Source organism: Pecten maximus, chromosome 5 (genome assembly GCF_902652985.1).
Source record: "Pecten maximus chromosome 5, xPecMax1.1, whole genome shotgun sequence".
In the NCBI taxonomy this organism is placed as follows: Eukaryota; Metazoa; Mollusca; class Bivalvia; order Pectinida; family Pectinidae; genus Pecten; species Pecten maximus.
The window spans coordinates 13,184,410-13,299,132 of record NC_047019.1 but is presented as its reverse complement, the minus strand read 5'-3'; the positions used below and the strand labels follow the sequence as shown (position 1 = coordinate 13,299,132).

Sequence of the window (114,723 nt, the reverse complement as noted above, 5' to 3'; positions counted from 1 at the left end):
GTTTCAATTAAGGATTGAATCTTGATTTGGTCGATTTCATGGGCTCATGAATTGAGTTGCTCTTGAGACAAATTTAAGCAGTTCATGTTGAATTTGTCTCAAGAGCAACTCAATTCATGACCCCATGAAATCGACCAAATCTAGATTCAATCCTTATATTTCAATTTTTTTTTTTTCTCGAATAAAAAAGTCAGTCGATATTAATATCTCGTAGCTTGTGCAAGTCTAAATGCGGAAAAGCCCGAGTTCCGGATTGTGCATGTCTAGTCGGTCGAGTAAAATAGTCCGCTATTTTAGGATTGAAAAACAGTATTACTTTGTCAAAATAAAAGTATTTAGCATATCTGGTCTTTCATAAAATACAAGAATACATTATAAATTTGACAATTTTAATAATTATTCTATGCTTATGTAATGTAGAAATGTAGAAAAAGTGAAATCGTTCCATGGAAGGATTTTAACCATGCATTCATGAATACGCACTGATCAGTGTTAATCTGGTCAAATTCATGAGCAAATGAAACAGATTAAGTTTGGTAGTTTCATTGAGTCAAACTTTAGTAGAAATTGAAATATTAAAGTTTGAAATTAAGAACTAAATACTGGTATGAGTACAATTCAGTAATATCTATGCTCGTTCAACATTATCCTATTCTTTTTGGAAAACTTTTATTTCACAAATTCAAAAAAAAAATCGTAAAAAAAAGAGTAAAAATTAAAAGAATTGCGAAGAGCAATACTGTTAAGTTATGTTGACATTTTACCCAGTGGTTTTTAATACAATACTCCGTGGACAGAATTATTGTACCAATGAAAAACGTGTATAAACATACCAGACATACCAGACGGACATCTGTCTGCACAAACATCTACAGATACTGAGTTTCTTTGTTGTCAATAAGCAATATTATGCTCCAGCTGCTTTCTATTAATATCGCTATACAACCTATAATCGTTACGCCCTTGATAGCTACAACGAAGGACATTGTTGATACGTTTTCAAAGGGAACAAAACATTAATCAGAAGAAAAACAGATGCTCTTACGTAGAATCATCATATTTTTTAAAGAGAAAATGGCCAATAACTTCTTACCTAGAAATTATATATACTTTAAGTAAAACCTATATATATATAGCTACAGTCTATCAAATGCAGACTTATTTTTCTCAAATATCATAGTGTTTTATCGGCAGTAAAACTTTATAATGCTGATCTAGATTCCTCTAAAATCAAACTTACCCCTCTATTCCTTTTAACTTGGAACTATTCTTTAAAAACCAAAAACAAACAAAAACAAACAAAAAACGGTTGTGATCAATTCAAAACTAACTTAATAAAAATATAATGTGCCGTACACAAAACACAAAAATATTTCAGAAACATATTTGAACATGAAATGAACAACATTAATACGGAAAACAAGTCTCCGGTGTGTTATACGCCATATTCAGAAGGAAATGTCAGTTCTACTCTCACTCCCATTGTAAAAAAAAATGAAGAGGTTTTAATCATTTCTTTTTTTTCTTCAAAATTCCAACGCTTTGGAATTATTCAAAATGTTCTTAGCAGAAGCAGAAAGAGACCGTGTTTGGCATATATATATAAGCAAAACCACCCATATGTGTTGATCTGTCGAGTCGGATCGCCCGAGTTTCTTGCGCGGAGGAAAATATCACGAGTGTGCGGAGCACACGAGTGATATTTTTCCTCCGCGCAAGAAACGAGGGCGATCCGACTCGACAGATCAACACATATGGGTGGTTTTGCTTTTATCACATACCTTTATTAATTACAACTTTCCTTAATTATGGAATCCATTTGCGGTTTCAAGTGGCGTCACATCACTATGTATTATTTTCGTTTTCAATGAAGAAAAAAAATCGTCATATCGTCAACTCGTCATCATTATAGTTTGTCAACTGATTAAAAGCGTAGGCCTAGTTGACAGATCTAGGCAGTTTACACTTGATCAATATTTTTGTACTGATATTAACTCCCTTCTGTTTTCAAACTGAAAATGTAAAGGAAAATCACAGCACTAATTGATGCGAAATCATTTATTTTCAATCAGATATATTTTAATAAATTCTCCCAACTGTCAGTGAAAGTGTTCGGCATTTAATTATGATTTAAAATACAACATCGTTTACTTCAAGCAGCAAACTTTACAAATACTGTTTAATTTAATTTGATTTAGCATTAGTTAAGCATGGATATAGTAAAATAATCAAATTAAACCTATATATCGATGGCATCAAACACATTCTCCATACCTAGACATATAGCTGATGGGCTGTCGTTGAGCGACTACGTCACAGCGCGTGCAATTCATTCACAAAAACAAGTGACATGTCACACCGAGTCATCGTCATCGTCAGTGATTCGTAGGATTCTACGATATTTCCTAGGAGGAGATATAACTTGAGAGGAAGAATGGGAAGATATTTAAAAGGAAATGTTAAATGTGCCGCCAGTAAGGGCGAATTTGTTCTCCTAAAACCAGTTTTAGTTTCGAACCGGTTCTGTAAACTTTCCATTTGTTGAGTAAACCAGTTTCAAACCACATTTAAACTGAAACCGGTTCATTCATTTGTTTCTGATAAACCTAAACTAGTTTATTAAACCATTCAAACCACCACCGGTTGTGGTTTGGAAGGTTTCGTTTCTGAAAACAAGATGGCGAATGTTGTCAACACACATGCAGAATGTGCTCTTGAAGTGCGCTACGTGCTCCAAATTTGCCAGCTATGGCTTGTAGTGTCATTTGACTGGACAAATAAAATATAAATTATAAATATAATAATTGTTTTCCCATTGGTATGACAGTTTTCCCTTGTGTTTGAAAGAAAGTCTGCTAGAACTGCATGCGTTTCCCTGTCATTGCATTGAATTGTGGAAGTATGTCTTCAACATAATTTGGGATTCGGGGGATTTTTGTGCGTTCATGAGGTATTAACGTTTCAAATACTGCTCTGAAGCTTTTTCTCCCAAAGACACCATATTGAAAACTAGAATTTCGCATTTGTTTCTCAAGAGCAAACTAGTTTTAGTTTACAAACCGTTTTGAAAACCAGGTTTAAACCATAAACCCAAACCTAAACCAGTTTATTTGCAACAAATTTGCCCTAATATTTGCCCCAGAAAACATTCCCGTGGCAAGATTTTGACAATCTTCAGATGACCTTGGCATTGGATTTTTAACTGGTTCGACCGCGTTTTCATAACTGGATATTTCTCTTTGCCACTTCACTACGAGAAATTGTCGATCGGACAGACTTTGTTGACAAAGATGTTTCGGGGACATTTTGTAGAAGTTCGCACATTTCTCGTTGCTGCTGCATGGATGCCACTGCATAATATTATTCACACTGTTGACATTTTTATGACCACTCAACTGCATGATTGTTGTCGGTGCTACGCCAGAATGCAAAAGTTTTGTGCACAGAGTTTTTCGGAGGGATTGGTTGGTCTTTTTTCCAAGAAGGCCGGCATTGTTTGCCATGGTTTTCATCATATCAGAAAGCTTATTTTCCCCCATTGGCTGATTTTTAAACCAACGTTTACCGTTCTCGTTGTGATTGACAGCAAGATAAAAGGGATATTCTGCAGTGTTCATTTCGTGTGGCCTGTGTTTCGCGTAAAGTTTAAATGATTTGATTGGACATCTGGATGAATTCTCGGGATTTACAAAAAGTTTTGGATTAAATGACCTCTGGTGAGTTGAATTGCCTCCACGAGTTTTTGTTGATCTTTCATTAAATTCCAAATATTCTTGGCCGTTTTCGTCAGTTTTCAGTTCAAGATCCCCCCATTTTAATTGCCTGTTTTCGTCGGGGGGGGGGGGGGGGGGGGGGGGGGGGGGGGGACAGGCATAACTTGGAGAGAAGACGCAGGTAATGAGGGGTTAGATGTTTGTACGGGCTGCTGTGAAGGAACAATGTGATTTTCTTCGTCTTTTACAAACCCTTCCTCGTTATCCACTTCATCAAATATAATATCATGAAGAATTTCAAAGTTAACGTCCGAAAGTTCCATGTTGTGATGATAGACTATGAGCTGTCAAACAGACTCTAGCAGACGACAGATAATGTCGGGAGGACAATATTTATTTAAGAGAAATAAACGTACATTTAAAATATTCAAGTAATTGATTTTTATTTGTAATTAAATAGATTTATTTAAAAAAAAAAAGTTTTTATAATTTTTAATCAATGTTGTAAGATACAGCGTCACTTTATTTCTTCCAGTGAACTTTCTATTTTTAGTTTCATGGAAAAGGGAATTCCCCTTAAAAGTAGTTCCGGCTAGTATGGTGATACAACATCTTGTATCACACATGTGTGATACAAACCGACAGAAAACATCCACCGAAATTTGTTGTATCACTATTGTAAGATTACATAGGTATGTGATAAACATAACGATCTTCTGAGAGCGCACAGTATTGAACACGTGTTCCCACCTCAATCCTGGCGAGGTCATCACCTTTTTAACTGAAATGAAAAAAAATGGGACAGCTAGCCTAAGTAAACCCAAAAAGCAATGGATATTATAAATAATATACAATTATATACACTATAACTATGTATTTTTTTTTCGAATTTACCAAATACATTGCAACTAAATTGTAATTAACTACATAATTATATAGATACATTTACATTTCAAATGTGATCTGCCTAATTTCGTTTAAAATACGCAATACTATTCTTATGAAAAATTATGTATCTGTTAGTGACTGAAAAATATACCTCTGTAAAAAAAAGATTGGGTGTTTCCATTATTTTCATACATATTTATTTATTTAAATGTTAAACAGTAAGGTAAAAAATAATACCTGAAAGCAGTATATTGGTTTGTATACGAAATATAATACGAAACATATCGTGTTAAAAAGTCCTCCTGCTATTTTGTTTTTTTTAAATTTTATTTTATTGTTAAGGTTTAAAGAAACTACAGAAGTGTAGTATGCATAGGTTAGTATAGATATTGTAAAAGAAAGAAGAAAAAGGAGAGAAAAACTGGTAATATCTTTACAGACGTACCAAAAACAGTTATGTCATTCATAAACTATTACACATATTACAATTTAAGACGGAGGTTCTGAGGTCATTTTTTGTCATACACCCATACATATTTGGCCAAACTCATGAAAAATCTGAAAATGCCCTAAAAGGAATTAAACATTGATATATATATGTAATATATATATACGTTTTCACACGGATGACTGAAGAGCGCCCCCTACCTTGTAATCTGACTTTTTGACTTCTACTGTCACCATCGTATACAGCTTGTTGTAGGCTATATTTAACACCCTGTATTTTAAACTGTTCAGTCCGTCTGTTTTATATCTCTTTGTCGCTTGTTGAAGGAGATGAAATCTGAAAGAAAAGGACTTGGGGATTTATCGTTGAATACAGACATAAAAGTAGGTGGGTTATTGGAAAATAATACATGGTTTTAAACCAATCAAAACTGGCGTTGCATAGCAAACATGGTAGAATATGGCTTAATTGCTGATGTCTGGTAGTTGTAAGTATCATTTGTATGATTTAATGTATGCCAGTTTTAACATGTTAAGTCCATGGTCCCAGAGATGATGGTTATATCTACCTCTATATTGTGTTAATAATGTTTGAGCATTGCATTTATGATCTGAGATCTGGACATTGTACACAATAGTACTGTATATATACCTACCTATTGGGGTGAGATCTGGTAGTTATAACTGTATATATACCTACCTAATGGGGTTCTGTGAGTTACTACTCTCACGGATATCTGGTAGTTATAACTGTATATATACCTACCTATTGGGGTGAGATCTGGTAGTTATAACTGTATATATACCTACCTAATGGGGTGAGATCTGGTAGTTATAACTGTATATATACCTACCTAATGGGGTTCTGTGAGTTACTACACTCACGGAGATCTGGTAGTTATAACTGTATATATACCTACCTATTGGGGTGAGATCTGGTAGTTATAACTGTATATATACCTACCTATTGGGGTGAGATCTGGTAGTTGTAACTGTATATATACCTACCTATTGGGGTGAGATCTGGTAGTTGTAACTGTATATATACCTACCTATTGGGGTGAGATCTGGTAGTTGTAACTGTATATATACCTACCTAATGGGGTTCTGTGAGTTACTGCTCTCACGGAGATCTGGTAGTTATAACTGTATATATACCTACCTATTGGGGTGAGATCTGGTAGTTATAACTGTATATATACCTACCTATTGGGGTGAGATCTGGTAGTTGTAACTGTATATATACCTACCTATTGAGGTGAGATCTGGTAGTTGTAACTGTATATATACCTACCTATTGGGGTGAGATCTGGTAGTTGTAACTGTATATATACCTACCTATTGGGGTGAGATCTGGTAGTTGTAACTGTATATATACCTACCTATTGGGGTGAGATCTGGTAGTTATAACTGTATATACATGGGTGAGATCTGGTAGTTGTAACTGTATATATACCTACCTATTGGGGTGAGATCTGGTAGTTGTAACTGTATATATACCTACCTATTGGGGTGAGATCTGGTAGTTATAACTGTATATATACCTACCTAAAGGGGTTCTGTGAGTTACTACACTCACGGAGATCTGGTAGTTATAACTGTATATATACCTACCTATTGGGGTGAGATCAGGTTGCTGTAACTGTATATATACCTACCTATTGGGGTTCTGTGAGTTACTACTCTCACGGAGATCTGGTAGTTGTAACTGTATATATACCTACCTATTGGGGTGAGATCTGGTAGTTGTAACTGTATATATACCTACCTATTGGGGTGAGATCTGGTAGTTATAACTGTATATATACCTACTTATTGGGGTTCTGTAAGTTATTACTCTCACGGAGATCTGGTAGTTATAACTGTTTCTATACCTACCTATTGGGGTGAGATCTGGTAATTATAACTGTATATATACCTACCTATTGGGGTTCTGTTAGTTATTACTCTCACGGAGATCTGGTAGTTATAACTGTTTCTATACCTACCTATTGGGGTGAGATCTGGTAGTTATAACTGTATATATACCTACCTATTGGGGTGAGATCTGGTAGTTATAACTGTATATATACCTACCTATTGGGGTGAGATCTGGTAGTTATAACTGTATATATACCTACCTATTGGGGTGAGATCTGGTAGTTATAACTGTATATATACCTACCTATTGGGGTTCTGTGAGTTACTACTCTCACGGATATCTGGTAGTTATAACTGTATATATACCTACCTATTGGGGTGAGATCTGGTAGTTATAACTGTATATATACCTACCTATTGGGGTGAGATCTGGTAGTTGTAACTGTATATATACCTACCTATTGGGGTTCTGTAAGTTACTACTCTCACGGATATCTGGTAGTTATAACTGTATATATACCTACCTATTGGGGTTCTGTGAGTTATTACTCTCACGGAGATCTGGTAGTTATAACTGTATATATACCTACCTATTGGGGTGAGATCTGGTAGTTATAACTGTATATATACCTACCTATTGGGGTGAGATCTGGTAGTTGTAACTGTATATATACCTACCTATTGGGGTGAGATCTGGTAGTTAGAACTGTATATGTACCTACCTATTGGGGTTCTGTGAGTTACTGCTCTCACGGAGATCTGGTAGTTGTAACTGTATATATACCTACCTATTGGGGTGAGATCTGGTAGTTGTAACTGTATATATACCCACCCATTAGGGTTGTACACAATAGTACTATTGATATACCTACCTATTGGGGTGAGATCTGGTAGTTATAACTGTATATATACCTACCTATTGGGGTGAGATCTGGTAGTTATAACTGTATATATACCTACCTATTGGGGTGAGATCTGGTAGTTATAACTGTATATATACCTACCTATTGGGGTGAGATCTGGTAGTTATAACTGTATATATACCTACCTAATGGGGTTTAGTGAGTTATTACTCTCACTGAGATCTGGTAGTTATAACTGTATATATACCTACCTATTGGGGTGAGATCTGGTAGTTATAACTGTATATATACCTACCCATTGGGGTTCTGTGAGTTACTGCTCTCACGGAGATCTGGTAGTTGTAACTGTATATATATACCTACCTATTGGGGTTCTGTGAGTTACTACACTCACGGAGATCTGGTAGTTGTAACTGTATATATACCTACCTATTGGGGTTCTGTGAGTTACTACACTCACGGAGATCTGGTAGTTGTAACTGTATATATACCTACCTATTGGGGTGAGATCTGGTAGTTGTAACTGTATATATATCTACCTATTACCTAATGGGGTTCTGTGAGTTATTACTCTCACGGCATCTGGTAGTTGTAACTGTATATATACCTACCTATTGGGGTTCTGTGAGTTACTACTCTCACGGAGATCTGTTAGTTGTAACTGTATATATACCTACCTATTGGGGTGAGATCTGGTAGTTATAACTTTCTACCACAATACCCTGTGTTATTCAACTCTCAGACCATCAGTTAATCATTACAGCTGTTGATTAACAATCTGTTTATACCACACGTGGTATAAACTCTGTACGCATTTTGATTGGCTAACACGGTGAACTTTGACCCAAGCTGCAATTGTTATTGACGTCATCAATAATCTAATGACGTCACATCACCGGGTCCCGGACGTCACCGGTACACTTTATTTGCATACGCGAAATTATACTTGGCCACGTTTCCCTTTGATTCAAGCCGATATTATTGTGGTAGAAACAGGTCACACGACTCGAAATTGTTGGATATGGAATTTATTTCACACTCGTAAGTTATTTTTTAAAAGTTGCAAAAAACACTCGCTAAAGCTCGTGTCTTTTATAACTTTTAAAAAATAACTTACTCGTGTGAAATAAATTCCATATCCAACAACCACTCGTTGTGTAACCTCTATATATATACCTACCTATTGGGGTTCTGTGAGTTACTACTCTCACGGAGATCTGGTAGTTATAACTGTATATATACCTACCTATTGGGGTTCTGTGAGTTACTACTCTCACGGAGATCTGGTAGTTATAACTGTATATATACCTACCTATTGGGGTTCTGTGAGTTATTACTCTCACAGATATCTGGTAGTTGTAACTGTATATATACCTACCTACTGGGGTTCTGTGAGTTACTGCTCTCACGGAGATCTGGTAGTTATAACTGTATATATACCTACCTATTGGGGTGAGATCTGGTAGTTATAACTGTATATATACCTACCTATTGGGGTGAGATCTGGTAGTTTTAACTGTATATATACCTACCTATTGGGGTGAGATCTGGTAGTTATAACTGTATATATACCTACCTATTGGGGTGAGATCTGGTAGTTATAACTGTATATATACCTACCTATTGGGGTGAGATCTGGTAGTTATAACTGTATATGTACCTACCTATTGGGGTTCTGTGAGTTATTGCTCTCACGGAGATCTGGTAGTTGTAACTGTATATATACCTACCTATTGGGGTGAGATCTGGTAGTTGTAACTGTATATATACCCACCCATTAGGGTTGTACACAATAGTACTATTGATATACCTTCCTATTAGGGTGAGATCTGGTAGTTATAACTGTATATATACCTACCTATTGGGGTGAGATCTGGTAGTTATAACTGTATATATACCTACCTATTGGGGTGAGATCTGGTAGTTATAACTGTATATATACCTACCTATTGGGGTTCTGTGAGTTATTACTCTCACGGAGATCTGGTAATTATAACTGTATATATACCTACCTATTGGGGTGAGATCTGGTAGTTATAACTGTATATATACCTACCTATTGGGGTGAGATCTGGTAGTTATAACTGTATATATACCTACCTATTGGGGTGAGATCTGGTAGTTATAACTGTATATATACCTACCTATTGGGTGAGATCTGGTAGTTATAACTGTATATATACCTACCTATTGGGTTTCTGTGAGTTACTACTCTCACGGAGATCTGGTAGTTATAACTGTATATATACCTACCTATTGGGGTGAGATCTGGTAGTTATAACTGTATATATACCTACCTATTGGGGTGAGATCTGGTAGTTGTAACTGTATATATACCTACCTATTGGGGTTCTGTGAGTTACTACTCTCACTGAGATCTGGTAGTTATAACTGTATATATACCTACCTATTGGGGTGAGATCTGGTAGTTATAACTGTATATATACCTACCTATTGGGGTGAGATCTGGTAGTTGTAACTGTATATATACCTACCTATTGGGGTGAGATCTGGTAGTTATAACTGTATATATACCTACCTATTGGGGTTCTGTGAATTATTACTCTCACGGAGATCTGGTAGTTATAACTGTATATATACCTACCTATTGGGGTGAGATCTGGTAGTTATAACTGTATATATACCTACCTATTGGGGTGAGATCTGGTAGTTATAACTGTATATATACCTACCTATTGGGGTGAGATCTGGTAGTTATAACTGTATATATACCTACCTATTGGGGTTCTGTGAGTTACTACTCTCACGGAGATCTGGTAGTTATAACTGTATATATACCTACCTATTGGGGTGAGATCTGGTAGTTATAACTGTATATATACCTACCTATTGGGGTGAGATCTGGTAGTTATAACTGTATATATACCTACCTATTGGGGTTCTGTGAGTTACTACTCTCATGCTGATGTTTAAACATCTTGTATCTGGCGATATTCATAGGGTACCGCTCCACTCGGAAACCTTCAGATCGGACTCTGACAATGACAATAAATAATTATTAAAAGTTATTCAATCTTTACATCAGAATACATAACTCAGCCATGTAACTTATATTAAAAAATATCTACATCAGAGTACAAAGAATGAGAGTAAGCAAAAACCAACTCTTCGTTGGAGTATGAGGAATTGTTTCATAATTAATATTGAAAACATTTCCAATACAGGTTCTCTCACCTCGCGCTTAAGTCGTCATCCTCCCCTCCCCAACCGAAATATTTGTTCGAGAATCCGTTTATCTTTACAAAGACGTCTTTGGATAATTGAGAAACGCCTCCGAATATGTTTCCATATGGAAGTCTGAAAAAAAGAATGATTAAATTATTAATAAACTTAAACTACGTGATTATTTGCGATACCTATATATAATACAATGAAAATAAAATAATAAAATGAAACGGTAATTAATTGAAACATGACACTGAGATACCCGGATGTAAATCAAAACAAAATGGAAATGTATCGCTGAGAATCTCTGTACAAATTCTGAATTCAATTTCGAGAGCTATTGAAATACAAAGACTATGGTATTTTATTTTTAGAAACATTTAAAGAAAATTAAATATTTTGCAGATATTCTCGTATGTGCATTTCTTTGACCCGATGTGTAGTCGCTGATGACGAAGAAATAGACACTTACTACATGTAGTCCATAACGCCAAGTCGTATTCTCATTGTAATAGTTAAATGGCATCTGTTTATATTCATTTTTTTCAATATATGTATTTGCGCTCTTTGTATTGATTTTTAAATCAAATTATGGTATTTTACACGGCGGTCAATTACTGTTTGATTGGATTTCTAAAGAATGTGTCGATATCACTTTTATCGTTGTTAACGGCTACAATCAGCACAGACAAGACAACTGGTGTCAATCAATAGTAGTGCTGATAACGATATAATTTGTATCTACTGAATTACATTTTATCGATTGTTTTACCTGTATTGAAATTTATCAATAGCTGCCGACAGATGGCGTGGCTGTTTCCCACATCCATAATGGATCCTGTCATCTTCCGGTATTAGGTCGACGTCATGGAATACAAAGCAATTGTAGTCATATATCTTCACGGATTCCGCGTAACCAATGTTCATCAGTAGCGCTCGGTTAAATGTGTTGTTTCCAGACTATACAAGACAAAATACAAAAAGCGTTTGGAATTAAATAACCGTATAGTATGACGGAAAAGAAATTACAGGATTGATTACATAATTCACTTCATCAGATAATTAATTAATATTACAAGTCCCTAAAAATTCGTGCTAAAAGCACGCTTGGCCAAATCTTGGAATTTCGATGGGGGAACTGTCATAAAATGTCGCCGAACGCTGAATTAGACTCCATCACATCTGCGATTACGTCATCTTAGAACTCTTCAATGATGATACTGGCTAAATGTAACACAGTCTGGAAGGAAAGTCAGGGAAATTCAATACATACTACACCATACAGGTGTAGGCCTGACATTTAAAGGGACCGGATCCTTAGACGATCACCCTTATAACCGATTAGACACACTAAAACATTTAAAAGTATGTTAAAAGTAATACACTTTTCTGTTTGTCCACGTGACAAATGTTCGCTCGGTGAAAACGAGGTTCCAAAAATTACGTGTATTTCAAATCATTGGTTATCAATGAAAGATAAAAGCTTACAATCGTTGTCATTTTTTTTTTTTTTTTTTACAAAAATGTGATAAGTTAACTCCAGTTATTCGGACGCTTGATTGTCTGCAAGCAAATAGCCGAGGGCATTGCATTAATACGATACATTATGGTCCCTTTAAAGATGCTTCATCCTCGGCATCGAGTTATTATGCTCGATTGATAACCAGAATATGCTATTGTATATTGTTATGTAGCACTAAAAGTTACATGTACTTTTGCTATAACCATTTTATTAATGAGTTTGTTTGCATCAGAAAACCTATATTGTGTTCTTCTTATCTAGCCTGTATGTAACAGTGGACATGTTTTATAATGGATTTTTATTAGGTCGCCTTATTGTTTTGTTTTTGTTGGTTAAGATATATTTCCATACTGTCGGAGTAATATTGTTTCATGAGAAGCACATTTATACACTGTCGACGCTGTTGGGATTTTGATACTCACAATAAGCCCCAAGCTACATCAAATCAAACTGCAGTATGTTTGTTATAATCTTCAGAAATTATACAGTTATAGTTTTGTCAACATAAACACAGAGCTAATCAATCGATCATAGGCAGGTTTACGATACCATGTCAACAATAAAATAAGGACAGCTTCATTAAAAAACAATTTGTAACCACACGGTGTAAATTGAACAGCTGTATAACGAATCGACTTCAAAAAAACCCAACAACATGTTTGATAAATGTATAAAAATACATAGCTTATCAAGCCGTCTGCCTTTTGTACACGAATCTATGAATGTATTGATTAAACAGTTTGATTGCTTATGCGATGACGAATAGATAAATTAAACAAGTAAAATATTGTTAAATACAGGCATGTTTTTGGACAAATAGTCATTGTTACAAAAAATCGTCTTCTGCTTCATCGATAGAGTGACGATACTGCACAACAACAACAACAACAACAACAACAACAACAACAACAACAACAACAACAACAACAACAACAACAACAACAACAACAACAACAACGAAACTATAAAACTCAAAATCAATTAAATGATGTCCAATACGAACAAAAATATAGATTTGCAAGTAGATATTTGAAAACGTAAAAGGAGTATAAAACCAAAGGATATATATACGTGTCTTCTTTTTCATCGGCGACACCCGCCATACAAATCTAGGCCACGACGACACCCGCAATACAAATCTAGGTTACGACGACATCCGTCATACAAATCTAGGTTACGACGACACCCGCCATACAACTCTAGGTCTCGACAACACCCGCTATACAAATATAGGTCACGACGACAACCGACATAAAATCTAGGTCACGACGACACCCGCCATACAAATTTAGTTAACGACGACACCCGCCATACATCTAGGTTACGACGACACCCGCCATACAAATCTAGGTTACGACGACACCCGCTATACAAATCTAAGTTACGACGACACGTGCCATACAAATCTAGTTTACGACGACACGTGCCATACACATCTAGGTTACGACGACACGTGCCATACAAATCTAGGTTACGACAACACCCGCCATACAAATCTAGGTTACGACGACACGTGCCATACAAATCTAGGTTACGACAACACCCGCCATACAAATCTAGGCCACGACGACACCCGCAATACAAATCTAGGTTACGACGACATCCGTCATACAAATCTAGGTTACGACGACACCCGCCATACAACTCTAGGTCTCGACAACACCCGCTATACAAATATAGGTCACGACGACAACCGACATAAAATCTAGGTCACGACGACACCCGCCATACAAATTTAGTTAACGACGACACCCGCCATACATCTAGGTTACGACGACACCCGCCATACAAATCTAGGTTACGACGACACCCGCTAAACAAATCTAAGTTACGACGACACGTGCCATACAAATCTAGTTTACGACGACACGTGCCATACACATCTAGGTTACGACGACACGTGCCATACAAATCTAGGTTACGACGACACGTGCCATACAAATCTAGGTTACGACGACACGTGCCATACAAATCTAGGTTACGACGACACCCGCCATACAAATCTAGGTTACGACGACACGTGACATACAAATCTAGGTTACGACAACACCCGCCATACAAATCTAAGTTACGACGACACGTGCCATACAAATCTAGGTTACGACAACACCCGCCATACAAATCTAGGTTACGACGACACGTGCCATACAAATCTAGGTTACGACGACACGTGCCATACACATCTAGGTTACGACGACACCCGCCATACAAATCTAGGTTACGACAACACCCGTCATACAAATCTAGGTTACGACGACACGTGCCATACACATCTAGGTTACGACGACACCCGTCATACAAATCTAGGTTACGACGACACATGCCATACAAATCTAGGTTACGACGACACCCGCCATACAAATCTAGGTTACGACGACACCCGTCATACAAATCTAGGTTACGACGACACGTGCCATACAAATCTAGGTTACGACAACACCCGCCATACAAATCTAGGTTACGACGACACGTGCCATACAAATCTAGGTTACGACGACACCCGCCATACACATCTAGGTTACGACGACACCCGCCATACAAATCTACGTTACGACAACACCCGCCATACATATCTAGGTTACGACGACACGTGCCATACAAATCTAGGTTACGACAACACCCGTCATACAAATCTAGGTTACGACGACACGTGCCATACACATCTAGGTTACGACGACACGTGCCATACACATCTAGGTTACGACGACACGTGCCATACAAATCTAGGTTACGACAACACCCGCCATACAAATCTAGGTTACGACGACACGTGCCATACAAATCTAGGTAACGACAACACCCGCCATACAAATCTAGGTTACGACGACACGTGCCATACAAATCTAGGTTACGACGACACCCGCCATACACATCTAGGTTACGACGACACCCGCCATACAAATCTACGTTACGACAACACCCGTCATACACATCTAGGTTACGACGACACGTGCCATACAAATCTAGGTTACGACGACACGTGCCACACACATCTAGGTTACGACGACACGTGCCATACAAATCTAGGTTACGACAACACCCGCCATACAAATCTAGGTTACGACGACACGTGCCATACAAATCTAGGTTACGACGACACGTGCCATACAAATCTAGATTACGACAACACCCGCCATACAAATCTAGGTTACGACGACACGTCCCTAACAAATCTAGGCTACGACGACACCCGCCATACAAATCTAGGTCACGGCGACACCCGCCATGCAAATCTAGGTTACGACGATACCCGCCTTATAAATCTAGGTCAAATCCTGGTTAAGTCACTTTCCCAGAATATACTGAGTGGTTACAAGAAAATCTGTACCTGTTCAATAACGTAAATTCCGTAGTTTATCTGTTGTCGCTGTAGGATTGGATGGATGTTATATAGAAATGTCTTTAACTGATCCTCTCTGTTCCTATATGGAATGATAACAGCCACTCGGTGTTCACTATGACACTCCACAGGGGAATAACGGCCACCGGGATGTAACCAGGCATATTCCTTCTCTATCTCAGGAATCGATGGAGATTTCCTGTATGTAGCCAGAGGACCAACTGTAATGAGTATACAATCTGTTCATGGAACTCCATAGCTCTCACTTATGCAAAATAAGATATTGTATGAATTAATGTTTTCATTATTATAATATAATAAGATGTCTTTATTATATGATTTGCTTTTGTCATTATATAACACGATACTGTCATTATGTTATTTGGTTGCACCAATATTTTATTTGGTTTCATCATTACATATTTTCATTTGTTCCGGAATGTCAAAATATAACCTTACCAAACAAAATGTTGTTATCAGACCATAATTCTCTCATAAGTCTAACTGGTGTAGTGATATAAAGAACAATGCTGGTGACGTCATCACTTAATGACGTCTTTTTGTATAATGCCATAATAATGTCTGCAATCTTGTGAGAATTATAGAGCCATAACTTTCCAAAAAAGTCTGTTTAATGTTTAAATACTTTAATTGTACTTAAAACACGCATTATCATTGGCTTAAAATGTATGTTATCAGCCAATAACGTCGTCATTTGTAACGTCGCTTTTGACTGGCTCATACAGCAGCATAATAATTTCATAGAGAAAAGAGCTCATCAATAAAAGTGAATTAACACATGTATTAAGATCAATTAACCGAAGTATGCTCTTACATTTTACTTAATTTAAACATCATGCATGTACCATATACTTTGTTCATCATAGGATTTTGGGTAATCAATATGTTAATCCAATATTGCCATCATATTGTCTACAAAAAAATGATGATAAGATCCATATAAGGAAAAAACAAAATTATATCATGGTATATTCAAAACATATAGAGCTGATATCTAATAATATATTAATGAAGTCAAATAATACAGTGTAAATCAAAGAAAATCATATATAGGTGAAACCAGATCCTGTCATGATGTGATGATAGATACATATAAGTACTTCAATGGCAAATCAGGTCTTATATTGATGAAATAATATAATCTATTGAAAAAATCAATCCATATAGAATCTTTATGCCAAATGCGACAGGTATGACGTACTATTTACGTATATATATATATAATTGATATCTTATAATTTGTAATGTTGAGATCAGCCTTGCACTCCTTAATCAAACGTCACTGTTAATAGTGTATAATGTTTTTTTTCCAACAAACGTACGTTTTATGATATGTGATTATCAGACTGCTTAAGCTGGTCTTATGAAGACAACTACACAGACATTCGCTGAAGACATATTCTAATTACATACCCTTGTAAATGTCCCACAGAGAAACAAAAATTCTCCTTTTTCGTTTTGAATATATATCAAATATGTTGTAAACATAGTAACTAGCTATTAACAATATATTTTAACTATATGTAAAATGAGTGAAACAAGCTCTGTGGAAATAGTCTATCAAAAATCAGAAAAAAAATTACTCTTGGCCTAAGAAACTTCATACAGCCCCTATATCATTGGATATTCACCAGTAGAAAGAAAAAAACATCATGCAGTCTGTATACTTTAAAAGACACGGTTCTGTCTCCTCTTGCTCATAAACACTATTTCTTATGTAAAGTGCATGGTACGATGTACTTTCAGAAAATGGCAAATAAATTCGTCATGCCTTACAATATACATGTTTGGAGAGTAACAAACAAATCACTTGAAAAAGCACATTGGGCATTGCTAACGACCACCATCAAGGGTACCTTATTTCATTCCCGTTATTTTTCACTTGAAGTCTTTGTATTGGTCGCTTCAGTAATACCACCAACCCGCTATTCCGTATAACGACCAAATTTACAAAAGTCCAGAGGTACTTACACTAGTTATTTCCCACAACAATGAATTTTTAAGTATGTTTCATGTAGCTTCGATATAGACTTTAGCCTACTGTACACTTTATTTTTAGTAGTGGCATTAAGTATATTGTATTGTAAAGAAGATGAGTACATTGTGTATTATTATAGTACACATAAGGGGCGATAACTTTCCCCAGATTTCCACCAGTCTATAGGACAAATAAGCTATTTGTAGTAAGAATTACAATGAATCTCTGTATAATTTATGAAGCTTGGTGTTATTTACCTGTGCATATTGTAAACATAACTTTTTATAAGTATGAATTTATATGTTATAGTGTAGAAGTTGCCACTTATTATCAATTAATATTCTACTACATTCATATTTCCCAGATTTTCACAATTCATTATATGGAAAAGTAAGAAACAAGAACAATTATGTCCATACATATGATCTGTTCACATTGTCATGTTATAATTGTAACATTGCTGTACAGTTGTTTGACCTCTTGTTACACACTCTCATGTGTGTCAGATAGTAATACAAATCTTGAATCATGAAATCTTGACAGTACCATAGACCCCTCATTAACGTTAATTGAGCCCATGATTGCGACCAGTCTCCTGTGGTCAAAATTACCTAGTGTGCAGCAAACTGTGAACAAGTTTCCGCATGTCAGGCGTTCGATCAAACAACATATCGGATTATCTACCTGGGCTGGGAGGGTGTTATTATCGATCTTTTGTTTTCTTATCAGAGTATTACAGGTAAGAATTCTGCCTATCGATCTCTTTGAAAGGTCTCCTTTGAAACCCTGTTTCTTTCCTTTGTCAGCCAAGATTCAGAAACCGACTCATTCTTTTGTCGCCATATTGCGTCATTGGAAAATGTTTTTTTTTAATTTTGACTTGATATTTTCCACCAATGAATCATGTTTAGCTTGATCCTTTTGCGCAAATTTAAAATAGATTGATCATTTTCTCTGTGATGTTACGATGATGAATTTGTCATTAGATCCGTGTTAAGTCAATGGTTGATGATATGCTTTGATGCCAGTGAAGCAATGGCGCAGTCTTTCAAACACATTACTGACTAGGATTGTAATGATTTTTATGTGACCATTCATTGCTGGAGGCGGATATTTAAACATGATTTATACATTTATCAAGTAACGTACATAACATTGGTATCGGTATATTAATTATACTACATCTATGTTTCATTGCGCTTTGATTTATTTTCAAAACTACTTGCATTCATAGAAGAAGAACACAGGAAAAAAACGTCCATATGCATTTTTAAGAATGATGTCACACGCGACTTCATATAACGGATGCCTGCTTAAACAAATTTGTCATACTGTAATACACGCTGCCAGTTTAAAATGCTCATAACCTGTGTCTACCCTAATGCTAGACTTAACAATCACCCAGTAAACAACCCATTAGAGCTACATGTACGTTAATAGAACACGATCGAACATGTAATATATTCAGCATGATGGTTTAGTCATGTGTACAATATGTGTTACTTTAAAGGTGAATAATTTAACAGATGAATACTTTACCTAGTTTTGGAGGAGTCTTCGGACAATCTGGTAGTGAGCTCCGACCTGTACTACTATAAACCTCTGTAGCCAGATGTATATTTCGATTTGAGAGTACGCTTCCATTAAATTGCTGAACGATTCGTTCTACTTCATTTGATATATTTTCACTATATGTTATTAAATTATTCATTCTACTGTGAATCCCATAGTATCCAAAATGTTCAAACGCCATATATATCACCAGGTTAAATGCTGTTAAAACTAAAACCGCAATTATACTGCTTTTAAAGGCATCGCCTCTAGAACAGTTTGACCAGCATCTTTTCTGTTCCGTCATGGTATGAGTATAACTTCCTTCCGAATCCAAATTTTCTGCAAGATGAAGAGAAAACACTTAAGCCATGAAAGGAAAAAAAACACTTATTGTTGTACATATATATCCTGGCAATGCTATGTTCTACCGTATGTCTGCCATTTGTAGACCAAATCCATTGACAAGATACTGCAGCATATGTTACAATACAAACATATGGAATCAACATATTAATTATTTTATTTTCACAATGAAATATGGAAACTTGTGAAATGGTGCAACATATGTTACGTATTAACACAATTACCGGGTAGTCAACCATGTACGAGGCGTAGTCAAAAATATTAATTTCAATCGACTGTGGTTGTCTATTCGATTGAAGTAACAGTTTGTTTATGACTGATTGGTTACTTAATGTCGGTGTAGGCGATTGGTAGCAGATAATATCATGTTTAATTAATTGTTTTGTTTGTTAATGTGTTTTCAATAAATGCATGTAATGCAGTTAAATAAATTAACATATAATTTGTTTTTTTTCCTTTTTTATTCTTTTTTTTGTGTGTGTGCAGAGTTTTAGATATACCTTCAAACCAGTGTACATACGCACATACACCCTTATATACACAACATAATTTGCCAATCATCATCATCATCATCATCATCATCATCATCATCATCAATAAGAAACTAATACTAAATCTATCTATTTGTGCGGCAACTTAAATTAACATTCATTTATATACATAGATATTATTATTTTTATTAGAAATGATTAATTATATATATTGTGGATAAGATTGTTTGTTTACATGACAAAGGTAAATGTACACAAACTCTACTTAGCAAGCTTGCAATTAATGACAACAACGACACTAAAATACTACCACATCAGGTTTAGAGCTTCGTAGTAGAAAATTCAGATGCAAACCATGAGGACCATAATTGCAATTTAACACAAATATTTAATATCATGGATATGAAATTTAAAATGATATCAGATTAAGTGGTTACTTAAATACTACCTTCTAAAGAAATAATATTTTTTGAGTGCATAGAGGATATCTAACAGTGTCTTCAGTAATACCAAATATATTTCACGAGTGGGGCTAATATTTTGATATTTTTCACGAGTGCGCATCTGTTTATTACATTTTTTATCAACGAAAAACCTACCCCGTATGCTAACTAGGCCTACAGCGATAATTTGTAAACAAAAAATGTAGCTCCCCCTGTCCAGGTGCTGAGATATATGTCGGGCTCTCTGATTGGTCAATTATTTTGGTATTTTCTAATCATTTATTTGATTGGTCAAATCAGCAAAAGTGATATTTTTCACTAGTGGTAAATATGATATTTTTCACAAGTGAAAAATATCACTTTTATAGAATGAATAATTTTTGATATTTCACTGGTAAAAATGTAATAAATCGTAATATTTAATAATCAAGATAGAATATCGTTGTCTTCAATACTACTACAAGGCACAGCCTTGTAGCATGCATGGCACATATACAGGAACTAACGTGATGTTATGATTCAGATTCAGTCTAGAGTATTATACCTTTAAACAATTAATTCTGAATACCACAGACAGTCTATTGTTAATGTGCTCGATGAAAAATGAATAATTCCAATATTTACATACTAATTATGATAATAGCAAATCGTTAATAATAATGAGACTACTCAGTTCTAAAGACAGCGAAATACACAAATAATGTCTCTCTCTGTTTACCTTTTCGTTCCTTTGTGTGGAGATTATTCACGGCATTTGTTGTGACCGGTGGTCAAATGTCGTGTCCGATTCATAATTAAAGATTTAGGTTACACAATTCACTTCGTAATAAAACGATGTAACGTTACAATCAAATTTTGCTTTAATACTTCCATTTTCTATCCAATATGGTGTCTACTTCCGGTTTGTGCTTGGTGATATTGTTAGATAAAATTCTGCTTGTGACGTGTCTTGCCGATAACAGTGTTTGTCGATCTCTTCTAGCAGGTAAAATCACCAGGTATGTGTTATCTGTGACCCATGCTCATATGTACAAGTTAGGGCTTAGGTACCTGTAGTATCTAATCTTGCTTAAAACCATTGTCTTAATGCTATCGCGTATACGAAATAGTGCAGCCATATTGTTTTGCAGGACCAAGAAATTAAATCTTAAGCTGTCTTCATGGAAACCCCCAATCTTCCTTTACAATCGCCGTGGAATAGTGTTTCAATTACATACGCGATGGTAAATGGTGGTTATATGCACGCTAATTTAGTTTATATGAACCTCAGTACTCATTAGTGGACAGTACTCTCATAAGATAAATGTTATGCCGCACATTTGTAGAGAGGACGAATGGAGAAACATGAGTAGGATAAGTGTAGGTAGGACAAATGTATGGAGGGAAATAGTGCGATAACCGTAGTACACTTCAGTAGTGAGGACGGACTGACGGACGGATGGACGAATGAAGGGACACTGTCGGATTAGTGAGGACAACACGTAGGCGGATAAGTTGAGTGTAGTAAACGGTATCCTGTTCTGATCAATTTTACACTTGGTTGATAGATATATGATTTGTTTGCATGGCGAAGTTTACGACCAGTTTGACAAACTATAAAGATAACGTTTCCTCTCGAATTATCGAGTGATTGCCTGGGCGGCACCCCACATGGCCTCAGACCACAATTATACGTCCGGGTCTTTGATTTGATCTAAACATATTTGTATTGTCATAAATTGTTGACAATTGGGGCGGGACACAAGTTTTTCCAACTTAGTGACACCCTCTCCGTAGTACATAATATAAATCAATACATAATGGACAGCAGTGAATGCAATATATATATATAAATAAAAAATCTATAAAGGAGAGGAGAAAAAGGGAAAGATGGAAGAAAAAGAAGGGGGGGGGGGGGGGGGGGGGTAAAAGTCATTTTCTATGTACAAATACTCTTTTACATACACATACATATTAGCAGTAGCGATAAGTTGTAAATAGTTATCTGACAGGCTGGAAAACATCGATCAATACACTTTCTTAAAACTTTGTCCGTTATGCACATTCCATGAAAAACTTTACTCTGTAGATCCACTCGAAACCATTCCTTTCCTTGAGTCGTTCAACCATACCAGCCAGCAGATACATGTACAAATGATATATACTATTGACATATATACAGTATAACATATAATTAATTAATTAATTAATTAGGTAATAGCTAACATACAGGGTAGTTAAAGGAAATGGGGTAAGGTGCTCAGAAAGTCAAAACCTGCCACTACTGTCAACATAAAGTTGGACTGCTTTTGCAATACTAAGATTTGCATCGTTTTTTAGATCTGCATCACCTCTTAGAAGTATATCTAATGTGATATTACCAGGGTACCAATGGAGATCATTTAAAAGCGTCTGTCGTATAATGTGATATTTAGGGCACGCAAAGAAGAAGTGATACGAGTCCTCGCACGCGGATCCACATACGCATCGTGCTGAAGGCAAAATATTGGATCTGAAAAGATCGTAATTCAGAGTACTTGCTCTTTTTCTCAATCTACAGTGGAGAATATTTAGCTGTCGAGTACCAAAATTTAGAAAGCATACATCAGTTTCTGTAAAGAACGTTTTACTAAAATTTGATTTAAAGGAATTTAAAGTTGGAGAATTCCTAATAGATATATCTAAATTATTCCAAAGAGAAGAAGTTGAAGGAAAGAAGGAGTTTAATGTGCGTTGGAGTCTATAACGTTGTTGCCGCACTTGCTGGGAATTTCTTAAGTTATAATTTGTTAAGACTCCAATATTATCCGGTAAGATATCACAGAAGTATGGGTCGTTGTACACGAATGTAGTGCAAAAGTAAATTTGAGGTATGTAACTAAATATTTTTTCCTGACTTAGCTATAGCAGATATGTGCATAATTTTAACATATATTTGTAGTGCAATATCTATTCTAGTGAGATAATTTTGTTTTGACACCATTTCCATGTTTGTTTGTGTTCAGGGACACAAGGAGTTATAAGGCTGGAGTAGTGATATTTTGTAATTTTCCAGATTTCCCCATAATATAGAGGGGTGGTAACATTTAAACAGAAATATCTATCTTAAATGCAGGTCATCAGGTAGTTTCCAGCTCACTGTAGATTTAGTTTAAATAATTATAAATAATCATATTAAAACTAGATTTTTTACAAAATTTTGGAATATTTAATTTTTCATTTTCACTTAAGCATTGGTGTCATTTTTTTTAGTTTCATCGGGGTATGAAACATACCCCGATGAAACTAAAAAAAAATTGACATCATCGCTTATAATTAATTTTTGAAAATGATTTTCTAATTTAAAACATGTTTTATGTACAATTTTACTGGTTTTAAATGGGATTCTTTTTCTCAAATCAATACGCAACGTCAATTGTCGTATTGTGACGTCACATTCTTCGCGCCATTCTCGGAATTTCTTTCATAGAAGAATGAAAAGAATTTTTCGACCAATCACATTTGAGTATTTACCATGAAAACAAAGAAAAATTAATCATATTGGTATAACATAGAGGGAAATTAATTGTGGTCTGAGGCCACATGTAATCACACAGTTCTAACAGAGCCTTCAGATGTTTCTAATGTATACGTGTTTTAGCATCTATAGTGACTACGTCTTATAGCATCTTTATGAAATCTATTTCAATAGTATTCCATTGTTGTGATTGGTCTGGAACCAATACCCATTGTATTTACACCAATTTATATTTTTTTTCTTCAAACACTGAAGGCATATGGGCAAGGTGATAAGAAACGTTATTCATTTATGAAGTCAAAAGAAAATATATATATTATATGGCTAATATAAACACTCGTATACCTATGTACATGTATATACATTTTTAATAACGTCCTACGTAATCACTTGATTCGCAGTAATAGTAGAAAACGTATAAGCACTGGTTACCAACATCTGCCTTCATTTTGGTCTATATTCGATATCTCATTTTTGCGACGTTTAGAATAATCTGACTGAAATCCTCAGAATGTATACTGGTTGTTACATCATTTAATCCACCAATAAAATCTATCACATAGAAATTGAGTTTCGCTCCTCAAGTAACTAACTTAAACTTCTTATCTAATTCTTAATTATATCGTCAGCAGCTATTTACATCGACGGCAAACGCATGTTTATTGTTTTCTCAAATTAAAGTGGCCTGATGTTCTTTTAACTCTTTAAAGCTCTATTTCACATCTCTTCTTTATGTTGATGAATTACATTACAAACATTTTCATGAGAATTAAGCTGGAAAGTATCCCACTCTTATAAACCTTTATATAAAAAATCAAGTCGACAATATTCATTATCTTAATTTGTATTACATTCAAGAAAAGAATTAAAAACATCTTAAGGATAAAACCAGATTTTATTTTCATTACATCATCTTAATAACATTTAATATTGATTTCACTATTATCAAGTAGGAATTGTTTATACGTACAAATAAAAGATCAAATCCAGCCAAATATATTCTATTATGTACTATAGACACTTGGGAACATAACGGCATGGCTATTTTTCAGGTTTTCTTATTTGTGTGACTTATAATTTTCTGCAGCTACATTTAGCACAAATTTACAACAAAGTATTTATAACGTTGTGAAACTACATGTACACACAAACATTTTGGTATATTATATGACTATTTTTGTGCACAGTTGTGTATATCTATTCGCTTTATAAGAAACTCAACATCATTTTCTATATAGATGACCCTTAAACCGGCAGCCAAAATCAATTTATTTATTTATTTACTTTGTAAAAATCACAGTCCTATTAATTAGACTAAAACATCCTCTCACCATCTAGCATCATATGAGGACCAGTGTCAAAGCACAGAAAATCACAGAAAGAAAGAACAAGTCAAAAAAGGAAAAGAAAAATGCAGCAATGGCAGCGAGGGTCTAATTAGGCCACTTCAATGATTCCGAGAAGAAGAAAAAACAAAAACAAAAACAAACAAAAAAAACAAACAAACAAACAAACAAACATACCACCGTACAGTGTACCTTTTTCGGGGTTTCTGTAATGTTGCTGTTATACGTTTGAAGAATTTTAAAAACTAAATTACACTAGAGTGTTGTTCGCGGGATAATGCAATAATCAAAATATAATAAATGATGGCACTTGCAAGTAAATGTTTAGTTAATAAAACTTTTTTAAAATCCGAAAATTCACGTTTGTAAAGTGAGGACGACGGAAATGCGCTAAGATTAAGCGTGACCTCAACTTGCATCCCGAGATATTGAAATGCAAATGCATTCCAGATATCATAGTTGTGGGTAGGTGTTTGAACTTTCAGGACAATCAAATATAACTTTTTAAGTCGAAAGAGGTGAGGATATCGAACATCAGTTTATAGTTAATGAAACAGTATTTCAGATTTTAAACCAAATGGGAAACACAAAAGTCCATAGAACATTACCTTTTAAGAAATAATTATTTATGAGACTAGTAGCCAAATTTATCCCTATCAATTATCCCGGTTGGCTAGTATTGATATAAAGGGGTCCTGTTACACGAGCAATTAAGAATGCTCACGTGCCACTTAGACGGTCCGCTTTGAAATTCAAAACGTAGGCGGTATGCTTTGAAATTCAAAAAGTCCCCGTGATCGGGATCTTATGTACTTCGCCTATTTTAGGAATTTTAAAATAAATGAGTCTAAAAGCGTTATGTGGACTTCCAAAATTCATGCTACGGCAATGTGATGGACCTTAATGGTGTACCAATAGTAACAATGACTTAATCTAATGTTCTGCAGACACAAGTCCCAACTCATAGCAACCTGCATTCAGCAGATCTCCTGATATACATTTAGCAGATTCCTTTGATCTTGAGTGTACAAAGAATAACATTTTTTCACACTTCATGTGAACCCTCAATAAACTAGTGCTTTAAAACTGATATACAAATTCATTACAGTTTTATTAACTTTTAAATAATCATAGAATAGATACGTGAAAACTTATTAAAAAAAACAATTTGTTTTTTTTTTTATAGAAAGAGCCCGATTGGACTGGCAGTCTGCATTGTACTAGTGAAGCTTATGCTGATTTGATATGAATTAACATTTATAACCGGATTTAAACTGAGAATCAAACATGTCCATACAGCTTCCTCATGTTGGTTGTTTGAGTGGGCCCCTCCCCAGGCAAGCTTCTATAACGATACATGACTGACATAGCAGACTTCATTAACTTTTAATCTCATTAGCAGAGATAATCTTCTACATGTATATAGTGTCCACTGAGATTATTTTTCATTGCATTTTGAGGATATACGATCAATATACAACAGCTACAAACCTCAGAAACACATCTCGTTAGGGCCTTGGTTCAGGTAAAACAGCAGCTTATTGGCTGATTTAGTTTTGTGTTTCGTTTAAGAACGTTTCTCTGTCCTTTCTTTAGCTGTAAACTCATTAGAATTAACCTATAATGTTCTGTAGACACTATTCTCAAGTCACAGCAACCTGCATAAAGGAGTTCCCTTAAAATTCATGGATTCCCTTGAAGTGTTGACACATCTGCCTTTGACTGTGCCAAGAATAAACATGTACTCTTGTAAATTTGTTCAGATTAAGCGTTACGTCAACTTGCATCCCGAGATATTGAAATGCAAATTCATTCAAGAGATCATAGTTGTGGGTAGGTGTTTGAACTTTCAGGACAATCAAATATAACTTTTTAAGTCGAAAGAGGTGAGGATATCGAACATCAGTTTATAGTTAATGAAACAGTATTTCAGATTTTAAACCAAATGGGAAACACAAAAGTCCATAGAACATTACCTTTTAAGAAATAATTATTTATGAGACTAGTAGCCAAATTTATCCCTATCAATTATCCCGGTTGGCTAGTATTGATATAAAGGGGTCCTGTTACACGAGCAATTAAGAATGCTCACGTGCCACTTAGACGGTCCGCTTTGAAATTCAAAACGTAGACGGTATGCTTTGAAATTAAAAAAGTCCCCGTGATCGGGATCTTATGTACTTCGCCTATTTTAGGAATTTTAAAATAAATGAGTCTAAATACGTTATGTGGACTTCCAAAATCCATGCTACGGCAATGTGATGGACCCTAATGGTGTACCAATAGTAACAATTACTTAATCTAATGTTCTGCAGACACAAGTCCCAACTCATAGCAACCTGCATTCAGCAGATCTCCTGATATACATTTAGCAGATTCCTTTGATCTTGAGTGTACAAAGAATAACATTTTTTCACACTTCATGTGAACCCTCAATAAACTAGTGCTTTAAAACTGATATACAAATTCATTACAGTTTTATTAACTTTTAAATAATCATAGAATAGATACCTGAAAACTTATTAAAAAAAACAATTTGTTTTTTTTATAGAAAGAGCCCGATTGGACTGGCAGTCTGCATTGTACTAGTGAAGCTTATGCTGATTTGATATGAATTAACATTTATAACCGGATTTAAACTGAGAATCAAACATGTCCATACAGCTTCCTCATGTTGGTTGTTTGAGTGGTCCCCCTCCCCAGGCAAGCTTCTATAACGATACATGACTGACCTAGCAGACTTCATTAACTTTTAATCTCATTAGCAGAGATAATCTTCTACATGTATATAGTGTCCACTGAGATTATTTTTCATTGCATTTTGAGGATATACGATCAATATACAACAGCTTCAAACCTCAGAAACACATCTCGTTAGGGCCTTGGTTCAGGTAAAACAGCAGCTCATTGGCTGATTTAGTATTGTGTTTCGTTTAAGAACGTTTCTCTGTCCTTTCTTTAGCTGTAGAATAATTAGAATTAACCTATAATGTTCTGTAGACACTATTCTCAAGTCACAGCAACCTGCATAAAGGAGTTCCCTTAAAATTTATGGATTCCCTTGAAGTCTTGACACATCTGCCCTTGACTGTGCCAAGAGTAAACATGTACTCGCCTGAGCAGATAGTCATTATAAACTTTTTTCACACCTCATGTGAACCTTCAATAAACTAGTGCTTTAAAACTGATATACAAATTCAAAGCAGTTTTATTAACTTTTAAATGATCATAAAATAGATACCTGAAAACTTTTTAAAGAAAGCATGTTTTTATTGAATGAGCCTGATTGGACGGGCAGTCTCATTGTACTAGTAAAGCTTATGCTGATTTGATATAGATAAACATTTATAACCGGATTTAATCTGAGAATCCATACAGTTCCTTCATGTTGGTTGTTTTAGTGACCCCCCCTCCCCAGGCAAGCTTCTATAACGACACATGACTGACCTAGCAGACTTCATTAACCTTTAATCTCATTAGCAGTGATAATCTTCTATATGTATATAAGGTCCACTGAGATTAAAACTCATTGCATTTTGAGATTAGCTGAGTTAACTTTCTATTTTTCTGATATTTCCAATAGCAAATGTCCTCAACCTTCACAAAGCATTGATCAATACTAACAAGCTACATGTACCTACTGGTGTATTTGAATCTGGTGTCATGTCTGAAATGTTTCCTGCATTTAGTAACCGATTTCAAACGAATTTACTTCTTGTATTTTGTCCATTATATCCTGAATAACTTGAGAAGGTAGCATTTTAATTAACAAGTCTGTACAGACAGCGAAGGTCAGGGTCACCTGAACACTCGGTCGCTACTATTGAAGGACTCACATAACTAAATATTTTTCAGTATGTTATTACTAGCGACTCGTATATAATCATTTGAATGATGTAAAATTTATATCAAATTGAAGTTTCAACTTTTCGCTACCTGAAAAATGATGTTATTGTATACCTTCAATGACAAATAAGACCACAAGGATTCTCGAAAGACAATAACCTTGAGATTTACAGTGGACAGGGCGAGGTAACCTCCACCAGCTGGGGAATTCCCGTCTTTTTTTAACCTGTACTCCTACGTCATTCTATTGTTTCATGTCTTAGGACATTACTCTTTATTTTCGTATGTAGGAAGTACCTATTCAATGAGCTCATTATTCTCAAGAAAATAGCTACAAACATCAGAAACACATCTTCGTTAGGGCCTTGGTTCAGGTGAAACAGCAGTTGATTTACGATGTAGATGTGTAAGTCGTTTAAGAACGTTTCTCTTTCCTTTCTGTAGCTTTAAACTCATTAGAATCAACCTATCATGTTCTCCAGACACAATTTTCAAGTCACAGCAACCCGAATTCGGCAGATTTCCTAATATAGCAGATTCCATTGATGTGTAGCGGGACTGCACTGGGTCGATCATCGGTGACCAGGTAGCTCAATTGGTAGAGCATCCGGCTAGTGTTCGGAGGTCTCGGGTTCGAACCCCGGTCTGGCCGCTGCATTTTCTCCTCTCCTGTTACAGATGTGTTGGCATATTTGTCCTTCACTGTGCCAAGAGTAAAACTGTACTCGCCGAGCTGAAGCCCTCGTTTGCAAATTACATGGTATCTACAAACTTTTTTTCACAATACGCACACGTGTGAAACACGCATGGACCTTCAATTAACTAGTGCATGAAAACAAACTTGATACATACATTCAATTAAGTAAATATATAAAATCATAAAATAAATATTTGAAAACTCATTAAAAAATTAATTAGTTTTTTATTGAAAGATGCTGGTTGGACTGGTGGTCTGTCTTGCACTAGTGAACTTTAACTGCGTTTATACGAATAAACATTGATTACCGGATTTACTCTGTGAATCAAATATATCCTTCAGCTCCCTCAGGTGGAGCGACCCCCCCCCCCCCCCCCCCCCCACCCCCCCCCCCACCCCCACCCCCCCCCCCCCCCACCCCCCCAGACAATCTTCTGTATTGACATATAGCTGACCTTGCATAGGTTATTGTCCTTTAATCTCATTAGTAGTGATGTTCTACTTCATGTATATAACGTCCACTGAATTAATTCGCATTGCATTTTGTGGGGATTAGCTGAAAATACAGTAAACTTTCTAAATCTCGTATATTTTCAATAGGGAATAACCCACACAGCAATCATACAGCACTGGTCAGTACCAACAGGCTACCTACTGGTGTATTTGAATCTATAGTCATGTCTGAAAAAGAAAAGTGTTTTCACATGTTGCCATGCGGTCAGATTTCCGACAAATATGAAGATACTACGGCCAACGTACAAGACAAAGGTGATGCCTACAGATGAGCTAAAACACCCTGACATACGTAAACCAGACAGCTACATATATAAATTGTACTGGTCTATACATATGTTGCGAAACTGCGAAACGGACCAATTAGAAATCACAAAAAAAAATTTGGATTAGACTATGTCCATAGTCTTTCATTGGATCTGTATTTGGCACCAAGCAGTTTAACGTTAGGGACTGGAGGAAGTCTGTTTTATTCCCACGAACAAATTATAATGTGGTCTTTAAAACTGTCATCTATGCTTACAGCAAGCAGTGTAGGAGTATGCCTTGTAGCCATTAGATCGTAAAGAATTGTGTGCGCGTGTGCGGGATATTCATGGTATCGTGCACTTTACTGGTATTTCTTTACACTTGTTCAGTTAAATACATTATATTGAATGTTATATCCTGAAGTCTTCATTTGCTATACTTAATATTTATGAAATAATAAGACCCAAATGGGATGAACGAACCAGGGTTAGGTTTCTTTTACAATAGAAAGATCATATGCTTAGTTTATTTTGGTTAGTACTGTTTAACATTTGTTTGGAAAGAAGACATAAATAATGATTACAAAGCATTGCAGCGGAGCCTGTAACGGTAGAATTTTAACTGACTGCAGTAGGAGGAAGAATGTATAAGTTTGAAATGTTGCATGTGTACACGAATTTGAGTTCTTACAGTCCATGTCTGCATGGTATTCACTCTGTGTATATGTGGTACCTTTGGAGAGGACTTATATAGGCTTGCCTGTTGTCCAATCCATTTGTTTTATAGCAATTAAATTTATTGAAATGAATAAATGGTGTGCGACAGAAGTCTGCACGATATATGTACAATATACTAAATTCTTCACGATTCTATCATGTAGGCGAATGTGCGCACGATGGGCGATCGAAACGATGTGTGTGCGATAGCTATCGTGGTAGATATAAATTGAATAACTTATTACAATTAATATTAAAACATTCGGAACGATTTTGATAAAAAGATATTGCATACAGTTTTTGTAATATCCTTATGTAATTAGAAATGTCAGATTATCCATCTGGGAAACAATTTCAGAAATATAAAATTAAATATTGTCATATATTTAATTAGATCAGCGGTTTTTGATCAACCAGGGCTCCGATCCATGACCTTATATATTATCACTAGCTACATAAGCGAGAAGTGACGGGTGTCACATAAATAGGCCACACCGAATATCAGGTGGAATAGATGTTGTAACATAGTCACCGTAAGATCACACGACAAAATGAAATCAACCATGTCAAGCTGTGTTGATAAATAAATGATAAAAAATGGGATTCGTTGACTTCGGCCGGAATAATTCCATAACGCGCGGTGGGCTATAAGCATTTAAGGATACCAATGCTGTTAAAGAATTACACTTTATCTCAATAAATTAACCAGTGCGTTTACATGTTTTTTCCTCGTTGTAGGTAAGAACTGGACTATGATTGGTTTGTATTATTTTTAAAAATGTATAATCCATCTGTACACGTCTATGCAGATAGTTAAAGCTTCATTATTTTTATTTCATTCGGACTAAAATGTAATACACGTTTTAATTGTGATTGTAATCTATATATACATAGTAGATTTCTACTCATTCCGCTTTCTTGTTGTCATTTCGCACGATTTTATGAAACCACACATATATATTAATCGCTCATCGCGACGTGCGCATGATATGTCTGCACAATATGCCGCATGATGTTTTTTGGTGCATTGTGCGATCCCACAATTGTACATGGAGACTGTATTTGTAATATATGAGATGTTTCTACAGAGAATGGTGCATGGAGAATCACGATTTCATGACACCTAATCACAAGGTTATATATCATAGTACCACTCATTACGATCTGAACTTTAAAAAACACATACAATTAAGTGTCAACAAAGCAAATAGCATAGTTGGATTGATACGGATATCATTTGTGTATTTAGATGAATCAATGTTTACATTACTATTTAAAGCACTAGTAAGGCCCCATCTTGAATATGCTGCGAGCGTCTGGAACCCTTTCAGAATTAACGATATTGATCTGATTGAAAATGTGCAGAGGAGGGCAACTAAACTCATCCCAGGACTTAAAACGCTATCGTATTCGGAACGTTTGGAAAGATTAAATCTTCCAACACTTTCACATGGGAGAACTAGAGGAGATGTCATCAATGTTTTTTAAAATGATGAACAATATATATGATAGTCGAGTAACGAAAAACTTTTTCCAAATGGACAATAACAACAGAACTAGGGGTCACTCCCAGAAAATTTTCAAGAAACGATGTCGACGGGATGCAAGGAAACACTTCTTTAGCTATCGAATTGTTGATCTCTGGAACAGTCTTCCCCAACATGTCATAAATGCAGAAACTGTTTATCAGTTTGAAATCCTGTTGGACAATTATTGGAAAAATAACCGGTTTATATATAATGAACAAATATCTCCAAATGCTACATGTACATTGCACCGGACTGATATTATTTAATTATTATTTCTTTGTAATTTACTGGATATGGATATAGAGGCTTTCAGCCTGCGTCCATAATGTTTCCTAATAAATCCTAATAAATTACAGTCCAAAAATGCAATTTCATTGTAGTTAAATATATGACAGTACTTCAATAACTGTATAATAGGTAAAGAATCACTCGTTACAGTCTAAAAAGCAATGTCATTGTACTTAAAAATGTGACTGTATTTTACAGCTGTGTCTGATTGGGAGTTTAAGTCCTCAGAAACATCGAATCACTTATTAAGTATTGATCAATGACGTATACGGCTTTCCTTAAGTGCCTATAAACGGTTAATAGATTCATATTCATTGGCCAGACAAACAAATTTATCATCTTTATGTCACACCAGAGTATACATTACATTGGTAAATGTAATTGTTATGGTAGGACAAAATCTATTTTAAATGAAAATAACAAGAAATATATATAGAGAGAGAAGAAATCTAGCAGTGTATGTTCGGTATTACTGAAGATACTGTTAGATATTCTTTTCATTACTTTTTATACCAAAATACACCGATGCCTTTCAAACAATCCCAGATATCGGTCCCCTGTCAACGGTTCAGAAATATACGCCAAGTCGTGTCGTTATGTATTCTGTCTGGCATTATGACGTCATATAACATGACAAACAGCTAAATGCAAATTTTAATTGCCCCCATTATCGTTTGTAAGCAGTGTTCTGATTGATCAGTCAGAAGAAAGTTATATTTTTCACTAGTGATATCAGAGTTATAGAACATTAAGTCATATGATATAATATTAATAATGCCATGAAATATAACATAATTAAGAACAAGGTTTAAGATGTAATATATTTTAAACTTTTTTATACTACAATTTGTACACGTAGTTTGCCGCTGAAAATGTAGTTACGTACATGTATATAGCAATACAATCTCTCAGCTGACTTGGAATAGCTAGGTTATAAAATGGTTGGATGCCATGCATCTTTGAGTAACATATAATAATGATAATACATATATTGACGAAACATTACGTATTAAAGTACTATTACACCTTACGCTAGGAGTTATAGCACTCCTACACGATGTTGTCTCTATGATGTACGAAAATAGTGTTTTGCGTGTTTTCGGCGTTATGAACATAAACACGGAAATTGTCCCACCTTGCTCAATTATTTGGTATTCTAATTATCTATCAGTTTAACATGTACTTAATAATTCCAAGTTTCCTTCCCACAGATAATGATAATCAGACGTGCCAATATATAAGTGTTTAGTAGAAACTTGTCATTACATCCGTGTTGGAAAACCTCCTAACAAAGAATTATTTTCAAGAGTTTATTTTCCCGTAAATCGTCGGTCTTCATTTTTAAGGAGATATCATTACTCCTTAAATTTTTTTAACTTTGTTAAGAGGTTTTCAAACACGGATGTAATGACAATTTTCTACTAAACACTTATATATTGTCACGTCTGATGATGTCATCTATGTAAGTACAATGTATAAAAAGGATTCACTGATTCTATATCAGTATAGTATTGTATACAGCTATCAAGCAATATGTTTGCTGCAGGGTAAGTATTCATGAAAGGAATCATTCTACTTCATCTGAAATTTGGCAGTAATGTGTAGTTATTGTGTCTATATTGAGAGAGGAATCTCCTTAGGTAATATTTCAGTAAACCATTCATTCCTACATGGAATTTGAATCAAAAACTTTTGAGAGTTAATTTCCCATCGTATCAGAAACAGCTAAGGTCATTTGTCTACTATGGATATGGTATTTGTTTGGAGAGTAACGTCGTTGATACATTGTATGTAGTCAAGTCAAGAAACGGTAATATAAAATACATAATGACACCTATTTCCAAATGTGTCCAATTGTCTTAACAACAGATCTAATACGCAGTCTTGTTATATTGATACATTTATAAGACGTGCTTTGTTTTTATCAAGCTCAACAGTAAGATTTCCTCAGTTTCGACCGCGAGCATCCAGCTTTATCATACAGTTCATATCAAATATTTGCCAAATACAGCCAGTCTTTGTCATCTCGAAGTCTGATAATTCAAACGGAAAATCACTTAAAGAGTAAACATTCTATATACAACATACTATGTTACCTCGAATACTCTGATTAATCGACGTATTTAGTTACCCTAGTACATGTCGGGAGATGCTACTTACGTAGTCAATTCATAATGATCGTATTCCCTTGTAAATCTTGTGTACAGTCCTTTGCCTTTATTGACATGCGTTTGTCTTTTTCATTCATTTATTTTTTTAAAAGTTTTTTTTCTACGTTTCAGAGCGTTACACCTTTTCACGACTACTGTGATGGTGGTTTCAGTAGTCGCATTATCAACACGCAATACTTACAACTTACTTACTGAGACATCGGAGGTACCATTTGCCGTCAGAGATTTTCAAGCTAAAATGTTACCAAACGTTCGACATGCTTTTCCAAACATCAATCCTGCGGAAATAAACCAGACACTGATTGATTCAACTACTAGGGAATCGGTGAACGCAGCAATGAAGAAAATAGCAGCACAAAAGAATGATGAAATTAAGTTCAGAGGTAAATCATTAATGAAGATATCACACATCCGGGTTATATTCCGCGCATTTTGTGTAGATTGATGGTATACGATAAGACTAATTATTTACTCGCGAAGGTAATGTAACGCGTTGCTACGTAACAAATTTCACAGAGGTTGAAACTACCTTGAAGCATATTATGCAACCGATTCATTTTATAATGAAAGTATCTTTTTAGAATTTGTAGATCTATTTTATTTCTAATTTGTGTATTTTTTGTTTGTTTTTGTTTTTGTTTTTGTTGTTTTTTTTTTGTCTTTTTTTTTGTTTTTGTTTTTTTTTGAAATCAAAACAATAAATTTGTAGACGGGCAGTGGAACTATAACGCCTGAATGAGGATTTTGTAAGGACTCTTAAATCTATTTCTGATATGTCTTATTACATGTCATAACAGCCGACTAATTTCACACTTGACCCTTCTCCCGCTACATAATCGGAGTTTATTCCATGTTATTCGTAAGCGTATGTTGATTGTAGGAGACGCATAGGACGCACCCTGAAGAATCAAGTGATTTCTTCCATATTTTTTACTTACGTGCATTGAGTAGATTTTATAATGTCTCATCTTTCCTGTCTTCTAGGCTTTCCTTTCTTTGAATTATCCAGGTATATCCCTTCCCTTCTGTCCTGTGTATAATCAGTTATTATAATGTCCCTACTTCTATCAGTCAATAACTGTGTGAAGACGTCAACAATGGTTATCACATAAATGTATTATTCTGTGCACTTTTGTCACAGAGTTTGATACTATGGACAATGTCACTCAGGGATTCGGTCCCCATCTCATCACCAGTACGAAGGCGATAGCACTTGCCGATTTCGCTGACCTGATGGTAGAGACGGCGAAAGAGTCAACGACAAGGTAAGTAAGAATAGATGAAACTTTCAGAGAGACATAGTAATCTAAACAAAAACTGTTTACCGTTTACATTATTCGTCGTGATAGGAATTTATGTGTGATGATAAACTAATGAGCACATAAACGAAACAAGCCACACGAGATAATTAATATTGAAATCCAAAGATGGAATGCACTAAAATTACCACCTTATTTTATACGTATAGCAACAATTCATGTCGGTTGGAGGTTGGGAGGCAAACGGATAAGAATTTCACATTTTGTATATATGGATTTCTTCAGAAGAATTGGGAAAACGCTTTTGAAAATGTTCAAACAACATTGCAACTATTCGAAATATAACATTAAAACAAATATTGATAACATGAACCTACACCAAAATTGCCCAGGGAAATTGCATGTTATATAGTATATCATAGAAATATACGCTTGGTAAAGTGTGTCTAACTGTAATGGCTTTTATGTGCAATAACGTTTACAACTGTTGCAGCTTGAGAGCTCAGGGCTCAGAAGTCCAACACCTCCTCAATAGAATGGGTTATGGCTTTCTAAACCAAGTCAATCGCAGCTGTCCTTTCACCAATCCTCAATGCAACTCGAGGTCAAAGTACCGAACAATCGACGGGTCCTGCAACAACTTGGAGAACCCCCTCTGGGGCAGGGCCTCCACACCATACGAACGGTTTCTTCCTCCAGCATACGGCGATGGTAATACATATTGTATATTTTAAAGTTAGTCTTTAACATCCCTTCTGGAAAAACGCACTTTCCAGTATCATTAACCTCAAAGAACCTGTGATCTTTTCCCACAAAATGTCCTCAGTTTTAGTCGTTATAACTATACAATATGCAATGAAAATGCGTGTAGAACTTTCTTTTACTTTAATATTTTATCTTGTGATACTCATGTTGAAATATGAAGGTTATTATTATCGCTACGATATTGAGTCGAATACATGAGGTATATTACTGAATAGTTGATTCCCCGAAAACCTGATATATTTCTATATCAATATTGCAGACCCTACGTAGAAAATCCAAAGGTGCCTTTTGTCATTTTCTTTATCAACATAAACGAACTTGTATACAAAAGATATATGAGTTACCTCCCTTCCGTTGGAAAACCTGCACTTTGGTATATCCGTAATTTAACTTTTCAGCGACATTCAAGAAATCTTAGAATTTAACGCAATATCTAGCTTATTTCTCTCTATTCAGCTAAGTAGATTATTAAGGTTAATGACGTCAAGCCGATTGTGATGTAATAATTGAGGCGTAATTTGACGTGTATTGTCATTGGTGGTCACCCATTACTCTAGACATAACGGTGATTCACGACATTACCTGTACCGGAGGCCATATACTCTTGTAATAGTTTTCACGATTTGGTTACAATATTACACATTATCAAATCTAGTTAATAGTTTCATAATATACAATCATCCATTATCGGCGTCTTTAAAAAACTGATTTTATATTTGTATGCTTTTTTATATATATATATTTTATTGTAAATTTTGTAGCAACAATTCTAATGTCAGTACGGACAACGTTTTCTAACATTTCCCTCCTGCTTTCTTAAAACTACAGTATTTAAAATAAAATTATCAAATTTTATATGATTTAGCCGGTTTTGACATTTACAGGAGTTAATTCACCTAGGACCAAGGGTCTGTTCCGTCTACCACTTCCCTCCGCTCGCAATGTTAGTTTGGAGGTGCATACGGATTTGGACGTCAAGTCAAGGAAACTAAGTCACCTTGCAATGGAATTTGGACAATTTGTCAGTCACGATATCGTGAGGAACGCTATTGCCAAAGGTGAATATTTAGACAAGAACAAACAGGGCATTATCAATGAGTTTAAATGTTATCTTATTCATTTGAAAGGTAACTCAGCTCAGAATATCTGTTATATCGTTCTTTCTTTTCTAAGCTCAGGTTAAACTTCAATGATACTCAATTTGTCTTTACTGACGGTTTATAACAAAAATCCAATGTAGCAACGAGTAAAAACATATACCGGCATTCCCTGCAAAATTCCACGTTATCTATTTAACCGTTAAACGTATAAAAAATCTGATTGATTAATTGTAATTATTCAACTGCATTACCCGACAATTCTACAGAAAAGGAATAGAAACCTGGATGTTTTTTTCAATTCGAAATACAGGAATCACTAAACATTAGCTTCATGTGATATTGATGACATTGAATCCTAGCTACAAATTAATGAAAAGGCAAAGTCCTGAAAGTGCCCTTATCGCTGCCGAACTTTGATTTCTTTTTAATTTTTTAAACTGCATATAACCACGTTTTTATGATGCATTTTAGTATCCTTTTTTCGGCTTCTGTACAAAAAATTATCTATCATTTCGTATTAAATGGATGTATTCTTTTTGTGTCGTTTGTACTTTATAACATCACCGTGTTAAAAAATATGATGCTTTTGCGTGGAATTTACGTTGCACTCAATTAAACCTAAATTTGGTGAAATGTGTTCTAAATATAAAGAAAGCGAGAGAGTGACCAATGGCATATTTTAGCCTGAAGACGAAATTGCCCTTACCCTCAACCGGATGGGACATAACGCATTCAATAACATCCAGAAGATGGTGACGCTTACCGTTCCTGAACCCAAGAATCCTTGATAATATATTTCCTTTATTTTCTCGATGCTGAATTCGAATTATGGGTTTGTTTGTATTTTGCTTTTTTTTCTTGTTTTACATCTATATTGCTACGTAATAGTAAATGTTATCTATTTTAGGGCATGATGGTAGAAATTTAAACTGCTGTCGTTTTAAATGGAGGTAAGTTCAATAGATATACCTAAGAAAAGTATGCTTTAATCCCAATAACCCAATTTATCAACTATTCAAAGTGCCAAATTATTCCAACGAACACCAGTGATAATAAATTAATAAAATCAGAACTGAAAATTATGGTGACGAATTCATATATATTTTCAACACTCGCTATCAATTTTCTGTGACGGTTATTCGGTTTATTCTTAACCGGTATCCGAAGTTTTTTTTCACGGTTCAGCATAGACTTCAATCACAAATTTGAATCTTAAAGATAATATCCACGTGTGAAAAAAGACTTACTGTTACCTATGTCTTGTTAAAGATAATTTATCAAAGCATATAGTTTTTATACTTGTTTTATAACCAGCCCACGTGTTTTTTTACAGGAGAAACTGCTTTCCTATCCCTATAGCCGATAATGACGAATTCTTCGACAGAAGTTGTATGAATTTCGTTCGTTCCTTTCCGACACCACCTCTCGACTGTCGTCTAGGTACGTGATCAACACATTTTAAAAAAAAGTGGTAAATTAACTTGTAAAATTCACCTGTTATATATGTAACCACTGCAAATGCCAGATTGGGTCAATTTCCAATTCATTTGAATACACAAACATCCATTCCACAATGCATATATAGGGATATTTTTGCATTATTCATATTTGTAGAATTTTTGTGCTCTGCAGTAAATTATACTAATCAAATTAACTTTTTACATGATTAAGTCATTTGTGGTACATGTACTAGCAATTAAATTTGACCAAGTTATTGGGCAACGCAAGTGACCTTAGGCCACAGTGTTACTCTGAAAAATTCATTAAAAGCATGATTGATAGGCGCAAGTGTCTTATCCATGACAACATATTCGAAAAACATGTTCATTAGATTCATATCAGATTTCAATTTTTGACCCCTGTTGACTTGACCTATATTCATGATAAAAGAACGTGATGTATATATGTATCATCGCATAATAACGACAGTGCAGAAAAGTGAATTGTCGAATTTTCGAGGCAATCTGCCCTTTTATCAAAACACAAGTAAATATCAAACGGTCACATACAGATTTTACATAGACGAACAATATTGTTATGTTTGTGTCAATGATCCCTTTGCTTGATAATTAATTCGCCGCAGACCTATTGTAATTAATCAGAAAACAGGTTGTGTATAATAGGAATAAATGAATAGTCTATATATCACATTGTTTAAGTTTTCTGGTCACGTGATGGTTTTAAATGTTAACCATGTTCATACTCAAAATTAAAAACGCAGCACAGTCAGAATACGCCTTTCGCCAAGAGCTAGAATTTGAAAATAAGATGATTCAGTATCTTTTAATTCATTTGTTCTTAACTAAATGTATAAATATGTTCGATTTAATATGAATGTTTTACATATAACGATGTTTACTGTTATGAGCAGGTGTCCGCCAACAACTTAACCAGAACACTCACTTTCTGGACGGATCTGCCATATACGGCTCTGACCAGGAAACACTGGATCTGGTCCGTAACGAAGGTGTGTATTCAACACTTTTTGTTGTTCTTGTAACAACAATTGAGTTCTCTTAATTCCCATTAAGACTTCAATATATAAATGAATCCTTTTTTATTTGTATTATCAAAATGCTCATTACCTATTCTTGATGTGCAGCATTACGTTTGGGCTGTTTGGTCCAACCACATTAAGATTGCAAAGGTATACGAGTATCTCATTAACTATGTTCAATAATTTTAAAAATCTTGATACATTAATGATTTTAACATTCATCTTATCTATATTTGGTGATATTATTTTACAATTAATATGTGAGCATTTATATGGTTCAGTTGAGTCCTTGTTAGCAGAAAACTAATATAAGTTCCGAATATGCTTTCCTATTCATTCAATATATCTTAGATTGTTACGATACAGGTATGTTGAAAGTTGGAATGGAATGGAAGTTACAGATACGCTTTATTGCATGTCTTTTGCGTCATGGCTGACTAAGCAGCTAGTGTTATGTATACCGATAAGGACTAATTGGATTCGCAAATTAAAATGTATTGTTTAGATTTCTGAAAACAATCATTATTCATAAACGTTTTGGATGTGATAATAATAAAGACTCTGCAATGGTTTCATAAAGCATATAAAATGACAATTCTATCAGCTTGGAAGTACAGTGTATTCTTAAATTTGCCAGTCGATCGCCCCAAACGAAAACAGCTATTTTATGAGCAAGCTTGTTATTGTTTGATATTACAATGTACCATCAGATCTTCCAGCCTTCCTGAAATCGCAGGGTGACAACGATCTCCTCCCGTTAGATCGAGATGCTATCTGTGCCCCGGCTTCCAGAGATAAGTGTTTCCGGGCAGGTGAGAATCCATTGCTGTATCGTCGGTCATTTAATTAACGAGCATATTAGTGGGATTTTTTCTGATCATTTATATAAAAAAGAGTCTTCAAACTCATGCATTTTTTATAAATCTTTCAATTTCTACCATTTGCACTGATTTTAATCTGCAGTATTTAATAAAGGGAGATAAATCCAATTTCGATTTTCTGTTTTTTGTTTTGTTTTTTGTTTTGTTATTTCCTCACAAATTGATACGTTATTATTGGAACTATATTCATGAGTTTACGGTATACTGTCATCAATACATCTTTAATTATGATGACAACAGTGTTAACAAACCATTATTAGGAATTTTTAAATGCACCTTGAGAGTATTTTTCTGGACAGGGCCACCAATTATTATTATTAATTTTTTTGTTAATTTTTTTTTTTATCTTTTTGTTTGTTTGTTAGTTTTTGTTTGTTCGTTTTTGTTTGTTCGGTTTTGTTTTTTGTTTTTGTTTTTGATAATTTATCACTAATGACTTTAGTGTTATACAAACCTTACAGTTCGTGTTCCATCTAGATTTGACGAGACTGTTTGGTGTTCTATTATCATTTATAACTCGTTTATATTGTTTGATAGCCTTTATTCGTTTAGGACTGGACAACACATAGTTTGAGTCAAGTATGAATATGAAGATTAATAACTGCTTCGAGGAAGAAGGATTAGAGCTCTACAGTCAAACATTGGTGGCTTAATCATAGATATGCCGTCTGCAAGACCTTTTTACACACAAAAGTTTTGTGACTTAATTCATAATTTTCATAATTTGAGTCTAGATTTAGTCACAAAGGCCTATAGCAACGTGACAAAATGTTGGTCTGTTGTGGTAAATGAATGGCGTTTTATGTAGATATAGGCTATATGCAAACCATCCTTTTATATAAATTTAATTCTAAAATGTTGAAAAAACTTGTTTTTAATTACAAGGCGATGTTCGAGTGAACCAGCAGCCTGCTTTGATTTCTCTTCATACTGCATGGATGAGACATCACAACAACGTCGCTAGAGAAATCAAGAGCTGCAATCGGGATATGAGTGACGAAACCGTCTTCCAGGAAACAAGAAAAATCGTCAGTGCCCAGCTTCAGCATATCACGTACAACGAATGGCTCCAAGAAATTTTGGGGGATGATGTTATGAACGAATTTGATCTAAAGCCTAAACCAGCTGGTCAGTATTATACTGGTTACAACAGAGACGTAAAGCCAATGCTAAGAAATGCATTCTCGGCTGCAGCATTTAGGTTTGGACACAGTTTGATAGGGAATGATATCACTGAAAAGAAGTCGTCTGGTAAGGTCCTCCATCATAGGTTACACACAACCTTCCTCAAGCCCGAACTCGCCTACAATGGAGGTGTGAACTCAATCATGACAGGAATGTATTCTTCACCAGCTATTAAGGTAGATAACTACGTCACGCAAGAGGTAACCAGACATTTGTTTCAGACGGCACCCAAAAATGGTCTGGATCTGGCAGCAATAAATATTCAGAGAGGGCGTGACCACGGATTGTTTGACTATAACATTTGGAGAACTGTGTGTGGTTTAGGATTCGCGCCAGATTTCGACAGGTTGAATTACCATTCACGTAAAATGAGGACACTTCTCAAGAAAGTGTATGAGTAAGTTCCGTTGCAAATGCTTCAAATGTTTTGTCATAACACAACCCAAAGTTTTCTATATTGAACGAAACTCAACATCAACGAAAAGGTTAGGTTAGGCGATGCTAAAACCTGTCGATACCTGTGCCTAGAAAGAAATAAAGAATCTTGAATCTTGATATTATGTAAATAGAGGTATGTTCATGAATGCATGAATCACACGTTTCTATCATACTGACCATAACCGGTAGTATTTTTATATTACTAGTCGTCGTGAATGAGCATTGATCAGACCATACATCGAGGAACTAGCACAAGCTTTCATATATCTTATTCTTTTCATTTATATATAAAATCAATAAATAATAATTCAGTAAATTCTACATCACATCATCACGCACGTAATATTCTAATTATCATAAAACTAGAGCAGCTTACTTATAAATGTTATCCCACTGCTTTTCCACTCTACTCAAGAGCGACGGGAGACTACAAAGGCCATAGACTTTTTTCCGAGTACGATAACGTGACGTCATATGATGTAATAACAGGGTTTAAAATAAATCAAACCAATGCCTCATCTTCTTTGCTAAATGACAATATTGCTCGGCGAGTTACATATTTTATTATAAATGGAATTTGTCTATAGTACTTAATTTGCACATTATACAACGTTTAAAAGGCGAATGTATTTGAAACATTATTTGATACCGCTTTACTTAAAAATGCCTTTTTTTGATGACTCTTCCAGTATAAATAGAATACATGGACAGTGTCTTTAATTATAAGCTGTAAGGCTCAGAACAGAAAGAGAAATGTGGCTCGCCAAAGTACAGCTTATATTCAAAGACACTTACCATGCATTCTCTATATACACAGTCATTATATACGTTTAGGTTTGAAAATATATCATAACAAAAAGTTTCTTTCAAAAGTTTTGCTAGTTAAAGGGAAACTTTATATTAGTAGTTCATGATAATGAAAAATAACGACCCTTAAATCATTGATAAACAAGAATATTGGAACTTCAGCAAGATAAAAAATATATTATGACATTTAATGATGAAAGTATATTACATGAGACAAGTTCTACTTAGTAATATCCCGATTGAAATAATATCTAATGTATATGCATGTCGATATTGATATTTGTAATATCCTTGTTTCAGTTCAGTGTTTGACATCGACTTGTTCACGGGGGGTGTATCCGAGAAAAACACCCCAGGAGGAAACATTGGAAGAACTTTTGCCTGTCTTATTGGAATGCAGTTCCAGGCCCTGAAACAAGGTGATCGATTCTTTTATGAAAGTAAAACAAACGTAAAATTCCCACTTCGTCTGTTAAACGAGATAAAGAAGACAACAATGGCAAACATCTTGTGTGAAACAACGGGCGTTACATCCATCCCGAGGAATGTTTTCCGGAAACAATCCGCAAGGTAAGAATCTAAAGAAAAATGTCTTTATACAATGTAGGTCTCTCTCATAGTATAAGCATAAGATATTTCAGAAAACGATTAGATCTCCATATACCGGTAATTTTGCGTTTGTCAAGGTCAGGTCATTATTTAAGGCACTCAAAGTACCGACTGAAAACTGTCAAAACTGACTGTTTTACACTGTTTTAATCTTCTTACACATATGAATAATTTGCTTTGATTTTGTCATTGATTTGAAGTCACATTGTTTACCTGCATTATTTGTTCTTCAACATGATAACATATAATTCGACATGAAATATGATAAAAAGTTGGGGTTTTTTTCACTGAGAGTCAAAAGTTTCTGTTACGTTTAACAGATATCACATAAAATACCTATTTTCTTAATAGTCCAAATCGACTTCAATTAAATGTTTAAAGTAAATCATTATAGAATGCCGATCAATGTAAATATCCACTGCATTATATAAATATGTTATTGTATCTAGGACTTAACAATGAAATGATTTATAAAAAATAATGATGTTTAAAATAATATTACCTACAATGTATTTAATTTAAACGAAGAATCTGACAATATACAGACACGTTTGATTATTTGTAAAAAAATTCCATCTAAAACATAGCTTTAACCAGCTTTATTGGTACATATTATAGTTTACAAGTTTTATTTTCAAAATGTTGAATTTAAGACCTATCCCATGGAACTTTATTATTCGGTATATTATCATCTATTCATATTTCCTTATCGTCCTGATAAAGTATTACGTTTTTAACCGACAATTCATGCCTGATATTACTAAGAGGTATGTCGCTGCTGTTTCTCATCATATTGTAATTTATTAATTTTATTTACTTATCCTTTTCAGTAACCGGCCAATAAAGTGTAGTTCCTTGCCGAGCCTGTCTTTTGGTACACTCGTCGACGGTCAGTGAAGCTCCTGGTCACAGAGTTATCATTTACTCCAGGTCGATCCCAGTGTAACAAGAACAATATAATGTATAATCCTACTCCGAATTCGTCTAATCAACCTTGTTCTTGACTTCTCAAAAAATGTAAATTGTCGGATCTGATGACGTATGGTCGACTTAACCAGAAATAAGTGTATTCAAAGGCTGCGAGTTATAAGCATTTTCATTCAGATCATTTGTTCAATATAATCTATGGTTTCCCAATATACCAAGGCTAAATATCCGCCACAAAGCGGGTTTTTGTTTCTGGCATCGCAGTGATATACTTTCATAACTATTTAAATACACACATGATGACATTATTTTATGTATCGTAGAATACGAAGTATATGGTTGAAGGGTTAATAGAAAAAAAATTACACGAGTGTGTCTTTAAATGAAAAACTATTGTTCCATGATGATAAAAACCTTCATCAGATTCAAACAAAATTAATACCAAAATTCATCTCAGCTTCCTGTGGAACAAATCAAATAAGCGTTGAATTTTAATCGTGATATCGTATACGTAGAAGTTGCAGTATAGAGGCCAAATGCTAAATAAACATAACTGCAATTCTACCGGGTGCCGAGGTTGCGTTAGTGATGCCAGAAGCAAAAATTGAGAAGATCAATGAATCAAAAAGCTTATTAAGTCAATGGAAATGAAAGGAGGAAAATATTGTTAATTTCTAGTCGTAATTGTTTTCTAGGAAAAATAATTCAAGCGAAAATTCTCACTGTTGATTTTATGCTGCGTGCTGTCTGATTCACCTGTTTAGATTATTATATACTGCACGGATGATAATTGATATCACAGCGGCTACATGCATGTACATAAATGATGTTTAAGGACTAGTAATTTAGTATACTTACGGTATACAGGGTATATTTGTTAGCAGTTGAAAGAGAGAATAATGGAATTTACAAAACGTGATGCTAACCTGAATCAAAGAGTTGTTTCCCTATTGCTCGACTCAAATTAGTGTTTCCCTTTAATTAGCTTACTATGAACGTGCATATTTTAATGTACTCATATTCACGCGTATCATTAATTCTTAGCTTATTGGCGCATTTATGATTTGAAGGATCAAGAAAATATGTAATTATGCAGCAGTTGGTGCATGGGGAAAGAAAAACAACTAATTTTAGAATCAGATCGACAGTTAAGTCTGAGTATGATGGCAGATGTCTTGAATAGTAATTCTTCAAAAAGTGAGATTCAAGGAAATTTAGTTGGACAAATGGACAATTTAATGATGCTAGATTGTCATGTTAAATCAATGTTATCTCACCTCTTTTTAATGAAAGTATATGACCTGTAGTTAGACGGGGAAATGGACTCATTCTGCTTTATTGTTAATTGCTTGTGTTAGATTAATGTCTAACAATACAAAATAGTGATTTCGATAAAGCCTAATGTTCATCACCATCGTTCAGTCCACGAGTCACGTTTAACAAGGCATTTGTCATAATAGTTAATAGACACATGATTGAGCAACGTGACATAAAAATTCAATAGAATGCAAAGGTTCTGCCATGATCCATATAGATAACATTCGATACATATATATGTTTATATCGTTGCTGCTCTACTATATTCCTGTGAGTCACAGGTTTTATACTAGTGTGAGGTTCTTATTTTCATTTATTTGGATTTTTCTGTTTCCTATTTTTAAGGTGAGTAAAAAGTAAGAGGTTAATTGTAGATGGTCAGTTAAGTGGTAATATGGAAGTGGCCTCTAATCGGCCTTGACGACTGTCGAGATCAGAGATAAGGTTTTAAGTAGTAATTGATAGAGTTAAAACCAGTGGAGGTTGTTTAGAGTCATGGTGTAATTATTAGGTCTTAAGTATGTTAGATGTGAATAGTTGTCAGTCCCTTCTGGGGATGATATATTGTATCTTGGTGGTCATTCTCAGAGGCTGGTGTATATATGTTATCAGAGGCTGGGTTAGGTCCATATGGGTGGTTTATAAATAGACATGTGGTCAGTCTCCAGAACTGGTATATGCATAGCCGCCTGGTCAGTCTGGTCAGTCTGGGAGACTGGTTTATAAATAGGTATGCGATCATCCAGGGGGCTGCATTGAAATAGATTCTCAACTCTGGTATAAATAGGTATGTGGTCAATGGGTAGACTGCCTTAAAATAGCTTCCCAAGCTTTGGTATACATAGGTATGTGGTCATTGGATGGGCTTCCTTAAAAGGCTGCGGTATAAATAGGTATGAGGTTATGATCTGTTTATAGTTGGTTCCTAGATGATTTATATATAGAACTTGACCATGATGTCATTCTATGATTAGACTGTGTCAGTGGTTAAATTTAGCATCTATAGTGTAGGTAGTTGGGTTTAGTAAGTGATGTCACTGGTCAAGAATAGTTTGCTGGCCATATATAAAGGCGCATTAACTTAGAATAGGGACTGCTTGTTGAGATCGAGTTGTTCGAAGAGTTTTCAGAGTGAGTCTTTGGAATATGGAGTTAGTTTTAGAGAGTGTTTAGGGTTAGTGTTTGGAGTTATCTTATTAACAGAGAGACTTTGGGTTTTATTATCTTAGTTTAGATAGAGAATATAGAAATGTGTAGAGTAGTTTAGTTTATGGTTTTGAGTTGTAGTTTAGTTAAGTCATAAGGAATAGCAAGAAACTTGTATTGTGCAGTTATTTTCTTCAAGTTGGTTACTTCTAAAAAGAATTGGAGTGAATTGTATTGGATACTGCTGGAATTGATCTGACTTTAGTCATTTCTTATTTACTTTGTGAATTATTTGTGAATTTATATGTTCTACTCCTGGAGTATATATTGGATTGGAATTTGATATATCTTGATTGGCAAGTACTTTGAATGAAAGTCATATCTTAATAAAACTGAAGGAATTTTATATACCTGTGTATGTTTTGTTTTGAATTTCATCGATTAACGTAACGATGTGGTGTCAGAAGAAATAAACGGTTAGCAGAAACGCAACACTAGTACGAGTAATCTCTCTTGAAACATGTCGCTTTGCTTTGATCATCTCTTTCTTCAGAACTTGCTTTATTCATATCAATATATTTCTAAAATCACGTCAATATTTTTGAAATGAGTTTTTTTTTAAAATCAGTAACTGTATGAGGAGTAAAACTACTTGCATGATGTAACCACTCTATTTGACGTATTGTAGCTCTTCGTTTGGCGCACTGTCGCTTGGCGCACTGTCGCTTTGCGCTTTGTCGTTCTGAGTATGGCGCATTCAATTGCTTATCTTCTTCAGTGGCTGTGTATCATTTTGGGACATTGTTTTAATGCTTTTGAACTCTTACATGATGCTGAAAATTTCTTTTTAATGTTTTGCCACCCTTGGTAATATCAACGACTCTGAATAAAAACTCTTGAGAGATATTTGTTACATGTATGTTTTCATTGATTTGAAACTGTTCAATATATCTTTGGAATTGTTTTGTAATATTTTGACATTGTTTGGTAATATTTGGGAAATGTTTGGTAATGTTAGAAACTGATTGGTAGTATTTGGTAACTGTTTGGTAATATATGGGAACTATTTGGTAATGTAAGAAACTGGTTGGTAGTATTTGGTAACTGTTTGGTAATATATGGGAACTATTTAGTAGTATTTGGTTGTGATATTTGGGAGAGATTTTGTAATTTATGGGAACTATTTGGTAGTATTTGGTTGTGATATTTGGGAGAGATTTTGTAATTCATGGGAAATGGTTGTTAATATTTAGAAACTGTTTGGTACTATTTGCAACTTATTGGTAAAATTTTGGAACTGGATGATTATGGGGGAATCATCAGAACTAGTTGGTGATATTTCGGAACTGTTTGATAATATTTTGAAACTATTGTGTAATGATTAGGTAATCTTTTAGCCTCCGGAAGTCTGTGCTGCTTTTAAAAGGAACCTTGTTAATGCTTCGGTATTCTGTTGCAGTGTCTCGAAACTTTATTTTCGCTCTTACGTGATGTCAATCAAGTGCTTGTGCACTCCTCAACGTTTCGTTTGGAACATTTCCCAACATTTTTTGTTCGCAGTGGTTGCTCATTTTTGTAATTCTAATTTCTGTTGTTTTTTTCATTGCAGTTGGTCTAGAACTCTTTTATAATGCTTAGATCTCTTTGGCACTGATTTGAATTCCTTGCTTATGATATTCGATATACGTACATCCATTCATTGGGGTGCTGCGCGTGATGCCAATGCAGTGATGAGTTGCTCGGTAATGAAACAAATTCTCCAACATGAAAAAGGTTTATAATGGACAATCATTAGATTGTATAGTAAAATATAAGTCCTGTATCATAACACATACCAATGCTTGTGTAAGTTAACATTTTATTTTGTTGAATGTTCAACATTCTACAATATATTGTGAGTACATCATCTTAACGTCGACGGTATTGAAGATCACACATCGTTTATCCAAAGGATTTGAAAACAGGTAAACACTTTCTATAGAACACATACACATACTATAGCACTATTCAGATGGACGTTTCTCCTAATAGCTATACACACGTACCCATTTTCTGGACTTTTTTTAGCTTGGCTGTCGGGTACAACTTTGGCCTTTTCATATCTAATAGTTCAGTCTGATGTCCAGGCGTTCCTGCTCTCACCATAGAGTTTTGGTTTCTTTTCACCGAACACATGTTACCTGAACATGTTGGACAATGTTCCGTCACTTTGTTACCGTTTTTAGAGAGATCGGAAATGTGTCCATTACTTACAGGTTCCAGTGTCTGATCCTGTAGCAACTTTACTTGTTCGTCGTAAGGAGGTGGAGCCATGCTTCTTATACGCGAACGACCATTTTCTACTATGGAGTCTTCGTAGCCGGATCCTCTCCAATCCGGTGACGTTTTCCGGAAGTGAGATGCTACAGGTCCTTTGTAGTATCCCGGTGTAACTCATAAATGTTCTTTGATTACTAAGAGACTTTTTCCAAATGCAGCAACAAATTGTTTCCTTGAAAGCTTGTCTGTACCGTTTAGACATCACATTGTACAATATAGGATTCACAGTCGACCCAACGAAATACAGAATACCTGGAATAAAATAATATAGAAATATTCTGTATAAATATTCTCATCTGAATGTGTTTGACGATAAGATAAAACAATGACCACCCCTGTTCATCATCCTTCCTGTAACAAGTCCCTATATGAACTCTACCAAAAGAAAATGCATTTATTGGGATATTAAGGAAATCGGATCAGAGTCATTTTTATTCTTATCATTCCACTTCGTATAACGTGAGATCATCGTAGGAGGCAAACATTTAGATGACTTTAGTCTGGACAATGCATATTTAAATAATGAATAATACTTAATTCAAGGTGTTAATATACCTAATGAACATATTTCCTACATCCGAGGTTGACAGCGATAAACATGAAATGTTGATTTCATAATATATAGAAAAAAATGATTTGTACACTTGAATTAATGGGTGTAAATAAAAGTCGTTCATCTTCTCCATGAACCTACGTTTGTACGAATTTCAATAGCGATGAATATTTCATTTCAATTGTAATATGATGCATGCAAATAAACATGTAATTCACAATAGCGTTATCATGGCACCTGTTTATTTGTTTAATAGGTATTTACCTGGTATATAAGTTTTTACCTGATATGAAGAAGAGATGACTCTGGACCTCGAGTAAGAGCTGTGTCCAGTTCGTGTTATACAGTGTCATAAGCCGCTGGGCATGGTAGGGCGCCCAACAGGCAAAGAAGGCCACAACGACAGCAACTGTCAATTCATAAAAAAATATCTTGTAAATAATGTAGCGATATACTGGAAAACATGCCATCAACTGGCACCAAAATGACGGTCAAATTAGGAATAAGGGCAATGACGTTGTCGAACATGTTATGTGATAAAATAATGAATACACATATAAAAAAGCCGTGAAATGTACACAACCTGTTCTGGTGGTATGGCAGAAATTTTGTTAAAAAAAAAAAAAAAAAAAAAAAAATTACTTTTACGATGTCATCATCAGTACAGTTAATCTTTGCCTGTATATTTTCTTTGGCATTTCAGAACCAAATCTGTACGATAGGGGCTTGACATTTGAAAGTCACGTGTAACTAACGCTAGCGATAGGTTAGCATGATCTACACTAGTGAGGAGTCGTGGATCATAGTTCACAATTATTATAGAATTTTATCCATAGAATCAGATTAACAGAACTACTTTTAGATGGCGGAGTGAAACGGTATCAATCCCAAACCACCACGTCACGTTCCATAGTGAATGATATTAACCAATCAAATCGAGGGAAGAAGTTAACCGACAGTGGACAATAAGCAATACACGTGCCGTTTAATTGATGACTTTATTGAGACAATAGGCACGGTGGCTGTGGTTGGAGTACTTTATAAACCGTAATTTGCCATGAAGTGTAAGATTACCATACCAATAATCAAATATTTTATCCGATCATATAACAACTCAACGTTTGATAAATCAGAATTAAATTCAGAACAATATCCTGGAAGGAAAGTATTGTTTAGATAACAAGTGTTAACAAGTGTACACCAATGAAAATTGAGACGATACTTCATCATTCCGGCACCCTTTTTCAAATGTATTAATATACAATTACAGCCCTTTGATGAGGCCGATAATAAGTTTTATCAACACAGGGAAAATATTAACCGATGACGAAAAATAAGACGATTCTTTAATTATAAAGTCCTTTTAGCCATTTGATCAGGCCGATAGTAAGTTTTATCAACACAGGGAAAATATTAAGCGATGACGAAAAATGACACAATTCTTTATTTTTAAGGTCTTGTAAGAATAAAACACTGATAACTTTTGTTCATAAGAGAGGCAACTCATACCTAACATCCTGAGAACTACTTTTATGGAATGTGATGATGTCCCGTTGCCCCGAGTTGAATCCTCCGATCCTGCCCTGTTCAGAGTAGTTCGACGTAGTGTGACGGCGATCATAATGTAAAGGACGGTGATGAGTGTCATCGGGATGATGAAGAAAAGGAAAGAAGACACTTGAAACACTATCCCCATCCGCGCCTGCCATTGCGGAGGAATATTGCACGATAACGAATCGGGAATCGGCGTGTTCGTACCAGGATAGTTCACATAGTAAAATATTCTTGTGTGGATCGGATATGGAATAGCACAAAGTAAGGAAAATATCCAGATACCAATAATGATCTTAATGGTCAGTCCCAGGTCGGTCATTTTATGGGATTTTAATGGATGGCAAATGGCGACGTATCGTTCCACTGTGAATGCTGTGATTGTCAGAACAGAGGCATATGACGTCACTTCCGACAGCATCGCTTTGAATATGCAGAACTCCTTTCCAAATCTCCACGGATATGCCTCCCATATTGTATATGCCTCTTGTGGCAGTCCTGAAAAATAAAAATAAATGGTATATTTATGTTAACTGTAACTCACCATCATAAAATAGAAGACGTCAACACATTTGAACATAATCGGAACTGGGCGTCTTAGGACTCTGAAACACTACAGGAATCAGCAGACAAAGGGCGTGGATCTAGTTTAGTGTTCCCTTCACCATACGTACCATACGGTACCAATCATGAAACTTTCTTCAACCGAAATGTGTAATAATATGTATGAAATGGAGATATGTACTGACACCCATTCCATAAACTAAGCCAAAAGTTGGCAACGGCTGGTTTTGATAAAAAAGACGCAAACAAAATTATTTTGTAGAATAAATATCTATATTTGGAATGTGGTGAGGTTTTTTTGTTTTTGTTTTTTGTTTTGTTGTTGTTTTGTTTGCTTTTGCTTTTTTGATATTTTTTTCTAATACATATACTCTTCACTCCTTATTTATGTCATCAGCTGATCTTTATTTCAACACTGATCATATGTTAGGTTAAGAAATAATAGAGTATCGTTACACCGTGTGCTATCACTCAACAATGTTTACATCTAAGCAATTCTAAGGCAGAGTCATAATGTAAGTATCACAGTTAAATTACCTGTATTGTTTATTTTTCCTTGGAATAGTCAGACAATTAGATTTAATTCTGTTTGTGACCACCTGTTTATCTTTAATTTCAACATGAACATGTACGACTAATGACATCACGACTTGTTTCATCCTTAACGTTTTTGGTAATTTTTGACAGTATTGATCATCCCATGTCTTCTCTACAGGAACACGCCTCCTCAACAGTGTGTTTATAGAGCTTATTAATTAACTCACTGTAAGGTCGTTAATGATTGCTTATAACGTGACCTTCAATGTATAATATAATAAGTGAAAATGAGGCAATTTCTTATAAGAATTGATGGTGTATTTTAAACTCTGTATTGTTCTAGTTGAAGACGAACAGGGGCTATTTTTTCTATAAATAACCCCCACTAAATTCCAGCCTGTCTGTTACAAAACCTTTGACTTTTAGACAATAGCTATCAAATTTGAACGTTTTAAGTACTTTCGTTGTCATTATTTCAAGCTGTTGTATAAAATAAAATGTAATAGGTGATATCAAATACATTTATAAGAGAAGACTTGGGCATAAAGGAATGCTTTTAGAAATAAAAACAGCCTTAAAAAGTCAAATTTGTACGTCAAAAACGACTGAAAATGAACTATTTTATGTGCTTTCAAATTTAGATCGCCACCTTGGCGTGACAGTTAACATTTTAAAACTTCTGAGTTGTGCCAGAAATGGACATCGTATTGAACCAATGCCTCGTGTGCACATTAAATGTGTTTTTATTTCCTCATCAAAGTGAAATCAACATTGGTTCTTTTTTTTTCTTTTCTTTTCAAATTTAACGTGAACTTAAAAGTACACATTCATGTTGGATCGATATCAGGGTATGAGTAACTCCAATAACATCAAACGATATCAAAATAATTTAGTATGGGGATCTTATGATATATATCTACACGAGTATGGGTTTTTCGTGTTTCTGGTAACACATGTTCCATTATCTAATGTGAAACATGCAAAGCACGAGTGATTCGACAGAGATTTCACGTTTCGGCATATAGTGTTCTCGCAGTGGTCCAACACGAGTTTTTTTGTTCGGCTGTTAACTTGGGATTGAAGTATCCTCACTAAATTTTGGTAGTGTGATCGTAGTTTCCTTATTATGACTCATGCATAGATAATATCATATGCGATCCATATACAGGACACCTTTATTGCTGTTATTAGATTCAAAATGTAATCTCGACGTTTTGATAAAGACATAAACCACTGTTATAAAATGTGTCCAGAGATTACAGACTGTGACGTTCAAAGTCCTTTTAACAACATACATCATGTATAATCTGTTCGTTACGGTGTAATCGAACGAACCGTACGCATTAAGTAACAAACACTGCCTTCAAAAATACGGTGTAATCAAACGAATCATATGCATTAAGTAAGAATCATTAATTAGGTGTAATCGAACGCACCGCACGCATTAAGTAACAAACACTGCCTTCAAAAATACGGTGTAATCAAACGAATCATATGCATTAAATAAGAATAATTAATAACGGTGTAATCGAACGCACCGCACGCATTAAGTAACAAACACTGCCTTCAAAAATACGGTGTAATCAAACAAATCATATGCATTAAGTAAGAATCATAAATAACGGTAATCGAACGAACCGCACACAGAAGTTATGTTGTGGTCAAATCATTAAGACCCGTAGTTCTGACCTCTGATCAGCATTTTTATTTCAGTCTAGTCGATATTTGTATAGGAATATTATGTAGATTTAAAGTCCTGACATTCCAGGGCGTTTATGTACGTGTCGTTATGATACTGTACTCGGTACATATGACAAGGTCAAGTCTTTCACCATTAGTCTCTGACCTGAACATATTGTATTTGCAAAAGTATTTAAAAAGGATCAGACACAGGTTAAAAACTTATGAAAATAATTTTTCTTCCATAACGAACCCTGGCGGCAATATACAAATAGCCAGTCAGTGTGAAAGTTAATGACAAAAATGATTTTCATAAAATTACATTTGAAAATAAATACTAAGTTGTAGGGTTTTGTTTTTCTTCATTCGTTTTTTGTTTTTGTTTTTTTTGTTTTTGTTTTGTTTTTTTGTTTTGGTTTTGTTTTTGTTTTTGTTTTTGTTTTTTTTTTTCAGTGTTCTTTTTTATTTTTATTATTAAACTTCGTTGGCGATATTTTTATATACATTGGTATATCACAACCAATATATTTGGTTACTCACCTTCATCTACACTGACGTGTTCACTTTGTACAAGATTATAATTATAGAATTAACAACACTTAACTACTCTAAGTCTTAACCACGGTTTGTTTACCTCTATACCTGCTGTGTTTTATTTCGTTTTTGTTTGTTTGTTTAAAGTCAATCTACAAGATGACAAATCTTCTGTGACGTTATGTTGTTTTGTTGTTGACGAATGCACGTTCTATATGTAGGGTTCTGTGTGAGAGGTACGTTCACTACATGAAATATCAATTATAATTCATTACGGATTCAACACGTTCATTAGGTTTTAAATCATAGTTGGTTGGAATCGTGTTTTTCACAGTGCGATGAAAAGCATCTATGATTAACCTGCATAATACATGTGCCATGTACAGCAACAGACCCTAGATTAATAAGTGCATGGGTACACGTGCTAAAGCACGCGCACTGTTCATTGGATAACCATAACGCTGAGCTGTTTTTCCTCCTGCTGGAGTAAATATTTACGGCATGTTCTGTAAACGGGCATGGTTACCGAACACGATCGGTGTATTTATAAACGCGGTTTGATCAATGTTTTCCTCGCCGGAGACAAATTAATCTAATTAGCAATCGTGCGTAAGAAAGTCTCGTACTTTATGTGAGAAACTTGATGATTGTAATGTACATGTTTATCTAGCAGGAGGATTTATGTTCTATACAACGGTGACTAATCCTGCTTTACAGGATGCGGAGATCTGAAAATGAATTATTGGTCTTTATGCGAATGTGATTAGAAGTAAAGTAGATTAGAGAAAATCGTTTTGTGTGTAAACTTTGTATGATGGGTAGAAAGTGGATGATGCTATATAAATTGATTATGCTATAAGGTATGTATATCGCCACGCGGTATACTGAAGTGTTTGTGTGGCTTTGGTAACGTGTCTCCGTCAATGACAACTTATGTCCACCCATTTCCTTATTAAATCAAGCCGTCTAATGGATCAGCTAATGCAATATTTCGGTTGCCACGAACATTGTGTACGTGTCTTCTCGAACCTATCTTCTGCGTTTTTCACAGTATGAATTGGTCAGTTCACGGTGGACATTGGTTAATGTCCTTTCCGTTGACGATAGGGAAGGATTGGCATGGCAGTGCGTAAATGCATCTTTATTCTTATTGAATACATGCAGAGACTTTTAGTTAATTTACGTTGTTTTATTGAAATTTGTCATTATTCGGAACAGTCTCTCGTCAATTAACACGATAGTCGGTCAAATTATTAAAAAGTCCTGATCCTATTTGGAAATATGTTTTTCTTTATCGTACGACAGCGATAGGGCTAGTGGTTTCATTGTCACTACCCTAGCTCTCACTTTGAAAACCTGACTTAAACCAGATTTGACCTGGATATGTTTGGCGGATGTCGTCGATGGACCAGACTTTGGCGGATGTCGTCGATGGACCAGACATTGCGGGATGTCGTCTGCTAACCAGACATTGCCGGATGTCGTCGATGGACCACACTTTGGCGGATGTCGTCGATGGACCAGACGACGCTTACCTTTCAGGAACACGTGGTCTTACCTTACTTGTCATGAGTCTCCGTGCAAATCTAATTGTGTTCATATTTCGCTCTCGCTTTAACGATTTCGAATCAGAATTATGGTTTCGCGTTAATTGTTTTATTGATACGTGAGAACGTCATACATGTTTTATTACTATCAACAGAATTTTTTTTTTTTTTTTTTCGTTTTGTTGGTTTTTTATTATTATTATTTTTTTTTCTCAGTATTGCGATATTTTTTTCTGAGTGAAATTTTATTAAGAACCAATTTATAAATGACTACAATTAAGACTATCATTAAGTCTTTCTGAAGAAAACCAGACATTTTGTTCCTTCTTTTGTATTATGGATGTAACACGTAAGGTTCAATTACGTGTCTGGTCGCATTACGCGTTTCCAAAGGATAATGGCTCACGAACACCGCCTACTTCGGACCATCTTAATGGTCATCTGAAGGTCATTGTTTGAAGCTTCAAGTATGCGCTACTCCCCAGAGATGTTTAGAACCTGTACAATAAAAATGCATTCTAACGGCAAACCTTATCTAAATGAAGAGTCATTACATTCGTTTTACGCGACATAAATTCCGAAGATAGATTATCCAACAGTCCAGTGTACGACGCTAATCAGACTAAATGTATGCACATTTTCCCCTACAGCGAACACATAAAGGAAGGCTTGATTTGCATTCGGCTTAATTCTGCTGTATAAACTGCGATTGAAACCAGGGGGTATTGTTGATAACTTTCACTCTCTATATCAAATGTCTGTCACAATGAGATGACGTCATGTCAAATCAATACAGGTTTTTCTTATGCAAAAGTGCACGCAACCATCAGAAAAAATGTGATATATGATATCAAGATTCTTTATCGCAGCCAAGCAGTCTGTCCCCCTCGCCTTTCCACCAGACCGCTCCCCCTCCCCATCTTCCCTCCCTGGTCGTCAATTACTACCGCCATTACACGAACATAACACAATAGAATACATTTATTACTTTGCTGCGTAATATCAGTATCAGATAAGGTTTAATACCCAGTCAAGCAGTAAAACGTGTCAGAACTTCCATAATCATATAAAATATCTACAATTATAATTCTCATATTGCACGATATCTCGGCAAAGTGTCGAAAGTTCTATTTTCGTTTAAAGATCTTTACATATCCGATTGAGGGAAATATGAAATAAACAACTTAAAATGTTTTATTTGTATGACAGGGTAAATCATGATAATGAAATAATTCTTCTGAATCCTGAAAGTGCCATTTTCTTTTTTTAATGCAATTTATTGTCAGAATGTTTATTGCATTAATAACACAGGTGTGTTGTCCCAGCCAAACATATGTAGTGTATTTGTACAAATACTGCGTGTTTGAAAATTGGTGTCAGTATGTCTGTTATGAGTACCTTGTGCTATCATCATTGTATTCTTAATTGGACACACTGTTCTGACGCTCTTTGCTATCTTTTATTTATTACATTTTTACTAGAAAAATAAAGAAAATTATTTATTCTTTCAACTTTTTTTTCTGATTTGCCCAATCAGAATGCTGCTTACAAATGACAATGGGGAAAATAAAGATTTGCATATAGCTCTCCGTCATGTTATACAACAATGTATGACGTTATAATGCAAGATAGAATACATAACGTCACAATTTGGCGTACATTTGTGAGCCGTTGACAAGGGACCGTAATGAATTCTGGGAGAGGTTTAGCTACTTCAGTGTATTTTGCTATAAAATGTAATAAACAGAATATCTAACAGCATATTAAGTAATACTAAATTTATTTCACTTGTGCGACACACTCGTAAAAATATCAAAATATCAGCCACACTTGTGAAATATATTTGGTATTACTGAAGACACCGCTAGATATCCTCGATGTATTGTATGAACCTGTATGGGCTGTTTTCCGTGGAATGAGGCACCTCTGAGATAAACAATCTCGATCGACACACGATTTAATTGACTCCGACAACTTCTCAAAAATCTTTTACAATATATGACAAATGTTTATTGACAGTGATATACAGAGGGGAGGAATTGCCCTTCGGAATAACTGGTGTAAAAGCTAAACTATTGATTTTAATCTGGCTGTGCAAGTTAATCGTATTTCAATTCCATTATGGATACACGTTTTGAGCGGTACACGATTTTTATCTCAATATTTCGTAATTTCTGTCTAAATGTGACGTTGCCAAAAGTACATGTTGAAATTGAAAATCTGTAATATTTTTGTAAATAAGTATAAAGTGGAAATCTGGTCGTAAATGAGGGAAATGTATTAATATAAGCTTTAAGCTTGTTTCTAGATCCCTCACCAATGTACAATTTGGAATGTATATGTACACTTGTATTGAATATAAATAAATACTGTTTACATAAAAAATGAAAACATCAATAAAATATCAGCGGGGAAAAAGCAAGTTTGGTGTACCTAGTATTATATTTAGAATCCTGGTCTAATCCCACTGAACTACGACCCTGCACTGTGAAAATGTAAAATCCAGCCGACCGTGACCTTGCTCGACGGTGCATGCTTTCAGCAGTTTTTTTTTCAAGTAAGCATGCATCCGAGGTACTCATGCACCATATGTGCTGGCACACCATTACAAATTGAACATTGGAACACTAGTACAGATCAATCACACATCATTTCTTCCGCAATTGAGTGAAGCCGAAAGGGGAAGAGTCATTGCTCTGATAATGACTAAATTAAATCAAATCATTACGTCGTGACGTCGAGATAGAGGCATACGTCTCTCGCACCTCCGTAACCGACTTCTGATGGCGACTGAGACGGCACGTCAAGTTGTCAGCACCAATGGCCGCCATTGTGTCCAAGAACGGTTAGGAATCTGTTACAGGAGTTTAAGACCACGACGTCCCTATGTTGATCCGCCACTTACACAGAGGCGACCCCAACGTCGAATGCAGTGGCTGCTTTCACATGCACCTAATCGGTTTTGTTTGACCCATTTGAGAGGGGAGGTCTGTTATGGTATGGATAGGTTTATTCCAAGGCGTGAAAATACATGTAAATCTTGTGTGTTATCCATGGTAATCTTACATCAGTAAGATGGCGGGATCAGGTCTTGAAACAACACGTTCTTCCTCATATCCATCAACGTAACCGTACTTTGCAGGAGGACGACGCCAACCCCAATGTTGATATGGGGTTTTGCGTGACTTTCTGGCTCAAAACAATGTTCAAGTTTTTGATTTGCCACCATTAAGTACAGATACGTCCATAATCGAGCATTTGTAGGACGAGCTAGACAGGAGGGTTAGGAAGGAAGCGCGTCAACGTCCCATATAGCAACGCTCAACTCACGCAGGCCCTTATTCATGGGTGGAATAATATCTCTCAAAGGAAAACAAACACATTGATGGGGTCAATGATAAGGAGAGTAAGATCAGCTACTGATGTCAGGGATGGGCACACACGCTACTGACTTGGATCAAGAAACAAACGGCGTAGGGTACCCTTGTTTGAACGGTATTCACGGAAATAATCGGAAACCCATACCATATAAACCTCATCAAAGAAGCATTTAAAATAACAGCTATCGAAAACAAATTTGCGTTTCTTTTATCCGCTATTATATTACAACTTACAGGAAATACCTACTAGAGTATACTGTACATAATGTACGTGATTGATATAATGACCTCTATTAAAGCCACTCAGTCGTAATTTATCCTCACTAATCAGACATGACTCCACAAACTATAAATAATATCAATCTCATTTGAATATATATGACAGATGGTCACACGAAAATAAATACACTGTATATTTACGTAAATGCATTGTATATACATGTAATGACACTCCTGCGTACCAACCTGCCTACGGACATGCACGTACAAAATTGGTTCTTTTCAGGGCTGGGATATAAATAAACTTAACATGTTTACATTATTGTTGTTCCATAGTAATGGCCATTTTTATGGCCGGCACAAGTCCAAACCGCCTAAACAACTAGAGTGTTTATAGATGTGCAGATGTATTTATTTAAGTGATTTGTACTCTGTTCGCTCTTGTGATCAGTGAACCGTCTGTGCCCAAAGGGAAGAATAATCAAAAGCAAAACAAATGTGTCGGGTAACACATTTTTTCATTTTTCGAATTTATTATTATAAAATATCACACTAAAAAATAATAAATTCAGACTTCACAAGGAAAACCTAGAAATGTAATGTGAAAGTTGTCACGTTTCAAAATCTCGCAGCTATGAAACTGATATGCATACATCCATTAATATATATCATATATTGCTGTTGTCTGAGGTATGTCAGCTGTTGCCTGTCAATGCTGCTATATTTGAGTTTAACATATATTCATTTAGTCTTTTAAAGTTGATTTGTATATAAAAAATTGTTGAATTGATTCATTTTCAGAATAAACCCGACTTATGAAGAAAAAAACAAACAAACAAAAAACAACAACAACAACAAGAACGCAAGACTGAAAATCATCGAATTTTCACAATTCTTGTAACAAAAATAGCCCATCCTTTGAAATTTGAAATGATTCGTCTTGGTTCTAATGCTTAAAGTTGAATGTCAATAGCTATTTAAGTGTCGCCAGGGAAGAACTGAATTTTGCAATAGAAAAAGAAAATATCAATATTCCACCGCAAATTTAAAAAAAAATCAGAGTTTTCTCCCTATTGTTGAAACTGTGTGCATATGCGTTTAAACAGCCTGACGCAGTACTGTTATGTATGAATTAGGTTACCGTAATATGACGGCCACGGTTTGACCGCTACATGAACATGTTTCAAGTGTTGAATGACTAGAGCAAATATTGACGCAAGTTATTGCCTTGTGAAAAATATATCGTGAAGTTATCTGTGTAAGTGATCTTTATGGTTGAAGCAGTTCAGAGCAATGTTACTATATATATACGTACTTCAGTTAAGAGTTCAAAGCGTCTACCGTACGTTTATTACAGATGAAATTTGATAAATTTTGTCGAATATCTAAAAGTGGCACAGATGTGAATGGAGAATATCGCAAGGAAGGAGAAGAAGACGTTTCTTCAGAAAAAAACGAAGGTCAATGTCTTGTCAAGGTCACAATTAAGTCGCTCACCTTTACTATAAGTAGATATCGATATTATCATATGGCTCATGAAATCAAGCCATTAAAGTCATTGAATACATGTTTAAATGATTTCCAACAACTGGGGTCACAAAGCTAATGCACTGTCAGATCATCGCCCGGCTGGGTCGAGCGATATAACGAAATACTAGCTAGAAATTACCAAGTTGACAAAAACTCTAGCCGTTGTTAAGAGGAAGTTGAAAATCTGACATTACTGTATCAAAGATTCACAAGTTGATGGTAGAGATATGTAGTTTAACAAATTATGAATATGTGATATTGTCCAATGTTGAAATAACAATATTATATATGATAATAAGAGCAGTATATTCAATACAAGATAGTAAAAAACCCTATTTTTGTTTTTATCACAAATGTGAGTCAGATATGTGCTAAAGATGATGAGTCAGAAGACGTCGTGTAATAAAATAAGCAAAAATGTTCGGAAATCACGAAAAATGCAATGACTCAAAATTAGAAAAGAACTATCACTTCCGGTCTAAAGTTACCAGGGCTGACTGGCATTCCGAGAGGTAGAGTCATGAATTGAAGCATGTCTTGTCTTATATATAAAAAAAAATGCCAGAAATACCTACATGCTTATAATAACTGTTTCGTGCATCAAGCTTCATTGGTCAGTGTAATTGTTCTGGCTAATCAGATGTATCAGCAAAGGATTACTATTTCTAAAAAGGCGGATAATCTTGTTGATTTTCTTGTTATTTGTCGACTAAAAAATGTAACTATATCTATAATTAAGTTATACAAACTTCCAAATTGCATAATGAAAGTATAGATTTAACCGTTCATGGTATATAGAACTAGCCCATTCTCATAAAATTTCACAAATATATTTTGATAGTGACAGAATAATATGTGTTGTGGTTCTTGTAGGCCTATAATCGCTTGCTCTATCTTTTCATCTTTCAGAAGGAATTCTTTTTGTAGCTGCAGAACCGATATTAAAATATTTGTAATGAAAACAAATATTACGTAGTAGCATAACGACGGTTTATGTCCACGAAATAGATAGGTTTTAGGGAAATCCTTAACACCAGAAAACCATTCGTCCATAGGCGTATATCAATAAATTACTAACATTTATAGCTTCAGACCAATCTTGAGATATGTAATATCACATACTCGGCCCGTTATCCAGTGAATTCGCCCATGTAAAATGTTTGCATATGTCACTAGTGAAAAATGCCCTGGAGCGGTTTTTTCATCGGCCGCACCAGTCAGAAATTGATCGTGACGTCAAGATACGGACAATGACGTTAGGTCAAGAGTTTAAAATGCCGCAATATCATACCTGCCTTTTGACATTTGACCTTCAAAACTTCTATAAATGTAAGTAAGTTACTTACATTTATGATTAAAAAAGTACCTTAAAATTGTTTTCATTTCATGCGAGATTTTCGCAAATTGTCTGGAAGTACATTATATCATGCATTACACTTTGCTTACCAAGGCGTCCCCCCTACCCTCAAATATTATATAAAAAATCTTCTTAGAATATTTGTATAAAATCTTATTTAAAATGAAGCTCATTTATGAACTCCATACAAAGTTGGTATTTGAAAACAAGAAAAGAAAACATGACACAGAAAACATAAATAAATAAATAAATAAATTAATAAATAGATTAATAGCAAATATTTAGATTATTGTAAAAATCGGTAAAATGCGAGGACAACGTAAAGGTGAAAAGGATTCCTTACCAAATATCAGAATGAGAACATCAGATACTGCCAGGCTAAACAGGAAGTAGTTCGTTGTGGTCTGCATGTAGTGGTTTTTAATTATCACAATGCACGTGCAGATATTCCCAAACGTCCCGGATACAAATATCAACAAATAGATGACCAATAAAAATACAACCGATGTCAGATCCTTCCGCCTTGGTCCCAGACGAGCAAGAAGGAGTTCCTCCTCTGAAATTGAGCTGTTGGTGAGATTATCGAGACTGATGTCCAGAATGGTCACTATAGGGCTGGTGTCCCATGCTGCCAATCTTTGTAAGGTGTCATTTCGCTCGGACATGATCGGCATCATATCACACTGTGGAAAGTCTACAGTTCAAACTACTAGAAGCCGTTTTCCGCGACAACCAAACTGTTGATGTTGTTTGCCACGATATCCAAACTAGTGAAACCGGTTACCACGATATCCAAACTGATGTTCCTGTTTTGCACAATATCCGAACTGTCAATACTGTTTTCCTTAAAATCCAAATTATTGATATTGTTCACCACGATATCCAAACCGTCGATGCTGTTTTCAACGATATCCAAAATGTTAATACTTTTCACCACGATTTCCAAACTCATATTTGAACAGTTTTAATCACAATATCACAGCAGAGTGCATGCCGGTGAGACATACTCCAGCATAATAACTTGTCAGCATTCAAGGCGACACCTCACTTCTCTGTATACATCCGCATGAAAATGACTTCACCGTGACGTTCCAGTGACAGTATGGGATGCTAATGACCTTAGTCAACCATAAGCAAGATCCCTTTTACCCACCCGATGTGGTATTAAATCCTTTGCTAATCCACACAGGTAACTACTTAAGGGCACTGAAGTACCGATGTCACCTTACTCAGTGTAGTAAACTGTAAAATAGTTGTAGTATTTCATTAAACATTTAAATAGAGTATGTCAGTATATCCAGGTATTCGTCGGTTATCAGCTTGGTACAGGTTTCTACCTTGTCAAGATCACGTGCTGCTTTTCGACGTCTTCCGTCACGATTAGCACCTGCAAAATATCATTAAATTCATTCAAGCGAAGCCAATAAATGACCTAGAAACACACATTAGTCAATATCACGGTTTAATCAGCGGCCAAACTGATCCTTAAAAGCCCCGAGTACAAAAATAAACTGTTTTAGAAGTCTTGGCTCCAGTTTAGTTTAAGTCACAATAAGATACATACAAACTAGTAATGGGCGTATGCTTCATTTACCTTCAAACATATTAAAAAGAGGAGGCTGTCGTTATTTCTATGATTGATATCAATTAAAACAAGACTTTTGCGATAACTCTAGTAGATACAAACGCCAATAACTAAGATTTGTATGTAAGAGACACGCATTGTTAACCCGCGAATAAGATTAGATCTTTGTAACTCAGCGGTACAATTTTCCAACAATTTCCCAAAAATATAATAAGCAGAGAATTCCGGTCCGGTTCCGATCCGGAATTAGTGTGTTGTCCTTGGTGTGCCTGTTGACCATTTGACAGTGCTAGGCAAACAATACTAAATCGTAAGACATCATTGTCACATTACATAACCGCCAGGGTCACGTGGTCAGCTGGTCAGTGTCTGGACCTCTGGTCAATAGCGTAGATGTACACAGCATAATGATATTAACTTAATAAAGCGCCATTGTCTTGTGGTCAATGATTTCGCCCAAACCCTTCATCAAATTACTGTCCATCCTTTACGAGTCCTTGCTATCGGTCTGTTTGTTAATCTGGATTCTAATTAGAACAGACACTCAGAAACCTATCAAATTAAAAGCATCAAAAATGTAACACTTCATTGAGTATGTCAGAATAGGAAGGTTTCTGGTATATCCCAGTCAGGAATAACGAGAATCCGCTGAATATATCAACAAATGAAAATACCTATTCTCATAAGTATATAACTTTTACCTCTAATTGGTGAAGTCTCCTGAAAAATAAATGAACCGTTCTGGTATGGTTTGTGACCGCCGTGGGAAAGTTATCAAACTTTCTTACCTACTACACACATATATAAGCCCTTACACGATGATAAATTCAGAGGCAAAGATTCACGTGGAAGCGTGCATTTATAAACGCGCTAACATGCATGACGTAAGCATACATCGTCATATCGCTCCCTTACACTCACAGCAGTTTGTTTACATTAAATGTCAGATAGTCTGCGGCAACAGATAGACGGCTGCAAGAGATAAAAATTATTTACGTAAAATTCTACGAATCAGCTTTTATATATATATGTCGATCAACACAGCGACAGGTGCCCATACGTGGTCCTCCTACATTATACTCACAGAAATGTCCCAACAGCATTCATCGACACGTATACACGCGGTCATGGACATTTGAGGTACACCTACTCACGTGGGGAGATATAATGTCCGACCCTTTATGACTGTAACACGTGAATTACTCAGTATTCTCTATACCCGAGATCAATAACCTAGGAAAAGTAACGGTCGCAATAATTGATTTTAAATTTGTATAAATGACTTTCTTTCAGTTGAATTCTCACAAGTATTGTCTCCAGTACAACTTTTGTTGAACATTTATTCTATAAATATAAACCCTTTGTAATGGAAATTGTTTCAAACTCTCCGCGGACCTAGATGCAAGTTATGCACAAAGCATTACTGCTGTGTGCGGTGAGAAACTCCACATTCACTTCCAGAAATGAAAATCTGTTCACAGCTTTTAACTCTATAACTGAAAGTCAGGAACTGTCTAGAAATGAATAACTATGGGCAATTATCATAAAGCATTGTGACATTGTAGTTTAAACTGATAGCACAGCTTCGCTGATAACTGTCAATATCAATATTTTAATTCGGAAATAAACCAATGACTCTACTATATCCCAATCTACATACACTACTTGTCGATAGAACCTTGATTCGGATTGGATTGCATAATCTATACAAACTTCAAAAGGAAATGCATGCTCGAACAGAATCGCTGATTGGACTTTCCCGTGATCTCATCAGATCAAACAATCTTTATCAAGCATTTATACGGGGTGAGCATTGCATGTGCATTTCGTACGGTTTAAATTCCGTTTTGCATTACAATCCCAGATTGAATATTAACTTTATCACGACATAATGTATATAATGTTTAGTGGGGCATGGATTGATGAATAATGATTCGGGCCTCGAGGGAAAAAATCACAGAGAAATCACGTGGCAGAACAGCTCTTAATTTGCGGTAAAAATGATACTTTAACCAAGAGTAAACCCAAAGGAATTCTCAGGACAGAGGCCATTGGCAAATGATCACGATAGCTTCTAATTATTTATTTTAAAAAGCGTTTTTTTTTTTTTAATTTCATTTTATTTATCACCGAAAGGAATTCTCAGGACAGAGGCCATTGGCAAATGATCACGACAGCTTCTAATTATTTATCATAAAAGCCTTTTTTTGTTTTGTTTTTTTGTTTTTTGTTTTTATAAATTTCATTTTACTTATCACCGACCTGAAAACCCTGTCCGACTTTTAATCATTTGAAGTTATCATTGTTGTATACGGAGCTTGGCACCCAAATATTATTCAGTTGTTGAAGAATTTAGAACATAGTCATTTAATTATACATGTATACTGAAAACTACGACAAGTTTGGTATACGTTGCCTTCCTGTTAAACAATAGTGCGTTGCAGCATTGAAAGCGACTGTCTCATTTATAGTCAACGAACTGAGAGTTTAAGCTCGCACAGTCACAGTCACTGAACACATGGGATTTTCGTGTTGAAACAGACTTGACATCACCAACTAGATCAGTTCATGACTATTTTAAATTCTACACAGTCCTTGATTAGTTTGGCCGTGACGTCATGCATGCTCCATAAACACGATCTCTTGATGGAACTCTAAGATAAAGATACATTTTTGATTTGTCGTATGTTTGCTGATAACGATTTCATATTAAAACCCGCCGTCTCATCACTAAATATATATATATTGGTAATAACCAGAAGTTTACAGTTTTCTCATCGTGATTTTCCTCATTGTGTATTTTATTGATGACGCGATGTTCAAGTTCGTTTATAAATGATTAAACACATGATGATTTAAGGATGTATGGTACATTTCAATCATTTCAGTATGTACATGTATTTAGTTTTTAAGATATTAATTTCCTAATTTATACCTTTCACATAATTTAAATGATAAGATGAAATTGAATATCGACTTGGTAGGATGTATCTAAAGCTAGCACAATACGGATGTATTGGTGTTTATTTAACTTTAAATGTTATGAAATAATGATGCTTCGCAGCTGGCCTTTATGTCTCCCCGAGGCAAGCAGATTAGACCGAACATGGTGTACCAATACTGTCGATAACTATGCCAATTACCGGGTATAATTAGACATAAATACTTCCAAATGTTTCCAATTTGTTCCTGTAATTCAGGATGTACAAACATAAAATGTATTTATGCTGAGGTTTCTGTTTTCACATTATTTTTTTGTCATCGCCAACAATTCCTCAAAGCCAAAAGAGCGATCGTATTCTCATTACTGGTAATTCGTGAAACTGCACAGAAAATCGTTAGAGGATCTCAAAAATCCTTAGGAGATACATTACGGTGACCAATGAACTTTAACGTTAGCTAGGTAGTAGAAAATGTGGTTCAATTAAAACACTTTTAACCTATAACACGACCTTTTCAGGAAAGAAGGTTAGAAGTGAACATGTTTTTAATGTACAAATGTATAAGGAAATTTTCATATCAGATACTTTTTCCTGGGACCTTAGTTAAGCTAAGCATATATCTTAAAACTCGCCAACATGAATTAGTGATGCCACACCTATTTCCTATGATACTGATTATACGGGAAAATAGGGATAAAACTGCGCATATCAATAATCTGAATCACACTTAACAAACCATGATTGTTTCAACCTGTGATTATAGAAAGAAATTTAACAAAATGCATTGGGAAATATAATTATACAAAACAAAACAGCAAACGATTCAATCATATTACAAATATGTAAACAACTGAAACAATATTTACATAGAAAAAAAAGAGATACAACATAATAAATCCAACTTACGTCAGGCAGATTTTCTGGTTTATTCCTTTGTTGTAGTCAGAGAACAGACAATTGTTTTCGAAGCAATCCTCCTAATTTTCATAACTGTTAGACGAACTATGAATTAAACCAGATATAAGAATTTGTGTTGATTTTGACGGGTGTAAATATAGATTATTCAAGTTACATCCTGAATTAGGGTAAATTATGACCAATCACAATAAAATCCTCAGTAAGCGTCACACATCCTGTTACTTAACACATGCAGATTTTTCAGACGTAAACACAATACACATTTCGTTTCCACAAGGAGAATAGGCACATTGTTACACGGACCTCGATAGGGTAGATAGTCACATGGAGCTTTTAATAGTGACATGTATACCCATACAGCCGATATACCAAGCCCGAGAGAAATACATTCTTTATATACAATCAAAGGTGTATTTATAAGACGGTGTAGGTATTAGAAGTGTATTAATCAGCAATGAGGTACGAGCTGTGTTTGTTTGACCCCTGAAGGGAGAGCAAATATTTCAACACATAATTACTAGGTACGAGGGAAGGGGGTCAAGAGAATTGAAAAGGGCAATCGACAACTACATCAGATGTAGGCCAATGTAATTTCAATGATCTGATAGGAAACTGTACAAATAGGTTCATTACAGTATGAACCTCGGGGGGACAGTTCTGTCCGGATCTACCGAGATCAGGACCCGGATTGTAATGGAGTACCATATTGACCGGGTTTGGTGACTCGTAACGTATGCATGTGTCGTACAATGTTTATACGGGGTGTCATCGCATGGCTATAAGGTCAAAGGTGATATAGAACTTTGACAGATAGCGATAATTCATATCTAATAATCATATCAATAACGAGTGACATCGTGCATGATTGAAAGGTCAAAGGTGACATGGACACCTGCATAATTTGTCTAAAGGGGTCTAACGGTCAGGGTCATACGAGGACGAGTGTCAAGGAGACATATAGAGTAAAAAAACCGCACACAGAAAGGGAGAGCGTGTAGGAAATAAAGAAAAGAAAACTTTACAGTTAGCGATAAATAATATCAAATACTGACGTCAATATGGGGCGACATCGGCCATGGTCTAAAGGTCAAAGGTGAAACAGAGAAGTCTTAAACGAGATAGATAGCAATTGCAGTTTTCAGTGAATTTGTGTCGGATTAGGGTTCAATCCACTCCACTTACTCACTGTTCTTGTTTATCTACTACGTAACATTCATGTTTAATGTATAATTATTTGTGACTAAAGACTTCCTAACAGGCGAGAATCAAATACCGAAAGGTCACTACAATTTGCAAGCATTTTAGATATCCTCAATCGATTACAAGACGACTTCTGTGTGAATAAAGTATTGCATGTACAACAAAACATCATTTACATTCTCTTTCTACATGTACGTCAGCGTTTGGCTGAAAAAAAGAATGTCTTGTGTAACTAAAACGAAACATCTCCTTACTCTCAATGACAAATACATGTACTGGTAAATGGATGGACTGTCGATGTGGAGGTTCTGTTGAAACTTATTTATATGAGTATGCAGAGTGTCTTCTTTACTGAATTTGACGGTTTCTAAAGATTTTGCAAGAAAAAAACAAAACAAACAAAACAAAACAATTTTGAAAGCAAAAATTTACAATAACCAGGAACAGGTTAAAACGTCACCGACACATAGTTGGTGTGAAAAAATTTATTTCCAATACCATGATTTTTTTAACAGATGTCGATTAATGACGGATGAACACAAGGTTGATGAAGAAAATGTGAAAGCGTTTTGGCCGTGATTCATGTCGTATTACATAGTGGGTGTCGTCAATGAAACAGAAGACGTTTAATCTTCCTGAACCTCTGTCTATTCTTCTTCAGGAGATTGACATTTTTTATCTCTGATGTGTGTTATACTGCTGTGAAACATGCTTTACTTAACACGTAATATGTGATCTATCAAAAGACAGCTTCTATTTTGGTTCGGTTTATTTTTTACGTCCTATTAACCTATTAACAGCCAGGGCCAATTTTTGTGACGTGTCCGGTTTTGTAGGTGGAGGAAAGCCGGAGTACCCAGAGAAAAACCACCCCCTACGTTCAGTATCAGGCAACTGCCCAACGTGGGATTCGAACTCGAACCTAGAGGTGGAGGACTAGTGATAAAGTGTTGAGACACCTTAACCACTTAGCCATCCTATCATAGTAATGCTAGACGATGTTGGGGACAGCATAAACTGATGAGAAACGGGCCGGTCTAGGCTGATGTGATTGCGTCCTTGTGCAAAACGCTTTACTTAAATTCTCCTAGATGGCATGCTACGGACCTCCCTTATGTGGTTCACTGAGGTAGCCACCAGCTTCTACAATTAAGAAGACTTCGTTTCAACCGTGCCTGTTCAAGAGACGTTAAACTCAACAAACTAAGAAAAAGAATAATGATGTTCTTTACTATTAATCAATATTGATATTTTGATGTTATAATTTCGAATAAGAAGAGCAAACTCCTCATTGTTGATAACACTGTTGTTGTCAGACTTGTTTCCAATCACAGTGGTATTTGATGTTGTTGTTAATAGGGCATCGATATCAAGCACTTTGAAGTTATTGTTTCGAATGAGGACGGAAAGATGTTTATTTTAAGTGAACACTGTACTACTTTTAAAGAAGCGTGTGAACTAGACAGATCAGTTTATCAAGAGATTTGGTCGAACATGTACATAGATGTAGCTCATCGTTAAGATGATATACCTAACTGTCACGCGCTTTTCGTGTTCACTGATACCAGCAACTGCACCAGTATCTAGAAACATCGCGTGGCATTAGTCCATAGACACGATCACACAGATAATCAACATCCAGGGCTACAATCTGTTCGTAATCAGCATGCTTATATCAATTAGAATCAGGCCGATTGCTGAAGTTTGGACAACCTAATGTTTCTATCTATCCGTCAGACGGCTTGCATCTACGTGTTACATTTACAGATCCTTATCTACGGTATTTGCCAATTTGCAAACTGAATTTCACGAAAGATGGAACGATATATCATCTTAAATGTCGATAAGCTGAGTAAATCTCATAGATTATTTTTACTGTAACTGAAAAAAGGCAACATTTGTTTATTACCAATGTTTGGCAAATCTGTCTAGACAAACTATTAACGGATTTATGAGTTTGAAGATTCTGACGATACTTTTCGTCATTGAGGGCAAAAGTTTAAGTATTAACATCTACTATGACGGAAATATCTTAAGACTAATTGTTGTGTCGTGCGCTGAGATGAGGAGGCGACAGTTACCATTTTGCTGTCGTATTATCAGCAAGTTTTAACAAATGGGTGATGCCTTTCAGGATAACTGGCACCGCTGTCTATCAAAGGAGACAATGTAAAAATATCTTTAAAGTGGCAAAGTTCTTTGTCACCTTGTAATTTACGAGGCCTTGAAGTTTATCTAGGGTACAGAGTTACTTATTCAGACAAGGAGGATGATATATGTCAATTTGTTTATCAATATAACGTGAACAGAGTGTGAAAGTGTTGTCTGCCAGATAAGTCACCTTTATCTTTTGTTGGACTATTCGATGGAATTGGTTATTTTTCATCATAACAATAACAAACCGCGAGATTATATATGGATTCAATAAACAGTTATTTTAACATATGCATGGTTATAAATAAAATGACTAAAATTCCTGAATAACAAAATAAATCTATCAGGCCTTTATTATATTTCAATTCTTTTTATTCAAATAAGTTCTTAAAAATCACGTCAAGTTGACTGGTGTCAAGGAGACAAAGACTATACCATAGACGGAACGATTATTTTGTCTGCTAAGCCTCGTTGCGATAATTCTAGTTGATTTCCGGAATGTGTCACTTACGTCACACAAACGTCACGGCTCTGACAGGCGGGGAGGATATCAAACCTGATCCGTTGTAATGGGAGACAATGTTGGCTGGAACGTATTGGGTCAGTATCGCTTGACCAGATTGGTCAGTGTAGCAATCAGGCCCCCGTCTTAGAAATCCTATCCCGATAAACATGATTTCTTCAGTAATGAAAACATGGCGATATTGATGCGCCGAAAAGTGACAGGAAAATTTCTTGATGCGACCCACTTCCACAGAAGTATACCTGATCAGGAATAATGTTGCATTGATGACCCATTCCGAAAGCCAAATTGGCTGGCCGTATACTTTTACATGTGATTACTGTCACCCGGTAATGAAAAATGACCCATATTGATAAGCCAGAATTGATCAGTGGGCCCCAATTAAGTGTGAACGCTATTCGGCACATCATTCATTCACATATTATGTTTTGTAATAGAAAGTTGACGTGATGTGTCGTCCTCTATCTTGTCATTCATGAAGGGCCTGTTGTCGGACTGCTCTATCGCAGATGTTACATATTTGACGTCATAACCGATTCCTTATAGAAAACAATGATATAAGGAAATAGGTAGAGATTTCTGTCAAGTCATCAAAATGAAACTGACGCTTTGTGTAATTTACTGTTTTCTACATATGTATCATAGGATATAGAAAATATCTATGTGACAAGTTTTTTGTTTGCATGCATGCCGTACTTATTAATGTGTTAGTGGAAGTAAGGTTACCGCGGAGAGCTCAGGGGTGAATAGTCAATTCTGAGTCAATATTTTCAGCACTCGGTAAATAGTGAACTCTGAGTAAATATTAAAATCTTAATCACTAGTAACTGACATTTGACCTTATTCACTCATGCAGAACCCGATCAAATGACCTTTTGACCATAATTGATGTAAAATGGTGCTGATTTTATATTCAGAATTGAAATTGAACATTTAAGAAGGTCCCGTGATAAAATATGCAGTCATTGACGGTTTTTAATGACAATGCCTATCTTTTTAGAATATATATCATTTTTGAAACTCGATACATTTTTTTCAACTAAGCAAGTTCATGACAAAACAACGAACATCAATGACATTTAGTTTTAAAGTTATAGACACAAATTACCAGAAATACTAGATGATCCATCTCAAGTGCATATCAAAGTTAATAGATAAATATATCGTGCTATCCTGATATATCTTACTGTGGTAGAAATTTGATCTTGAACAAACAATGTGACTTGCAGACGAAACACTCTTTATCGTGGAATGTTTGTTCTGGGCCAATGGCTACCAAAGCTATGTTGAAAGCTATCTATCATATCATCAGTTTATAGCGGTAATGGACTGCACATGTCATCACCAACAAACCAAGTTAAACAAAGAATTATCTCGGCTTCTGGTCACGTGGTTTACCTCACGGAAGCATTATCACGGCCCGTGGTGCTGGTTGTGTGGTTTACCTGTGAGACGGAAGTATTTTCTCGGCTCGTGGTTTTGGCGGTGTTATTTACCTGAAATAATCATTATTTCGGCCTTTGGCGTTGGCGATGTGGTTCATCTGATAGAAATATTATCTCGGCTTATTTTGTTGGTGGTGTGGTTAACCAGATAGAAATATTATCTCGGCTTGTTGTGTTGGTTGTTTAGTTAACCTGATAGAAGTATTATCTCGGCTTGTTGTGTTGGTTGTGTGGTTAACCTGAGAGAAGTATTATCTCGGCTTGTTGTGTTGGTTGTTTAGTTAACCTGAGAGAAGTATTATCTCGGCCTGTTGTGTTGGTTGTTTAGTTAACCTGAGAGAAGTATTATCTCGGCCTGTTGTGTTGGTTGTTTAGTTAACCTGAGAGAAGTATTATCTCGGCCTGTTGTGTTGATTGTTTAGTTAACCTGAGAGAAATATTATCTCGGCTTGTTGTGTTGGTTGTTTAGTTAACCTGAGAGAAGTATTATCTCGGCCTGTTGTGTTGGTTGTTTATTAACCTGAGAGAAGTATTATCTCGGCCTGTTGTGTTGGTTGTTTAGTTAACCTGAGAGAAGTATTATCTCGGCCTGTTGTGTTGGTTGTGTAGATTATTTGATTGAAGTAATATATCTTGGCCTTTGGTGTTTGTGGTGTTGTTTATCTGACAGAATCATCATATCGGCCTGTTATGTTGGTGGTGTGGTTAACCTGGTATTATCTCGGCCTGTTATGCTGGTGGTGTGGTTAACCTGGTATTATCTCGGCCTGTTATGTTGGCGGTGTATTTTATAACAGTTCTCCGATATCTATTTTTTTTTAATTGTTTGTAGAGTCACATCCCTTGCCCATTTTCACGATTCTTAATCTAATTATTATTATTTAATGGTTTTCCCTTTTCAAAACATTTTGTCAAATTCTTTTCAAATATTTTTTTCGTTGTGTTCACGCAACGATTTTTCATTTTTTTTCTTTACCAGCTGACTGTTCTACAAAAATGAGGTAGACTAAGACTATTCTATAACAGTGAGGAAGACTAAGGTTAGTCAATTCTAAATATGAGGTAGCCTGTGATTAGACTATTCTATGACAATGAGTTAGACTAAGGTTTGACTATTCTATAGCACTGGGATAGAAAAAGGTTTGAATTATCTACAACAATGATGTAAACTTAGGTTTGGCTATGCTATAGTATTGGGGTAGACTAAGGTATGACTAATATAACAATGATGTAGACTAAGGTTCGACTATTCTATAACAATGTTTTAGTCTAAGGTTTGACTATTTTATAACAATGATTTAGACTAAGGTTTGACTATCCTATAGATAAATACCGTATGCTATATTGCTATAATGTTATGACTAATTCCCTCTGAAATACATTATATTGGGCACAAAGAGTAGTCATTACCCTTTCAAATGTACAGACAAAGGCTTGTGACGCCAATATACATCGGTTACGTAGCTCGCAGATTTCTTCTGGCAAACATCAAAGCCTTTACTGATTACAGAAAGCTCTACGATTACAAAAAAAATGTTGGAGAGAAATAACCTCATTACATTTGTTACTTATTATTGTAAAGTATATCCAATTATCTTATTTTGTTTTCATACAAATTAATATAAAACAAGCATGTGCGATGTCATCTCGGTATGATGTATGACGTATGTTTTCCCATTAGCAGTGGTTAGGTATATTTACTGCTAAATTATGATTTATTGACGTCCGGAAGTGGCACAAAGAACCCCTGTGATACGCAAGAAGTACCAATGATACATCTTTATCTTATAAACGTCAGAGACAAGGGGAAATGTTACCACATTAGAAACACATCATAAACAATACTACAGATCGTACACAGCCTCAGCAGCTCAACAAAGCAATTAAGAAAAAGATTTTTCACAGAGCTAAATTTATAATAGGTTGTTTTTCAAAATACCATTATTACGTAGGAGTCCTTCAAGGAAAACTTTGAATCACGGAATCCTCTTATTGTAATTTCCCAATGATGTTTCTACGTGGAACAATTTAAATAATTTCATATTTTACAAATTTTGTAAATTAATTATCATGGAAATATTGTACAGTACATCTATAATATATTTCATATACATCCTACAAAAATTCATGATTAATGTTAAAATATATTAGGATATTCAAAAAAAACACTCTACTCATATAGTTTATGCCATGGTTTGAACGCGAGTAAACATCACTCGTTTGACCGCACACTACAAAAGACTAAGAAAGCCATGGTTCATTCACGGAAGATATTGCATTAACTCAATTAATTTCAGTGCAAATTTCAGCATTAATTTTTTATAACATATTTCAAAACATGCCGTTTCTTTAATCTTAGAATTCATTACATTACCAAAATACGAATAAAAAAGAAAGAAAAGAACGATAACGTGATCCATGCCTTTAATCAGTTGTGCAGATTAAATGTACTCTTCGTTGATATTTTAATCATGCCGTGTTATGAGATTTCGAGATTATCAAAGCATAGTAAGAATAAGAAGACGAAGCTGCTGTCCTCATTTACATGGATACAGCGTGTTAGATAATTGTAAAATATGTAAAATATTTATAATCAGGAATAGCGGATCTCACATAAATTTCAATTTTATACGAGGTTTTTGAAACGAAAAGTTCTTCATTTTGGCTAAATCGAGTTTTGGTGAATCCAATAAATCTCGGCTGAAATGGAAATGTGTGTAATGTTTGTTAGAAATTCATTCCACAAAAGTAATTTATCATGCTGATTTGAAAACTGTATATTTCTAACTCTTTTACTGAGAACGTTTAATAGTTATATTAGAAAGACGTAAATGCAATAGAATATCTGCCAAACCTCAAAGTTATGACCTCACAAGCAGTATAAGAGAGACCTTCAGCCAGTCACAGCTCGCTTTATGTGCTGTTATGACACTTAAAATCCAATAAGTCAACGATTAAGACGTCTACCAGCCATCCTTTTCTCCAAGACTTTGTCGCTGAGGTAATTCACCAACATACAATAGCATCTTACTTATAGATATATCTTAAATTGGATAACCAAACTGGCATGACGTGTGCAAGACTTTGAATGGAAAATTGAAAAGAAAAGCAATTTCGAAACTCTATGAAGATTACACAACAGGCGAAAAAATTGATATTTAGTTTGTATACCCTGTATGTATGAATGGCTATTTCATGTAGAATTTGGTAAGAGTTTAATAATATGCCACGCGACATAAGGCAACTGGTGTATTAATTTGTTAACGTATTCCATATTATATGTACATAACCACTTGGTTAAGACTCTTCTGTTTCTCATATTATCCGTAATTTTCCAGATTATAGGTATAATTTTCATTTTTCCTGTATAAATATCGGGCGGTATGTGTTTTGCTCGGTACGGTCATGTGACGTTATAATATTAATGTTACGTCATTGAATGTCTATATGACGTCACAAAAGTGCTATTACTAATATTTTTCTGACGATATTTATGGAATAACCATATGACATGGCGAATTATTCGATAATGATTTAATATGGTTTGTATCAAGCATTTTCATTGGCTTAGAAATTTAATAGTCCATAACGTAAAAATATGACGTCGGCGTTTATAACGTTACATTTGATTGGCGGATGGAGCATTCTAATAATTTGTAAGTGATAAGAGTCCATCAATAAAGTCAATTTTTGCAGGGTATAGATTAAATTATAAGGATAATCCTCAAAAAAAGCCTTTTCTAGGTATTAAAGAAAGCCATGGACGTGGTATTGCATCCCTGCAGACGTAAGAAAATGGGAGACTACTATACATGTATTGAAATAAATGTTCACTCTCGCAATAATATAACAAAAGGTAAACTCCAGTCTGGTACATCTGAATTCAATCAACACAGGAAATTAATCTTCCGTTGCCTCTCATTGGTCGACCTTGTTAAGTTGTCAAAGTGTCGTCTGCCCACGACCTGTCAGTCTATGCACACGACCCTACACAGTTTTCGTGTCTGCTTGTGCGACAATAAACCTATTTTGTAATGCAGTATGGTATACAAATTTATATGCGTCCTAATCAATATAATTTAAATCACTGTAAACAAATTTGGAGACATACTTAAAAAATATTACAAAGACACACATTTGACAAGTTAGAACTGTTTTTCTTAATGTTAAATAAAGCTTTCATTCAGTGATACCAACCGCAGTGTTTTGCCTTAAAGGCGTCGAGATTAAAGAGATAGTACTGCTATGATAGATATAAATTCAATTAAGTTGCTTTTCGTTACAGGAATATTGCTGTTATATAAGAACTGAGAGAAGTGAATATTTATATTATCTCGTTAACAGGACCAAACTGCATTATGTTTAATAAAACAACCATACACTGCTCCCATTCATGTCAATATGTTCTATCTTTACAGCAAGTTTGCATGACTGCTGATAAGTTCTGTACAAAACATTTCCTATTTCCATTTTACTAATAGATAGATAAGAATGAAAAATCTACTTGAATAGCGTTATAACGCATTGCGGTGACTTCTCATCGTGTTTCCTTTTCATTGTTGGGAAGGGCTAGATTTCATGAGATATCTCACTTGGCTCCTCAGTTTACTTTAAACGATGTTTAGTCAATAAAACGAGATTTTATAGACTAACAATGACATGGAAAAATAACCACTGGTATTGTTTGAAATCCCTATTGTTAATCCCTTCTGTTCTGTTGTTTCGAACTTTGCATCAGCAATACTTATTAAAAGATCGGTGCCGATTTCGTCGTGAAAATTGAGTCCAATCCAAATTGTGAATACACATGTTAAACTGATGTTGGCATGCACCGCACGCTCGTTCCCAGAAGTAAGGGTTATAAATAATACTGTTTGAGATAGATAATGACCCGGAACTCGGAAAGAAAATCGAAGAGAAGAGAAACTGAGTTAATACCCATCCCTATAGGGATTGGACCCTTACAAATGAATCTCGATCTCTTTTCTTCTGTAAGCGAATATAGATACCAGCAGGGTCGGGAAATAAGGAATTAGCGATACAGACATAGAGGTAATTTCTTTGGAATTGTCTAGAACAAAAAAAAAAAAAAAAAAACAACAGCATGCAGCGTTTTGTATTGTATTCCCGGACTTGCTGCGAAGGACAAATTAAACTTGTTAGCACGAGTAAGAACGCGTAGGTATAAAGAGTGGACTCAACAGGTATCTATACTGGGAAAATAATGTTTCCAAATAGCTAATAAAAATCAACGTAATTGCAAATTGTACTGAAGTATACCGGTCATACTAGTTATTTTTTACGCCCGCACGCATGAACCTGCTTCTCGACATGAGTTTAAACTACATGTTTTTTTCACGCATGTCTTGATTAAAACATGTGAAATGAACTGTTGCAATTAAAGAAATCGGAAAAATAATTCAAATTGCATCAAATACCCTAAGAGGAAATATAAAAGAAAGCCAACTTCAATCGGTGAATCCTGTATACTTCATTTTAGGATACATGCAAACAGTTCTCAAACAGTGAACAAGAAAAAGGAGACATATATTGTGATTGTTGACTACAGAAAACACAGAGGATAACGACATTTTAACGGAACAATAATTCTAACTCGAAATCGAAAAAACGAGGACGAACATGAGTGTATATTTGCATAGAGACATGGAGAAAGTACAAGGAAAATCGGACCAGATGCTCCGTAGAGTAAACGTCTTCTGTTTCATCGTCGATGCCCTCTCTCGAGGTCAAAGTCGGGTTAAGTCACGTGGCCATATTGAGAACTAGTGTGGTGACAACGGAACCGTCGGAGAAACCCTGTATCCTGTGAGGAAGCGTTCCCAACCGACACGTGACTTCCGCTGAAACATGCATCTTCAAAATTTGAAGTTAGCATATGTAACTAAATATTAAGCATTGATTTTATCATAAATATTTACATATATGCAGCCAAGATATTGAGGCTGTTGTGATATCTATTCATATTAAAATTTAAGTTGTGGGTGTTTATGTAAAAACCGTGGCTAAATGGTCTATTGGTTGAACAATTCTCAGCAGAGAACCGAATCAGCGTGCATATCTGTATAAGAAGACATGCGCTTACAGTCGTGAAGAGCTAGTTAGCAGAGCTGGCAGGGAGATCATATCGATAATTAAAGCAAGTTTTTTCCCTCCACTAAGTTCTCACAAATTCATGTACTCTTCCAGTACACTTCGGTAACACGTTTGATTGAAGGCACAATTAATTACTTCCTTACTTATCTTTCATACACCTGTAGTTCATGTTAATAGCTGTTGATAACTGACTTCCTCTGAATGTAAACTGTACGTTATACAGGGTCAAACGGAATAATGTCAGTAATCTAAAGGTACAGTGTACGTTATACTGGGTCAAACGGAATAATGTCAGTAATGTAAAGGTACAGTGTACGTTATACAGGGTCAAACGGAATAATGTCAGTAATCTAAAGGTACAGTGTACGTTATACTGGGTCAAACGGAATAATGTCAGTAATGTAAAGGTACAGTGTACGTTATACTGGGTCAAACGGAATAATGTCAGTAATGTAAAGGTACAGTGTACGTTATACAGGGTCAAACGGAATAATGTCAGTAATCTAAAGGTACAGTGTACGTTATACTGGGTCAAACGGAATAATGTCAGTAATGTAAAGGTACAGTGTACGTTATACTGGGTCAAACGGAATAATGTCAGTAATCTAAAGGTACAGTGTACGTTATACAGGGTCAAACGGAATAATGTCAGTAATCTAAAGGTACAGTGTACGTTATACAGGGTCAAACGGAATAATGTCAGTAATCTAAAGGTACAGTGTACGTTATACTGGGTCAAACGGAATAATGTCAGTAATCTAAAGGTACAGTGTACGTTATACTGGGTCAAACGGCATAATGTCAGTGATCTAAAGGTACAGTGTATGTTATACAGGGTCAAACGGAATAATGTCAGTAATGTAAAGGTACAGTGTACGTTATACAGGTCAAACGGAATAATGTCAGTAATCTAAAGGTACAGTGTACGTTATACAGGGTCAAACGGAATAATGTCAGTAATCTACAGGTACAGTGTACGTTATACAGGGTCAAACGGAATAATGTCAGTTATCTAAAGGTACAGTGTACGTTATACAGGGTCAAACGGAATAATGTCAGTAATATAAAGGTACAGTGTACGTTATACTGGGTCAAACGGAATAATGGCATTAATCTAAAGGTACAGTGTACGTTATACAGGGTCAAACGGAATAATGTCAGTAATCTAAAGGTACAGTGTACGTTATACAGGGTCAAACGGAATAATGTCAGTAATCTAAAGGTACAGTGTACGTTATACAGGGTCAAACGGAATAATGTCAGTAATCTAAAGGTACAGTGTACGTTATACAGGGTCAAACGGAATAATGTCAGTAATCTAAAGGTACAGTGTACGTCACATTGGGTCAAACGGAATAATGTCAGTAATATAAAGGTACAGTGTACGTTATACTGGGTCAAACGGAATAATGTCAGTAATCTAAAGGTACGGTGTACGTTATACAGGGTCAAACGGAATAATGTCAGTAATCTAAAGGTACAGTGTACGTTATACAGGGTCAAACGGAATAATGTCAGTAATCTAAAGGTACAGTGTACGTTATACTGGGTCAAACGGAATAATGTCAGTAATATAAAGGTACAGTGTACGTTATACTGGGTCAAACGGAATAATGTCAGTAATCTAAAGGTACAGTGTACGTTATACAGGGTCAAACGGAATAATGTCAGTAATATAAAGGTACAGTGTATGTTATACAGGGTCAAACGGAATAATGTCAGTAACCTAAATGTACAGTGTACGTTATACTGACTCAAACGGAATAATGCCGGTGATCTAAAGGGGTTTTTCAGGAGAGATAATGAAAATAAAAAATCGGCAAAAATTATCTGTTTGGAATTTTATGCATAATTAGTATTGGAGTGGCTGTATCCGATGAGTGTCCGTTTTTTATTGCCAGCATCAGTTAGGCGCTATTGAAAAAAAAAACCACGAACATATCAAAGCCTTATAAAACACTCACATGCATGCAGCTTGCACACAGGGGAGTCTGTCCTAAAATGACCATAGCCGTTGATATGAAATTAAACAAAATGAACCGTATCTTAGATCATGTTTTCATCACTAGTCGCCTCCACGTGCCATTACATAATATCGCTTCCCTTTGGCGCGCGGATTTTTTGTAGAATCCCTCATGTGTTAAGTGTTCATGCAATGTGTATACAGTGGCCTGTGTTGTGCAAGTTGTCTTCTTTAATCGCCAAACCTTTGAAAGATTTATGAAAACAATTTTTTAATGTTTACTCGACTTCCGGACAGAATTAAATTTAGAAGATGTGACGTATGTTCTATCAGCATTCTGTGTTGTTGTTTGTTACATAATGAAGTGTACATATAGTTATTATTACACAACAGATTTTATTCATTTCCTGTTTCAAAACAAACATCTCTGAAATGTTACTTCACTAAAAACCAAACGTCTGATTTTATACATGATGCATAGCTTAGCAACATTTTTGTGTTTGTGGTTGCACAAAGTTTGGATAACATTTCCACTTTAATTTCCAAATATATGAAAAGAAATTTATCCTTGGACACGTGAAGATTCAAGCGGAGCTGTCCATTGCTGGTAATCTGGCTAGATTTGTTCATGGATTAAATAAGTGATATGTTTTATATATCGTTCACCGTGCATTTTTAATCAATCTTATAGTACCGCTGTGTCATTAAATCAGCTTGTAATTATACTAAAAGATACTCGCAAACCTGACCCACAGTGCAGATGTCATGTATTTTCATAATTTAACACATAATTTAATTTGCTTCCAAAACTAACCAGGTCTTACAATTTGTTAATTATCAGAACATTTAGGTGGAAGGTTCCTTAAATATCAGTTACAATGTACAATGTAACTTATTACTAGCTCTTATGACTTGTATCACTTGTAAAGAGCACATATGTTAGATATGAAAAATATAAGATTTTGAAATGTTAAAATGATACAACCTGGGCAAAGAGTTGTTGTTTAACTAACCCTTCATACTTTTCTGGTTTATTCCATATCCCCGGGCCATGATGGATTGAATTTACCGTTGATTGTGTTGATATACTGCCTTTCCCCAAATATATTCTGTTCATATCATTTTGGAATAAACAGCCCCGTAAGTATTAGTAGATCACGGACCGTTTACATTGTTGTTTGTTATAATTCAGTAAACACTAATTAGTACATATCAGTATTTGTACCACTAATTAAACAACGGACAATCACAATGCAATCAAACAACCCACATCCTGGCCTTCCAACACACGCACACAACATCACATACATATATATATACACACGTAGGGCGATGGAGTACAATGGCGCACCCAAGTTGTATTATCTTCGGTTCGATCACACCTCCGTAGTTCCGAAAATGGCCAGAATTCGTCTCACGGACGGGCGACCGGAACGTCTCGAGATACCGCCATCAGCGCCACTAACGAGGGTTGTCACTGGATCATCACGCTAACCAGGCCGGTCAATCACGAGCTAATTTGTCACAGCTAGTGGTCAGTGTCCAGCCATTCCACAGGGAGAACAAACGCTCAATCATGCTAGTTATTCCTTCTCCACCGCCACAAATTGCTGATTTCCATCAAGCTGTATTGCCTTTTGATAGAACAACAGAGACACAACGCCGGGGAAATCAACACATGAGGAGTTTTTGACCTAGGGATTCGTCTAGTTATCTAAATAATAACTTATTATTTCTTAGATAAAATATTCAAGTATTTCGGTATCATCCAACGAGACGAACACTGGAAATCGAATACTAGAATATCGACAAGAATTACCAGCGTTCGTGTAAAAAAATCAGCAAAATTTTACTGGAAAACTCCCTCCTTTTAATTTGTGGAGGATTGCAATTCATTGTTCGTCTAATGTTATCGTTTATGTGTAATTTTAAACCATTACAATAGAATACAAGTAAATTCTCTTCCTTTTCTTTTGTTGTGACTATGTACAATCTTCCTATTTTGTTAGTCAGCTTTGCTGGTGGACTTCTAGTAACCAAGGTTTGTCAATACCATTAATGCTTAGTCTTAAGTTCGCATGTCGGAACGGCTCGAGATAAAACTATCAAAAAATCATAGCATTGTGGCATATTTCTACCATCGAGTTTCCGACTTACGAAGTAAAAAAGTCGACATATTTCTAAGATGTCAACTTCATAAAAAATATCTCGACATAGACCAAACATGTATCATGTCTGTGCTCGGATGTGTCATCAACTTTAATCTTTTATTTTTTTTTATGTCGTCACACTAAACAAAATATGTCGACGTCTGAAAACCGGAAGACATAGTCCTGCATCCGCATCACTTGTGCGCTTCGCTGGCACCATAACACCCTGCATGTGCTCCTGGCGTTGCGACAGGGACAGCAGCGCACCGTCATTTGTCAACAAGCCTCGTTTTCGGATTTCGAATTGCGGCAATTGTTAATTTATAATTACGTTTCTAACTTGCATGCATATTGCACATCCGAGCACAAACAAACCGATATAAATCCGAGTTTCCGACTTCCTATAAAGACCACGGCGTTATTATCTCGACAAGTATATACATCGATACATTTTCCGATTTATGTCAACAGATATTGTTATTATGTCGACATCTTAGATGGATAGAAGATATACCACATTTTCCATAATTCGACATTTGTTAAGACCAACTTTCATTCGAACTGCCCCAGTGGAATCCCGTACTTCACTTAACATTTATTTCGTCCTGACCCCGGCTCACCGGCTATTGGATGAAGAAACAGCTGTATGATTATTTTTATTTCTATATTGTATCCAAAAAAAAAAAAAAAAAAATCTAAATGTTCCGTTCACTTGTGTGACCTAAGTACCGTAATGTTATTTACAATGCAGCTAGGTCTGTACTTATACACCTCATAATTAATCTTTAATACCAGGACTCGTTCCGTTATCACACTGAGTCTGATTAAAATTATACATTTTTGGCATATGCTTATTTTCCATTTCTTGATAGTAACACCAAATACTTCCCCTTCTTACAGTATTTGCCCGTCCCAGTTGTTTCTGTATTGACATGTTCCAATTATCATCATTTCCGTGATAGATGTCGTACTGACGACAAAATCAACAACACAATGTTTCTAGAGATGCGTGTTGATGGAGACCATGGTTACATCATGATCTCATTTGGGAATATTCTATTGTCATGATATGTTGATACGTCAGTAGTTCCGTCGTAGCCCCACTAGCCTTTTTGTTTTGAGAATGTGATCTTATTTTGCATAGACTTGTATAGCGGATGTTGTCGACGAAAAAAACATATAACAATCGGTAACACCTGGTTTCCTTGCATTTTAGGGGTCCTCATGCAAATCTTTATTTATTTATTTGTTTTTTTTTATCTTCATTATGCCCTCGATTTTTATAGATTTCGAGTTAGAATTACGGTTTCGGTGTACTTTCGGCATTCTTTGTTTTCCCCTCTATATAACGTGACGTAGAACACAATTCTATGTTTAGCGTCTTGTAATAAGCAATCATATTTCTATGCTGTTCTTTATCAAATCCTTTCCAGCAGCAGAAGCCAGAATTTACGAGAAACTTGATGCAATATAGTGGCTGTTCTTGTGCCAAAGAATACTTCTTATCACGGCAAATAGCAGTTAGTCACGAAAAGGACTTAAATCATTAGAGGTTTCACATCAACTTTTAGGAATGATTTTTGAAACTTAAGATGAAAAGTAATGTCCAAAGCTTGTTATTATTACTATTGTCATAGCACCGGCTATTTGTAAATCAGTGTTGCGGTGTCGTTAATGTGGTTGAAGCTAGTTAAACACTCGTTATTCCGAGGATACCTAGCTATAGCTTCGTTTGCAACACGCATGTGCTAAACCCTACAATATTAAGAATATAACCTTAACGTAGTCGTTATCGAGACATCTCGCATATCATTTACAACCCCCTTCTCCCATATAGCTTACAAAACGTAACATGGAATTAAGATTCTTAAAAAATTGTTAAGCTTGATAATTGAAATTTTGTGTTTAGGGAATAGTCGGAAAATGCCCTCAATATCGACTTTTCAAGTGACATGTAAGTGTTGGGCCCTGCCATTACGTAACATACCTCCCCTCTCAGGGATTGGTCCTCATTACAAGCGCGAGGTAAATGATAGAATGTGTTACCAAAACCGTCATTTCTCCTTTACATCTGACAGAAGCAGAAAATGCCTCTCTTCGTGATTTTGTGTATAGAAGTGAGCTTGCTAAAGATATGTATAGTTGATGGTGACGCAAGAACGACTCAAAAACAACTCTGTTTCCCAATAGACTCCTATGCTGCACAGATTGGTGTCAATATTCACCAAAAACTAAGTTAAACTCATTTACTGAATTCATGTACTAAGCTTCAGCGTTCTTATTTAAAAATACTTTAATTTGGGAAATCAATACTTTTAATGAGATTATTTTATAAAAAAATGACCTTTCGTATCTTAATTTAATGAGCAGAAAAAGATTGGTACGGGATGTGATTGATCTTCTAAGGCATTTTATCTTCTGTGATGTAATTCCTAGATAAGGAAAACAGGTTTTTTTTTATTGTTTCCTACTGACAGTGAAAGGATGGAAAATAACAGGCGCTGATGCAACGCATAATTAAATTATTTTCTCGTTACTGTAACAATTGAGATATTTACAAGACTGACATTTATACTAATGTCTTAGAACAGATTTCTGATCCCATTTTCTACCATCTGTCGTCACACGGGTTACAATATCCCCTGTCGATTACCTATCAGTCTCCCATCAACATCTATAAGCCAACGTTTTGTTGTATAATTCAAACATTTGTATGTTTATTTGTCCATAAACACTCCACAATACCTCTCATGTCTTCCTTCTCGCCAAACCGATTACCAAAACGACCCCAGCTGTAGGCTAACATGACTTGGCTGCCACTTGAGTATTATAGTTCCTCCTTATTTTTCTTAGATGAATAAACATCTTCCAGACGATTACACGTTCTGTGTGCAGTGGTAAATCAGCTGTGCTTGGATTACGATCAGTGTCTTCTCATCATGTGTTTACTGCAGACCCAGCGACTTACATTGTGTATTCGATACGTTTTGATATTCAAATACATTGACAAAAGGATAGGCTTTTTATGCACAAACAACAACAATGATAGCTACAGAGTCTGCTATCAAATTGTCGTTAAAGAAAATAATGTTAACAATTTCCATATAATGGCGGTTTGATATACGCGTAGCCTTGTGAAGCAAAATTGATAATAATAAGCATTAAATTCAAACTGATTGAACAGGGAAGAGCAATGCTTGTAATCCCCACCTCTATATTATGGCTCATATATGTTATTCTACCTTTCTACGATATTCAAAAAGCAACCATGTTGCAATATGGCACAATTGCTTAAGAGGTGATTTTGAATATTTTACAAGATCATGTTAGAATAACTCCATATATTCACTGGCTTCGATTAACCTTTCTAAACTAAAATGACACAAGTTTATCAGTTTACACAAGAAACAATTCCTCCCCAACAGGTTGGCATTCAGATTTTTTCTCCTAATAAAAACAATGGTCCCCGTAAGGGCTGTACAATGGAGGAGGAACGATTTGGTTAAGGAATCTTTTTATCGTTGTTCTTCCTAAGATGAATAGATGCTTATACCCTGAACCAAAATCACTGTCGATGGCTTAATATCTCGGTAGAACTATTGTTCGGATAGCCAAAATCTCTTATCACTTCACCACCGTCCAGATACCACGTGTTTCCTCGCTCTAAGTGGTGCTTCTTGAGGAATTGATTTCGACGTTTCTATTGATCTCGTATACGATGTAACATTATTTTGAGGTTTTCGTATCATCAAGTGCTGATTAGAAGCCCTAGTAAACGCTGGTGTGGAACCTCCTGGTGCAATTAAAGAGTCAATGTGGTTCGATTTTGACGCATGCATGAGAATATATATTCATACATTTAAAAATATATTGTGACATGAAGGGTGAAAACAGTCACACTTTCATTCAGGAATGTATCCACACCATTTATTATCACAGTCATTATTGAAATCAATTGCTTTCGCTACGTGATTTACACATGTATGTTTATAATCACTTTACAGTACATGTACTTCAATAAGTGGAATTGCGAAATCATTTTGTGTACGAACAAATTGGAATAATTCATTTTAATCTATTCTCATAACTTCTACGAATTTCCTATGTGTAGCCAAAGATTGCAAATATAGGTATTATATCATTTGTAGAAAAAACGAAACACATAACTGATATATAATCATTTCTCTACTCACCATAATCGTCCTAATAAGCAGAAAATATCGATGTCCAATAAATGATCAACGCTTTCTTATTAACAATCACTCTATTGCTTTCTCATTTCCACTTTTGGGCTTAAGGCACAAATTTATCGCTGCATACCCACCGACAGTCATTGGTGATCACAAAGCCATCATTACTATGTTATTCTTTCTACGTATACCAGACTGCAATTCACTCTCTCGAAACACATAGTTGACGTTCTCTTAACCAGTTACCAACATACCTCTTAACAATAAACTGTGGCCTAACAAGATAATAGCTGAAACTTGAAGCTGTTTAATTGAGTGAAATTGTACGGACGTACAGATAAAGATACAATCATGAAATTTGTACAAATACAAAAAAAGAATACCAGATTTTCTGACGAGTCAGCGTCTTTCCCTTTTTATGGGCAATGCCTACCGTATAATTCTAGGTAGAATCAACGGAATGATACGTGCTTAAACATTTCTTTGACAAGACTCCAGCAGGACATACTTCAGGACGCCAAACACGTACACAAACATAGCAAAAACGTAAAAAGTTAAATATATTTCAGTAATCATACTTTAGGAAATGTGGCGATTAAAACTTTTAACTGTTTAATTTATATTTAACTACATAGATCATAGATATTTCGTATAAATAAATACGCTAACGGTTATATGATTTGCTGACAGTAAAATATGTCCCGTTGAGATGGTGATTTCTATGACAAAACTGACTATGTCTTCAATATGCATGTCTCGAAGTCATGTATGTTTACCAAGTATTTTCCAATCAGCCGCCCTTGAATATATGATCAACTGTGACAGGCAACCATAACACGTTTTCGAAGCAATGAGGTTACTATCGAAACATGCTAATTTTACAACAGGGAAATGGAAACCATGAGACTGTCATACATGCACAATAAGTGTTAAGCTGTGTTGTTTATAAATGGTTAAGCGGCTATGGAGAAAAATCTGTTTAAGTTCAAGAAGGTATATACAATTTTTGACAAGATCAATAATTACGTCATTTTACAAAACAATTATCGACATACAAAAATGTCCTTAAAAAGATATTAGTAACACGTATCAGAACATAGTTGAAACATGAAAGAAATCCAACATATATTAAAGTAAGAATACAACTTCTAACAGAAATTTATTCCGAGGTGAAACAAAAAGCTCTCCCTGACACGTGACTAACGTCGGACGTCGGACGTGAAATGGCAAACAGTATGAAACATTTTCTACTGCAAGAATTCATCAACAGGTATTTCTTTTTTGGTGTCACCCTTTGTACATCGTATGTGACCACGCACTCTTTGTTCTGTTATCGTTAGTTACACTCAATATCCTCGCTCCCATATCTAGGTCAATCACCTAGAAATCAAAATGCACAACGTCTCAATCTAATAATGTTCAAGGTCTCCAGCAACTAAACTCGTTACACATTTGGTTAGATATCCGGAATACAAGTGTCCATACTGATGTCCATATTCTGCAAACTCACAGTGTCTGATCTGATACTGACATTACCAGGTCAATATTAAACACATTGACCTCGGATGACTAAACATTATAAACGGCTGAAGAGTTAGTTAATATGGGTTAGGTGAAATGGCTTTGTTATAGGTTAATACACATGATAAATAACCTATTAAAATAACCTCTGTTAACGGTAGGATTACAATCCTATGTATATGGTAGGATTGTGATATCTGTATATTGTAGAATTGTGATCATGTGTATATTTTAGGATTATTATCTTCCGATATTGTAGGATTTCGATAATACATGTATGTATATTGTAGGATTGCGACAATATGTATATTGTAGGATTGTGATCATCTTGATATTTTAGGACTGCGATCTCTGTATATTGTAGGACTGCGATCTCTATATATAGTAGGATTGCAATCCTCTCTATATTGTAGGATTACGTTCATCTGTATATTGTAGGATTGCGTTCATCTGTATATTGTAGGATTGCAATCCTCTCCATATTGTAGGATTACGATCTCTGTATAGAGTAGGATTGTGATATCTCTATATTGTAGGATTAAGATCTCTGTATATAGTAGGATTGTGATATCTCTATATTGTAGGATTACGATCTCTGTATATAGTAGGATTGTGATATCTCTGTATATAGCAGGATTGCAATCCTCTCTATATTGTAGGATTGTGATATCTCTATAGTGTAGATTTGCGATCATATGTATATTGTAGGTTTGCGATCTCTGTACATGGTACATGTGATCTCGCAATATGATAGGATTTCTATCTGCATATCGTTGGATTGCGATCTCAGCATATTGTAGGATTGCGTTCATCTGTATATGGTGGTATTGCTATCTCTGTATATTGCAGTATTACGATGCTCTGTATATTGTAGGATTACGATCTCTGTATATTGTAGGCTTGCGATCTCTGTATATTGTAGGCTTGCGATCTCGCAATATGATAGTATTTCTATCTGCATATCGTTGGATGGCGATCTCAACATATTGTAGGTTTGCGATCATATGTATATTGTAGGATTGTGATCTCTGTATATGGTAGTATTGCGATCTCTGCAAATTGTAGGATTGCGTTCCTCTGTATATGATAGGATTCGGTACCTTCTCCAAACAAAATGATAACAGTCTGCTTTAATTTCTATTAAATGTCGTCGATGACTAGAGTTAGCAATGCAAATAGCCATATTTATTTCGTTATACCATGATTGTTAGGAATGTTGTCACACTGCATATTTTCAAAATATGGTTTTCGACATAAGGTCAAGTATTATCTATGACAGACAATACCTTAAGGGAGCTTATGAAGGTATGATTAACCTTGATTTGCTGATGAAGACGTGATTGGGAATTCTGCCCCCGTTAAGTTCAATGTCGCCGGGGGATGCACTTTTTGCTTTACCGGCTGATACATGTATCCTCTGAATCAACAGGATGAGACAGAAGTATGAGATTAAATACCCATCAAATTCCAACCCCTATAAAACTTGATTTATCAGAATGTCCATTTAAGGAATGTTATGTTTTGTTTTTGGCAACAAACCAAAGATTTTCGATTTTTTGTTTTTGTTTTTGTTATCTTCATGAAAATATGAAAGACTCCATTTGCCTGTTTTATTCATAAAATAAATCACAAGAATCATGAAAAACATCACCATTATACTTTTTTGACAGTAAACAAAGTTTTTTTTCGATAAAATACGAAATTAGTATAAGTTATATCGTAATGATATGCCAATGAAATGAACTGTTTGTTGTCGTCATGTTTTCTGTGCTCGGACTAATACAATTATGTCATTTCAAAAAATTGTATATTTAATCAATCCACGCATAGTGATAGGTAATGACAACACAAAGTCAATTGACGATGTGGGGAGAAACTCTGTTAATGACACAAGACAACGTCGAACACGCTAATGAAGTATTCTGACTAGTTATTATTTATCGGCTTCCAGTTTTGATTCGAAACGTAATTTCGAAAATTGTCACTTCCCCATTTTTTATTTATTTATTTATATTTTTTTTGAGAGAGAACGGTTATTTTTTATCGATGAAATAAATCGGTCAAAAGGATTTGTATACAAGCTTTGCATTTAGTAAATGGTCAACCTTTAATATTGACGATTGACCATCAAAATATAATCAGCGCACGTGATATCTGATGTTTTAATGAATATGAAATAATCTTTTCAGCGGTATCTTAAACACAGGACTGTTTTTAAAGTGCTTAGATATGATCTTTGACCTTTGACACTCATCAATGACCACACCAATATAATCAGGTGTCTGGACGGTGTGCTGTTTTCGTTCAAGAAAATTAAATCTGCTCGAGATTAATAATATTCATGAGATATCGTAAACACAATTTGTACAAGGGCGGACGGAAGGAAAGAAGGACGCATAAATATATTATCATATAGTCCCTTTGCTAAGTGGGCAGGGATATAATTGATAACCTTGGAATAATCCTTTCTGCATGTCCTATAACCTCAATAAGAACTGGCATCTAGAGCGAGCTGTACCATCAGCCATATTGTGAAAACCGACTACACTGTTTGTGGCTTTGGTGTGTCACTGTAGTTAGCTGATGCATGGAGACATGTCGTCCGCTGTGTTTGATACCACCGTTACATTTCAGTTCCTATTAGCCTTGATGCTATTATACAAGTAATTTAATTTTCAAAAGTCATTATTCATTTAGGTTAAAAAGGACAGAAAACTCCAGGTTAAAGAATATAAAAATAGGATTACACTTTGCAAATGACCTTTTCGCATGCAAATTTTATACATGTTCAAAATGATAATCACGTATGCTGTGCTGGTCTTTTTTTTTTTCTTAAAACCAAACTACAAACATTCCAGTTCAAGAAAAGATAACATAACGGATCTAAAGAAAATACAACTACAGAAGTAAATGAGAGACCAAAACAATGGGAAATACAACAAATGAAACAAATGAGAGACCAAAACAAAAGGAAATACAACAAATGAAACAAATGAGAGACCAAAACAAAAGGAAATACAACAACAGAAGTAAATGAGAGACCAAAACAAAAGGAAATACAACAAATGAAACAAATGAGAGACCAAAACAATGGGAAATACAATATAAGGACAAGAAGAAACATCAAAGTAAAAGGCAACAGACAGGAGCAGATAAACCCCAAAATAAAAATGAGGAAATATGAAAAAGTAACACCTAGAAACAGAAATCGAGGTACCTCCTACGCCATAGATGGCAGCGGTAATGTTTGTTAAAGGTCTTTAAGAAGCTTTGTCCGAAATGACGTGTCTCCTGCCAAAATAGCATAACAAGTAGATTGTATTTTAATCCTTAAAGGTTTGCAGCTAGTGTTTCTCAAAGACGAGCAATTAAAATCCAGATAGTGACATTTTAAATTAAGTGTATATATAATATAGAGTCGTCAAATCACACGCTTAACCTTGCTAAACACCTGGTCGTATTGACCAGGTCCTTATTTTCAGTGAATGAATAACATATGAATCCTTTTAAAAGGACAAAACATTATTCCTGATTCATAGGAGCATGGAACTACCTGTAACAACATATCGATATACAAACATACATAAGTACGTCTGGTTAGTTGGCCATTACCCTTCATTAGCTGATATCGTTGTGTTTAAGTATCTGTATAAATTTGGAAAAAATATGGACGTTTTCTTAATGATCAGTGATGCCAAACTATATATTAATATTACGTAACCTAGATTTAGAACGTCTGTTATAAATGCGGAATACATCATATACTGGTAGATACATGCAAGGGTCGGCATAACTGGACCAGCATTAGTGAGGACTAATTACCTCGCTTACACATTCCGTGCCGATAACGGCACCTGTATCATGCTAATAATAACTCGAATATATGTTTACACTTGGCTAAATACTTACGGAAAATGGATGCACGTGTTCCCTACATGTATACCGAGTTTGATGTTTTTTCCGAGTCAGGCCGTTCTGTTATTGATTCTTAATTTGACGCCTTTCGAATATTTAAATCAGACTGTTCTGGATTTCGAAAAACAATCTTTTAAATGATATTTTAAACATTGATTCTTAATTTAATGCTTTTCCGAGTACATGTACTTAAATCAGACTGTGATGGCTTTCGAAAACAATCTTTTAAATGATATTTTAGATATTGGTTCTTAATTTAATGCATTTCCGAGTACTTAAATCAGACTGCGCTGACTTTCGATATAATGTTATATGTAATATCTTAACAATAATGGTTCTTCGTCTGGCATGTTTTCCAGTATGTAAGTAAGACTTATCAGTGTGTCGGCAACACTGTTTGCGAGATTATATATAATTACTTTTAATTTTACTGTCCAAGTATTCAAGTGAGACTGTTCTGATTTTTTGAAAGCAATCGCGTAAGTGATAATTCAGATATCAGTTTTTAATTTGACACCTTCACGAGTATTTAAGTCAGGCTGTTCTGGCCTTCTATATCTGTTCCGGGCTTCTATATCGATATCGTTACTTCAATACATTTAGGGACACATTAGCAATTTACAAATCAATGATAAGTCATCATCATCATCATCAATAGGAATTTTACTTACCATTCATACTGCTGTTCCGTACAATACCACTTCCTCCGAGTTAATACAGGTATTTCGAATTAAACAGACTTTTGTAGAGATGACGTTTCCCACACTGTGTGGGAGATTAAGCAGTCCAGCAGAGACTCCCACTCTGACACTAGAGTCTAAATGTTAGTTGTGACGAAGATTACACTAGTTTATAGCGGCACGTTTTCTTTAATGCATTAATTTATATGTTCCTTTGAGCCCGTTGTTTAGGAGTTTTCTATGAACGAACGTGAACAGCATCTCACTCACATTTTAAAGGCGACATTTGTAAATTGAAAATTGTGGTGTCTTAATGCATTTTTGTCCTTGCTTTATGTTTTATTCAAACGCAGTACATTTTAAATACAAACACAAACTATTCCTGAGGTTATAAAACGTTTTCAATAACTTCCACGAATTATTGAAGATATTGTTCGCAATGCAGACGTAAAAACGACAAAATCCTTTAGAAACACGGTCAATTATGCAAATATTTTCTCATAATTATAACCAAGACCGGACACACAACTGATTCCCTCATCTCACGTGCTATTTCTACAATAGCACGCGCGCGCGAGGTTTTGACAGTGAGGAGAGGTGCACTTACTAAGACGGAGAATAGTGACGACGTTCACTGGGATTCTATCGTCGGGAGCAGCGACGCTCACCACTATGCTACCTGCAGTGACTGGATTACTGGTTAACAACCACAGTGATTGGATGTAATATCGATAGATAGCTTCTTATTTGTATAAGATATAATTACACAGAGAAGAGCACAATGAATCCCCGACAGGTGAGGTGATTAGGTGATTAGTGGAGAGAGTACTGGCCCAGACAGGTGGCTGCATTAGAATAGATGCTAAAACTTACTCGTGTGATCTTATCGAGTACACGGCGAGGTCATGGACCTCAGTCAGTGTGAATACTAATCCATTTATATGACTACACTAACGATTGGAGTCTGAGGATATCTTGTAAATCTGAACGAATGTTGTGAACGTATGGCTGTTATCATGGCAATACCGATTAGCATGTATATGGATTATATCACCAATGTACCGGTCTAAAATCTATACCCAATGGTCATTTTTTTGCGAGGTTGGCTGCTAAAAGTTTCACGTTTATAATCCCACATTGGGCTGTCAGAATTGAGATCACATTAGCTCTGTTACTGCCAGTGTTCTCGTTTGCGTCAGTGGGCATGCGAGTACATTCCCAACGGTCACATGGTCTGTTAGATCACTGAGATGCATAAATATTGCACCTTTATATATATGCAGATACTTCTGAAAGATGGAAACTAAAGGTCAAATTTCGCAAACGTGATTTATCAGTGATAACGCTAAAATAGATATAGCACGGGAAACACCGTGGTTTGGGTTAGAATTACGGTCTTGCTTTAACGTTAGTATTCTCTCTCATTTTTTTTCAAAATGGTTTGGGATATCTGATACAAAGGAACTGGAATCGTTTATATGCCAAGTCGATTATATTTTCTAAAATCTAGATAAGATATGGATGTAACATGCGACAATATCTGAACTACTCATCACCTAAAGTACAGAAAGATGTTGGCTCATCAATCTTCTGTTACCGTGTTGGCTCTCAAAGTTGAAGGCAACTGTCTTCGTTTGAAGTTTTTTGTTTCTAAACACTTCTTTAGCATCAGGAATATAAAAATCAGAAAAAAACTTCTTTTTTTCAAAGGCAAACTATCTATTCTGTTTTGTGTTTTGTTTCCTTTGTAATGTTTAAACAACAAACAATACCGACATAATAACTAAAAATTGATAAAACAAGGGTGAAATATTAACAACAATCAATACAAGGAGAAGAAAATTAACCCAGGTGCTCCGATGGAGCAAGCATTTTCTGCTTCATCGACGACACCTGTCATACAAATCATGGTCCAATCGAAATGAGACCTAAGGCATAAATTACCTTATATTTAAATTATATATTAGAGGAAAAGTAGAACATGATCTATGACTTAAAGTTTAGAGATGTCATTCAGCTTCATACAGCAGCTGGAAGTGCATATCAATACTTTTCGTAATGCAGTTTTTAAAAGAGAAGCTACAATTATTCATCCTAAGTGATTTAAGGGAATAATTATTTTAGTTTTTATATCAAATTCCATTTATAACAACAACATGGTTGCTTGTTTTATCTTTTATTTGAATAGACACGAATATTCATCAGACACGAATATAAATCAGATTGTGTAGATATTTGTTTTAGAGAAATTGCTACACAGGTTATTTCTACCTACTATTAATCACGTCTGTTGGCCCGGATGGAAGTGCGCGATGGGACTTACTGTGTGACGAAACCAGAGTACCTGGGGAATAGCCGTGTATTCGGGCAAGTGACCCCATACCTTTTCATGTCTGATCGGGCAATCACTGTGCCACCTGGTCATACAATAGATTGAAAATATGTTTTCAAAAACTAACAACAGATTAGGGAGAGTTTTGACATTTGAATTATTAATTATAATAGATATTGAATATATTCGTTTTATTAATGTTATTAATCTCTCTACATCAAACAAGTTTGATCATATTGGCGTCAGAGATACATTACATACTTATTTAGACCAAAGTTGCTATCTTTTTATCATGCCTGCAAATTAATTATTGCTGTTTAAACATCCATTTACAATTTTAAAAAATAGCCCAATAAACCATCTTTGGTGTTAAATAATATGTTTCTAGTAAATGTTATATGATTTCAATGTAAACGATTGAATGTAATGAGTTGTGCATGAATGATAGCTGCATCTACTTTACAATGATTTCTCATTACTCCATCGTGAACTTTTATGGTTGTAAATGTTTCCTAGATAAAAGATCGTTTAACACCCAACGTAGTGAACAAATAAATAACTGTTACAATGTTCTACAAGTTCAGATTTATATGCACATACATAAATATGCAAATAGATATCATTTAACGATAAACCCCGCATTCATTGGTACTTTGTAAGGCAATGGTCTGGTCGGTGATTTTGCTATCGACTACAATCCCATGGGACGCATAACCCGTCTTGTCCTACATTAGAAGGTGACGGCTAATATGCGCGGTTAATCGTCAAGATCCAAATACGACCCCGTTATACCATTACGATGGCAAAGACATTATGGATATTGAATCTGTTGTACTCTGCTTAGTAAACACGCAGAGATAGATGAAGCATAGGAATTTCGCTGTACCCCCTCAATATTACCGCACAAAGGGTCAGGAGATTAATGAAAAATCGTGATCCATTTCCTCTGTGCCATAAGGGTACCTGGAAGTCGTATTTGATAGATTAAGTACGGACCTTACTGGAGCAGTCCTCTAAGTGCAGGCAGTTATCTGACTATCGATTCCCTAACGTAGGTTTACAGTTGTTGTTGCTACAATATACATTGACAATAATAATTTTCGATCTGATCGTAACAATTAATTACCCCCTCATCAAGGATAGAGACCAAACGACGCGGTATCTAACGTTGAGCGCTTGTTTGTCACTGTTCTAGCTTCCAGTTTCAAAGTAATCGGATGTATGTCCGCAATATTCTCCACACGAAGTCTCTTTGATTGCTCGGTAGATCGAAGTAGTCATGCATGAGCACACACCAGTACTGATAATTGCCGGATGGGTCATTGTTCTGCTCAGCATGGTAGGTTCAAGATGTAAGGAAAGATCAATTTTGAGGAAAATCCTTTGTCCTATAACTCTACATTACATTCAGCATTTTAAAAAATCTGCAATTACCACGGGCACACATTCCTGATTGACAATATTTTATTTTTTGGAAAATAATAGACTGAAATAACATATTTATTACTATTTAATGCAAATAAACACTTTAGACGACCACATTCGGCGGATGGCTACCTACGCTGGCGCCATACCTTTTTCCCTTCGTCGTTTGCTAGAAAAGGAAACTCCGCCATTATCTTACGAACTTGACCAAGATATAAAGTTTACAAGCTGACAATCATCGATACGACATGAAACAAAAATATTCAAATCGATAGTATAAAGTGGTATTACCATAACATGTTCAATGATGTGCGTTATAGGAACTGTAATGCAAGTTGAAGTTACTGTTTCCCGAGGACGTAGACTGATCCACAATTTACACGCTTTACTTTGATTCATATCTATCAACGAGCCAGCCGGCATAATCGTTAAAGGAACGGCGCAAACTCAAATGATGTTTCATCGTAGAAATATCCATTATTGATTCTCGTTGCCTTTTTCAGACATTGCAAATTCCTGTCTCGACCAAACATTATACAACAGTCTAAGAGGTTCATCATTCCAATCCCTCTGATAAATAGTGTTTCTATGACATTGCTTAAACAAGTTGATTGAATAATACAAGAAAAGGGTTAAAAGACATTTTCTGCGCAAGAAATACAATTTCGAAATGGTTTATTATGCAGATAAAAGTATCTTGCTACGTATATGGGTGAAATTCACTAAAAGTTATGAATTAAGTACGAAAAGGCGGGAAAAGTGAATATCCAGAGATAGATTTGAGAAAGAATGGAAATGTCGAAAATAACAAGCGTTATACGTAGCCAAATGACTTTATATATTGACTCAAACGAATATCAATGACACTAGTGTGTAAATTTAAATGGCCGACAAGAAGGTTAAAACTGGACGAAGTAAACTTATACTCTGATATTCAGCAATGTATGACCCCAAATCATTGAGAACGGCTTATGCTTCTCAGATTGTGGAATTCGTATATGCATTACCGAATGTACAACATAGAGCCCATTTATTCAACTATCTAAGTAAATATACCAATATGCTATTTCATTACATCTTATCATTTCTGTGTACGTTTACTGTCTCTCCTTTAACCTGTAATTGTATTCAAACCATTGTTAAAAGAATAATTGTGTTTTCAAATTTTCTTGCGATTATATAATATTTACTTATACAAAGAGACATGGTTAACGACACACACATTTATACTCCAATCAGCAGTACTGATATGGTTTTCTGGTATAACAACAAACTAATTTTCAAAAAGGTTTGATGATTTTCTTCTCGTTTTCTTTGGTAGTATTTTTCTGAATGCTCTACCTATTTGCTTGATATATGCGCGGTTTACTGTCCATTTCTTTATAAGTTGGAAGGATGCCTAGGTTGAGCTACTCCGTTAGTTTAGCGATCTGTATAATTACTGCTGTATCTAGATTGGAACGGGAAACGAAGCAATATCTCTTCGCACATTAACTGAGAGAGACTTCCCGCTACCTTCTATTAAGTAATTACGAATTGACGAGTACACTGACAGTTATTGAGTGACGGTAAGTGTAAATCATATGTAAATGGAATGGAAATACTTCCACATCATCTCTTTCCGCCATAGACATATTGGTCATTATTTTACCACCAATGAATGTCCCTAGATAGAATATGACATTTGATTAGAAAGAAGTTGCCGCAGCTAGGGAAAGTTTCTAATTTGAATAACCCTCCGAACACAAATTTTACGACAAGCTTCTTCTAACATGGAAATACGTTATATGTGTTTTACTTACTGTGTATCATACAAATGATAGGTTTGGCCTAGTGATCATAGACTCACTTTTCACCTAGGTGGCCGGGGTTTGATTCCCTGATAGACATGAAAAAGTATGGGGTCGCCTGCCCAACCAAGTGGTTTTTCAACGAATACTTTGGTTTCCCCTCTGTCTAAGACCCCTAGATTGCTTCCATCAGGCCAACAAGCATGATTAACGTAAGTGTATAGAATTTGTTCAGCATGTGTTATAAAATGAATATAGTTTGTTATGAATTATATGTAAACAATATAATGTAGTTCATAATTATAAAGTAGTATATACCTAAGAAACCTCTGCTTCCTCAAGATTGATTCTTTTTACACTACTTGCCTGTCTCGCCAACAAAACAGACAGAAACCACAAACAGGACTTGAACTTGACCTGAAAAGAACCTTTCTCTACAGCATTTTCGTAGCTATTGAATTGTTCCAATTTTCTTATTCTGTTTTTAATATAAACCAATTTTGTATACATGTAATAAACTGTTATTTTTAAGTAGATAACCAGTTGATGTCAATTGTAACGTGTTACACCAACTAGGAATGGAATTTTATTTCATTGAAATGTGACACAATAAGAGCTCCGAATCACAGACGGCATTTAAAGAAAATGGAAACACCTTCGTGACGAATCACCCATAATTGTAGACCAATGAAATCTCTACTGAATTTATTCTGGCGCCTTGATGTCCTCAATGATTGACCGTTCAGGATATTTGTTCTCGGTTAAACAGACAAACTTTTGTCGAGCGTGCGGATAACGAAAAAGAAATGTTACCAATTTCGGTGCATCTCGTTCCACCTTCAATTTCCCGAAGGTTCGCAAGAATGCTGCGTGCATTTTCAAATTAGAAAATTGCCGTTTTTTATCAATGCCGTATAGCTGTAATGCTGTATGGTTGTGTTAGCTATGAAGTGCTTATATAAATGTCTGCTTCCGCATGATTAGTCTACTGATGCAGAATAACCAGTTGTTTTATTGGTATACGGGATGCATAAATGTGTTGACTTGCTAGCGCAATATGCATTCATCACATACAATGTCTGTAAGGTTTATTACTTCAGGATTTAAGGTTCACCACATTAATCCCCTCGAGACATAAAATATCACAGCTTCCTCTCAGTGCATCAGGGTGTTTCGTGTCGCATTTCCATTTTTTTGTCATTCGATGTTTAATTTCATGAAATTACGTGTCAAAGTTTCTCCTATTTCTGCGACAGTTATATGGTTGTGTTATCTAGATTTGAGTGACGAGTAATGCATTTTAGATTACTCGTCATTGTTTGAGTGAAATAATCAAGCGGAAATCAGCAATATCATGGAACATAAATTGCATATTGTACAAACACGTGCCAATGTGAAGGTTAGTTTTAAATGATTACTTAAAATTGTTTTTGTTATTATTGTTTTTGTTGTTTTTGTTGTTGTTGTTCCTTAGAGGGGGTTTGGCCACAAAAGCTCAGTCGGTAAGGTGAAGGTCCGAAATGCATCTTTATACTCCCTCTAACCGTATTGGTTTGTGTTTCCCGGGAAGGTGAGAAACGGGCCAGTCTCTGCAGTCGTAGTTGTGCATTGGGTAACACACCTTTTCTTAATTACTATGGATGCCATGAGTTGGGTATCTCGAAAGATGAAACAGCTGTACAAAGCAAATCATTATTCGTTATTTTCGGCACATATAACTTTTACTTATTGCACATTTAAAGTATTTGCTACTGATTTTAGTCTTTTGTACAAAGAGTGTTTGTGTATACATTGTATCAGCAAATTTATGTATTATTACTGTGTTCGTAATTGGATATAATACATGTATAATACATTTGAAGTTTGAGGTGAGGTCTTAGTCTGATATTGTGTGTGGATCAGAATTTTGTCCTCAGTCTTGCTGACTTTCTTATATTTCATTACCCTATTGTGTTGACGTATGAGGTAAAATTGATAATGATCATTATTTGAAATACATAAGAAATTTGAAATTTTATAAGATTTTTCTATTTAAATATTGAAAATAATATCTTTTTTTTAATGCAAACCTACACGGTTAATTCAGGCACTAGTGCTAAAGAACATAATAATGTAGGGGCGGAGCGGGTAAGGGTGTGTTTAGGGACTGTTTGTTCAGGTCTGGCAGACCCTTAAGTTGATTCATAGCTCTAAAATCAGCAAAACTATGAAAAATATCACCTGCTTATTTCATATACTCAATTTATCCTAGCAGAATATTGTTCAAGGACATGGGGTTACACATAGACGATAATCTCTAATTTGACCTTGCTCTTATGATACAAGGACGTCACAGGTCAGTGGTGACATATCTGGGCCAAGTAGTGACCTTGTTCTGCAAGGTTACGCTGACTTAGTAGTAAATAACCCAGGACAATTACAAAACCGTTACTAATCATATCATCCAATGAACCGCCTTATAAAAGTGACTACTAGCCTTCTACGGCCGAGTCACTACCGTTATTAATGGAATTATCCGGGCAATCGCGCCGACAGGCTAGAGTGGTTCTGAACAGGAAATACGTGTCACATTTGATAGTTAAATAGATCAGAACCTAAGTGATCAGCACGACGGTCACAACTGTGTCTACATGACTTACCATATATAGGCTTCCATGCAAATGTGCAATTTTAAACTAAATATTTCGTAGACATGATGTAGATATCAGCCTTAAGAGTGATATGCTTGGGACCAGGGAGTTAATGCTATCATAGGCCAGAAGATTTACATTTATATTTAGTGCGTTCAATAGAAACTGTGGGATTTTCAGAGAAACATTACTTTCCTCTCCTTCAAATGGTGCTTGTCCTGCATGCTGGCATATATTTGTACCTTGTACGTTGAATGATCTATTTTCTTTTATTGATCTGATTTCAAATAATGTTCAATACCCCTTAATAGCTCTATCCAGCATGTAACTTCAATATTAAGAAATCTTTTTTTTTTTTTTTTTTTTTTCCTTTTTAGAAATTGATCTGGATGAGTTTTACATTCGGACATACGAATTCATTCAGCGTCGGCATTATATTAGATATCTATTTCAATCATGGACTCAATGGCTTTGGCGTATCAGGTTGTCTCTTGACAGGGCTTCATGAAAGTATTGACTTCTTGTAGAGGAGCCGTGGAGTCTTACTGATCAATGAAACAGGGTCTTACAACTTCTGTATTCTATGTTGGTGATACGAATATTTCTCTTTGACTCCATTGTAATACGAAAAGATGTTGAGGGAGTTAAACCCTGTCTCCCTTCCCAAACCATTGACAATCTATCGCTTCCGTATGGTGGCTGATTACGGACATCTCGTGTTGGCGCTTTGCTGTGTTGGCGCTTTGCTGTGTTGGCGTTTTGCTGTGTTGGCGCTTTGCTGTGTTGGCGCTTTAGAGTGATTGGCGCTTTAGAGTGATGGCGCGCCAAATGAGATTAAAGAGATAACATATCCTCTTGTTGCGTTTTTAAACCTTTACATGATTATCGGTGTTACATATATTCTGTTTACGCAAATTCTGCAATGAAGCAGGTTTTAATACTGACAAGTTGTACAGTGTTTAATTGTTTAGCACTGTCAGAGATCTTGTAAACTGCCATGAATCGTATCAAGACACCCGATGATATCTTTATTTTAACACCAGAAGGAGAATTTGTAATGCAAAACATATTGTGTATTACTTGTGAATCACAATATTTTTGTTTCACTATCATGTCGTAACTTTTACTTTTCTACAAAATTCTCACGTGTTGCGCATACGCCCGTGTCAAGATCATTAAAACGCCAGGGTTAGTGCGGCAGAGGTTTAGTTTATAGGGTCGTTAACTAGGCGTGAATCATGCAGACGTATTTATCCAATACGGACTAAACATTGCAGTTGTCCTCAAACGGTGTCAGTTGAAATGACATACATGCAATTCGGACTATCAATATTTAAAACGTGTTTCGTTTGATGTTAAAAATTCTCTCGACAAATCTTTCTTTTCATTTATTTTATTTGTTTCACCCTGAAAAAACGTCAAAGCCGAACTTGCAATTTTTTAATTAAATTTACAAACTCCCATCTGCTATGGTCAGAGGGAAAATCTTTCTCTCTGCGTAAGATAGACAGTGTCCATGATAAACAGAAAAAGAAATATCCCAAATTCAGTCTCGTCTTACAAATCCTGTTATGGTAAGAAGGTTTAATCATAACGCCTTACCTGAAAAAAAAATCAAAGCTTCTATGTCAGTAATATCGGAATTTGATCACAGGAAACAATTACAATAATATAGAGACCCCCAGATATGAGCGAGGAATTCAATTACTTATTTTGTATTATATCATTGTCCGACGTTAGACAGATGCCCTGATGCACCAAATATTTCGGTCAGAATATCCCTGTTAGCAGTGTACCTAGCTCTTCTCTGATACACTCAGGCGATGTGCATTAGGTTACAGTAGTATCTCATAGTCGTGTGCTTTTTATCTCTGGCGCTGTAAGACAATTTAACCAAAATCTTGCATTCCGTACTGTAAGCCTTCATCCTGACCCATTCATGATTAGATCTACAATTCTATTTGATAACTCAAGTGGTATTATAAGGGTGTAACGAGTCGACCACCATCCTTGAAGTTTTAAATACTGAAATATAATACAGGAAATGTAATGAGAATCGATGTCAAGAAAGCTATCATAACAATACAATTAATACACGAGGCGGAGCAAGATTGCAGCTAATGGTCTGTTGAAATAGGGACGAGGCAATCTGGTTTCAAATACAATATTAATCATCATAAAGTTTGAAAAATCAAATCTCATTATCAAATAGATTGGTGTTAATTGCATTATTTTGATTGCAAATCAATTGTGCAATTGATTATACACAAATTTCTTCTTAAGTGATATTATATGAAACAAACATACATTGGCCATCCACGAGACATGCCAATATAAAGACTTGTATAATACATAGACAGGTCACCAAATCTGTTTTTAAACATTCTAAACTTGTATTTCTGTATAGATTTGCCTGTCACAGACTGCCATTAATTCTAGATATAGATATCTGTTCTGTGACAGACACTCCGTATTTTTATCATAGATGTATTAGAAAGCTTTGAATTTCTTAAGCTCGAACGAGTTTTTCAAATCACGAAAACGAATGAAAAAGCATGATTTATAAAGAATCTGATCTTAAGGGCGCCATAGAAATTCATGTTCTTATATGTCTTCGTTTTAAAGACCAATTTATCGCTCAAGTCAGGCAATCCATCAGACGTATTGATAAAGCTTTACTTACACTTGCGATAGTATAGATCAATTTCGTTACATATATATATCATTTTTGAGATGTATCACTTTAGCAGACTGAAAAATCACTATTAAGAAATATAGGTTCAGTTAAGATAATAAATAGCATGTTGTACAGCTGTAATGTGAGGAATAAAGGTTATCAATTTGTAAAATGAAACAAATATGAACAAAAAACATCCTTTAAAAATTATTTCCAATTTCAATTATCCATTGATTTCAAGATTTGTGTTATAGCATAGATAGTGATGCTTCCATACAAATGTACTAGATATGTTATAAACAGACTTCCGTACAAATGTACTAGATATGTTATATACAGACTTCCGTACACATGTACTAGATATGTTATATACAGACTTCCGTACAAATGCACTAGATATGTTATATACAGACTTCCGTACAAATGTACTAGATATGTTATATACAGACTTCCGTACACATGTACTAGATATGTTATATACAGACTTCCGTACAAATGTACTAGGTATGTTATCTTCAGATTTCTATACCAATTTGCGCCCTAAGACCAGATATGTTCACTACAGACCTCCGTAGAAATGTGCCAACCTAAGCCTAAATATGCTATCTACAGACTTCTGTACGAATGTGCGCCTTTAGACTAGATATGCTATCTACAAGTTTCCGAACAAATATGCCACCCTAAGACTAGATATGTTCTCTACTGATATTCATACAAATGTGTTGCACTGTAACTATATAATTATATTCTCTACATACTTCCATACCAATGTACGCTCTTAGACGAGATATATTATCTACAGACTTCCACACCAATGTGCACCCTTAGACTAGATATATTCTCTACATACTTCCATACCAATGTGTACCCTTAGACTAGATATATTCTCTACATACTTCCACACCAATGTGCAACCTTAGACTAGATATGTTATCGATATACTTCAATACCAATGTGCGCCCTTGGACTACATATATTCTCTACAGACTTCCATACCAATGTACGCTCTTAGACGAGATATGTTAATTATAGACTTCCGTACAAATGTGCAATCCTAAGACTAGATATGTTCTCTACTGATATTCATACAAATGTGTCGCACTGTAACTAGATATATTCTCTACAGACGTCCATACCAATGTACGCTCTTAGACGAGATATGTTAATTATAGACTTCCGTACAAATGTGCCATCCTAAGACTAGATATGTTCTGGACAGAGACAGACTTCCATACCAATATGCGCGCTAAGACTAGATTTGATATCTACAGACGTTCATAGCAATGTACGCCCTTAGACTAGATATGTTCTCTACAGACTTCCATACCAATTTGCGCCCTAAGATTAGACATGATATCTACATACTGCCATACAAATGTGTTATACTGTGACTAGATATATCCATAAAAATGTTGTGTACGGTGACTAGATATGTTGTCTAAAGCCCTCTATAAACATGTGTCGTGCTGTGACTAGATCTGTTCTCTACAGACCTCCATACAAATGTGTTGCACTGTGACTAGATACGTTCTCTACAGACCTCCATACAAATGTGTTGTACTGTGACTAGATATGTTCTCTACAGACCTCCATACAAATGTGTTGTACTGTGACTAGATATGTTCTCTACAGACCTCCATACAAATGTGTTGTACTGTGACTAGATATGTTCTCTACATACCTATATACAAATGTGTTGTACTGTGACTAGATCTGTTCTATACCGCCTTCCATACAAATGTGTTGTACTGTGACTAGATACGTTCTCTACAGACTTATATACAAATGTTTCGTACTGTGACTAGATATGTTCTCCACCGACTTCCATACAAATGTGTTGTACAGTGACTAGATCTGTGTTCTACAGACTTATATACCAATGTGTCGCCATAAGCCTAGATTAATTCTCTATTGACCTCCATACAAATGTGTTGCACTGTGACTTGATTTTCTCTGTACAGACGTCCTAACAGATGTATCTTCCCTAAATACTCAGGCTACATTGTTTCCTACCGACCTCCAAACAACGATTTGAGGAATCCATGCCGACACTTTATCTTTGTGTTAGAAGTGTTTCTCCAATACTTCCTGTTGACTTGAGGGCTCCAAGACAATTGCGAAGCCCCATAATGAACGCTATATCTGGAAACGTGATATTAGTGCTTGACAATGTCTTATGTACAGCTATGAACAAGCCTCAGACATTTCCAGTGAAATTAAAATGTCACCGCGACAAACCATTAATGGTCAAGGAGGCGAACGCACGTCATAAGGTTGCATTCGGCTGTGTAAACAAAGAAAAATGGTGTTATTAAACTGACCCTTCCAACCTTCATTTACGTAAAGATATACGCATTAAGAGTTGACCAATTCAATTTTTCCTTTTAGGAACATTTTTATAATTTTCTTTTGCATAACACTTTACACGCAGACTGATTAACTTTACTTTTATCTTGATTTGATATAATTTGATATATATTTAAGGCAATTTCTGCATATATCACGGAGTCAAGCCCCGACAGATTTATACAAATGGGAGGCTAATTTTGGCTTATACTAAATACATGCTACCAAGCCTACTGAATCAAATGGACGTTTTATAGGAATCTACACATCTATGCATAGAGTCTTTTTACAATAATACGTGGGATGATGTTTATGTTATATCGGTAATTAAGGGCAAAATTGTTTAATCATTGTTTATTATTTGATAATTGTAGATAATGAAATTTGGGTAAAAATGAACGTAAAAACTATGTGTAACTCAATGTTTTAGTAAAAAAATAATGTTCTGGTGCCATGAATGATATCTTTAAAATAATTTTGTCTCTTCATAAAATCATAAGACATTACCACCTATGTTAGCTGTTGTATCTCTTATGCGGTAATGTCAGTTGGCAAGCTAGATTTTTATGCTGAACTCATACTTCTATATGTAATATTTTTAATATTTTGATATAACAAACACAATTGGTGTACAGTGCCCTTTGTTGAGGATAGTTACATCTTTCTCCGTTGCCCTTCGCCAAACCAGGGCAGTGTATTATTAATATGTTATATCATTGAATTACAAACATTTTAAATATGAATGCAAAATATTAATTAAAGCATGAATATTTTATTGTTGAAATAATGTAAGTATGCCTTAATTCCAAGGCTTTCTTACTTGTTAAATGTGCTCTTATTTACCGAAGTTGTCCTACGTCTAGCATAGTGTCAGTATAATATTGTCCAGCATTTCATGTGTGATACTCACTAGCACATGCTAATATGCTGATATTTAATATATAACCTTTTTGTCATAATTGCGTACTTGGGTTTCCTAATTGCTTTTGTATTTGAAATTATTGCAAGTACGTATTCTAAAGCAATGTGAAATCAACATTGAAATTGATAATGATTATAATCATCATTTGCCTATTCTTCATGTCAATTTCTTTGTTTAAACATTATTGGTATCAACCGAGAATTACTTCTCTTGTCATGTCAATGGTAGCTCTCAGACATCCATGTGGTTTCCACATATTCTAAGAAACATACATAATTGACATATGTAAGACAAAAAACATTATTCATTTAATTTGGTAGAAACAACAATTACACACGCTTGAAATATGATTTTGGGTGAGCAATGTTACAGGTCATATCTATCGCTGCTGGGTCTTTTCCTTGATTACTATAACTGTACTTTAGACTAAACAATATTAAAATGGATTCCGGGATGGCGGATTTGAAGATTCCAAAGCGATCTATCATTGGCGATATATGAGAAAATATGACAAGCAGCGTGTCAGTCCATAGTCCAGATTTGATGAACACAAATGACATAGGATGTTATTGTGACATCGATGACGTAGTGATCTAGCGGCTGATTACGGTGGATCGCCGGTGTCTGGCTTCTAGAGATGCTCGTTTGGTCAGGAAGGACTGTAATATCAAAAAGACATTACCTTATCATCTAGGTCATCCCTTGTCCAAAGCTGCCTGTCTCATGATCAAGGACTCTTCTACTGTTGTGGCGTCCCCATCATTGTTTACTTACATTGATCGATTCCTTTAAAGGTTATTGCTCTGTTTGGTTACTTATTTCGTTTTTTATTTACTTATTTTTATTTATTTATTTATTCTATTTATTTATTGTTTATTTTCACTATATAATATGAAATATTTGCAATAATGTTTTTCAATAAAAAAATTATGGCAAACTTACACCAAAAATGCAAATTTGCCCTGTGTCACTCAAGGAACGACATTGTGACGTCACACATACAATGTAATTACATCACACATGCGTTACGATATCGTTTCGGAGGAGGTGAAAACGTTTAAACCTAAACAGGGATGTTCGTTATAAACAGTTTGTAAGCATAATCATCGAATTGTGTTATAAAATAGAGAGACAAAATGGTTCGTTGCACATGAGTTCAACAAATTCTATCAATAAATTCAATTTGTATATCAGCATGAGTGTTACACGCTTTATATGGAGCATGGTGGCCGAATTGATCATATCATTATCAAAACACCTGAAATAACAGGTGAACGAGTCTATGATTTATATACTGTACGTGGTATTGTATCCGGAAACTCGATACCAGATTTTATAAACATTGGTTATATTCCGTTAAAACACGTTATTATTTATCACTTTTGTATATGTACCTCCTAACATTGGTATCAATTCTATATATTTTTACATCAAATGGTACATCCGCTAAGATTTTAAATGTAAACATGATAGAGGTTTTTTTCCGTTGTTTGTACCATGTTTTAATGACGCAAACGCCTAGAAATGTATTTGCTTTAATCAGACATGTATTTCACAATAATCTATTCAGGTATGTAAAGTACATACAAAGTGTAATATCGACACGAAGCACATCCAGATAAGGCTATTATGATTAATTGTCATGTACTATTTTAAGCCCATGATCTCTATGTGTAGACCGCTGTATAAGCCTTACTTATATACGTAAACATTGATTTTTGTAATTAGTAACCCATGTTATTAAAAATAATTCTCGTTTGGTCTCTCGTGACTATTCCTCACTAGAGTTTTATCGATATTTTGATGTTATCTACATATTGTCCGGTTCACTTGCACTTATATCTACGATAAAAGCTTAATATAACACAATATATTTCAATATATGTAATGTTGAAATGAATGGCATGCAAAGCAATATTGAATAAAATAGCATTGGCAGCTTTTAGGAAAGGTAAACCAACAGACAATTGACCTGCTCCAATTTATAATCAGTCGACTTCGGGCGTTTAAGTAGTTACCGCCTAGATTTACCGCCATCAACAGACACCGACCTCGATCTGGTCTAACGCCATCAGTGTCGTGAGGAGGACAACCTCGTAATCAATTTCATCCACGACTCTAAGTGGAGTAATTTTGTCGTTTTTTCGCGTTACTGGTGACAATTAAACTGGGTTGATATGATTTTGTCCGATGGAAGCAGCAATATGTCCTTGTTAGTGTTCGAACAAATATCCTTGGAAGCATGTTTTGAGTGACGGCTAATCAGCTGGTGTTGACAGTCCTGGTTTGTCCGAAAGATGAGGATGCGGTTAATAGGACAACTGGGATAGGTCCCACACCAACAGGGGGCTCCGTGCAAAATATACCGAACAAATAATCTCCGATGTTTAGCAAACGAACAATAATCGAACTTCCGTCGAAGGTCTCAGTTAGCACTAATTGTCAAATCATGAAGCATAAATAATCCATCCGACATTATACTTTAGTTATAATTGGAATCTAGCCTAGAAGTCGAAGACGCAAATATTTTTTGCTACTGTATATGTGAAAGGTAAACACAATTAATGAATTTTGTAATACACCGCTGTTTTTTTGTGTAAGATGGGCAAACGATGTATTTATATGATTCCATTCCATTGTCTGAAGTGTAGTCCTGCAATAACTGACCTTCTGACATGACTGTTTATTGTTGAGAAGACTTTTGTACGAATAAAATATTTTCAGAACCTTCCATCATATGAGTTTAAAATGGTATTCAAGGTCAGATTATATTTATCAAGATGTAATATATTATAACACAATGTTATAGTGTAATCCTAAAGGAATATATGTAAACATACTGGTAGCCTTAATCCGCTTTTGAAAGTAAAAAGCAAAACACCCATCTTCAATGTTTAGGTAAATTGCCTGAAATACAAGCCGACCAATGCTTCGTGCAGTTACTGATTCCATTTGTCACCGTAAAACAAGGGCAGATATTGTCTTGCACGGCGGCGTCACTGCACCAGACATTGCGTGAGTAGGTAGCTTCAGAGGCAGAATTTGATTTCTACTTACTGCCTCTAAATCCATTTATGGCCGCTGCAACGTGTTTGTCCAATTAATCCTTACAACAGCCTTTTCTGTACATTGTGTAAGACAGGCAGATTGACTGGGGTTTACATCTACGTCTGGGCAACGATATTAAGATGTTATCCACATGTGGCGGGACAGCACCAAAGCATATATAAACTGTCGTCATAATTTGGTCACGATGGTCGACAAATACGTAAAAATATATATTGTTACTAGGTAGATAAGTTTTAGTGCATTGGTAAACATACAAAAGAAAATCAATTTGGGCAATCCACTAAATCAGTAGGTCTCCTCGCTTTGCGCACATAAGTTAATAATTTTGTCTACTCGGTAAAGGCACGAAGAAAAACTGGTGATTCCATCACCAAAGTAAGTTAATAAGAGTCCTTGAAAAGTGTGATATGCACATCAATGATGTCAAAGAATCCCCATGCAAAACGATTTTCCATTTTGTTGTATTTATCGCTGGTTATCAAACAAGCCAAGGCTAAAGACCTATTAGCGTCTGATGGTAAGGATACCATTACACATTCTTGCAGAAGCAATGAAACCCCACACGTTCCATTCTCTGCAAAAGGCACGAGAACCAAGTCATGTGTTTGCAATATTTCATTGCGTCTCGTATATCAGAGATCTCTTTATAAAGATATTATTTATTTACGGGTGTGTCGCTTACACGACTCTACTTATATCTTGGTTTTCGGCTAAAAGACTATTGATGGTGTTTTGTCGGCTTAGGGTATTAACTTCAGTTTCCCAACTCCCTGTCATATAAAGATAAAGCTATGAGTATTTTTAAAACAATTGCGTATAAATCAATTTCCTGTTGTTATTCGTTTCCTGAATTAAACACGTTATTGCTAGACCGTCGGCAATTTAAGCTATTTGAGGACCAAATGATTTATGATATAGAGAAAATTTATATATCTATCCATAATTGACATTATATAATCAATTACATGTTATATTGCCACATAATATTGATCATTAGTACCATTGTGTTTTGTTTTTATTTTGTTTCTGTTTTTTAACACATGTTTGTATTGTACGCAAAATACAGGGAGTGAGCATGATTTGAATTCTGATTTTTTTTTTTTTTAATATCTATTGAGTAGTCAACTGTACGTGTATTGTCAAATTTAGTTGGTGACACATGCATTCCATTTCATATGTGTAGATTTTTTTTTTTTTTATAAATTTGATATATGTATGTTACTGAATAATTATGAACTCGGGTTATTTCCATTGTTAAAGAGACTACCTGTCCTGTCGTGCCAACCTTCTTTTTTATTAACTCCAATACATTGTGTATCTTACTTGAGTTTGGTGGTAGAACATGATTTTCCAAGAGAATGTAGGCATATCTGAGGGGAAAGATTTTTGTTTATCTGTCATATTTGAATTTTATATACATACACAAAAGCGTATGGTCAAAGGAGTAATCAAGGTGTATGTATATCATTACTTTACCTTTTTAAATAAAGAAGAAGATACAACATGTTTATTGAATATATGCCCTATTTTTAATCAAAGACACAACATACTCTCCTTCATAGGTCACAACGATCTTACAACATGACCTACTAAGGTGTCTTACCAATCTCTGCCAAACGTCTCCATATCCTCGACCATTAGAAATTAATATTTTATAGAGTTGACCTGAAAAGAAAAGGTCATATCGCTAATTGAAGACCACACCGTTTAAGTTTTAATTTGTTTAAAAGTGTCAGAAATCTTGTAAAGATGAAACAGTTTTTACAAAAATGCTGAGAGCTAACCACTATGTAATAGCCAAGATGACATTCAGAAAGTTCAGAAGACAAATAATTTATCGTTATGTCTCCATTGACAGAATTGATATCGTGTTTGAACTAAAAACAATGATACCAGCACATGCAAGGCATGTTTACGTAGACAGTGTGGCGTTATATCACAAGTAAAGTTGCAGCAATCCATTGAACATATCCTTGGGCAATTTTCTTTAAATCCATAACTTGACCAAAT

The 114,723-nt window shown here is 35.3% G+C and overlaps 3 protein-coding genes across 6 annotated transcripts; 1 reads left to right on the top strand and 2 right to left on the bottom strand.

Moving 5' to 3' along the window:
* Positions 1 to 1,250: 1,250 nt before the first annotated feature.
* Positions 1,251 to 21,603, bottom strand: LOC117327216 (beta-1,4-N-acetylgalactosaminyltransferase bre-4-like). 2 transcript variants are annotated; one of them, XM_033884085.1, is made up of 9 exons: positions 21,388 to 21,603; positions 19,358 to 19,711; positions 15,808 to 16,040; positions 11,730 to 11,917; positions 10,967 to 11,089; positions 10,663 to 10,767; positions 5,250 to 5,385; positions 4,418 to 4,494; positions 1,251 to 1,603 (listed from the first exon to the last, which is right to left on the bottom strand). In XM_033884085.1, exons 2-8 carry the CDS (start codon positions 19,674 to 19,676, stop codon positions 4,483 to 4,485), a joined length of 1,116 nt encoding a protein of 371 aa, XP_033739976.1. In that variant the 5' UTR covers positions 19,677 to 19,711; positions 21,388 to 21,603; the 3' UTR covers positions 1,251 to 1,603; positions 4,418 to 4,482. The 2 variants fall into 2 exon arrangements, with proteins under 2 accessions (XP_033739976.1, XP_033739975.1); XM_033884084.1 differs by having other exon boundaries at positions 1,251 to 1,597.
* A 15,104-nt stretch (positions 21,604 to 36,707) lies between these two features.
* LOC117328313 (chorion peroxidase-like) lies at positions 36,708 to 48,862 on the top strand. The gene is made up of 10 exons (XM_033885836.1): positions 36,708 to 36,785; positions 37,273 to 37,490; positions 38,429 to 38,602; positions 39,552 to 39,594; positions 39,978 to 40,084; positions 41,016 to 41,111; positions 41,852 to 41,986; positions 42,908 to 43,604; positions 44,753 to 45,022; positions 45,892 to 48,862. The coding sequence occupies exons 1-10, from the start codon at positions 36,754 to 36,756 to the stop codon at positions 45,956 to 45,958; spliced, it is 1,839 nt and encodes a 612-aa protein (XP_033741727.1). The 5' UTR covers positions 36,708 to 36,753; the 3' UTR covers positions 45,959 to 48,862.
* A 1,430-nt stretch (positions 48,863 to 50,292) lies between these two features.
* On the bottom strand, positions 50,293 to 96,045 carry LOC117327215 (neuropeptides capa receptor-like). Of its 3 annotated transcripts, none has more exons than XM_033884082.1 (5): positions 95,514 to 96,045; positions 64,566 to 65,609; positions 52,833 to 53,372; positions 51,607 to 51,732; positions 50,293 to 51,022 (listed from the first exon to the last, which is right to left on the bottom strand). In XM_033884082.1, exons 2-5 carry the CDS (start codon positions 64,897 to 64,899, stop codon positions 50,697 to 50,699), a joined length of 1,326 nt encoding a protein of 441 aa, XP_033739973.1. In that variant the 5' UTR covers positions 64,900 to 65,609; positions 95,514 to 96,045; the 3' UTR covers positions 50,293 to 50,696. The 3 variants fall into 3 exon arrangements, with proteins under 3 accessions (XP_033739973.1, XP_033739971.1, XP_033739974.1); XM_033884080.1 differs by lacking the exon at positions 95,514 to 96,045 and adding an exon at positions 69,656 to 70,024; XM_033884083.1 differs by lacking the exon at positions 95,514 to 96,045 and adding an exon at positions 66,509 to 66,626.
* Between the last annotated feature and the right edge of the window lie 18,678 nt (positions 96,046 to 114,723).

Coding starts and splice junctions, on each gene's coding strand:
- LOC117327216 (XM_033884085.1), bottom strand. CDS start 19,676: ATGACGGAACAGAAAAGATGCTGGTCAAACTGTTCTAGAGGCGATGCC. Junction 11,918..15,807: donor GAATTTACGTTATTGAACAG/GTACAGATTTTC, acceptor TGTCTTGTATAG/TCTGGAAACAACACATTTAA. Junction 11,090..11,729: donor ATTGATAAATTTCAATACAG/GTAAAACAATCG, acceptor TCTTTTTTTCAG/ACTTCCATATGGAAACATAT.
- LOC117328313 (XM_033885836.1), top strand. CDS start 36,754: ATGGTAGAGACGGCGAAAGAGTCAACGACAAG. Junction 36,786..37,272: donor GCGAAAGAGTCAACGACAAG/GTAAGTAAGAAT, acceptor CAACTGTTGCAG/CTTGAGAGCTCAGGGCTCAG. Junction 38,603..39,551: donor GAGGAACGCTATTGCCAAAG/GTGAATATTTAG, acceptor TATCTATTTTAG/GGCATGATGGTAGAAATTTA.
- LOC117327215 (XM_033884082.1), bottom strand. CDS start 64,899: ATGATGCCGATCATGTCCGAGCGAAATGACACCTTACAAAGATTGGCA. Junction 51,733..52,832: donor AGTAGTTCTCAGGATGTTAG/GTATGAGTTGCC, acceptor ATGAATTGACAG/TTGCTGTCGTTGTGGCCTTC. Junction 51,023..51,606: donor TCATCTCTTCTTCATATCAG/GTAAAAACTTAT, acceptor ATTTTATTCCAG/GTATTCTGTATTTCGTTGGG.